Source organism: Haliotis cracherodii, unplaced genomic scaffold (genome assembly GCF_022045235.1).
Source record: "Haliotis cracherodii isolate W230 unplaced genomic scaffold, xgHalCrac1.p SCAF_2, whole genome shotgun sequence".
NCBI classification, from domain to species: domain Eukaryota; kingdom Metazoa; phylum Mollusca; class Gastropoda; order Lepetellida; family Haliotidae; genus Haliotis; species Haliotis cracherodii.
The window spans coordinates 27,322,304-27,444,199 of NW_027266275.1; the positions used below are offsets into that span (position 1 = coordinate 27,322,304).

Sequence of the window (121,896 nt, forward strand, 5' to 3'; positions counted from 1 at the left end):
GTGATTACAAAGAGCAGGAAGTCTAATTAAGAGTATCTACCTGCAAAGAAGTATATTTTTCCATATTTAAAGCAACATCTTTCGATTTGTTTTATCTTGATAGCTGTTCAGACACCTTTTCGAAAGCCGAAGGATAAGGTTACCTGTACCTGTAGGGATATTTCCGGCTTTTAATGGCCTGGCCGAAACATGGTAGACTGTCATCACCACGAACAAAACCATTTTCAATGACTTCCTCGTCGTCATCTTGGTGTTGTTTGAATGATTCACAATTTGATACTATAATGAATACAATACGCCGAGCACTGCCTACAGTTATGATGAATCGTCTGGAGTAAGTGATGAAACATGAAAGCTTTCTCGAAACGTCGAAAGGGATCTATTTTTGACATGACTCTACAATTATAAATAGAACATGGGAAATCCGGTCAGATGTGACAGTCACCCATTACATCATTGACTCTGCATTTCTAACCCCACCCCAGCCCCTAAATATGTTTGTCAACTCGTACAAAAGGGGAGATTGAGTGCGTGAAGATTGTGTTACGCCGCAGTCGGAGATGTTCCAGCTGTATCAGGGCGGCCCGTACCTGAACGGTTCTGGGCCCGTCAGTCGGGTTGTTGACAGCATGAGCTGACCCGTATATGAAGATCTGGCTTTTGGCTGGGATAGCACCTGCCAAATGTTTTCGCTCCAGTATCCGTTTATACGTTTACTTCGCTATTAAATACATGCTATGACGAAAGCTCGAGGTACAGGCGCCCCTCGAGTCAATCGTCGACGATGGCATGTATTCATATTATTAAAAAATGTGTTTCAAAATCAAAGAAGATCCACGGTTGGCACACGACCTTTGGATGAAAACGAGACCCAATGAATATGGACATAGTGTGTTTCTTGTCTACGGGAAGTAGTCATCGCGAGAGAAAGCTAAAAGACAGCTAGTGTCCATACACGATTAATCATCAGGAGTTCACACATTTATCATGTAAGGGTGTGTGTTCTCGATGCAATAAAACAATCCAATGAAGCACAACAGGAAATACTTTCAAGCTCCAAATGTCTTTTTTTTGCAATGCCTTCTTTCTCAATAAAAAATTGAATAACGTTCCCAGTATGTTTAGATGAGGGGATTCCAATGTGTCTCCGAAAAATAGAAAAGGCGTCACCTTAAAAAATTGTTGTGGTGACAGACATTAACAGTGAGTGAGTGAGTTGGGTTGAGCGCCACAGTGAACTTTATTTCGGTTTGTGGGCATTTGAATATCCCCTATTGGCACCAACGTTCTGTAAACCCAAATATTCCGATTACAAATTTATGAACCAGAAAAACTCGACAGATTCCAGTTTTTCCCTGCATCGTTCACGGGTTCTTAAAAGATAACATGTATGTACAATTTGGGGATAGGACATTTAATCAAGAAGGAGACATCCTCATTGACACCAATGTACTCCCCTCTTTGCGAATCTATTTCTTTATGCATATGAATCGGGATTTTTGCTCAGACTGGTAAAATCGAAACACGGGAATTTGGCAAAGAACTTCAGCTTCAGGTATGTCGATGATCCGATATTGTTTAATAATGGACATGTAGTCAATTCCATTTCACTGATTTACCCACCGGAACTAGAAAAAAAGAGACACGTGAACCCCCAAGTGAATTTAGGGTTTATCGTTCAGGACGCATGGTACACTCGGGTTATAATTCAGGACACGTGGTACAGGGTATAGGCCAAGGCACATGGTACAGGGGATAGTTCAGGACACGTGGTACAGTCAGGGTTTAGTCCAGGACACGTGGTCCAATCAGTGTATAGTCCAGGACAGGTGGTACAGTCAGGGTATAGTCCAGGACACGTGGTACTGTCGAGGTATAGTCCAGGACACGTTGTACAGTCAGGGCATAGTCCAGGACACATGGTCTAGTCAGGGTATAGTCCAGGACACACGGTACAGTCGGGTATAGTCCAGGACACATGGTACAGTCAGGGTATAGTCCAGGACACATGGTACAGTCAGGGTATGGTCCAGGACACATGGTCCAGTCAGGGTATAGTCCAGGACACATGGTTCAGTCAGGGTATAGTCCAGGACACATGGTACAGTCAGGGTATAGTCCAGGACACATGGTACAGTCAGGGTATAGTCCAGGACACATGGTACACTCGGGTATAGTCCAGGACACATGGTACAGTCAGGGTATAGTCCAGGAAACATGGTCCAGTCAGGGTATAGTCCAGGACACATGGTCCAGTCAGGGTATAGTCCAGGACACATGGTACAGTCAGGGTATAGTCCAGGACACACGGTACACTCGGGTATAGTCCAGGACACGTGGTACAGTCAGGGCATAGTCAAGGACACACGGTACACTCGGGTATAGTCCAGGACACATGGTACAGTCAGGGTATAGTCCAGGACACATGGTACACTCGGGTATAGTCCAGGACACATGGTACAGTCAGGGTATAGTCCAGGAAACATGGTCCAGTCAGGGTATGGTCCAGGACACACGGTACACTCGGGTATAGTCCAGGACACATGGTACAGTCAGGGCATAGTCCAGGACACACGGTACACTCGGGTATAGTCCAGGACACATGGTACAGTCAGGGTATAGTCAAGGACACATGGTCCAGTCAGGGTATAGTCCAGGACATATGGTCCAGTCAGGGTATAGTCCAGGACACGTGGTACAGTCAGGGTATAGTCCAGGACACATGGTACAGTCAGGGTATAGTCCAGGACACATGGTCCAGTCAGGGTATAGTCCAGGACACATGGTAGAGTCAGGGTATAGTCCAGGACGCTTGATACAGTCAGGGTATAGTCCAGGACACTTGATACAGTCAGGGTATAGTCTGGGACACATTGTACAGTCAGGGTATAGTCCAGGACACTTGATACAGTCAGGGTATAGTCCAGGACACTTGATACAGTCAGGGTATAGTCTGGGACACTTGATACAGTCAGGGTATAGTCCAGGACACACGGTACACTCGGGATATAGTTCAGGACAGGTGGTCCAGTCAGGGTATAGTCCAGGACACATGGTCCAGTCAGGGTATAGTCCAGGACACTTGGTACAGTCAGGGTATAGTCCAGGACACATGGTACAGTCAGGGTATAGTCCAGGACACATGGTACAGTCAGGGCATAGTCCAGTATTGTGACACTTTCCATTCGCCAGTAGATTTACACTTGTATGTAAAGTGCACACATGTTTATAGGTGTTAGCTGAATGTTTTTGTTCACATATGTTTACAATAGCAGGTATATATGTATCATTGCCCTCAGTGCTAATTTGCACGTAATGTGTAGTCAGACGATTCTGCGTAGTCGTGGTGACAGAAGCGGGCGTAAAATGTGGACTTTAGCACAAGCTGTGACAAATTATCTCGATATCAACTTACAATAGTATTAGATGTGATAATGAAACATTATTGCCTGTGCACTAACTTCACTATAGGTTATGTACGCACGACAATATAGGTTGTGCGCCTTGCGACAAACTAGAATGTTCACCTTCAGCAATAAAGGTTGTGTATCTGCAACAATATGTACTATGCAGTATATGCGCAGTACAATATAGGTTGTGTAGCTACGTCAGCATAGGCTTTGACTACGGCTACAGAGGGTATACAATATACGATGTGCGATATATCGAACGTTTCTTGGATGTGCATGTGAGCAAGCATGCGTCAAAAGTTTATTTGTTGTTTTTTTAATTATAATTGAACATGAACTGAATTCAGCAAATGAATTTCCCAATGCTTCACTTTCTGCTTTGAGCTGATAATAACTTGAATGCTCAAGATAAGAATTTGAATTTTCAAGATGAAAAATAATTATGTGGCCCATATGGGCTTCCGTACAAAATACGGAGATTAGCCTTTGTTTCAGTTGTCCCAGTAGTCGCCCGGATGTTGAATGCAAGACGATATAAACTGCAGATTTAAGCCCTCGGAGAGTCATTCGTTGCATCGCATTAACATTTAAATTAATACTTGAAACATCGAAGTACAATGTAGGTAGATTAACGGAATTCAAGCATTGCAGTTCATTTGGCGGTAACAACAACAGTCTGATAAGCGACGCCAAGGAAATAATACTATGCAGTCGTGATCCGAGCATCATGAAGTCAATATCCTAAGAAAGGTATATCCACCTCTTGCAGGTCACGTGGTATTCAACTCTCGCCAGAGACCGATAACACCATTTGCATGATATTGATTATAACATAAATGACCGTATAACCCGGGGAACAATAGTCGTCGCCATTTATGCAACAATAGCCCGTATATAATACCTATACGGCTGTAAGTAGCATATATGTACATTTATCTAAATCGATATGCGGCTTCGGGTTAGTGTTGTCACAGCGGAGGACGGACCGTAAGTCCTGTGGTTTTATCAGTGTAGCAGAAGAAGCGTCAAGATGCCGTTCAGTTTGTTGAAGTTTTTTAAACTCCGTCAGGAGAAAGAGGACACCATGGCTGATCTCGATGCGGTGACCTCCGACATTGGGGAGATTAAAACAACTTCTTACAAACAGTTGGAGACCTCGGATACACCGCCCCCAGCTGCGCGCGGTGTTACTGATGCAGGCTGCAACAAAACAAGCGCTGAGGATCAAACAAACAACTACGTTCCTATCAGAAGATCGAGTACAAAGAAACGGACAGTTCCGTCCATTTTGAAAGAAGATGTGTTCAAAACAGATGTTCCAGAAAAAAATGCAACGGCACCGGAAGCTGCTGGAATAGACAACAATTCAAAGAAAACACCGGACACAGACAAAACAGACGACAGTTCACTGAAAACTCCGGACACAAACAAAACAGACGACAGTTCACCGAAATCTCCCGACACAAACAAAACAGACGACAAATATCTTAAACCTCTGGACACGAACAAAACAGACAACTCACAGAAAACTCCAGAAACGGACAAAACAGAGGACAATTCACAGAAAACTTCGGACACGGACAAAAGTGAAAAACTAAAACATAAACAAAACGAAGCAAAGCTACAGAAGTGTAAGTCTAAAATACCCAAGTCGGTGTCATTTTCAAAGAATCTTATCCACGAGAACGGTGCAGAAGACAACAGGCGCAAGGTTATCAGAAGATCCAGCACACGGACGAGAGCCATCCCCACCATTTTAAAAGCTGATTTTCTTAAAGGTGAGCAACCTGGTCAGACGGAAGGACAAGAAAATGTTGGAAAGAGATTCTACTTCGGCTTCAAGGACAAAACAAAAGATCCTAACTGATCATCCGCTCTGTGTTGTATTATTTGTTTATTGTAGCCCCCGGCGGAGTAGATCAATGAGGTCACTTCAACTGCAACTAATCAATGACAATCGTGACTTCATACCAAGCGAGGCTGTTCAAACTAGCATTGTATGAGGTAGGAAGGTGATGACCTGTGACGTGTGCTGTTTGTGCACCGACATCGAGAGCTCAGTAACAGAGTAGGGAGTGAAGGTTATGCAGTGTGTAAGTATATACAGGGTGTTTTCGTTTCGGGAGTTTATGTGTCACACAGGACGTTACGTTGCCTTGTGATATGTCAACATCGTGGTCAAGACTTTCATGTGTACAAGGTATTGATAACCCACCGAAATAACCACCCCCGATAACTAAGAGGTTCTTCCAGATACATCAGGCACCATGCGGGGCTTCCCTTGTTGCCTAAGTGTTCCTCTTGTAGAAATACACGATTCGAGATCAAGGGACAAGACTCGTGCAGCTTGCTTTTCCTGCTTATTTAGATGTCATTGTGTTGATCCCTCTAGTGATTCAAATACCTTTATTACACAATGTCAAGCTTAGATCAAGGCTGGAAATCAAGGACCACAGTACCAAATGTAGCCCCAGACCGAATGTCTAGGACCATGGAGCCACGCCACACAGACCAAGACCGGAAATCTAGGACCACGGTGCCACATGTGAACGTAGTCCGGACGTCCAGGACCATGGTGCCAAACGTTGACCTAGACCGGAAGTCAAGTACGATAGCGCACACTCCCTGTAAGGATATGTCCCAGCGGGTGTGTACAAGAACTGGCACAACCAAATTGTTATTCTCAGGCGACAGACGTGGTGTTCGGCGGGAATGATACAGAGAGTGAGTTGTATTTTACGACGCTTTTTGCAGTATTCCAGCAATATCACGGCGGGGAACACCAGAATTGGGCTTCACACATTGTAACCATGAGGGGACCCAGGTTTTCGGTGTGACGAGCGAACCTTTTCAGCACTATGCTTCCCCACCACCGCAGGGACTGATACATTGTACAATCACTGTACATGGTGGATAAAGACTTATGCACACAACAGCTTAAAGTGACCAGATGTTGACGATGGTGTATGTGTGTTGCCGCATGTGGTCCCTATATGGTCATCACTGTCCTCTGTATAGATTTAAGTGACAGGATTACACAATGAAGAGTAAATAGAGAATCTCACCTGGGTGTCATTTGATGTTAAATATATACAACTCAAAAGAAGTTAAGGATCAGTAGATTCTTTCAAATTACTATTGTTAATCTGTTATGGCATGAAAGATTAACTATAGTAATTGAAAAGAATTGGGTGATCCTTAACTTCTTTTGAGTAGTATATCTATACGAGCCAATGAAGGTTTAAAATTCTGAGGCTTGCCGAGGAGCTTTAACCTTCAGTCGACTTGTGTGGATATATTTGATATCAAAAGACACAAGAATGAGATTCTATTCATCATCCAGGCACATTCTTACAACTGTTTCAGTTTGTGAACAATAATAACCAATCTCTTGGGTGTGAACAATATAGTGAACCAGCTTCGGTGGAAGAGAGATAAGTGGTGCCATTTGATTGTGACGTCATATAATCGATGTCACAATGACCTGCAAAGTATATCGTTGCGATGGCATAACATGCCTGATAGTCTACTGTGACGTCTCACTTGATCTAACCCAAGCGATATCTCCCGTGGAAATAATTTGGATAATAAATAGAGGTTATCACGCGAGTGAGTTTTGGGGTGGTAAATATATTGTATTGGGAACATACATTACATTTAGCGACCCTTGGTGAGGTAAATACAGAGTGTTTATTCCTAACACAGGATATTTACCATATTAAAACACACAAGCGTTGTAAATCCATTTTCATATATCATTTTTATTATTATGTCATCGGAAATAAAGTCTCTCACAAACGGTGCCTATACATTACAAATTGTACTAGAATGTGCACATTAATATATGACGTCAGAAGCTCAGTTATTAGTCAACAGGTAATATAGTTCCAACTGAAACCTGTTTTTAGACAGTGATTGTATCTACCATATTGGCAAAATTAATAAGTAATGTATGATACGCAAAAATGTTGTGACAATCTATAGGTCAGCCAGCAAGAGTAAATGCCCTTTATCAAAGGGGCTACTCTAGTCGATGAGACGTCACGTTTGTTCAGATTCTTCCGGGTCATATTATATTGTCATAACGATGCGAAATGCAGTCAAATGTTCCACACTGGCTACAACATGAAACAAAGTAAAATTCTGGACAGGTTCCGGCCAAATCCAGTTGTGGTTTTAATTCGGGGAAAAAACAAGCCGCAGAGATCTTCAAAGGCATGGAAATAGATAGGCCTGTCGCCCTCGCTCCGTTTATGCCTCCAATGTTGCCAACACTTGTTTTAATACAAGGCCTCAAATATTCCCTGATATACGCTGATACGCTGATTTTCGATTTCTTAGAATATTATTTTGATAATGATATCATTTATCTAGATTTGTCTAGATGACCTATGTTCACTATACCTGACCTTTCTTTTTTTGCACATTAATCTGTAAAGGGACCCAACGCATATCGTTCTTACCCGTTGGCTTTATCCTGCCGAGAAACCTACCCATTATATGATAAATAAACATTGATTGTGTATTGATGTCAGAATCTGCTCAATGAAACGGACATGCAATTGATCTCTGTTGTAAATATGTTTACTTAAATTTTGTATTAAAGTTACAATCCGTTCAATAAAATGGATATGCAATACGATCTCAAAGAAATATGTTTTAAATGGTTTCTTATTAAACTAGACCCTCGGGTCAGTTCGCAGTCGTGGCAAGTTTGATTCAATCCCACAAACACCACTCTATTTTTCTGTTACCTAACATGTTATGCTGAATATAATATCAGTCGAGCAGTTACTGATTAGCCTAATTTCAGGAAGTGAGAGTGAACTTCACGCAGTATTCCAGCAACATCACGGCGGGGGACACCAGAAATGGGCTTCACACATTGTACCTATTCATAATGGATCTGACCCCGGTCTTCGGCGTGATGAGCGAACGTTTTAAAGACTTGGCTATCTCATCGCCCCTAAGTTCATTAGGGAGTGAGTGAGTTGTATTTTACGCCGCTTTTAGTAATATTCCAGCAATATCACGGCGGGGGACACCACAAATGGGCTTCACACATTGTACCCATGTCGGGAATCGAACCCGGGTTTCGGCGTGATGAGCGAACGCTTTAAGGACTTGGCTATCTCATCGCCCCTAATTTCATTAGGCTGTCTCAGTTTCACACATTGCGCTATATACAACGTCACAGTCTTGACATGTCATGGACACCAGAGAGTGGAACAATTTCTCTTCAAATGAAATTGTATTTGTAAGCAGGTGCCGGATGGCTTGGGATATGTATGACAAGCATGTCGGCACAATCCATAGTAAGAGTCCGCAAATATTTCCTCCAGTCATCTTGTTCTTGACTGAAACACGAGTCTGTACTGTCTAAGTGTCTGTCTTTATGAACAGGTGAGTGTGTAATGCATTAAGCTGTGGACACAAACATTATACCACAGCCTAAACAAGCAAAATTGTGGCTGATACAACGTCCAAGCCGTCCGAGTACGACGACGGTCGACGGTACGGTAGCTTTGTTGTTATATAGCGTTGGCCAGGTTCCCCACATGGGTACATTGTGTGAAGCGCGTGGTGTACTATGAGCATGGTTAGAACAGTAAATGCAGGAGTAGTGGTGGTGGTAACTGACGTGCGCTACAGTGGCAAGTTCCACACAAGAGGTTCCAGTATTGGGTATCCACGGAATATAAATACTCAACTCTGGGTCAGGTTGTATAGATGATAGCGTGAACAACTGACGGGTCACATGCCTTGACCACCCGATCCTCACTGGCTGGAACAGACAAGCATTGGATAATGGGTACCGATTACATCCCCTACTTCCCACGGGCATGGTGAATTATAAGTGAAGGTACCTTTAACTTTCAATGCTACTCGAATGCTTCCATTAAACACTGAGGGTACGATCAGAAGCCAAACCAATATTTCTTGGGGAATCCACGCGAAAGAAGAGAGTGTCCTCCAACTGATGCACATGTATTAGCTGTGGCTGAAAATATAGGGAATAAAAATCCAGACTATTACCTACCAATGTTTAATTACTTGACTATATATTATAACCCCTAAGGGTGTAATACCTTAGGATTCTGGAAGATTCCAGCCAATGATTTACTGCTTGAGTACATCAGTACCCAGTTATACAATGCAGGTACCATGTGCAGTACCCTTATCTACAGATGTGTGAGTGAGTGAGTATGGTTTTTACACCACTTTTAGCAATAATCCAGCAACATTAGTAGGGGGACACCAGAAATGGACTTCACACATTGTACTCATGTGAGGAATCAAACCCAGCTTTTGGTGTAGGAGTAGCAACTGCATTAACCACTAGGCTACCCACTGTCTCCTATAGATGTGTAAGGTCCAAAGCATGTTTCTTGTCTCTCTAATGCACTGTTGCTTGTAATAGTTAAGAGCAACATATCTCGGGCCAGGCTTATTATCCTCAATACCAAACCTGAAGGAGTGGTTTAACCTGCTCAGAATAGTATTGATCCGGGGTAGAATAGGCCTTCAGCAACCCATGCTGCATTAACCACTAGGCTACCCACCGTCTCCTATAGATGTGTAATGTCCAAAACATGTTTCTTGTCTCTCTAATGCACTGTTGCTTGTAATTGTCATAGTTAAGAGCAACATATCTCGGGGCCAGGCTTATTATCCTCCATACCAAACCTGAAGGAGTGGTTTAACCTGCTCAGAAGAGTATTGATCCGGGGTAGAATAGGCCTTCAGCAAAACATGCTTGTCGTAAAAGGCCACTATGCTTATGGTAAGAGGCAACTAACGAGATCAGGTGGTCACGCTTGCTGACTTGTTTGTTGCATGTCCTTGTATCCCAATTGTGTGGATCGATGCTCATGATATCACTGGATTGTTTGGTCCAGAATCGATTATTTACAGACTGCCGTCATACAGCTGTAATATTGCTGAGTGTGGCGTTAAACAGCAAACAAAGAAAAACAAAACTGAATATTATTTCCATTATATTACCCTATGTTAGCTTAATGTAGGAGGAAAGCTGGTGTTGAAGCAGGTCTTAGACAATTACCACTTCAGTGAAACCCACAAATGGTTGTACTGCAAAACCAAGCTTTAAGTCAGTGTTGTGATCAATCTGGTCAGCAGAGTCAGATTTTTAATCAGCCAATGAAAACATCACAGCCAGCAACCTTGCCAACTCCTGCCATGTAATAGAGTGAGTGACAATATCATCCATATTTTGGTGGGGGACACCAGCAATAGGCATCACAAATTGTACCCATGTAGAGAACAAACCCAGGCCTTCTACTACATGATGAGCATACACTTTAACCACTAGGCTACCCCCCCAGCCTCTGTTATAGAATCCTAGTCCAAAGTAATGGCCTGTAGACCATTGACAACAAAACACTGTTTAGTCAGTTTCCTTTATTGATATGTTCAATCAGTCACTTAGTGAATAACTAGCTCTTGAAACAATGGACACGAGCAACAATTAATGTCCTTTAATCACAGCTAAATCAGTTGAATTAAAGCTTGTCTGACCAATATTTCAGTTACATCACAACATGTCAGCTTATTGGGTGGAGAAGTCAGAAGTGATGCAGGTTCTTGAGCTTTATCACTTTTTCTTTCATAAACATATTTATCCACAAGGTACGTTGAGTTTCTTGTTACATGGCCACTGTAAATATGTCATCTGTGATAAGTCGGACTGAGAAACACAATGCCCATGATATCAAACAAATGGGTTTTATTAAAACTCAATGTAATTTGTTTTTTTGTTTTTTAAATGAAATGGAAAAACTCTAATATAGATTGGCAACAAAAACAAGTTCTTAATCTGATCCCAAGAATTACCATTGTACCTAAGACAAAAAAACAGATTAGTCTTGGTTCTCAGGCAGCGCCCGCAATGTCATATCATAAAGTTTCATTTTTATTTCCATTTATTAAAAAAAAATATTTAAAAATCCTTAAATATTCCACATCCAACCGTAGTCAAATACTGTATTTCAGTATTTTACTCATCAAGGAGGCCCTTTCCCAGGTTGATTGTACACAACTGTTTATTTGGTTACACAACTGTTTATTTGGTGACAAAACTGTCTATTTGGTTACATACTAGTTTGAACAACAACAAAAAACACTACCCGCCCGCGATATATTTTCAAAAGCCATTGCCTGAGAACCAATTCATTCATTTTTTAAAGCCTAATAGCTCCTTTCTTTGAGAGACCTACATGTATCACCAGTACTCTTTTGTTTAAGTAAGCATGAGTATGGTGCTAACAGACCAGACAGACTTCATATAAACATTGTGGGTAAGGCAATATTAAATCAATAAATAAACAACCTATTATAAATTTTAGTCTAAAACATCCACAACCTTTCATCTGTCAACACATTATCTGACATAATATCACTACACATCTGTGACACCAACATGTAAAAATATTTAAAAAATTGAAAAATAAAATCTGACTAATACACAGATAAAATGTACTACACAAATAACATCAATATCCATACAGTGTGATAAGTATGTAAACCATCCTGTCAGTACATATTCCAGCCTCTTATTATATCACAGCACGTCACTTATTATACTTATGACATACACAAGGTATATCAATCGTTGGGGTTCCAAACTCTGTGTAGATTTAAACTTAACAATCCTCAGTAAGAACACTGATGTAGGACAAGACAGAAGTTTTGTGTAACTGAGCAGTGTGTGTGTGTGTGTGTGTGTGTGTGTGTGTGTGTGTGTGTGTGTGTGTGTGTGTGTGTGTGTGTGTGTGTGTGTGTGTGTGTGTGTGTGCCTGTGTGTGTGTGTCTGTCTGTCTGTCTGTGTCTGCCTGTGTGTGTGTGCTAGCCAACTACGATGCTATGCTGCAGTTTAACATGAACACCCCCTTGGACTCGGCATACTCACTCTGAGCCAACCAGTCCTTTAGCCCCTTAATGCCCAACACCAGGCAGGGTAACAACAAGTATGGCGTTGCTGGGGATCGAACCACGGAAGGATTGAATTTGTTTGAAGAGTATTTCAGTCATATCACAAGGTGTCCGCTAAGGGGAAAGAAAAGCCTCAAGTGATGCAGGTCTTAGCCAATAGACGTTTACCACTTGGGTGAAGCCCACAACTACAAACCTTCGAACATAATCAGCATTCAGACTCATTGAGGAAGCACCATTTAGGACAAGTTGGCATAATTTTGGCACTGGAATATATTTCCCAACTGAGAAGACTTCTAAAGAATGTTAGGCCTCGATATCTATCGCTGTACACCTATATGTCGTCTGCGACTTCAGCCACTTATCTGAAGCCTGAATCTAGTGTAAATGTTTGTTTGGTCTAGCTAGAACACCCAGCTAAAAATAAATCCATATCAGTCTGTGACTTGAGCCACTAATCCAAAGCCCGAGTCAAGGAAAAAGTCTGTTTGGTCTAGTAAGCTTAGCTAATAACAGTCTACAGTAAATAGTAACACTAAAATCTACTAAAAGGTGCTGAGAGCCAAGTTCAGGTTAGTGGACTCATACGTAACCATAGAGTTCTAGATATTTTTTGTCATTAAAAAATATACCTCGGGTCCGGGTAGTCCTACTCAGTACCCACCCGACCCGAGTACCTAAGGTACCCGAGTTACCCGTCCCTGCCCTGGTAGACTCAAATGTTTTTAGCACAGACTGCTATATATGAAACTAAAACCTGCTGAAAATGGTGGGAAGAGACATTTTGGGGTTAGCAAACTCCACTGTTTGGGCACAGACTGATATATATTTTTTACAAAAATGTGTGAAATCATCTCATATGTAAGAAATATCACAAATTGTACTTGTAAATACATCTAAATGTTTAGTTCTAATGTCTCAAAGCCAAGCAACTTCATCTTGAGTCTCATCATATTCTTTACTGATAATAAAGTATGTTTAAATGAAATGCCACGGACATTGCATAGAGAGCTTGATTTGCAACAAAGTATAACAAAAGACCTTGAAAAGAAACTGTTTGACAGCAGGTGTCACTTAAGGCTAAAAAAATAATAGTCTTGGTTCTCAGGCACCACCCGCATCATCACAAAGTCTGCCACACCTTTTGTTTTTATTTCCATTTTTTTTTAAATATAAAAATCCCATTACTTTAACACAATGCACACAAAAATTGAAAATTGAAACAAAAACGAAATGTGGGATGAACTTTATGATGATGTGGGCAGTGCCTGAGAATCAAGACCATTATTTGTTTTAGCCTCACCCAGGCATAAGCAAATGTTCAAATGACACACTGATACAGACTTGGGATGAAGTCTGTAGTTGCCATGGTGTATGTAACACGTACGTGCCATTCTCATCAGTTACTGTGCAACAACCTGTCATGTGAAAATCCTTTGTCCTCAGGAAGTCTATATATGTCTGGCTCACTTAGATGTTTTTGTGACCATTGACACTCTTTGGAAACATAGCAGCAGATTTCAGTAGTAACTTCACGTAAAGGGAGCATAGTAATATACCACTAGTATCTGAGGAATGAATTGCTATTATGTGTGTTTGGTCTAGCGAATTACAATGGTTTAATGTGAAGGCCAAGATAACCTTTGGAATGATGGCGTGTGTTGAAACCTGACATTATGTAAGTTGAATTACCTCCCCTTGTCAACAAAGTACAACAGGCTGAATACATTGCTTGACATCAATGAAAGGGAGTTTACACTTCCTGACAAATGGCATGGGTACCTTGTCATAACACTAATCTTAAAGCTCCTATATCTAGGGGTACCAGAGCTCCTATATCTAGGGGTACCAGAGCTCCTATATCTAGGGGTACCAGAGCTCCTCTATCTAGGGGTACCAGAGCTCCTATATCTAGGGGTCCCAGAGCTCCTATATCTAGGGGTACCAGAGCTCCTATATCTAGGGGTACCAGAGCTCCTATATCTAGGGGTCCCAGAGCTCCTATATCTAGGGGTACCAGAGCTCCTATATCTAGGGGTCCCAGAGCTCCTATATCTAGGGGTACCAGAGCTCCTATATCTAGGGGTACCAGAGCTCCTATATCTAGGGGTACCAGAGCTCCTCTATCTAGGGGTACCAGAGCTCCTATATCTAGGGGTACCAGAGCTCCTATATCTAGGGGTACCAGAGCTCCTATATCTAGGGGTACCAGAGCTCCTATATCTAGGGGTACCAGAGCTCCTATATCTAGGGGTACCAGAGCTCCTATATCTAGGGGTACCAGAGCTCCTATATCTAGGGGTACCAGAGCTCCTATATCTAGGGGTACCAGAGCTCCTATATCTAGGGGTACCAGAGCTCCTATATCTAGGGGTACCAGAGCTCCTATATCTAGGGGTACCAGAGCTCCTATATCTAGGGGTACCAGAGCTCCTATATCTAGGGGTACCAGAGCTCCTATATCTAGGGGTACCAGAGCTCCTATATCTAGGGGTACCAGAGCTCCTATATCTAGGGGTACCAGAGCTCCTATATCTAGGGGTACCAGAGCTCCTATATCTAGGGGTACCAGAGCTCCTATATCTAGGGGTACCAGAGCTCCTATATCAAGGGGTACCAGAGCTCCTATATCTAGGGGTACCAGAGCTCCTATATCTAGGAGTACCAGAGCTCCTATATCTAGGGGTACCAGAGCTCCTATATCTAGGGGTACCAGAGCTCCTATATCAAGGGGTACCAGAGCTCCTATATCTAGGGGTACCAGAGCTCCTATATCTAGGGGTACCAGAGCTCCTATATCTAGGGGTACCAGAGCTCCTATATCAAGGGGTACCAGAGCTCCTATATCTAGGGGTACCAGAGCTCCTATATCTAGGGGTACCAGAGCTCCTATATCTAGGGGTACCAGAGCTCCTATATCTAGGGGTACCAGAGCTCCTATATCAAGGGGTACCAGAGCTCCTATATCTAGGGGTACCAGAGCTCCTATATCTAGGGGTACCAGAGCTCCTATATCTAGGGGTACCAGAGCTCCTATATCTAGGGGTACCAGAGCTCCTATATCTAGGGGTACCAGAGCTCCTATATCTAGGGGTACCAGAGCTCCTATATCAAGGGGTACCAGAGCTCCTATATCTAGGGGTACCAGAGCTCCTATATCTAGGGGTACCAGAGCTCCTATATCTAGGGGTACCAGAGCTCCTATATCTAGGGGTACCAGAGCTCCTGTATCTAGGGGTACCAGAGCTCCTATATCTAGGGGTACCAGAGCTCCTATATCTAGGGGTACCAGAGCTCCTATATCTAGGGGTACCAGAGCTCCTATATCTAGGGGTCCCAGAGCTCCTCTATCTAGGGGTACCAGAGCTCCTATATCTAGGGGTACCAGAGCTCCTATATCTAGGGGTACCAGAGCTCCTATATCTAGGGGTACCAGAGCTCCTATATCTAGGGGTACCAGAGCTCCTATATCTAGGGGTACCAGAGCTCCTATATCTAGGGGTACCAGAGCTCCTATATCTAGGGGTACCAGAGCTCCTATATCTAGGGGTACCAGAGCTCCTATATCTAGGGGTACCAGAGCTCCTATATCTAGGGGTACCAGAGCTCCTATATCTAGGAGTACCAGAGCTCCTATATCTAGGGGTACCAGAGCTCCTATATCTAGGAGTACCAGAGCTCCTATATCTAGGAGTACCAGAGCTCCTATATCTAGGGGTACCAGAGCTCCTCTATCTAGGGGTACCAGAGCTCCTATATCTAGGGGTACCAGAGCTCCTATATCTAGGAGTACCAGAGCTCCTATATCTAGGGGTACCAGAGCTCCTATATCTAGGAGTACCAGAGCTCCTATATCTAGGGGTCCCAGATAAAAAAGTGCAGCAGCAAACCTCAAAGAACCCTGGACCCCAAAATTTCTAACACTGAGGAAATCAGACTGCAACTATTTCTTGAATTAGCCATTAATTGGCTGACATGGGAACAAAAAATAAATATATTCAAAGACACTCCATTATGACAATAGCTTAACAAAAATATAATTTTGTATATATTAAGTACATTCATAAAATCCTGTACACCCTGAGTGTAGCACATGTAAAAAAATTATCATTACAATTTCAAAAGCTACAAAGATATGATTTGGTGGCATATTTCAATTTAACAATTAGATCTATTTTGTGACTGCCACTGGACTTTAAGTATGGTAATTCAAAGAACTATCTGGATAACTTTTGACATGACAAGTAAGTGACGTCACAACACACATTATGATGTCATGATGTCTGTACAAGCCAGCCCCCTCGTATAGGTCTTTACGACATGAAGACTGGCCAATCAGATGGCTACATTTTTCAACAAGTAATGTGAGAAATGGGGTTTAACGTTGTGTCCAAGTTTATTGCACTTATATAGCGTGTGTGCATGCATCCCAACCCAAGATGTGACTGTCAGTGGATTGTGTTGAGTGAGCGATTGTTCTTTCACGCTGTCAGCAGAATTCCAGCTAAATCATGAATATTTATAGGTAATGATTCTGGTCCAGGAAAACCAATCATTAGTGGTAGTGGGAGACTAGCATACAGTCTAGGAAAACTTTCATTACACACTTCAATTCTCGCCTCTAATTATTAAAGACTTGCTTTTTTATATTCTAGATTGACTTGGTTTCATAAAATACAGATATTCCAGTCATGGTTCAGGACTACAGTAGTGGGGGAGCACGGACTGCTTGATGTTTCGGTGTGATGACACACAATCAGCCACGTCACGCCTTTTGATCACCCTATCCCCTCTTTAAGAGGCGTGGCCTAAATGTAAATGTCCGATTAGGATTTTAAATTTTCCGGACCCCTGCCCTCTTATCATGCGCCTCTTACAACAAGTAAGGGACGCTTGGGGCTCTCCCCATGGACTCCCAACAGGGTCAGGGCTGAGTTGAACACCACTGTCAGCAATGTTTAGCTATGAGCATAGTGGCTTGCACATTATCAACTGGGTTGGGATCTAACCAGTGATTGATGGTGTGAGCATGAAACCACATATTGGTGTGTATGCTACAGTCAGCCAGGCCACGGCCTCAGGATTGTCTCCCCTATTGACCTTTCATCCAATCACTGTCCCTTCTTAGAGGACATTGTCACCAACCAATTTTCATTTTAGTCGCCTCTTACAACAATCATGGGTTACTGGAACCTATTCTGCCCCAGAGGGCAAGCAGATTGCTGGTTTAATTCCCAGAATAGTCTTCGCCAGTCAAGAGATGATCACCAGCGCGACTTCCTGTAAAAGACAATTCCAAACATTAGTTTCAAAACATGAACATCATGATTATTTCTACAGCCAAACATTCTTAAACATCATGATTGTCAGCCATGTTTGTAGGTTCTCTATATTTTAGTTGTCATCATGGAAGAGTTCAACAAACATTTGGTGGGTGGAAACAAATCATTACGTGAGTTAAATACAAAGATGGTCATGAACAGGATCACAAAATTATTTGAGTACCATCTTGATGTGATGCAAACAAACCATTATGTTTGTCAATAAACAGTTGGGTCATGTTTGTTTGTTTGTTGTTTAACGACGCACTCAGCAATATTCCAGCTATATGATGGCGGTCTGTAAATAATCGAGTCTGGACCAGACAATCCAGTGACTGATATCTTGAGCATCGATCCACACAATTGGAATTCGATGACATGCAATCAACCAAGTCGGCCAGTCTGACCACCAGATCCTCTTAGACAAGCATAGTCGCCTTTTATGGCAAGAATTGGTTGCTGAGGACCTATTCTACCCCGGATCTTCACAGGTGAAGTTGGGCCATGAATAGGGTCACAAAGTTATTATACAGTAGTAGCAGTTCAGTGGGTTGCAAACAAACCAATTTGTCACATATTGCCCCTACCTATACACAGCTCAGCGAAGCCCATATCATCCTGCTGCACAGGTGTGTTGTCACTGGGCTGGGCAACAAGTGCAGTCGCCTGGGCAACAAGTGTAGTTGCTTGGACAGCATTGGTAGAAGTCTGATCTGGGCGTCGGAACCTCCTCCAGAGAAACACCAGTACTATGACCATGACCACCATCACACCACAGGAGATGGACACTAGCATGGAGACATTCACCGGGGTAGATGCTGGTCCGTCCTGCCCCGCATGTCCAGCTTGGAAGAACTCTAGACAAGACATAACAATAAATGTACACAGTATTTTTTATTTTTTTTGTTTAACGCCGCACTCAGCAATATTCCAGCTATATGAAGGCAGTCTGTATATAATCAAGTCTGGACCAGACAATCAAGTGATTGACATCATGAGCATCGATCCACGCAATTGGGATACGATGACATGCATCAACCAAGTCAGCGAGCCTGACCACCTGTTAGTCACCTCTTACGACAAGCATAGTCGCCTTTTACGGCAAGCATGGGTTGCTGAAGACTATTCAGGTATTGTACACAGTATAAACAGTGACTTAACATAAGTGAAACTGTAAATAAGGTAACCATACTCTGTTCATACTGCACTGCTAGGTTATTTTCAGATGGGATGATTCTAAATTCATATTAAATTGCCTGTGCTATTAAAGATACATGTATATGTGGACAATATTTCAAACTCTGGTGAGCTTAACAAATTTGAAATACTCTCTAAATATATTTCCAACACATTTTCTGATCAAAATATCTTGTCACATACATGAGAAACAGTATTTTCCAGCAAATGGGCATTTTATAACCTTGATTTGACATTATGTTTTAGATGGAATCACTACCGACCTGGACTGAGTAAGATCATCTTCCCGAGGCAAGGGAGATAACTGACTATAAAAAGTCCAGTTTCCACCCTTGCCCAAATAGGCTGGAATTATGGAGTTATATTTTGGCTGAACTAATGAGACTATGCATAGTCCAATCAAAATTTTTCAACGAAATTAACATCTGTTTCGTAAACTGCAGTGCAGTTTTTGGTCGATTGCAGGATTTGCAAAGCATGTGTACCAACAAACTTAGCATCAACAGATATTTTCCCAATCATTTCATGTTTTGAATCAAGGTGCTCGTGTGATTTGACGCACTTCGTGTAGTAAAAACCCATTTTATTACAATATAGATCTTGATTATCAACCAGACCATTTCACTGGGCGATGCCGTTTTAGTTGAAGCCAATGTAAGTGACATGAGAGGTGAAATCTGATTGGTCAATGGGAGGGACATAGAAGGGACATAACTCATAATTGCCACTGGTGGCGCTACAGTCAAGCCCAGAAATTCCAGCCTTGTTTGGCAAGGGTAGAAACTGGACTTTAACAGTCAGTTAACTCCCTTGCCTTGGGAAGATGGCAAAGATGTGTTCTCGTTGGAATATTAGTTTCCATATTGAGGCATGTTTAAATATTCTGATCTTAAATCTTTGCAGTGAACATGCTGCAGGTTCATTGGGAGGCATACAATTACCTCTACATACAACTCATTTTACAATGTAAACAGACACACATTTTATATCTTTGACAGGGCAAATGTGTTAACAGTTATGGCAACAGTGTTGGATGAAGTACCTGGACAAAACTTGTTGCAGTCAGAGTTAGGATCCTTCAAGTACTCCCAATAGCAGATCTCATTACACCCCTGGCATCTGCTAACAGCCTTGTCATAGTACTGGCCACTTTGACAGTGCTTCATGTCTGGAGAGGGATGTGGCTAGAAGAATCTGCTGTGAATGGAGACCATAATGCTGATATGTGATCAACCATGAGATAAGGGACTTTATGGGCGAAAAATCACATTTTGACTTTTCATTATCAGTTAAGACTACAGCATCTTCGGAACACAGAAGTACAATTCACAAGTTTAAAGTCATATTTATTGGAGAGATACATCCCATCACACACATCGATCTTCACTGAAGTAAGTTGATGTCAAACGTCTTTATGACATCATAGCACAATTGTATCCTAGCCCCCCTAAGGTCCCTTTTCTCCTGGTGGGTCACATATGTTGTTTGTTAGTTTGTTTGTTGTTTACATCCACATTTGGCAATTTTTAGCTATATGCGATGTTTGTCTGTAAATAAATTAATCTAGATCATAAAACCATTGATTGATGTTATAAGCAATCGTCTCTATCAACCAAGTCTGACCACCAGACCCGTAAAGTTGGCTGGTACGATCGACAAGCATGTTTCATTCATGAGACTGTTAACTATTTGTTCCTCCCACTTGTATGCACAGGAACTCGTTATTGGTCAGTAAATAAAAATATAGAGATCTACCCCTGTAAGTTCTCTACTTACATACAGGGGGTATATATTTTTATTTATCATCCAAAACTGGCTCACACAGGAGATATCGCTTGGATGAGATCAAGCGATATCTACACTGTAGATATCGCTGCAATGAAATTACATCACAATGCTTTGCAGACCATTGTGACATCACTGGTTACCATGACGTCACAATCAAATGACATCACTAATGGCTCTGCTACTGAAGCTGTTTGCAGTACTTTTTACACTGAAGACACTGCTAATTACTGTCTACAATTGAAAAAATTGAAAGAATGATGTTGGATGATAAATAAAATCTCACCCTCGTGTCTTTTGATATCAAATATATCAACACTCGTTGATAAAAGTGGCAAAAATCCTCGGCAAGCCTCGGATTTTTCCACTTTTATCAACTCGTGTTGATATATTTGATATCAAAAGACACTCGGGTGAGATTCTCTATTTACTGACCAATAACGAGTTACTGTGCTTGTATGTCATTTTATCAGATGATCACGCATTATCTACATTCTCACCCATTTTTCTACACTACGATTGCAAAGAATTTTGTTATCATGAACAAAATATAACGCATTGTGCACACAAACCTAAAAACATGAAGGCTAGATCGCTCCTGAACAGGTGTGGCTGTCTTCTTGGTGAAGGCCAACTAGTACCGAGTTGGGCTGATTTGTGCTTATAAAATATTCACCTTGCCAACATACACGCGCTAATGGGTAAATATACGTCTGTGTGATGAATGAATACCTCGAAATATATCAAATAAATCTGATAATTACCTTGCTTAATATACTGCGCCTCTTGCGCAAGCAATAATTTCCACCAGGGAATTCCCCAGTAAAATCCCCTCAGTCAGCTGACAACATATAGTTCTCGCTGCAGCTCTTTCTGTCGTACAAATATCTCCACATGCTTATATATGACAGTTATGGAAAATAGATTGTGTTCACATTGATCAGCTGTTGTCAGTATTTTGACGTTCTCTCAAACCAAAAGCAAAACTCGAGGCCTATCAGTCGACTATTTCGTGAGGGTTACGGAAAGGGACGAATAGTTTCTGAACAAGATCGTCTATTTCCGGTGAAAGTCATTCGGCACCACTCGCCCCTTTCCGTAACCTGCGACTGATGAATCCACCTGGCGAGTTCGAATCCCTCTGGCGTGGGTCTGCATGCATTTCCATGAACAGTTCAGACCTGACAACTTTCATGCATACAGTTTGATTCTCAAAATATTCAACCTAATATCAAGCTCTCAATTCAAGATTAAATAATCTCAAGCCAAATCCAAACTGTATGGTGAAAACAAATTTGTAGGAATATTATCTTTGCGTTATTACAAAAAGGAACATTAGTGACTTGTTGCGTAGCCATTGAGCTCTAGATCATTCGTGTCATTAAGCAATATATCACGTGACTAACCACAGGTCCGGATAGTACTGTGTGTGTGTACCCCGTCCCAGCCCTAGTAGTGATGCGTATGACACTGGAATACACAAATTACAGTTTAATGAGGTACATATCGTATTCGATGTAGTAAGCGCCTAGGACGCTCTCAAAATTAGGTCACTTAACTAAATGGGTTTGGAAACTCTGCATGTCTGCAACACTTGTATATCACTTGAGTGTCTAAATCCTAGACATCTACATAGTTTCTCATCGCAGGCATGCATCGAAAACCTGTGAAAACTATTTTGACTTTTGTTTTTAAACCATGTCATATATATGGGGTGGGGTGGGTTTGCTTGCATTTCATTGGATTTGTTAAAGTCATTGTCATGCATCAATTTATTTATTACAAGGGGACAGCCCCATGTCTATGTTGTGTTATTGTGTAAAACCTTCAGTGTGATTAGTATTTCCTTCAACAATAGTCAAACCAATCAATAGCAATATATATGAAATTGTGAGTTGGGTTTAATGTCGTTCTAAAATGTATTTCACTTATATCACAGTAAGTATGTGGGAGGAAAGCCTGAAGTGATGCAGGTCTTGGACGAAATATCAAATGGTATGTAAAAAAAGACCTCCTAATGACCTCCCCAAAATTTCTCTGTTGGTAGGAATATTTTTATTCCAAGGCATTGACAGACACAGACACAGACCAAACCACACCACACCACACCACACCACACCACACCACACACAGTGCCTTCGCCAGTAGCAAACATCTCAAGCTGAGTGGAAACCATGATGCAGGTTGTAGACATTTAGCAAAGATCAATATTGAAGGTACAATATGAGAGTATATCTGGGTTTCTAATCTATTACAAAACTGATGGTGTCATAGCAAAGGGAAGCAACTCTGCCCAACATGCACCCATGATCATTGGAATTAGGGTCTCCTGGTCTTAACTCTTGTACTGCAGTAGCGAGTTCAGCAATCTGCGTTCCTCCTCCATGTCTAAACTAGACAATGCATTGTGTGAGTGAGTGAGTTAAAATGTAACATTGCATCACCATTATTTCAACGATATACAAACTTGATAGCATGAACAATGATCCATAGAATACAACTACATGGACAGATCCCATTTCAAATATGCGCATCATGCACAAATACATGTCTTGTTAGGCTAAAAAAAAAAAATAGTCTTGGTTCTCAGACACTGCCCGCATCATCATAAAGTCTGCTGATTGTTTCGTTTTTATTTCCATTTTTAAAAAAATACAGAAATTTCCCTTTACATTCCCTGCTTCAATGCGTATCTTGTGTTATGGTAATGGAGGCAATAGGAGTTTGTATGCTTGTTCATGTAGGGGCGCCCTTTCCCAGGTTGATGGTAACTGTTTATTTGGTTACGAACTAGTTGAACAACCAAAAGCAAAAAGAAATCACCACCTGCCCGCACTATATTTTCAAAATTCATTGCCTGAGAACCAATTCTTTTATTTTTGTAAGCCAAACATATCTTTTGATTTTGCATGAATGTTGCAATGTCCTGGCTGAGAAATGAAGGAAAATAAATCTGAGGCTCTATTTACTAGTGTAACATATAGAGTATTCAGAGCGTTGAAGTGAAATGGGATTTATTGTTGCATTAAAGATTATTTCACTCATGTACTTGTCGGTATGGCTGTGTACTAGTCCAGTCTTCTATCAGTTTTATAGACCTCGCCCATTGAGAAACCATGCTGCAATTTAACATGAATACTCCAATCAGACACATTATACTGACTGGCCAGTCTTTCTTATCTCATAATGCCAAGCACCCAGGAAATAGTATTCAGACAAGATACAAGCTCCTTTCTATACAGTTTATTTACAAATGGTTACAGAGTATCATTTTCTACCTTTTCCCCTCTTCCCTCCTTTGCCTCCCTTGCCCATCTTTCCCCCCTTGCCCCCCTTCCCACCACCCTTCTGCTTCTTTGGGGTCTTCTTGGAGCCATTCTTCCTGGATCTGCAACACAATGAGGTCAGTCTCCAGGTAAGTGCAGCATGTTCATAGTAACATACAGTAAGTTCAACAACAGACAAATGGCACACAGACAATTTCATGATATTATCAAATTTTGAGACAACTATCTAAAACATTACCAAATCAGTCAATGTCCTGATGAACTGATCTGATTGAATGAATTTCTTTTTTGTCTAACGCCTCACAAACTGATCTGAAGCCTGTAATATGCAATAAAACTGACTTCATTCAGCCCTATTTATATTTGTCACAATATTTTCAATATAAAGTCAGCTGCTTCGTGGATAGGTGTCCACTACTGTTTAGTGGCATAAACTATCCCTAATTGCCCAAGTGAAGGTATGAAGAGATCACAAACAGCTGGAAGCTTAGAATTTGGGGTTGCAAGATAAATGAGGGAGTGAGTGAGTTGGATTTACCGCCGCTTTTAACAGTATTCCAGTTATATCACGGCTCGTCAGCTTAATGTGGGAGGATAGCCCGAAGTGATGCAGGTCTCAGACGTTTACCACTTTGGTGAAACCCATGAGCACGGGTATGGTGCTGACAAACCTAAAAACATAATCACGGCGAACCGAGATTCAAACCCACAATCATAGGTTTCTGGCATGCCCACGGGATGCAACTCTGCAAAGCGAATCACGGCGCCTTATACGACTGGGCTACCTGTGCCCCCTGGAAGATGGATGAGGAGATGTATATGTCTTCAACAGTATGATGTTGAGCTGCGACAGCTAATACTTAAACATAAGCATGTTCCTTTGCACAATTATACAACATATTGTGTACAGTAAGTGCAAGTGTTCCCCTACATGTTCCAGGCATTTCCCACTGATATAAGAATAACCTGGCTTGACTTACTGCTCCACTTGTTCATCTCGTATGTGTGAATTGACGGCCTGGGAGATGTTAAGTTTCGGTTGCTGATTACAGATGGAGTTGAGAATGTCCATCTGTCTGGAGGCCTCCATCTTCATATCACCATAGTTGGCTTCAAACTGTTCAAGAAGCAAATCACAGATGTACAGAGAACTCACAATTAAATAGTCAGCTTAATGTTATGTCGCAATGTCCATGTTCAGCCTAGCTTTGTTTGGTGGTTGTTTAATGCTGCAATCAGCAATATTGCAGCTATATGATGGCCGTCAGTTGATAATCGAGTCTTGCCCCAACAGTCCAGGGTGAGTGAATGAGTATGGTTTTACACCGCTTATTTTAGTTTAATTAGGCGGGTGACTTGTAATATGTCCCAAATCAATAAAGCTGGGATGACAGGAGGGCATGGCTTTAAAAAGAACAATATCATTCAACTGATCATTTCTTATGCCGACAACCCATTTTTTTTATGATATTATTTCTATAACTATGCTATGCCAAGGCTTGTGGAAAATCACAAGGACAAGTAAAAAGCCATTGGAGACTTAGTTTGATAAGGGCTGTGGTGTATCTGAAAACAACATTGCAGTCGCAAATTGCTATATTATTGATATGATAAAGGTCCTAGTTGTTGTGTGACAAGCTGACACCACATGGCCACACTACTACCGCTGTGCTATCAAAGAAAATATGTTTACATAAATGTCCTTATAAAAAACAAATAAACAGATTTTTAACATGCATTTGTTTTCAATGTACCAAAATGACAGCATAGAAGTAATTTCATCATTATTAAACAATTCAACAACCATATTAGCAAAAGAGTTATCTCCCCTAGACAGGTTTCCCACTGCGTATATACAGTCTTCTCACCTTCCTTTTCTTGCCAGTGTATTTTGACTTCTTTTCATTGGGCAGTTTATCCGTGAAGTGACCAATGGATGCTGTGGACTTTCTTGCTACTGCTAGAGCCTTAGATAGATGGTCTTTAGAGGGTTTTTCTGTTGGTGTCAGGCCAACCCCAGGAACTGCAAATAAACCAACCAGGTGTTAAGAAGTGTACAATGTCACATATGTACATGTCTAGGCCACTGTTACAAAGGGTCATTTATGATGTGCACATTTTGGTGTCAGTGAAATTAAACCAATATATGAAGGAGTGAAACGTCAGCTTTACTATAAACAAGATAAAAGTTTGGTTTTCTTCCAAAATCACATTTCCCAGAAATATGTTGCCAAACAGTAAATGTCATTCCTACAAATGTCTTTGGAATTTGTTTTAGAAGTTTTGATAATGTTAAATTTTTCTGACAGTATTTTTATACTAAAGGCCTGTAAAAAAGTGAGTACCCGGTAGACATTGTTTACGCCACAGTCAGCTGTCTTCAAGCTATATCAGTGACATGTAAATAATCCAGTCAAAATCAGATAATCCGGTGGTTGATATTATGAGTATCGACACCATTGTTGTACAGATGAGGTGAAATTGTGTTTAACCTTGCGTCCAAGATTATTGCACTTATATAGCGACGTGCATGCACGTCTGTGTTGGTGACTGCTTGTACTAGTCCGGACTGATGCCTATTTATAGTGCTAGCTCACTGAGATACCATGCTGCAGTTTAACATGAATACCTGACTCGGACACAGTATACTGACTCCGAGCTGACCAGTCCTTGTTTTAGCCCCTTAATGCCGAGCACCAGAGAGGGTCACAACAACTACCATCTTCTGACGTCTTTTGGTATGACGCGGCCATGGATCGAACCCCGGACCTTCCGCTCTAAGGGCGGATGCTCTACCACGGAGGCAGTCGGTCCAATGGGGTACAGCGATATGCAATTAAGCAAATCACTGTGCCTGGCTTCCCTATCCATTTAAGAGGCCTCTTCTGACAAGCATAGGTTACTTTAGACCAGAAACTTTACACAATGCATGTAAATAAGACAGTTCCTGAACAAATGAGCAAACTACAACTTCAATCTTACAGAAAAAAAACCCCTCGAATAACAAAGACTACGAAATGCAGAAAAATAGCAAAAGTAGATATTGTTGTTTGTTTGTTTGTTTGTTTACAATGCACAGCAGTATACTAGATATATGATGGCAGTCTGTAAATAATCCAGCCTGGACCAGACAATCCAGTGATTGACTTCATGAGCATCAATCAACACAATTGGGATACGATGACATGCATCAACAAAGCCTGACCACCCGATCATGGTAGGTGCCTCTCACAACAAGCATGGGTTGCTGAAGATCAATTCTTTCCCACGTCTTCATGGGTTGCCCAATTCGGTTGCCTCTTACAACCAGCTATGAGGTGCTGAGGGAACTTCCTACCACGGGGAGATATTGAGACTTTTCCTATTATGAAGTTGATAGATTTTCAGCTGATCATGGATTGTCCTATAAGTGCACAAATCTTTCATAACCAACCTTTTGACATCCTCGCTCGGCTGTAATTGCGGAGTCTCTGAAGCTCATTCTTGGCAGTTCTTTCAGACTTGGCTTTCTTTTTCTTTGCAAACTGGTCTTCGTTGGGATCTAGAAACATCAGTGAAAACATCAGTTTGACAAATGGAATGCCAGATTACTAGTAAACTAAACATGACAAACCCAGTGTGTTCATATACAGTCAAGTATACATAGACATCTTCAGTTAACAGGGATTTATCTAGACCTGCTCAGAGGCAGAAAATCGACCCCCAAGTCATCAACAAATGTCAGTAAATATTCCACTTGTCTCGCTTATCACTCATGTCTCACACATCTCATGTCTCACTCATCACTCATGTCAAGTTTTTCTCTCATGTCTCACTCATCACTCACTCATCACTCACTCATCACTCGCTCATCACTCACTCATCACTCGCTCATCACTCATGTCTTGCTCATCACTCATGTCTCACTCATCACTCATGTCTCACTCATCACTCATGTCTCGCTAGTCCCCTTGTCTCACTCATGTCTCACTCATCACTCATGTCTCACTCATCACTCATGTCTCGCTCATCAACCATGTCTCACTCATCACTCATGTCTCGCTCATCACTCATGTCTCCCTCATCACTCATCTCTCGCTCATCACTCATGTCTCGCTCATCACTCATGTCTCACTCATCACTCGCTCATCAATCATGTCTCACTCATCACTCATGTCTCCCTCATCAACCATGTCTCACTCATCACTCATTTCTCGTTCATCACTCATGTCTCACTCATCACACATGTCTCCCTCATCACTCATCTCTCGCTCATCACTCATGTCTCACTCATCACTCATGTCTCACTCATCTCTCATGTCTCGCTCATCACTCATGTCTCGCTCATCACTCATCTCTCGCTCATCACTCATGTCTCGCTCATCACTCATCTCTCGCTCATCACTCATGTCTCGCTCATCACTCATGTCTCACTCATCACTCATGTCTCGCTCATCACTCATGTCTCGCTCATCACTCATCTCTCGCTCATCACTCGTTCATCACTCATGTCTAGCTCATCACTCATGTCTCCCTCATCACTCATGTCTCGCTCATCACTCATGTCTCCCTCATCACTCATATCTTGCTCATCACTCATGTCTTGCTCATCACCCATGTCTCACTCATCACTCATGTCTCCCTCATCACTCATGTCTCCCTCATCACTTATGTCTCGCTCATCACTCATGTCTCCCTCATCACTCATGTCTCGCTCATCACTCATGTCTCCCTCATCACTCATGTCTCCCTCATCACTTATGTCTCCCTCATCACTCATGTCTCCCTCATCACTCATGTCTCCCTCATCACTCATGTCTCCCTCATCACTCATGTCCCCCTCATCACTTATGTCTCACTCATCACTCATGTCTCCCTCATCACTCATGTCTCCCTCATCACTCATGTCTCGCTCATCACTCATGTCTCACTCATCACTCATGTCTTGCTAGTGTAGAAATCAAAGATCCACAAACCTGCATTTTGGGGTACTTCAATAAGCCATGCTTTTGTGTCGTCATTTGCTCGTTTATAGCCCCAGCGAGGTCGATATTCCTGATAAAAGTGTTTTTACAGACATTATTAGATTATTGGTCAGGTACACATCATAAAGCGAAGTAATTATTAGATCTATTTCATCTGGGGTTATATACTGAAACACTTTGAAAACACATTGTGGATTTTCACTCTTGATAAGTAACATGTGACTCGAAGTTTACGTCCAGGTAGGACAACATGAATGAGGATTCAAACTCAGACAACATTATTACAATGTTGCTTGCCTTCCAGCCTCACTATCACATACAAATTTCTTTGTTTTCTGTCAGTTCACTGAGAATAATTTCCCAATTTCCACTATGAGTTTTCATAGTGTATCAGTATATATCACATCCATCAGAAATATTCCAGCTATATCACAGCAGCCTGAAAACAATCAATTTGGGACAGATAAACTTCTGGTTGAAACATGAGAACAAAATATGTCATACAGGTAGGAGGACCCATATCGACCAGGTCACATATTGTGACCATCCAATCCTCATTTTAGTCAGCTCTGACAAAAGCCCTAGCATCCTGAGGATCCAATCTGTCCTGGAATTCCCACAGGGCTGTATATCACAACTGCTGCAAACAATTTATTATCTTGTTTGTTTGTTGTTTAATGCTATATTCACAGAGTCTGACCACCCAATCAATTCAGTCACCTCTTACGACCAGCTCAGGTTTATGGGGACCAAGTCTGACCCAATGAGTGAGTGAGTTTGGTTAAGCAATATTCCAGCAATATCACGGCGGGGGACACCAGAAATGGGCTTCACACATTGTACCCATGTCGGGAATCAAACCTGGGTCTTCGGCATGACAAGCTAATGCTTTGACCACTAGGCTACCCGACCGCCCCAAGTCTGAACCAGAATCATTTCATCATTGAGGCACATCACACTGAGGAGCAGCTGTGTATAACAAACAAGTCACATCGATGCTGGTGCTCATACCGGCTGCCATAAACCACTGCCCTGTTCCAGGACACCAATACTCATTTAAAGGTGTCACAAAGTTACATCCTTACCTTGTGTACTTCATCCCAAACCATGCGACTCTTCTTCCTGTTCACGATGCCCTTCAGCTTGGCGTACTCCTGCCATCTGCCAGGTGCCCGTGGCTTCGGAGCCTACATACAAGACAGTAAGAGTGAAGTGGGGCATAGACACGGCCTGTGGATTGTGAGTTTTACTGTTGTGTGAGACTGCATTCAGCAATATTTCAGCTATAGGACAGCGGACAGTAAATAATCAAGACTGACCACCCGAACGATTTAGTTGCCTCTTAAAACAAGCATACGTTATTCCTACCCAGTATTCTCTTGTTTGTTTGTTTGTTTGTTGTTTAGTGCCGCACTCAGCAATATTCCAGCCATATGATGACGGTCCTTAAATAATCGAGTCTGGACCAGACAATCCAGTGACTGATATCATGAGCATTGATCCACGCAATTGGGATACGATGACATGCTTCAACCAAGTCAGCAAGTCTGACCACCTGATCCTGTTAGTCGCCTCTTTCAACAAGTGTAGTCACCTTTTACGGCAAAAATGGGTTGCTGAAGACCTATTCTACCCCAGATCTTCACGGATCCCATGTTCTCTTGGGTGGGGTTGGGAGTCTACATTCAGGACAGTTAAAGTGAAGTGGGCTATAGACTCAGCCCATGGCATGGGAGCCTACATACAAGATAGTGAAGTGGGGCATAAACAGATCAAACATACAGCGAAACCCTTCTAATCCTGACAACACTGTTTTGGTGAAATCGCCCAGATTAAGTTTTCCACTTACTAACCATGGGAGTGCATACTTTACATACACATACACTGATGTAGATGTTACAAACAGTAAACTTCCAGAAGGTAGGGTTCCCACACAAGCAGGGTCCAGAGTAACAAAGGTTCAAGGTATACATATGTACATCAATGGCAACTTTATAATAACTCATCAATCTGATTGGTTGGTGTGTTGTTTAACGCCGCAATCAGCAATATTCCAGCTATATGATGGCGGTCTGTAAATAATCAAGTCTGGACCAGACAATCCAGTGATTAATGTCATGAGCATCGATCCACTCAATTGGGATTGATGACATGCATCAACCAAGTCAGCGAGCCTGACCACCTGATCCCGTTAGTCGCCTTTTACGACAAGCATAGTCGCCTTTTACGGCAAGCATGGGTTGCTGAAGACCTATTCTACTCCGGAATCTTCACGGGTTCATCAATCTGAACAATCCATGGTTGTAAATGGTGTCGACACAATCGCCTGACCCCTCCCATTGAGAATACTGAGGTTAGCTTTCAGCCATGTTGTTCCATACAACTAGAACTAAAAGATGTGCAAATTTCTTCAAATGACACATGAGAGGCAAGCATTCGATTTTTAGTTGCGACTGAGGGGTTTGTTTATTTTTTAACACAGCAATCAGTAATATTCCAGACATATGATAGTGGTCTGTAAGTAGTCTGTAGTCTGGGTGAGACAATCCAGTCATTGACAATATGAGCAACGATCCATGCCATTGGGGTATGATGACACGCTATCAACCAAGTCACTGAGTCTGACCACCCGATCCATGGCATTGTCTGTAACGGCAAGCTTAGGTTGATCAGGGCCAATTGTTTTCACATGGGGTGATAAAGAGGTACAACAGGTATTAACACACTTACAGGTTTTTCTCGCGGAATTGGGGTTTGTGCCTCTGGAAGCTGGAAAAAACAAACAAAAGGTGATGTTGACGATGTGTTTTATTTGGGTCAACTTTTCTATCACTATGTGTGGATTATATAAACAAAAGTCATCAGTAGATATTATATCCCTGTGGTCCATTCATTTTGTTTCTGAGTGGAACATTATATTCAGTAAACAAATACTGAAAACTCTCAACATCGCTGGGTTTATTCATTGACACTGCGTGTAGACATGATAGATCACTGGGAGAAGCTCATGCACACTCACAACCTTGTTGCTATGCTGATGTCACACTATAATTTATATCTTGCATCAAAATTGCAAAAATAATGTCATAGAGTATTGCAACATGCTAGTATACTTTGTGGTGTTGAAATCTAAAGGTAGGTCACAAGATTATATTGATATAGACAAAGTCAGGCTTTGATATAGGCAAAGTCAGGCAAACATTCAACAAACTGTTTAAAATATACAGAGGGAAATTCTGCATTGAGGATTACTGATTGCCTTCCTATGTACTTCTTGTCCAGACAATAAAACATTATCATGCTAATAGGGATTGTTTTTTCTTAAAGTAATGTTGTGCTTGACCACCTGGAGTGATTGACTAATTGGTTCCGAACTAGCTTATTAATTCCTGTGTCGAGTTCTGGCATACAGCCAGTACAGCCTTGCTTCTGTAATCTGTCTGTACCCAAAACAACCCAATGCATCTGTGTTTGCCTCACCTGAGCTACTACAGCATCATCGATCTTCTCTGTTGGAAGCTGAAATTACAAGACAGTTAGGTCCCAAATCAACTGAATGTGTAAAATGTCAGGAGTATATTGACGGTGATTGAAACTTTCAAGTTTAGGGTTTATCAAAAGAAAGTGTGACAAACTATGTGATAACTGATGTTGGACGTTTCCGAAAATGTCTCATATCTTAACCAGAGCAACTTTGACCCAAGTGTATTAATATTTTCTTGTTTCATGTTGGTTACTTCAGGGAACATTTGTTCTCTTGGGGTAAAAATCTCATAGAAAATGGGCCACTCATTTTAGCAATATCCCGGCACTTAGTGGTGCTTTTGTCCAAAATAAATTTCATAAGTTTTTATTTGAACACTTCATTGTAATATTTGATAATGTTTTAAAGTTCACCTTTTTAAAACTGAGCATTAACAATTGGTATCAAAGGGGCATAATAATATTTTGTCCTTATATAGTATTCATGAAGTAGCACTTCTATGCTATACATATATTTATCATTCAGCTGAGTTCATTACATAAGCCTGCTTACTATTTCTAGGTCTTACAAAAAGTGTTCCTTCACTTACCTGCCACAGTCTGTTGAGAAGCAGCTGTGTGTTATCTCTACTTAAATTCTTCAAGTAATCTTCACGGTTTGCCCTGCAACATGAGAGATAGTTTGTTACTCGAAAGCCATACAGTTAATATTTACAGGGTTGGCACCATTGGTCACATCTCGTTCATTTGCAGCTCATTTCGGACAAATGATTTATGTCAAATAGAGAGATCTTCGGGAAAAACAACTAGTCCCTCTTGATTTTCACTAGTCTCAGACTAATGGACTAGGCCATTTCTATCACTGGTTATCTTTTTTTCATTACAGTCACCAACCTAACTGAAAATGATTTGGATTTGACTTGCTGAGCACTGGTTGTAAACTGAATGCATGTATCACCAAACAATTGTTCCTGGAACAGTCAATGTGAGTGAGATAGAGTGAGTATGATTTGATGCAGCTTGTAGCAATATTCCAGCATTATTACAGGGGACACCAGTAACACATTGTACCTATATGTGGGGAATCGAACCTGAGCCTTTTATGTATCTCAAGTCTTGTTTAATCTGTTAAGAACAATTTATGTGACCTCACTTTAAAGAAATATACCATATCCTTGCAGTAATCAATAAAGTTAATGAGAGACTATGCACCACAATTTTGTTCCCATTTCAACCATATAGCACTGCATAGAAACTGAAAAATTGTCTTTATCTGTCTATGTAATTAGGGCCTAGGGCAATCATTGACATGATTATCTGGTCAATTGACACACATCGTAAAAGTTGATTGCAGACAAACAACTCCACTTCCTGGTATATACTTCAAGGTGCCAAACAAACTATAGGCTATTTAGATTATATAGATAGAGTAAGGCAAATAAGCACTGAAATCTGCATACCAAACTCTGTGACCATTAATCAAAATAGTATACAATAACACCACCTTACAATTATTAGCAAGATTTCAGGTTACCCCAGGCACCATGGCCACCTGCTATTCAGGCTTAGACATTGTGGCCACCAATCTGTTCATATTGAGACAAGTGAAAATCTGGAAGGGCTGCTTTGTCTCCAATGAGATGTGTCACATAAACCAGTAGTTAGCCAAAACTGAGATGTAGATGAGCTCGAGTGGACTTGTGACGTTTAGCCCAACATACTGCTTATCAACTCATTTTCACCATCTTTACTGATCACAAGTCTTCATCATTTTACCTAATACTTAGGAACAGTATCCTCTTACTAGGTTGAAGATAAATGTACATTTCATCAATAAAAGTAGTTCATCTCTACAAAATATAATATGAAAACAATTTCAACACATGAGAAATCAATATTTATTCAAGGCTTCATTCACCTAGAGGTAATGAATAACCTATTTGACAGACTAACACTGACGTTTTAAACGTTAATCTGCAGTTATCCCTGTCCCGTTTGCAACCTTTCCACTCTAAGGGTTGGTTGTGTTTCAAAATTTTACATTCTTTGACTTGGCCCCAAGCCCACTTCAGGCATCACAGTCTGGGGCTCAGGGTGGACTGCAATGTTAATTGAAATACAAATGGTAGGTGCGCCTGGAGAGAGTACAAGTCATTACACTCATGAAGTACAATAGTGTGACTAAAAACACATGCTTGATCAGTGTGGATTTCATTTTCATATTTTCTACACCTGGTAAATCAAACCGACATTTGTACAGTAACAAGCCCCAAACCTGAAAACTTTTATGTCGATAGGATTTGGGTCAGACGCTAAAAGATTCCCTTCATCTATGTCAAGATCAATGTCCTTTTCAACTTCAATACTCTTGTATTTTGATTCTCTTTCAGCTGCTGCTCTGAGCACGTTTTCCACGATGTCCGCCATCTTTAGATACACGCCGTCGTGCTAGATGTTAACTAATCAATGGTTGGCCTACAGGGCGGCATCGGACCAATGACATGAATTTTAACAGGTGCCCGTCGGCATGCCACGTCTGTCTGTTAGTCACTTCCTGGTGGCTCGGATAGCGGATTTGTGAACTGGCCTGGAGAAGCTTTATTTCCTACTTGAAAACATGGAGTTTATTTGGAATTTGACATAGCCAGATCGGATGCTCTATGTATCTTTTAATTCGTTTGGATCATAATGTGGAAGAAGGAAAACCTGCGGAAGAATTTTCTGCGTGTAAAGCAGATAGCGGATCAGAATTTAGGAAGGTGGGTCTCGTCTGCTTGCATCTGAGTCTGACATTGATCAGTGAATTAGCATATTTCTCTTTCGTGTTATTTGCTACATTGTTTCCCCATTAAATATCCACATGGGTTATTTACATATATTAAAATCAATGCTGGAATGTGTATTTACAAATAACGTCAGTTACCACTTTCTAACCATGTGTCAGTGTCATGAGTCTTCGCTTCCTTCAGTCAGCCTTGAACATTCAGTGTGATTCATATGCTTTATGTCTATCAAATCTACAGAAATGTTAGTAAGTGTCATATTTGTATAATAATTCCATATTGTTATCTGCTGTAACTATCCACTGAAACAGATTTCATGATCAGCATCATGAGGAAAATGTCTGGTATTATTTCATATCATTGAATTGATAATTACATACTGCAACAGTGTCCAAATACTGCAATATGTTTACATTTAAAGTCACATGTTGCTGTAGTATTTTGGGCTGATATCATCATGGTTTGAAGTTATCATTTTCTGCATACATTATGACATATGATTTTGTTGCACATAGGCCTACATGACTGAAGGTTTGGTTATAATTACATTTGAACCTTTTCAAGATATTATTCACTACATCAAACACCATAGCTGTAATAACATTCCCTTCTCATGTTTACTGCTGAAAACCTATGTTAATGTTAGATGGTTTTAAACACTGTAACAACAAGAACAACACTGTTACTGTACTTCAGAAATGTGATACAGCATCAAACCCATGCTCTTGGTGTTGATTGCCACACAATGTATGTCCGTCCAGTCTATACTCGTTAGCTATAGTATTATTACAAGTTTTGCCCCATGTAACACCAGATGTTGATTTACATATTTTACAGGGTTTCTTTTCGAGGAGTCAGCCTTGGCAACAAGTATGTAATTTCTTCCAACACATGGGAGACAATTTTTCCTTTTGAATGCTTTCAGAAAACATTGTTTTGTGTAATACTGTCACTTGATTTATAATGAAGTATAATGGCATACAGTTTACAAGAACACAAACAGTACAGTTACTGAATGTTGCTGCTTCGTAATCAAGAAATTTGCTAAGCCATTTGCACAATAATACTTTGTTGTCTGTTTTGATATCAATTTAAAACAAAAGTCATATCAAATGACAGCAATGCTTATTAACTTAGCAATATTGTCTTTTTTTGTGGATAGAGCAAATAGTAATATACAAGATTAATTCATAGAAATGCCTAACAAAACAAAAAAGAAATGTGGTGTGGTCGCAAAGCATTTGTAGTATCCTTAGAACATGTAGAATAGAAGATCATATCGAGAGTTATTAATAATTTTGTAAATCACAATAAACAACATGCCACAAGTAGAAGTCATTCTCACCCAAACGCAGATAAGTAGGGGTGTCTCCAGGATGATGTCTATCTATGTCTGCTATTGGCAGTGGAAATTCCTTTTTTTTGTAATTTTGTTTGCCAATAAAAAACATCTTCTGTTAATTGAATCATTTCAATATTAAGCCAGGTGAATCACATCAGTATGCTCAGTGATATGTTAAGTTTCCACTGTATGGATAAAATATTTTAGAAATTTGTGTCACAGGATTCATAGCATCTGTTCAGTCAGTCAAGAAACCTGAAGAATTTGTCAATATTTGGGCTTACGTAATATCCACTCTTCAATCTGATCATGTTTTGGTGTTGTCTTGAAGTTGAACTAACACTTGAATTTGATATTACAAAGTGACTAGTTTTTCTTTGTTATGTCTAAAATAACGTATTTTTACAGTTTCTGTGTGAAATAGTATATTGTGTGACATATCATGAAAAAAGTATTGTGATTCATCTCATATCATGTCATAGGTGTAAAGGTTATCATATTCATAAACTAATCATGCTAATTATTCCGGTGTAAAACACATTTCCACATATTAAGATTAAAACACAGTTTAAGAGTTTGTCAATGCCTTATTAAACTCATGAATATGCCAGGTGTGTTGTAGTTAGAGCATAAAAGTAAGAAACATTTGAAATGATAGTTCTTGTTTAGTACTTTGGGAGAAAATACAACAGAGGAATTAAAATGGGGACCATATCACTTTCTGCTACTGTTATACTAAATGTTATGTAACAGACACTGACATGTGTCAGAGCATTTAGTTCTATTTCTTCTTCTTGCATGATCGTTATGATTACCCGATAGATCATCATGATCAAATGTATATTAGCTTAACCATGTTAACATATGTTCTATTTTGCTCCTTTTCAATAACTATAAACCTGATAGGTATTTGTTTATCAAATGCAAAGTATAGTGCTTTTAACATGTATATGATGACATTTGTTTTTTTATTTACTTGAATACTTTTAATCACTGGCAAAATAAAGTTTTTGACCACTTAGTTTCAGAGCATCTTTTTGTGTTTACATGACAACAGAAAAGCATAATTCATAGCTAGCTAAACTGACTCCTTGTAATATTTGGCACTACGATGCAGTCTTGTGTTCGACAATCTCATGTTTCAGCCATTTCCCATCATTGTATGAACTTCATAATCATTGAATGTCACATGTAGTCACAGCTTGATAAAGTATTACATGCATGATGGTATCAAGTTTTGTTCGAAATTCTTTCCTGTTTTTGCAAGTTTTGTATTTTGTTTGCACAATGTCACCATAGCATGTTTTTTGCTGTTATTCATCATGCTTGTCAGCTTTCATGATCATATTGTAATTTGTATGTTTATCATGTTGTTCGTCTGTTTAGAGTATATTTATGATTTCTTGATTGAGTTGATAAATTAATCATACCAGTATCTATATGTTATTCCACTATTGATTTATTGTGTTTCAAAGATTCCATCAGTAAATGGCACTAATAATTTAGTTTTTTTTGCAAAGTTTAGTAACACATCATCATCGTCATCATCATCATCATCATTAGTATTCAAAGTACAAATAATAGTACTTGTATGAGAATTTGAAGTCTAAATCATGGTTCAGAATACTTTGAATACTGTATCAATAGGTACAGGCTACAGGTATGTGTTTTTATGGGCTCGATTTATCTAATTGGCCACATTATCTGAAATATTTCTTTTGCAGTTTATAGAACTTGCCTTAGCAACGGTGCCTTTACACTTTGGGTACAAAGTACTAAGATTAGAATATCGCATTACTTATCCTATCAGTTGATTAGTCTGACACACAGGTTATTATGTGGGTATAGTGTTTACTACACAAAGTCACACTACCTGTCACATAGGCTGTGGTGTTATGGCAATAACTAATCTAAACAACACAGTAGCACTGTTCAACTTAAGTAGTGTACCGGAATGTTCTACAAGTGATGGTGTTGACTTTATCTACATTGTCTGATAGTGTGTTTTCGTACAGGTCAATTTTGATCTTCGCAAGAAGACTATTAGTGATTTGTTTGTTGCTCTTGAAACTTCAAAGCTACTTTCTCATTATCTTATTATGATTTTGCCAACATTTGTTAATTAAGCTAGTTTTCAGAAGCCCTGGCAGTGTTAGAAACTGGCACTAGTGCTATAGTTCTTGCCAAACTGCCCAATAGTTAAGGTATCATAAGGACTAGTAGTAATTTGCCATTTTTTTAGGGTTTTGCCTGCGTGCCATCATTTGGAAAAACAACATGCTCTTGTTTCACACAAAGATGTGACTAATTAATGCACACACATGATGTAATTTTCCAGCTGAACATTTGTTCCTCAGAAATGTTCTTTTATCTCTGTGAAGAGTATATCCATTGCCCTCTTTAACATATTCATTAGTGACGCTACAGGTCATTAACGGTGGTTTATTTCCCCATGTTCATCTGACACTATTTAGCGGGGTCGTGTGAGACACTACATCAAGCATGTGTCACTGGCGACCTACATCAAACACCAGTGTATACACACATGTACTGTGTACATCTGTATACCAGGGACCACTGGCTCACAAGCTTGGGAGGGGGTAGCTTAGATATCTCCTGGAAGGCAATGGTATTTTACTTTAAAATATCTAACAAATACACTTATTGACTTTTACGAAGAAAACACACCCTCATGTTGACATGTTCGAAATTTGTCCTTGTTTGTAAGTGTATGAAAATGTTTGGTCATGTGTAAGGAGTATGAGTTCAGAATGATACTTGCCTTTTATCATTTCTAAGTTGATTTGGAAGGGGTTTGAGTTTTATTTGTGAATTATTGCAAAATGAAATAGTGTTTTATTGTATGATAAACAACGACCACGAGTCATTTATTTCTTATATGAGATATGAAAATTATGTGCAGACGCTTTATATAGCCGTGTTTAAAAATGATGACTCTCTCAATAGAATCCGACCTCGGCAATGTCGGACATGTCCATTTTGTGGCCAGGTGAGTATTTCCCTCAGATTCTCACAATCCTCAGGTCGATTGCCTGTACCTTTTTCTCCAAATACCAGTTGTCATATCTCTTCCACTTTTGGATGCGACTGTTCGGCCATCATGTTTATCTGCATTGCCCAGCTACATCTATAGGGAACAACACACTAGACACTCCCCTCACAAAAATAAAGTTATCCAATATATGTCAACAAGTTGTGAATGCATGTTCGAATCTCCAGAAATGACATCATGATAGAACAATGTTTTATTGTGAAATAAACCACACTTAATTCTTCATTGTTCTCTGCGGTTTATCCTGTAGCTATCTTATATGTGTCCTTTGACAACAGGAAAGTGTTTAAAAGATGAGCTGTATTAAGTGTTGCCAGCACACTTGATGCTGAGGCACATGTTGGTGGAGCATGGTCATCAGTGTAAGTGCCTGACAGGTTGCAGCACAGATTACTGGCGACAGTCATGTGTCCGACTGAGAGACTGGGTGTTAAAAACACACACTGCTCACACAGCACAGGGACATTACACTATGTTGTCACATGACGTTGCCATGGATGACGCTCACTAGTCAGACTTAGGGAACTTCTTTAAAGGTTACACTGTGCAATATGCAGTAACCATTTTGTTTAAGATTGTATCCAGTCCAGAACTTTGTGCTTATGATTGTTATATTCATAATTTCCTCATTGTTTGTACTTATATACAGGGATAGACACAGTCACTAGTCCGAGACTAGTAACAATCTAGGTGGTAATGCTGGGAAGATACACCAACTGTGAGACCCAATACGTATCACAGTACTTTGCTCATGATCAGATACGTATCACGATACTTGTATTGCTAATAACTGTGGTGCATAAACATTCTTTTTCATAGACAAGATGGCCAAATACCTGGCACACTGATAATTTACAGTTGGCAGTGTCAAGTATTGCGTAATTGATGAAAATACTTACATTTTCACCACTATTTTTCACTCCTTGTTTGTGTTTGGTGTAACAGTTATTAAAGCAAGCATTTAAGGTAAGAATCAATATTTTTACTTATTGCGCGACTGTGATCAATCCATGTATCGAGAAGTAAACAATCGATGTATCATCCCACTACTACTAGGTGGACTAGTTTTATCCCCAAATCTAGTTTGTCCAAAATGAGCTTTGGACTAGTTGGATATGACCAAAGGTCTCCACCCCTGATATGCAGGATTCGTAGCTTCAGATTTCGAAAGCACCCTTTGGTCATGGAACATTAAATTGGTGTCAGTGTCAACAGCTACTCTTCAAGATATTGCAAGACAGTATAATAGTAGTTGTATGTTATGCAGACTGTGCCCAAATCTTTTCAGTCTACAAGCCCAATGTATTTTGTTTAGATTTTGTTTTATGGCATGGATTATTATTAATTCGGTTACTGGACAGTAAGAAGTTTTATGACACTAAGGTTGCAGGTTTCTTATACATTTGTTGAAAGTTGTGGTTAAAACTTCAAGGAATTATCTTTACCAGGAAACAGCTGAAGTCCACAAGTTGATTGTGGCTTATCTAAAATCAACAAAACTTTCATATTTGAGTGCTCCATGCATTGTGTACATATGTTATTGTTAGTGTTGTTGACCTCACTCTAGGATTGTGTTACTCTTGATAGGGTTATTAGTAACCAGGATGTAATAGAGATACTGTAATCTTAATTGAAGTGTTGATGTGTGTACAGGGGTGGGTGGGTGGGGGATGGGTGTTCTGCTTTCATTATGTCTTTATTTGTATGTTGTTTAACTGCACATTTAGCTATACGACGGTGGTCTGTAATTAATAGAGTCTGTAGCAGACAATCCAGTGATTGACATTATGGTCATCGATCTACGCGATTGGTATCTGATGACTTACTATCATTCCAGTCACAGAGTCTTACCACCCAATCCATATTCAGTTGCCTCTTCCGTCAAGCACTGGTTGTTGGGGACCTATATTCTTACCTGGAATGGTCTCTTGATGTATAGATACATATTAATGTATGCACAACCTACATTGGTGAAGTAATACTTCCAAGACAATAGTTAACATGGTTTGATTTAGTGTATCATATTCAGTGTCCCTAAGTTCAAAAACCTCAAGGACCCAAGGAACCCCCTTAATTTAGAACCCTGATATTTGTGATGATGATTAAGACAGTATGTATTACAGGCAGACAGGATGGACGAAACCTCTCTGACAGTGTAACAATCGTCTGTCGCCAATGCTTAGTTTGAGATGGACTTTGAGTTTAGTGGTTATTTCCTGGTCATGAGGAGTTACTGTTCCAGGTTGTTATATATTGTTGTATGTTATATAAATTATATCCTCAAGCTGAGTGTCCTAGTAGGACCCCATGGTTATTATATGGTGGAATTGGTCCTCAGCCTCCTTTGTCACTGTACCCCAACAAAGTGTAAGAAATTATGTGTAGGGGGGACTGGAGTCATTCAGGTTTGCTGCTATAATCGTATTTGAATCAATGACACCCCCAAATCTTTTGATTTTAATATGAAGGCCTTGAAAAGGACCCTTTTCATAGTTTTCAAACACTGCTGATGGCTTCAGATGTGGCTAATGATTCTAACACTGGTCCAGACTTGATTATCTTCAGGCCGCCTATGATATGGTTGGAATATTGCTGAATGTTAACATCTGCTCACTTGCTTTTTCTATAATACTTAGTAGTCTTTTCACGGATAAACATGGCCACTAGTCTGACACAAGTAACAATCAGGACGGGATAGTTGTTTTATTCCAGTATCTAGTTATTTCACATTACCACTTATCCAAAATGAGGTGCAAGTAGTGGAATATGACCATTAGTGTCTATCCTGAATACTGTAAACTGAACCAGTTGATTGGGACATTTTCAGGAACCAAAAATATGTTATGTGCTCTGTCATAAAATGCAAGTAAACAACAGCAACTGTCGGTCAACAAAAATAACTATCTGTAAGACTCCAATCTTGTGGCAATGTTTGGTTGGCCTGTTTAAGTGTAGAAGCTAATTCCATACGTTTATTTCAACAAATGTCACTTGTCTATAAATGACACGGCTAACTGTCGCATGAGGACACCATGAACAAGTTTGAGCATACCATAGTATATTTAGAAGTGCCACAATCACTACAATCAACAAGCATGGTGGAAAACATCTTGAGAAAAATTTATTAATGCAATTGGGGTGTTGTTTCAATTTTGACATCTTGAATAGGAAAGTTTTCAACATCAAACTTGGAATTATTGGTTAAAAAAGGTCTTCATAGGCAATTTATCGGGGATGGAAATGTATTTTATTCTTACAAGTCTTCAAAAACAATCGGCAGCAGAGTTGCTGTCAATGTATTGGTAAAAGTGGTATTCGACAAGGAAAGGTCACCAGTCCTTGAATATTACTGATCTCAGACCAGCGGACTAATGTCAATCCAAGCCCTGTGTATATGGGTTTTCGGTAACCGTTGATAAAAACCAGTAAATACTCATGCCACATCCAAGTACACTGTTACATATCATAGAATACCAGAGTTTTGTGTTATATTGAACCCACTCATACCTACCTCTGTTGGTAGGCTAGTGACCATGGGTTGAGCTGAGTTGATGACTAACCGGTTCAGATTGACTGTGCTGTCACACCCACTGTTACTCAGTGGACATGTCTGATTAATTGACCCTTCAAGCTGTGGAGGACCACATTATAGTTTATGGGTTTGAAAACTTGTCTAGTGGCCATTAACACTTTGTTACTCAATGAGAAGTTGAGGAATTAACAATGTGCAATGAAAATGAATTGCCACACCTTTACTTGCACAGCTATGAACCCAACCCATTTAAATTTAATCCTTGTTAACATATTGAATAATTGAGGAAGCAGTATAGTGCAGATAAAGTGAATGTTTGGTTTTCTTGCTACTTGACAACTTCTTATCTTTGTCCAGGGTTGTAGCAAATATTCAGAATGGACACAGAAAAAAACAAGATTGCATCGAGAGGGACAAACAGTAATATTCATTGTACCCAATTCTTGACATGAAATAGATATGTCCTGTAATTAATGTAATTATCACATCTAACAGTACAGTACACTACTCAAATTCATTACTTTATAGGACTCGCATATTTCCTGTAGGGACCTTGATTTTTATTATTTCCACTGGACCCCTAGTTTTGTAGGTCAAGGTAAAACCCTGCTTAGTCTCTGGATCCTTTTCTTTAATGATAACATTTCATAGGTTTTTTTAATTAATTTTGATAAAGTACATTATCCTTGACATCGGAGTGAGCATGTTAGGAAATAATTACATTTGACTTGGCAGACACTGATGGTCAGTGTAGTAAATGTACAGTATGTGTCACAAAGAGGCGGTCAGGTAGCCTAGTGGTTAAAGCGTTCGCTCGTCACGCCGAAGACCAGGGTTCGATTCCTGACATGGGTACATTGTGTGAAGATCATTTCTGGTGTCCCCCGCCGTGATATTGCTGGAATATTTCTAAAAGCGGTGTAAACCCAACTCACTCACTCACTCAAAGACACCTCACAGAGTAGTGAAACAAAGTCATGTCACACAGACAGTTTCCCCTCAAACAAAACCTCCTGGCCTGGGGCTTGAACAACAAGGAACAACTACATGATTTAATAAACTTCCTGTCCAAATATAAAGTGCAATGTACATGATGTAACCACTGAACTGTCAACACACACCTACAGATATAACCAGGTCTTATGTCTTATTTTCATGATCAGTGCCACTGTTCATCTGAATACTGTTTGGTTGTTTGTTGATTAATGCCACATCCAGTAATATGCTAGCTATATGATGGCAACCTGTAAAGAATTAAGTCAGACCAGACATTGAATGACATCATGAGCATCGATCCACATGCATCAACCAAGTCATCAAGCCAGACCTCCTGATCTGGTTTGTCGCCTCTCATGACAAGCATGGGTTACTGAAGACCAGTTCTAACCCAGATTTTCACCGGGGTATTTGAATATTGAAATTTGGGTTTTGTAACTGATTTTCTGGGAACACAGATTTTTAACTGAATGAAGTGTGGTTGGATGAATAAAGAATGATGATAATGTCACTTAACATAACATGTACAGATATAAATCTTGTAAAATGCTGCAGATAACTTGCCTAAGTATATTCAAGTGATATTCTTTTATTATTCCATATATTGACATAAATCCTCACAATACACATAATATAGTAACACAGCATTAATCTCAATATTTAAACAGGGTAAAATATGAAGCAATTTGCCCAAGCAATCTCCTGCATGTTACACATGTTAAAGAAATAATGTAGGTGAGTGCTGAAAAGTTGCAGGTGTCAACACGACCTTGTTCCACAGGATTGGGATAATTAAGGTAGTAGTGTTCTATTTATGCTGGTGTACAAGTCATGTATTGCCACTCCTCAGTGCGTCTGGAATATGTTTGATTTCTCCATTTTGTGGAATTCATTCTGCATCTCCTTCTAGGTAATGAAGTACATTCCTGTTCCAGTCAAGTGTTGTCAAGTTGCCTGCATACTCCCAACTTTAAGGCACACTGCCAGTAATGATAACACAAGTTGCTTCTCTCAGCGAGGAGATAAATGTACAGCCATCATGACTGACAGCTCCAGCAGGTACCATCAAATACCTGTGTGGAACTAGAATGTGCCACCAGAAGGTGCTAGGAATGTCCCACCACAGATGTTGTCATGGAAGCATAGTCAGCATATACTTGTTTGTGTTGGTATCAGTTGATTTGCAAGGCGGAAACAGATGTTTGGAGACCATGATGGATAATCAATATAAATTATAATTCTCTATGTAACAATCATGGCATGAATTGTTGTCTAACAGGAACATAAGGAAGTAACTTGCTTTTTCTTTTAATAATATGTACAGGAAGCTAACATTTGCCTGAATAGTGATAGCATGTAGCAATACCCTACAAAGGTGTTTGAAATTCCACTAGCCCTTAGGATACCCTTAACATTAACAAAGCTTGTCCTGGCAAGTGGGATAGTGCTAATTTCCACCCTGTGTCACATACAGATGTTGGCACACTAAAACATATGATCCCCTGCCTGACATCATACCAAAAGATGGTTCTTGTTGTAACCCTGCCTGGCGCTCGGCGTTAAGGGGATAAAACAAGGACTGGTCGGTTTGTAGTCAGTATTATGTTTCTGAGTAGGGTATCCACGTTGAACTGTGGCATGATATCTCAGTGGAGATAGCACTTTAAAACTGACATAAGTCCGGACTGGTACAAGCAACCCCACACAAACAAACGTGCAAGCACATCACAATATAAGTGCAATAATTTTTATCACATTCTTAAAACCTGTTTGTACCTGAGCTAACCACCTAAAACAGGAGATTTCTGATAATGTTAACATTAGGCTAATTGTCTGATGAATTTGTAATATTTTCCCTGGCATCATGTAAATATACATTATCTGTGACATCACTTCCCACCTTACCACACCCCTTACCTCACCACTTAACACTCAACCCTATCACTGTCAACTCCCTCTTAAACTGTCCCCTTTACCCATTTGCTATCAGTGTAACTGGGAAACACATAACTTTAAAACTCCAACTGTTTCTGCGAAACCTCCCCATCACACCCCACTTCAATTTACCCCTTTACCCTTATCCCAACCTCTACCCTCATCCCAACCCTCTACCCTCATCCCAACCCTCAACCCTCATCCCAACCCTCTACCTTCATCCACAACTCTCTACCCTCATTCCTAACCTCTACCCTCACCCCAATCCTCTACCCTCACCCCAACCCTCTACCCTCTACCTTCATCCCCAACCCTCTACCTTCATCCCCAACCCTCTACCTTCATCCCCAACCCTCTACACTCACCCCAACCCTCATCCCTCTACCCTCATCCCCAATCCTTTGCCCTCATTTCCAACCCATCTCTTCTCCCTCCCCCCCCCCCCCCCCCCCCCCCCAATCAAACATCAAACAGGCTTCTATACACATCTCCATGATGTTATTTTCATAGATATCTCTTCTGCGCTCTAGACTACTTGTGGCAAACTGATGAAACTCTTTGTGGTTATTCATATTGACAGACGTCTCTATGAAGAATTTTGTTATAGAATGTCATAACTGCGTTGCCTAACATCCTTATGTTGAATTTGATTGTAGAATGTAATAGATGGTTGAAGTTTAAAACTTTCCTTCAAATCACCACTGGAGTGTTTTTGGCATCTGAGATTAGGATGAAACAAATATATGATCCTATCTTTAAAATGTTTGGTGTTATTGTTGATGTTTTGAGGATTTCTTATTTCATTGAATGCAGGATAGTTTTTTGGTACTGTTTCACTGCATTGCAAAACAAACACTGGCTAATGCTTATTTGTCTAGGAATGATCGTGAATTTGATTAATTCCTCTCCCCCTACTTTGTAGACAGGCTAAACAAGTGTTTTTAGACGTCTCTATTTAAATATCTGACCTCATACATGTCATTTGTCTATAAGTAAACATGATCCAAGTACTGAACATTTGTTGGCCTAACAGTGCTCCAGGTCATAGTCCTGGACACAATTAATATCGTTTACCTGCCCTATATATTTTTTCGACCTGGACCGTCATTTTACAGGTAATGGGCCACAAGTGACCCACAAGTGACCCACAAGTAACTTCATCAATCTGAAGCCCACTGTTGTGTGATGTATGACGGTAACTGACTGACACACTCTACACTGTCAGGTGGGATACACTGCTCTGTAACCACTTCATGCTGCAGATGTATCTTCTTGTCTCTTGCTGTCAAGGGGTGGCCGGGTAGCCTAGTGGTTAAAGCGTTAGCTCGTCACGCCGAAGACCCGGGTTCGATTCCCGACATGGGTACAATGTTTAAAGCCCATTTCTGGTGTTCCCCGCCGTGATATTGCTGGAATATTGCTTAAAGCCGCGTAATACCATACTTACTCACTCACTCACTCACTCACTCACTCACTCTTGCTGTCAATCCCTGCCTCTTGCTGTCTCTTACCTTCAGCTTACAAGGATATTACATAACACTATGCATCACTTGAAGCAAGAACACACTCACCCATAAGTACATTGTAAACAAAGATATTGTGCCTGGTAGTGACATTATTCCAGAACTTCATATCTTCACGTTTAACATGGAATTCCAGGAGTCTTCTTAGTAGCTTCAAACTGTGTCACAGTCAGTAAACTTGATCATTGATTCAAAGCTTGTTGACAGTATCTCTACTTTGTGTCACCTGGATAACATAAGGAATGTTTACCAAAGGTCTTACTATGTTTATGTATGTCTTCATAGCTCATGCTTTGTGTTGATATAGAATAACAAGAGCTACTCATAATCTAGGGTATGGGCAGGCCCAGCCTGTTTATGGTGCTGCCATTTTCTGCACAAAATTACAATGCTTCGGTGTGGCAGAATCCTATGATTGTTGATTTGAATGATTCTTGGTCTGTCCTCACTATGATACCTGTGCTCATGGGTTTCACCCAAGTGGTGAACATCGAAGACATGGGTCTATACTTCCACATTTAGCTGATATGCCGTGTTATGACTGAAGTAGTGTTCAAAGTGGCGTGAATCAACTCACTCACGACATGTGATTGCCAATGTCTATAGCATTGCTAGGTTTCATTATTACAGTAGAGTAAGTGAGTGAGTGGTTTAACGCCACTTTTAACAGTATTCTAGTCATATCACGGCGTGTCAGCTTAATGTGGGAGGAAAGGCCGAAGTGATGCAGGTTTCAGACGGTTACCACTTCAGTGAAACCCACGAGCACGGGTATGGTGCTGACAAACTTAGAAACATAATCGGGGCGAACAGGGATTCGAACCCACAATCATAGGTTTCAGGCGTGCCTAAGGGACGCGACTCTGCACAGCGAATCGCGGCGCCTTAGACGACTTGGCCACCCGTGCCCCCTTATTACAGTAGAACAAGTCTTATCAAGCAATATGCTCCCATTCAACTCTCACTACATTTTAGATTTGCTTTTTGTTTGTTTGTTGTTGAATGCCACACTCAGTAATATTCCAGCTAGATAACAGTGGTTGATTTGCTTTATGAGTTTAACAAGGATTGACATGATTAGATGCAGGATGGAATTCATAGCAGTTGGATCATGTGGATAGGGTTGGAACTGGCATGTTATGTTGTGGACAGCAGTAAATCAAAAAGATAGAATATTAACCATTGAATATCTTCACCTACTTATAATTGCTAAAGATTTGTTTGTACTGGTAAATATTTATGTGTATGGTGTGCTTTTGCACTTGAAATGGTTGTGTAATTGATTATGCATCATTGCGGTTAAACTTGTCAGATGTTGTGATAAAACATGCAGGCAATAAATCTGACACGGTAAAAAACCCTGAGGGTTTCTTTTTAAGGTCATTGCAAGCTTCACTGGACACAAACCAACCTATTTAGTCATGTTAATTTTCAGTTATCTTTCATTCCACCAGGAAGTTTGTGATGCTATCACTGTTAACACCCAAATACATTCTGAAAGGTTTTACAAAGGGTTTTCACAAATCTCAATAGCTCAAATCTCATGAACATCCATGTGTTGTGTTGCGGAATGTGTGGAAAGGCTGTACCTCTGATAGAGAGATGGAATGTGAAATATGAATAGAATCTTTTCTTCCTCAGTGTAGTGCACTGTGGGTTGTGGAGATCATAAAGTTGAATAAGAAGCATGTGCAAATACCTGGAGCATGTAGTGTGGAAACAACTGTTCTTGAGTTTAAAAATTCAGATTATTTTTCTGCCCCATAAGCATTAAACCCTATCAACGATTTGAGTTTTCTTCATCACGTCAAGAATGAATGATGCCCAAGATCAAGACTGTTTGCACTGATACATTCCAGCAGGTGTTATGTTTATTGTTGAAAATATGTCCCACATCAATTATATAAAATTGACTTCCTGTATCGCCATGTATATCAGTTAGGGCATACAGAACGACATGACAATGTTTCTTTTTGCCAATGGATTTAATATATATACTAGTACATCACCATTCCTAACTAATGATAAAACATTTGATAGACTTTCATAACTGCAACGGTACTCAGGTAGTCTGTGAGTGATGGGTTGACAAACAAGCAGTTTACATAATGCTTACAAAGCATGGTGACAATTGACTGGGTCAGATCCATCGTTATGCTGTCAGTCAAGCGAGTTGTGATGTGTTAGGGCAATTTGTGTTGGCATACATGAAGAACAATTTCAGTTATACATAGAAACAGTGTTTATTCTACATATGTAGGAAATCAATGTGTCACCATGGTACTGTCATCTACTAATGACAAAGAATAAATTATGGTTGCCTTTAATTTTGTTATCCTTTTGGACTTCCTGCTTATTGCTTCCTAAAAATCCTTGAAACATTATGTTATTAAAGATAATAAACTCAAGGTATGCCAGATAGGTAAGGATATTTTCGGGATGTCATGTTGAATGGCAACATTTGTCCGTAGGATAGTTACACAATATTTATAATAAGGAAATTTCAAATTTCATACATTTCTTTAGAGGGGCATTGGGGTAGCCAAGTGGTTAAAGCGTTTCGCTCATAAGAAAATAACACCGAAGGCCCAGATTCAATTCCCAACATGGGTACAATTTGCGAAGCCAATTTCTGGAGTCCCCTGCCATGATATTGCTGGAACATTCCTAAAAGTGATGTAAAACCAAACCCACTGAGTCATACATTTCTTCTCATGTGGAGACTCCAGAGTCTGCTGTGTCAGGACAGATCAATAAGGTAATATACCCTACAACATGTGCAACAACGTCCCCAGTGTGACCAGTGGTCGATGGCATTCCTTGCTATTGATGTTGTTTGTGCAGCCATATGTGACAGAGGCTCAGGTTCTATCAGTTACTAAGCGTGTGGATTAATTTGTACACTTGAAATTGTACATCAGCTGCAAATACAGCAGAACTTTATGAGATCCTGATGATTAAATTATTGCAGTGTACATAAATCTACTAACTTGAACCTAACTGATCAAATATCCATTTGTATATGTCATATACCATGTGGACAGATGGTTGTACTGTTTACAAACAGTGTGTATTCTAGGGCTGTTGACATTGCCCTTCTCTGAACCTTGAGGTGTTGAGCCAAGTCCCCCATACCGCCCACAATAGGCTATGATTACACCTAGTAATGTAGTGCTAACTGATAGCAAGACACTTTATTTGTACCAGGAGGTCATCCTGTGTAAGTGAGCTGACATTCCTATGTGTTGGTGAACAATGCTACATCCTCCCTATACTCCGGAGCTGATAGGAGGTAGAGTATTATCTACAAAGCCTGGCTAGGTCAGGGAGATACAACCAATGTTGAGTGTTTCATGCTCCAGGCTCTGTGATCTGTAGCCCACTTATGGAGATCATTGTTTAGTGCTTGCTTCTCAAAGTCTCCAGTAAGGGATTAATGATGTCACTTGTGGGTGTTAAGGAATTAGGAGTTTGTACCCTGTGATAAGAGTTCAGCAGTTGCGGTGATAGTGTGGCCCTCTGAGACAAGTTTTACTAGCTGTTGTTGGTCCATGTCATGAATAGAATGTTAAAATATTCAAGGGATCCCTTGATTCAGATGCTATAGTAAAACTCTCATTAGTTTATTTTGATCCATTTTTATTTCCATTGGTCTTGTTTTGTTTGTTTGTTTTTTAACAATGCAATTGGCAATATTACACCTGTTTGATGGCAGTCTGTAAATAATCGAGTCTTGACCAGACAGTCAGGTGATTGACATCATGATCGAGCATCCATCATGCAATTGGTATAAGATGACATGCCTTAACCAAGTCAGTGATACTGACTACCTGATCCCCGCTTTTATGACAAGATTGAGTTGCTGAAGACCATTTCTAATCCATTGGTCTTGCTAGAGCAACTGTCCTTGTATGCCTGTGCTCACTACATTAGTATGACATCATTTGCCCTTTGTAATCTTGGGGACACACCCACACACATACCTGTCTCATTAGCTGGAGCCTTGTGCTTACCAGCTGATTGATTAATTGTCACGTTCTTCAAAACCTAACGATGTAATCAATGGCAACACACTCTTCAAACATGAAATGTTGAATGATAAGACTTGAACTTGATGTTAAGTAAAGTGACCAAATGTGACTACCGCAGTGTTTTAAATAGACGTAGGCCCGAGGCCGACAGATCTGTCCTGGGGCTGACAGTTTTATATGTCAGCACGGCCTGCAGTTTATTTCAGTAATTTTCTATTAAGCATTATTTAAGTAATGTGATAAACAACTTTCATATTTATAAACAGTAAGATTAGATCTTTCAAATGACATGTAGTCACAAAGATGTTTTACAAGCTCATAATTTCCTGATAAATGAAGGCTTCCTCTATCACCACAGAGTCTCTGGGAACTCCTTGTGATTTGATAGCAGTAAAAACTTCTGGTTGATTGGTTGTGTTTTTTAATTTATATTGCAAGAGTTTGGATCCCTTCTCCAGCTAAAATGTTTGGGTCTACAGTTTTTCCACTAGGCTGACAGTTTTTTAAATGTGCTGGGCCTTGAGGCTCTCAGTTTACTCTGCTGACTTTCAGACACTGGTCCACCGTATAAAACATGTTGAGTCACTGACATTTGCTCTTCATGCTATAGACCTCAGGTAGGTGTTGTAAACATTAAACTACCACAAACAAATTACAGAAATTGACTTGTTCAGGATGCCCTTCATGTTAACACTGAAGTCTTTATAACTCTCAAAGATCCCCATCCAGTGAACTTACATAGCATTATGGCTCACTGGAAAGTGGTCACAATATGACATCTGTTACAAGTGAAGTATGTTAGTGATTACTTTGGGGAACTGGCCTGGATGACTGGAAACAAATGTGGAGAAAATAAGCATGTGGAGGAAGGGGTCATAATTAGGAGTAATGAAAGTGTGAGCTGTGACATTTGAACTAAAGTAGGTTCGTGAGAAAGTTACAATTATGACATCTCGCATGACGTTACGAGCTACATACCACACCCCAGACTCAATAACAAGATTCTTAATTTAGTAAAGTTTAACTTTAAGTTTAAGGACCTTAATTAAATACTAAACAGATGAAGATAATAGACTAATTCTTTTCGAGATTTGTAGTCAGTTATACAAAATATGTATATTTCAGAAGTTTAGATTATGTAATGTTTGTAGTCAACTGGTGTCGGCAGGTTATAAGAGACTAGTGTTGGCTGTCAATAGGCATAGTGATGAGGTCACTCCTTCTAATTCAAGTACCTTCACCAAAATCAGCCAAACTAAGACAAGGTGTCCAGCCCTATGACTCCCATGTACCATATGTACACCCTTCACAAAGTGAGCTATGGGCATGGCGTGTGAGCATCTGTAGTCTTGATTAAGTGAGATCTGTGCACTCCAGATCCAAGGAGAGTTTAGAGTAGCTAGCCCAACCTGTCCGGACATGACCTCAGTGAGGTCAGCAACATTCCAGTGAGACTGACACCACCATGTAGAGCTGTGGGAGATGAAGCTGGACAACCTACCATGTGACAGGCTAGCCATATTCATGGTGGTTTTACGGTGCAATAACACTAAGGGATGATAGTTGCTAGGAAACTTATCCATGGGATAAATATTGTATACACCCATGTGCAGTTTTAACTTTTAGTAGATTTATAACAAACAAGATAAATGTTCTATGTAGGAAGTATTTATGAGGAAATGGATTGTGTTGTTGAACTTTGTACACAAGGAAAGTTATATTTTGTTGATAGTTGATTTGTTATACATGGTAATGCTGATGTCAGCAGGGTGATGTATCATGTATGATATGCTGTGTTGCCGTAAGGGCGACGATGCTTATAAGAGGCGGCTAACGGGATTGGGTGGTTAGGCTCGCTGACTTTGTTTATGCATGTCACTGTATAGAAGTTGTGTATATCAATGCTCATGCTGTCAATCACTGGATTGTCTGGTCCAGATGGGATTATTTACACTGCCGTCATATAACTGGAATATTACTGAGTGCAGCGTAAAACAACAAACAAACAAACAAACAACATGCTGTGTGAATACTGTTTCCTCATTTACACTCAGCTGTCTGGCTCGTTGACTGCGGTGCAAAAAGGTCTGAACAGATGATAAAGAAACCGGATGTTGTCATGATGCCATTGTTTTATATCCTCAACCATCTCCACTGACTGGTCAAAGTGGAACCAACAACAAGGACAACTTCCTGATTTATATTCTGTTCACGAGATACACTTTCTATCTTACTAGCATCTGAAAAATGCCAACATGGAACTTGTCCTCAAAAAATAATTATTTCCCTTTTGGTATCTGTTCATAAGTCCAAACATTACTGTACAAAAGTCACATGGAAATGTCATGGGATGTTTGTTTCATAGCAGATGGGGAAAATGGTCCTATTTTTAATGTATGGGTACTTGTAGCTTGTATAGTGTGCGTTCCATGAAGACAATTGGAGGGAAGGGGAGATGACAACACCAAGGATGGTACTGTCACTCTGCAGCAATAGTAGTTCGAGAACAGTTGCATAAATGAACGAAATCAATAAACATGATAAATGTGACAGGAAATAGTCATGAGGAAAATACCTGTGAATTGCCGCTCCGTCCTGGTTACTAAGGTAAAATGGAACTTATCAGTCAGGAAAAAGCAGTGGAAGTAGGAAATATTACTCCTGGCCATAATCTGCATGTCAGGGCACCCTTTCATGTGAGGACATTTCCCATTTGTTAAACATGATTAGGCAAGAAATGGACAGATTAACACTGTTTATTGCTTTCCTGGTAGAAAAATATTATGTTAACTGAGGATCACTTTGATACTGTCCTACGTTCTTTCTAAGTGGTTGCCAGAAATAGGATCCTGTCAATTATTCTAGTCTGAGGCTTTTCTCCTCACCACTTTCACATATATCAGCTTATTGTATTCTAGTTTGAAGGTGGATATTTTTTACAAGTATTTTGAGTCCATTTATCATCTTCAGGCCTTATATTTGTCTCAGATAAATTTGTGCGTATCGATGATGATTTGCCTAGTGGTCAAGTTATGTAACACAATAATGATCTCTTTGTTTCATAAACTACTGAAACAAAGTTAAAAACCACCCATTTTTTTCACATATCATGACATGGCAGATTAACTATAGTAATATGAAAAAATTGGGAGGTCCTAAGCTTTTTCTTTGCAGTATGTATACATAAAAGATGTTGAGTGACCGTGCAGTTACATGTCTCTTATGTAGGCAACACTCCTGTGTTTAGAAAGTAAATAGAATATGAGTTTGGCCTCACAAGGTGACAATGAGTCATCCCACCGCCGTCAGAAATAAACAGACAGGTCACACCAGCTGCACACTTATATGTAGGGTGAAGTCTAGATGGTCTACCAATCCTAACACTATCATGGCTTTAAATTAACTGGAACATGTGAAATCTGCTCGGCAGAGATTACTAAAATTCAAGGACTGGTGATACATGTATATCCTTTTGGATTACCCCTTTTAGCATTAGGTAATAAGTAGATGGCAACTCTGTGGCATATCATATTTGTGGATTAGTGAATACATAAATAATTCTAAACCAGCCTAATACAGTGTAATAATAATGATCAAACAGGAAAACAGCCCTAAAACTTTACATGTAACATCCAACATGCTCTGAGACCTTCCAGTGAAGTTTACGACAAATTGGCTTTGGCTAGTGCTTACACTGAGCCCTGATGTGCAATGTGTGTACATGATGTAGGTTTCGTGTTAAAGGTTGTTATTTTAAATGTCTGTGATGTTGAGGTGGGCGTTGCCCTTTCTCATTGTCACATGGGTTATTATGATAACAACCTGCTCACTTTTCCTGGACCATTTTAATTAGTTGTCAATCAGCAGATGATCCCTGTCATCATAATCACCGGGTATGTTTAGTTTAAGGCTGAAAAATAAATAAAGCATAATACTTCAATATGCATTCCTATCAAACTGTCCTACATTTGTAAACACTTACAATGTCAAGCATTTCTGAACAAAATACTGTAACAAAAGAGAATGTTGTCCATGTAGTGAAGTACCCTACAAGATTTAGCAGTGATAGACAGTCATGTTGACTGTCCTGGATCGTTGTAATTGTTGATGACCTGCAACACCTGTGTTGATACTAATTACTTCTACCTGTGTGGATCCATAATGCATCATGGGAACAGTGTGAGATCATAGTGCTTGCTGCTGTATAAAATCAATTTCCAACAGCTGATAAGAAACAGGCAATGTATTACAGGGTTTGATACGGGGAGCTTGGACATGATAAAAATTGTAATGAAATAGTCCAAAAGAATTAAAGACTAGAAGTGTCATTACACAGGAACTCCTGAAAGTTTAGTACTTGTAATTTCTTCCTGAATCTAGTTATGGTACATGAACAACAGCTCCAAAAATAGCAATGTAATCCATGGTGTCTAGGTATCTTGGATCACCCCTAGGATTATTGGGGCTATTTTCACCACTGCGATTGTATTGCAATAGTATTGTGGTTGTTGTCAACTATGGCAATAGTATTGCAATACTAGTAAACCCACTGTAAGGCTTGATAATTTTATTAATCATTGTAATAGAAATGAATAAAGTATTGCTGACAATTTCAAACACATTTCCACTCAAACCAAAGGAAAAATAACTCTAATCTGCCGTTGTTGTAATCCTTGCTAACCAACCACACAGGTAGGTTGAAATTCACAAAAAATATGTATTATTTATAACTAACTGCAACTATTAACTGCAACTATTAACAATACTGTTTGTATTTTTAAATCCCTGTTGATATTGTACTATTGTAGGGCAAACAATTGCAAAAGTTTGATATACCATTACACTCTTACTAGTTACCATGGTAACCTCAGTGTTGATCCCCCATATTATATGGTCTAAAGGACAAATGTTATATTTCATGTAACCTACTAATAACTTATGTATTGTCAGTACTGTAAAAGTTGATTTTTGTTTTTCCCATTAAATAATGCAGTCCAAGTAGCCAAGTAGCCATGCATGTTGAAAGAACACACTATGGGGAAACAGTTGTACATTGTTAAAAGGGCCTTCAACATACCACTCAGCTGTGGGGTATAGTTTAAATTGCTATACAGCCCTGTCAGCTTATATCAAAACCTTTTATCCTTTCCCAGTGATGCATGCTCAAACAGATGGTCTTCCCTGTGATACAATCTTGAGTCCAGTCCAAGACCTTCAGTAGCAGTACAAACACCCCCAGATCCTGATAGGTTAGGGTTGGCAAACAGTGACTTTAACACCGACATGAACACCAGGCTCAAAGGTCATGGTTCGTACATATTACGGTTCTCTAAACAAGGTCAATTACCTTACATCTGTTACAGAACAGCCCCAAACGTTAACCCATGATTTGATTCGTCATATAACAGCCGCAACAATGATGACTTTTAATGATCTCTTACTTCATTCAGACCCAGACATTTGAGGTTAGCATTAATATTACATGTGGTTGCCACAGCTTAGGCTTTCAGTGGTTACCACCAAACATGGCCAGCAGATATAATCTCCTTGGTGATGGGATGGGGTAGCTCAGGCATGTGCGTTTTTCATGTATCAGTACAGAGTTAAGTGGTGTTTTACCAGTCAAGAAATAGATGTAAATGTGACAAATATAGTGACATAAGCATCGTAAGAAGTGATTAAATTTCTTTTTTTGATTTTTCGATTACATTACAGCACTTTGCTTGTTATACACAAGAATCCCATTATCCACATGCAGCTGTTGTCTCATGCTATGATTTGCCTGCATTCGCTAAACTTCAGCTTTTTAGAGGATTATGTATGAGTTCAGTGCATCACTCAGACCTGGACAATAGCCTTGATGCAATTGTGATGGCGGTCACACTCTACTGGTTCTAGCCTGTTGCAACAGGGGAGCAGGTGCCTTGCCAGGATGTCCTTTCACTGAATCCTCTTCTTCTCCTACTCATTCTGAGGCAGAAGAAATAAGCAGCGTCATGGGCAGATTGTAAGGGAAAAGAAAAATAGGCCCAGGATGCCCCTTGCTTCAGTATCTGCGGTTGCTAAATGCGAATGATCTATCAGCATCTATATTCTGCCTGGAATTCAAAGTTGTATGCAAGGCTTAATTTGTTGAAATACATGTCTTGGATTCTCACCACTCACCACCCCTAATAGCCTTGTTATACTTAATCTCTAACTTTTTCAACTTAAATTATGTTTTTCACCAGATTTTAACTTTTTGCTCACTCCATGCCATTCACATTGCATCATTGGCAGTGGACTCACCATGATGTCATGTCTGTCTCATCATGCTTCAAGTTGCAGGGGAGAGTAACAAGACATAATTCAAATCCCCTAATCATCAATATATTAACATATAAAAACAAACGTTTCTGAAACCATCGTACTGTCATGACATGTTTGCCTCTTCTGGGCTGTAATCTACCATGATCTGCACATCCCATCTACATCATCATCACCCCAGTTATGTTTCTAGATTTGTCAGCACCATACTCGTGCTGGTGTGTTTCCCCAAAGTGGTAAATGTGTAAGACCTGCATCACTTCAGGCTTCCTCTCACATTAGGCTGACACGCCGCGATATAATTGGAATACTGTTGAAAGCAGCATAAAACCCAACTCACTCACTCACCACTCATCATCATTTGCTAAAGATGGAGCACCTGTCCTGTGGCCACCTTGATGCATGTGTAACCAGATCTGCACAACATTGTCTACTGTCCTACCTACTCTGACACACTGTTTAGTTGTTCTAGCTGGATGTGAGTCACACTGTTAAGCAGTTATTTATGTACATAGTGAACAAAGTTTATTGTGAAGAGTAACTACCAAACAACCTTGAGTCTTCATTGTTATGAATAGAGGGAGAGGGAATGATCCGTTTGCATTGTGAATGCTTTATGGTCATTAGCTTGTTATATGCTTTACAAGTGATATTCTTGCTCATTAAAAACACTATGTACCATGATGTACAAAGTCAAGGTGTAATTAGGGTAATCCAATGTTCTGGTTCTCTATTCTTAAGCTTTTGAGTATCAAATAGAGCACTACAAAGTGTTGCAAAGATGTTTAGATAATGATGCTTAGTGTCAGGGGTCAGGTGTGGAAATCTGAAGAATGTATTTTTACCCTGAGCAAATCTCCTTATTCAAGGGCACTTTTCCTTAAGATTTGGCAAAATGTTCATGGTCATGATTTTGTCTTCTGCAGACCAAATAAACTATATATGAAACCAAACTTATCAATGAACAAGATATTTCTGCCCACTATTGTAAAGCCTCTGCTTCAGCAAATGGATATTCATGTTATGAAACACAAACAAAACACAGCCAGTGAGGCAAACAGGAAGCAAATGATACAGACATTTCCAATGTTTCGAATTTGTGTTTCAGTTTTTCTTGTAGATGTTTGTACTTTCATGACTACAACCTGTACATGCAACTTTACTTTCCCAGTATGAGTCTGTTTCCGTACCACAGAGAAAAAACCTTACACATGTTATTAGTGGTGCTATTTATATCAACACTTGAAAAAATCATAACTTATGCATGTACTTAATATGAAAACTATAAACAAGATCTTGCCATTTTCAAAGGACCTTGAAACTAACAAAAAGACAACACTTTCATCTGCTTGAAAATATTCTTATGTAGTTATGAAACCACAGCCTTGTTATAGAAATGTACCTCTCGTTGAAAGTTATGATCACTGAGAGTTATGATCACCAATAGCAGCAGGAGTGGCTCCTAATAGCAACTCCACTGCCATCTTGTAGATGAGATGGGAGAAGATAAAATTGGAGCTGTGGCTATAAATGTTAGATACTAGAGCAATGGGATGGGGAGATCCTGGCAGTTGTGGTGGTTATGTAGCACAGGTAGATGTTGTGCCTGACAGGAGAGAGCACCTGCTGCTATAAACACACCTGATAGGGTAGTGGGTATTCTCTGTGAGTTGTGGTGGTTGTGTAGATGCAGATGGAAATACCTGATGTAGGGGAGCACCTGCTGGCAATTGTCAGAGCATTGAACTGTGTGTGGGGGGAGAGGGTTGTGCTCTAAGTGTGTGGCTACTTATGCTGGAGAGTCTTGAGATACCACTTGACATTTGAGAGCGTAACTCCCTTCAGGGGTAGAGGGCTGTACATGTGTTATTATGGACACAATCATGGCTGCTTGTCACTTCCTGAAGGCAAACCCCAATGCATTAAACATGCATGTACTTTTTGCATATGTGAAGTTTAATGTAATGTGCAAGCATATTTAAGCTACCTATTGGAAAGGTTAACATGTACTCATTTTTCAAATGTAGACATATCTTTGAATGAATTTGCTTGATAAATTTACACATTTTAAATTGCTTACCAGAATGTAAACCAAAGGGCCTAGTGGTTAAAACATTCACTCGTCACACCTAAGACCAGGGTTCGATTCCCGACATGGGTACAATGTGTGAAGCCCATTTCTGGTGTCCCCTGCCGTTGATGCATGTCTTCGTATACCAATTGTGTAGATCGATGCTCATGATGTCATTCACTGGCTTGTCTGGTCCTGACTCGTTTATCTAGACCATGTCATATAGCTGTTTATTGCTGATTGCTGTGTTAAACAACAAACAAACAAACAGAGCATGCGCATTGGGCGTTGTTATACTTTGCATGGAGGTAGTTGCCTATGCAGCTGATCATATCATTCAGGACATTGCTGATGTCATATGCACACCTGTCACCTCAGTGTTCTGACTGTGACTGTTTACAAAATATAATTTTATTGATCACTGTAGAAATACAGCTTCATCTGTCAGTTGATAGAAGCTTCTGTACAGAGTTTCTCACTCTGTTGCAGGAAAGTCTGCTGAAAAGGTAGAGAAAACAGTACAGAGTAAAGAGTGGTTTTAAGTATTGATGCAAGACAAACTGCCTTGCCTGAAGCTGATGGAGTGATTGCTGAATTTATTCCCTTTTACAAATATTTCACATTGCAGAGTTTCTTGTGTTTCTGTGTATTGTTCCAGGATGGGTTTGGTGTAGCTCATATTTCTAGGGTAAGGAAAATGTTGATGTTGCATAAGTTGTCCCTGCTTCTAGAGAGTGTTTGTGCTTGTAAGGGTTTTCTTTTTGGTGATAAGTGTTGTGTTTATTTGTGAAACTCGCCTACTGTTGAGATATTTGGACATGGGCCAATGGAACTATGGTGCTTGGCGTCATTTCAGGAATTTTTTACACCAGTGTAAATTTAGCTTCACCTGGATTCTGTGTTACGCTTGTTTGTGTACATTTCTGGCCCAATTTATTCATTGATGGTGATGTGTAGGAATCGGTCTGACTTAAAGAAGCAGGTAGAAGGTGTAGTGAGTTATCTAATATGTCTGTCTTATTCAGGTCAATAGCGACAGTATGTAGGTATACACATTACATATACAGTAAACTACAATTATAATGAACTCAAAGGAATGAACAAATTTTAGTTCATTATAACTGAAGTTCGTTATAAGCATATATATACAGCATATATATGTCAAATGTCCGGGACAAAAAAAAACAACACCTTGTTATGTCTGTCAGTTTGTTACAAGCGTGTTCGTTATGAATTTACCTAGTTTACTGTATAACAAGAATGATGAAGACGATGCAGTGTATTGTCTAATTTGCCTTGGTTATCGTGTATGTCTAGAAGAACAATATGTAGGTGAATGTGTTACATGTCTTCAGCTTGTACAGGAACAAGCCATAATATCAAGCGAACAAAACGGCTGCCAACTGTTACATGTGGCATCTTTCAAGAGTATATTGGCTTCAACTGTTATGGGATGCCTGTTTGCCAGAAAGGAACTTGTAGATTCTGATGACTCAAACAACTGTCCACTAAGTTTGCTTTCCACAAAAACTGTTTAACTGTAGTCACTTGTTCATTTGTTCCTTCGTTTCTGTGTGACTGTGAGTATCAATGAGATCAGCTAACAGTCAACTGTAAGCATGGTAAATGCCCAGTGGTTGTTACCAGTATTGCAGGCAGTTGTTTGGCTGAGAAGTCAGCAGTTGATTCAGCTTCATCAAAGCTGTTGTCACGTCACGACATTGTTGTTGTGCTCCTCAACATTTATGTCAAAGTCCAAACATCAGCAACAAAGATTCGGTGAAGTAGCTGTTGTGTTGACAAACTATATTATACGTCATCTAGGGAACTGAAGTAAACTACTCACTCAGAAATAGACTATGGCACTCTCATGAATATATGTGATGAATGAAAGGTTCAAGACTGTCAACATTAATTTAGGAGAGAAAATCTGTAATTCCTCATATCTTGTAGCTCCAGTGGGTATTTTGGGTGAAAATAGGTCCCTAGAACTGCTGCTTGTAAGAGGCGATTAAATCGACCAAGTGTTCAGAGTTGCTTGATTGCCACCTGAAAGTGTGGGATGTTGATCATATTATCAATCATAGGTTTTTTATGGTCCAGATTCAAATGCTTGCACACACACCTTTCTTTTTCAAACATCATAGCCTTTGTGTTTTGTCACTTTGTAAATTGACCCGCGAAGATCCTGGTAATATAGTTCTTCAGGAACCCATGCTTGCCGTAAGGTGATTGTGCTTGTCAGAAGAGGCAACTAACGTGATCGGGTGGTCAGACTCGTTGACTTTGTTGATGCATGTCATCGTATGCCAATTGCGTGGATCGATGCTCATGATGTCAATCACAGATTGTCTGGTCCAGATTTGATTATATACAGACTACCGCTTGAATATTGCTGAGTGCGGCGTTAAACAACAAACATACAAACAAACGGAACTCACTAACTATTTTTTATACATTTCACAGTATATTTAGATTTTAACATGCTTTCTGTGCTAAGGTAATAAAATGTCATGTCACATGAACAATCGTTAAATACACATGGAATTTTCATGCAGCTATAAGCATAGAGATTAGATGCATCCTAACATAGTTTTCTGTAGATGTAGTCAAACAATCTGTGCTAACATGCTACTGGCTTGTTGTGTAGCCATGAATGTTCAACATGAGACAGTGAGAGTGTCCAGCTCCTCGTGGGCAGGACAGATGCCTCAAGGGCCAGGTTTGGGGGATCAGTCCCCCTGATTCCCCAGCTTGTACTGTGTACTCATGTACACAGCAGTGGCCTCCAACGACCCTCCCCATATTGTCAGGGCAAACTGGTAGTCCCCCTGCTATTTGAGGAGAGTTTTGTCCAAGCAAGGGCTATGTAGTGATGACAAGCAGGGACAAGAATAGATTGGTTATGTGCTAAATACAACCACCACAGCTGTCTATATACAGATAGGGAAGGAAGGGAGTTTGTCAGCCTTCATGTTGGTCTGTTAATTGATTAATTACATGATTAAATAAAGGAATTGAGAAGTATGATGCAGGTGGTGTGTATTTTCTTGCTTCCTGAATGTGTCACTGTGGTTAGGGGAAACAGGATACCGGTCATATCACTGCACAATGCTGCAGTACGCCGTCGATGTTTGGACACATGAAAACTTGCTATTATAATATATACTGGTGACTGTTCCAGGATAAGGGCGGTCGGGTAGCCTAGTGGTTAAAACGTTCGCTCATCACGCCAAAGACTCAGGTTCTATTCCCGACATGGGTACAATGTATGAAGCCCATTTCTGGTGTCCTTTACCGTGATATTGCTGGAATATTGCTAAAAGCGGTGTAAAACCATACTCACTCACTCACTGTTCCTGGATATGGAAATTTGCATTTGCTTCAATCAGGACAGAATTGTACCACAGTAAAAGACTAAACATGCAAAATGTCCTGGATGTCTGTAGTCCAGAACAATGTTTTGTGTATAACTGTCTACGACTTTTGCCACTACTCCGAATCACAAGTCCAGTGAAATTCTGTTCTGTCTTATACACTTAGCTAATAATAGACCATATTATAAAACTAAAATATGTTGAGAATAGTGCTAAGAGCTAAGTTTGGGCTAGTAGATTCAAAGTATTTGGCACCGATACATTTACATGTGTGATATTATAGATAGCTGTTTGTAGTTTTGCCATTACCTTGCAACCAAGCACATTGATAGTAAATGTATCTTCTATAACGAGGGGTGGTTGGATAGCCTAGTGATTAAAGCATTGGCCCATGACACCAAAGACTTTGTCATGATAGTCTCTTTACACAAGTTATACTTTAACATGTTAAAGAGATCTTAATTTCAAAGTACTTGTATGTTTTAGTTTAGTTGGGTTTGCCACATTGGGACCAAAATTTACTGTTCCCCTCTGGTAGGGCTATGTAAAACCAAAGTACGTACTTGTATGCCATATAATATAAAACATTGTCCTCTTCAATGGCTGTCAATATATACACTTGAATATTGTCTCACTACTTGTGTTATCCTGGTCTTGGAGCATGTAGTTATGCTTGAGAATTATGGATAAACACTTGTGAGACAGGTTCTTGTTGAGAAATGTTTGTTTGGAATCGATTCTGCAAACACTTTGCTTGTGATGACACAATTAAGTCTTTGCTCAGTGTCTGATAGTCTCTCCGAGAGCCGATGGTGCATCATGGACTGATTCGCTCGCTGTGCATCTTCTCGTTGCTGAAACATACATGTATTGATCCAAGGTGTCCCCAGAGAGGCATACAGAATTGTTCATTCCAATCATTGCAATAGCGGATAGGCCCTCTTGCACATTTGTCAATGCATTGGCAAATCTATGGCTGGAATACAAGAAGAAATGCAGACAGATACTGCATGATGTCAGACTCAGATGGCATGTTATTTTCATAGTATCATTTCAAATATTCAACACTAGAAAGTGAATCTCTATGGCCACAAGTATTCCGGTGTTCACTCTTCTTATTGAGTGAGGGGCGGTCGGGTAGCCTAGTGGTTAAAGCGTTTGCTCGTCACGCCGAAGACCCGGGTTCGATTCCCGACATAGGTACAATGCGGAAGCCCATTTCTGGTGTCCCCTACCATGATATTGCTGGAATATTGCTAAAAGCGGCATAAAACCATACTCACTCACTCACTCACTCTTATTGAGTGAGTTAGTGAGAATGTTCTTACACTGCTTTTCAAACAATGTGTGCTATAATGCTGCTGGCTTGTTGTGTACCCATGAGTGTTCAACATAAGACAATGAGAGTGTCCAGCCTCAGTATTCCTGCAATATCAAGGGTTGGAAAATGGTCTTCACACCATGTACCCATGAGAGGAATCAAACCTGTGTTTTCAGTGTGAACTACTAGACTACCCTACTGCCCCTCTTCATGTTGAAGATAGACATGTTGTGCAAATAGACTGTTATGCAAGTGCTATTGATGTATTCTGGTGGCCGTGCTATTGATGTATTCTGGTGGCCATGGCTGTATCTCAACATATGAGTCAGACTGACACACTTTCCCAATCCAACATTCAATGTAAGCCAAGTCTGCCATGTGTAGACAACCTGATCACATTCTCTCGGAGATCGGGATGGATTTCAGGGGAAGCATGTGCAATGCTATGCCTGCACTACATACAACAAATATTGTGTCATAATGGAGTACATAGATCATATGGCTTAAATGCATAGTGTAAAGGGCCTCTTTCTGCAGGGGGCCAAACATCGTACTCTAGCTGCCATTCAGAGGCTGTGCATGAATTAATAGTCTGGAGGGCATATTGTATGTATATTGCCTGGCTTGGCTGTGTATATTTACTGTATATCCTGCCTGTGATACAAGGTTATATCGCCTCTGTGGAGAGGTCAACAGTGGTTATATGGCATAAGGAACACTGAGGGGAAAACACAAGGGCATTAAACATTTTTGTTGTTGGGTTACTGAGTCTTGATTCAGCATATTTACACACTGAATTATTATGTTTGCACAATGATAAGATTCATAGAGTAGCACAAGTGTATTTTCCAGTACACATCATTCAGGAGTGTCTTTATGCCGTCAGGTGGAGCAGCTAAGTTGTTCAATCATTGGCTTTGATTACCCACATTGGTTCAATGTGTGGAGTTCCAACTCAGGTGTTCCTGAGGTGATATTGTTGACTACTGCTAAAGTGTCAAGCCCTGCTCACTCACTGACTGGGGCGGTCGGGTAGCCTAGTGGTTAAAGCGTTCGCTCATCACGCCAAACACCCGGGTTCGATTCCCGACATGGGTACAATGTGTGAAGCCCATTTCTGGTGTCCCCTGCTGTGATATTGCTGGAATATTGCTATAAGCGGCGTAAAACCATACCCACTCACTCACTTACTGACTCCAAGCTGTAAACTACTGGCACATTGCACTAGAGAGGATAGCATTCATGGAAATCATGTTTGGCTGTGTATGCCTTCACCACAATCATGATAATGATGCCCCAATGAAAGTGAAAATACAGTTGAACCCTGTGGTTTCGAACTCTAAAGAGATTGATTTATCAGGGGTTTATATTTTTAAAGTTTGCCTGGACCAGACTGTGACTACAAAGCAATCAAAGATTTGACACATCCAAGTTCCAGATAATGGGGTGTCCCCCTCTGTGATATTGCTGGAATATTGCTAAAAGCTGCGTAAAACAATACTCACTCACTCAAGACAACGGGGATTGACTGTACTAAAATATAGATTAAAACAAAGGTAGAGGAATAAAACTGTTCAAATTGTGCATACAATGACGATGTTTATTCCAAACTAAGGCTTTTTAAGGGAACCATGCAACAAAGTGCCTTAGGCTATCAAAATATTGTAATGGAAATATGTTTGATGGGATCGAGTCACACTGTTTTGTCTATCAAACCTACATTGGAAGTAGGTTTTGTTGAAGCAGATGTTTCCTGGTGGGATTATTACATCAAAGAAGTGATGGCATGAGTCATCTGAGGAGTGACCACAGTCTGTCTAGTCACGGAAGTGTTTCATGTGGCCATCATTTATACTGGAGACCACAGACATTTCCTTGTTTGTAAATACATGTGTACTTGAACTCTTATAAACATTGTGTTCTGGTCAGCGTGATAAGGAAAGCTGAGTCACCTACAACACAGCTGTAGTAAGCTTTGGTCATGGTACTTTGTCAGTACCTAGTCTGTTTGTTGTACTTTTACATTTTCAAAATCTCTTCAGAAACGAGGGGTCATCCCAGAAATGTACTGTAAAAAGCTGTCACAGAATTCTGCTACATGTATCTTAGCCATCAAGCATACTGTCGCCATATGGGAAATGTGATTTTTGCTTATGCAGCATGAAGCAATAATCTCTCACTCACTCACTCACTCTTGTTTATATTTCTATATTACTAGTGCAAAGTATTTCAATGCCACATTTAGCTAGGTTATGCAAGAGGAAATGTTGGCTATTGTGGCAGTGTTGTGGCTGTTTGTATTGTGATGCAGGAAGTCATTGTAATACACAATGCTGCCAAGATGTTGTGGCAGGAAGTTGTTGTAGTGTTAACTCGTGCTATCCTATACGCACAGTGCCATCACATGGTTTTCTATAACCATGACAACTACAACTAGGAGCATGTTAGACATCATCAGCATCATTATCAGAATTAGGATATTGTACATTGTGGGAAGTGATGGTGGAGTCCTGGAGTTTTGCTTTAATATTGGAATTTAGGGACTCCTGAAACTTTGATTTGTTTTTGACTTTCATTGTTAATAAGGAGTTTTTTATGTTTTCTTGTATAAAAAGAAGAAAACTATTCTCTGTAAATAAGTGATCCTGAAAATCAATCAGTAGAAGTTCCCTGAGAATGTGTACTTATTCTTGGGCATAATTACTTTCACCAATGAGAATCAGGCATGTTGGAATGGCTAAGAGACTGGTTTTATCGCTGTAGATGCTAGCTTAAGGAAAGTAATGCTATTGGCATTAATTAAACATTTACCTGTCTGCTGGTCACCCTTGTATCACAGGTCATGTATCGATGAAGAGGCTTGGCAATGGAATGGTTTACTGTTATTTGTGTTTGCAGGAACAGTTATGTCAGCATACCATGTACATATCAGTCATGGTGGGTCACAGTGACCCAGTAAATGTATGAGTTTTATGCATGTCACAGACACATAGGGCTGGCTGTGGAAACTCTATTTTGTCTGTGTTAATGTAACCTGTTCCATGATAAAACAGAACAAAACAGCCCTGGTATATCCATTTACTGGTGTCATGGTTATAAAAGGAAATTAGCATTTCACTTTGATGCTTATCTTGTAACTGAAACTGCCATGATGAAGCCAGTTGTGCCAGCATGTAATGTCAGTGATTGAATGTACAATTTGGTAGATGCGTGACTCAATCAGGTTGCAGGATTCCGTTCCATGTAATCCTCTCTATTATCATGTTCTTGGTCGTGTATTAGGCAGGCATGTAACAATGTTACAGACTGTGGTGGAAATTAACTGTCACTTCTCGATCATTTCATTTATTGAAATATTGCAGTTTCAGTGCAGTGAAGTGATCAGAATTTATTACATAGGGGATAAAAAAATTTATAAACACATGCAATTTTACCAGAGAACATTGTTGCTGAACAATGTTGCAACTCATTGTTGACATGCTGTACCCATGATGTACCCATGATGTTATTGGGTCAGTGATGTCATAGGCTTCATTGACTTCACAAGGCTTTGTTCCCTTTTTCCGTTCTACACACACATTCTTGATGTAGCATTTTTGCTATATTTAAATGTTAACATGGAATATTTCAATTCAGCAATAAAATCCTTAATTGATATTTCACATGTTATTGTGAACAATGTAATTTGTAAATAAAATGTTTCAAATTTAGGTTAAAAAAGTCATCCATGTTATGGTCCATACATATGAGTTTCTAAAGACCATTGTTTTGAAGTATTATCACTTAAAAAGTTTTTGTATTTCTTAAACAAAGTAGAAACATTCTAACATTGACAGAAATAATGAGTGACATCTTCCACATCATCACAGACTTCACAGATGGGGGTATCTACACAATTACTTTTGAATAACCATTTTTTGTAAGGAACAATGATGAATCATGTTGGTGCCCTATCATGATCATATAGCTTTTTCATCATGATTTGTACTTAGTGAACCTTTATCATGATTATCAGTGTTTATGGAACTGGTTCCAGGTGTCAAGCTAATATTCTTGTTGGTGTACAGGTGGTCCAGTTATATAAGGTGTCTAAAGTGGTGCAGAGTTACATCAGTTAGTTCCACTATGTACATGGATTTTACCAAAGTAGTAATAGTCTATCATCTGCATCAGTTCACACCTGTCGTGATCTGATTGAAATATTGTCTTGACTTAACTCACTGAATCACTACTTGTCTTGTGTTCCCTACTGATATGGTGTTGAAGACACACTGTCATGGCCCCTAGTGGGAACACGAAAATAGATGTTAGTGTTTTAACTAGCCCCAGTAGATGAAGGTGTGGTGTCTCTAGTCTACAGTTGTGTTTGTTATTTTCAGAGTTGAGAAGTCAGAGGTTTTATCCGAGGAATTCCAGAGTGTTGAGAAGAGAGTTGAAAATGTCAAGACTGTCTCCTCCACCATTGGCAAGAAGCTGTCTTCCACCCTCAAGGCTCAACAAGGAGATGTGGAGAAGAGACTGGTAGGACCAACAGCTGTACTCTATATTCAGATTATCCCAACTTAGCTATGTTAACAGTGAAGCAGCTCAGTTTCCAGAGGACTTGTCTGAATAATGATAACTTATGGCAACCAGTTTTAGTTACATAGGGGACATTGCTTCAGGCAAGTGGATGACTGCCTTGTATTTTCCCTGTATGTACCTATCATATGTCAGTGTTGGAATGTCAAGGGTTTTTGTTTGGTCAAAATGGGGTACCTATAACTCCCTTTATTTCTGACATATGTACACACAAACATACTCCATTGTTTCAGATTGTTTTCAGACTGATTGTTACCCATAATGTCCTGAGGATATTTTTCAAATTTGGTAATGATATAGGAGAATGTCCTATCAAAAGTTTATGAAGCTTGGAAATGTCCTGGTACCATTTGTCTACATAATGCAGCTTCAAGAATGCAACTCAATAAGGATTTGTTGGTCACAATGGCTCTAGTAAGCTGTGCCCTGGTTGATCCTGATGACATACTACTGACTGGGGATGGGTTAGGAGGTTTATAGTGTATTTTGTGATGCACAAGGCCGTATTATGGTATATGTCACAATATATTGTATAACTCTAATTTTTGAATTCATCACCAATCTGATACAATAAGGTATGAATTGACGTTCATAACTGGAACAAAACAAGATGCTGGTACAACATAATGTTTACTCAATAAATACACAGCCATCTTGGGGCCCCGGATGCATGCTGCGGGGCAACGAAGGCATTTGGCAAGAAAATAACATTAAACACATGATAAAAAGCACTATTTGAAATCACCCGATATATTGAGCATGATAAAATGATATTGTGATACGTATCGTGGAAAGAATGAACGTCAATTTACTGATATACCGATGATACCACACACCCTCGCTACTGACCATAGATGTGCCTGCTTGCACACCTTGCAGGCTGTGATGTAGCTGTAGTGTGTTTACTGAAGATTTGAGCATCGTTACTCTCTATTATCAAATGCTTTAGCAATGCTAAGTGTGACAGTTAAGTAAAGGTAAAGCTTGAGCCATATATGTGCATTTCCTGACACATATAACAAATATTATTATATCTTCATATTTTCAGAAAAAGTTGCCCGAAACATCCCTGGGGTACAGTTTGATAGAGGCAGCTGGTATTCTGGGTACAGAGACTCTTCTGGGGTGAGTTGTCCCCCTTGGTGAAGACCATAATGTCTGTAGATACTGACAGTGATCTCTCATATGCTTTTGTTGGATTATCAACAGTAGAAACTAACTCATGTAGAGGTCCTTCAAACATTCATTGCTTTTGATTGATATCTTAGCAACTGTGCTCTTTGTTAAGTTTCAAAAAAGTCACAGTTTTCAGAGGCTGGCATACTTAGAATAGACTATTCCTTGCAGGTCAGTTGAGAATTTCCTTCAGTTTGTCGAAATAAGGTAGCTGTGCTATATTTTCGGAAAATGTCACACCCATCAATGTACATGTAATGCATACCTAAAAATATATTTAACACAGTAGGTCTTCTCCTTATTGATATATAGAGGAAGCATATCAGATACTATTACTGTTGTGTGAAGGAAGTCATTATGTACACAGAGTATAAAAAGCTTGTGTGTTCCATGCTGAGTTTCCTAGAGACTCCTACAGATCATCATCAGGGCAGATTGAAATAAGGATGATCAAACTAGACTTGGGAGACACACAGTAAGACAAGCTTGTTGAGGCCACATTGAATATGGAATAACTCGGTCAACATTCCAGACTGAAATAGCACCATTGGGGTTATATATGGATGCAAATATGAACATAAATGTTTTCAAATAAAGGGGTTTTGTCACGACAGGATTTTGTTCGATGACAGGATTTTGTTGGAAAGGATTAAAATTTTATATTTTTTGTAATGTGAAAAGTTAATAATAGATAAGTGTATTTGTTCTGTCTGTTACCTGAGCCACTATGATGGTCCATGTTGGGATGCTGGCTTAGAATGCTCCCAAGAGTCCTGTGCTGGTTGTAAGAGGTGACTTAATGGATTGGGTGGTTACTGGACTCGGTGACTTGGTTGATTGCCTGTCATCGTACACCGACAACGTGGCTCATTGATTACAATATCATTCACTAGATTGTCTGGTCCAGACTCGATTATTTAGTCCACCATCTTATAGTTGGAATATTGCCAAGTGTGGCATTAAACAACAAACAAACAAACGATCTTAACAATCATCAAACAATGATCTTGTAACACTGTAAAAACACTGTAAAAATGCCCATCACTGAATGCAGTTACATTTGCTAGTCATACTAGTTAACTTGAACATTCAATAACATAATCATTTCAAAAGCGTATTGCAGTATACAGGATACCGGTCATACGGTGCAATCCTAGTCAATCATATGCAAACTGTTGTTAAAAGAGGTATTGTTGTTTCAGCTTGGTCTGTCAAATCTGCGGTGAGTGCCAGAGCAAGTTAGCACGGGAACAACTGCAGTATGAGATCAACGTGGAGAGGGAGGTGCTCACACCCCTACTGGGTGTACAGGAGGTCAGTTTCCTTTTTCTGCTACATCTCTGAAACAGGTGTTTGTACTGTCATGTAGTGCTGTAACAATTCACACAGTATCCCTGTATCATGATACTGTATGCCACAGTATTTCATGCATCGGTACGAAACAAATGTAGCTTTTTAAGTGGAAATGAACTCATACATATCAACAGGGATAGAAATGATCACTTTTAACACAGAGGGTGTGTATGTTTGTTATTTAAGCCATGCTCAGCAATACTCTAGCGGCAGCCTGTAAATAATCATGTCTCCAGTGATTGATGTTATTATGTCCATGTTATTATGTCATGATGAGACAGTGTTAACCACATCACCGAACCTGACTGTATCTGTAAAGCAATTAAATTACTTGTAAATCTTTTCTTCTGTAGGTATGTAAAAATGTCTCCAAGTGTTGACAGTTTGATAGAATCAAGGTTTCTACGCTTGTTTTGGTTTAGTCTCTAAACCATGCAAGGGTTGGTAATAGGGGTGAAACGATACATCAGTGCACCGGTGCATCATACATTTTCATACGGCAATACAATACAAAATACATTTTCTTTTGTATTGATACAAGACGATAGACTTGCAAAATTTATTAAATACTACTCATTTAATTACCCCCTCAATTTTGTTAGTAGAATTTCACAAAATGTGTTTGTACTCCAAGCATTCCAAATTCACTACTTAAAATAGCAGCTAGTTTTTTCTTTAGAACATGCTCCGAAATATTCATAGTTAGGAAGTTTCCACCCAATGTGATGTAAATATGGGTATCGTGATATGTATCGTACCATTACCTGTGTATCGAGATACGTATCGTATCGTAACCTTGCTGTATCCTTTCACCCCCTAGTTGGTAGCTCTGTTTTTCAGCAGTGTTGATGGTGTGGGAAGGATATTATGGTAGTGTAAGATAAGTTTCAACCTATCATGATTACCCTGAAGGACGTTTAGGCTACATAGATCTGAACATAGGAAGTCAGTGATAACATTTATACAACACTGCACACTCACATAAACACCAGCAACACACGGAACATAGAAAAAGTGTTAGGGTGGGTTTGAATGTGTGTTTTACCTTACAAGATGTTTGAGAATATTTTTTTGCAGGATTGTCACAATAGAATATATGGAATTTTCTAGACTATAGAATAGCAAGAAGATTTAAAAACTGACACATCATTAGACTATTATTGTCCTAATAATAATGATCAATAGTCATTTAGTAGGTGATGGCTAATATGTAGTGAATATATTCCATAGAGTATGGACAGAGATAGTTAGCTATTATATTGTTTGTAAGAGAGATTAGTAGGCTTTTTCCAATCTGTTCATGCAGTACCTGAAAGTATGTTCCGGTATTATATTGTAAGCTGTACATGTTTGCATACATGTCATTAACAATTCAACTTGAATAAGGATCCCTGTCAACACCCATGTGGCAATTTTTGTCACAACTTTAAATGTGATATGAATCCATTGTTATTGTTGTTGTTTACATGTTGTCGTCAAACTCTGACAACATAGTATGTTTGTGTAAGGATTGAGTGCACGCCAAGGGCTTTTTGTCCTTCAGCTTTGAGCTTGCATAAGACATGAGCATATAGAAGTTGTAACACCCAACAAGTGCCTTTGTTTGGCCATCTTTGCATCAATCATCGGACATCCACACACGCACACAAACAAACTGGTAACCCAATTCAGTCCTTGTCAAGACTTGGTTGTTCATATAATACATGTATGTACCCTCATACAGACTCAGTGGTGATTTTCACTAATATTCAAAATACAATGTACAGTGATAGAGGGAAAGTTTGGGATATGTGTTTGAGATGTGACTGTTTAGTAATCACAGTTAACATTGATTGTCAGGCAAATAGGATCCGTTTACCCAGGTCCCAGGTCCATTGACAGTAGGAACACAGGAGAGGTTTATCACAAGACATGTTCAATGATTCAGATACTTTACAGGATATGTATTATTATTTTGGACTCAACATTGTTGCATTGAAGAATTCATTTGTATGACGTTATTACAATAATTTCAATTAAGGTTCGATTTCCTACATGGGTGCATAGTGAGAAGCCCATTTGTGGTGTCCCCCGCCATGATACCTGTACAGTATACATAGCACAAGTTTGCCACAGTTATGTACAGTCCTCCATGGTTATAATGCCACCCTGGTTATAATGCCTTATTTCCTGCTGATTTGAAGGTGGCATTATAAACAGGGAGGACTGTATTGTGTTTGTGTACCTGTACAGTATACATAGCACAAGTTTGCCACAGTTATGAAAAGTCCTCCATGGTTATAATGCCACCCTGGTTATAATGCCTTATTTCCTGCTGATTTGAAGGTGGCATTATAAACAGGGAGGACTGTATTGTGTTTGTGTACCTGTACAGTATACATAGCACGAGTATGCCACAGTTATGTACAGTCCTCCATGGTTATAATGCCACCCTGGTTATAATGCCTTATTATCTGCTCCTTGGAAGGTGGCATTATAAACAGGGAGGACTGTATGGTGTATGTGTACCACAATACAGTTGTGTATCCACATCCTTTGATTCTGTTACAGGCGGATATCCCTGCCATTAACAAGGTGCGAAAACAGCTGACCAAGTCCACGCTGGATATGGACTCAGCCAAAAACAGGTACCGGTACTTGACCTTTAACAATCAGCACATCTACAGTCAGGAAATATGGTAGATGGTGTTGACTGATTGAGTAGAGACATTGTGCAAACCATGGTCTTGGTGATATTTTAGATCCTTTTATTATTGCAGTAAATATACTACAATCTTTAAAATGGTAGGCATGGTGAGATAAGTGTATCAGATGAAAATACAACAATAGCATGTCCATGATGACAGGTAAGTATTTCCAGATCATAACTTCTGCATAGGGAGATTATGTAAGCATGGTAACCATCATGGAATGGCATCAACAATTTGACTGACATAACTACAATATGTGAATGATTGATTTTCACAAGGCTTTAATAACCTTAAATTTTAGGAGTTTGAAAACATGTTGCCTATGCAAGCTATATGACGCAGTCTGTATGTAGTCAAGCCCATAAGTATACCAGGAATTGATATGATGAGCAACATTTCACTCCATCGGGGTATGTTGACACACTATCAATCATGTCACCAGGCATAACCACCCAATCCATTGAAGTTACCTATGTTTAGCATAGCTTTACAACATGGTACATAGATGTTGTAGTACATGAATCTAATGGATGTTTTGCCCCTACCTAGGCTGAACGCCGCTGTGCGGCAGTCTCACGTCCCAGGGACAAACATCTCGTCAGCAGCAGCAAAGGCAGACACGATAAAGGATGAGTACGAAGATGCCATGAACAAAGTGGAGCAGGTTAAGGTGAGAGTGAGGAAACAGTTGTGTCCTGTATACGGTTTGCTGTACGATATCAATGGAAACAACCTCATAAACTCTATCATATGCTGATGGTGAAGAAAGAGAGCAGCTGTTGTCATGGTTAAGTTTTGCATTTGAGTTTTATGTATGTACTTTCCCAGGATACAGTTTTGTGCCACCTCGCTTGTAAGATCAATTCCAAAAGAAACTGAAAGTGTGGAACTGGTATATGACAACATTTGAAGAGTTACCTCCCTTATAATAATCAGCTGAGTTAAAGAACTGTACATCCCTTTCAAGAGATACCAGGATGTGAACCCAAAATAAATGCAATTAGGAGTTAAAAACAACTTGTTTCTTCAAAAATATTTAGCTCTCAAAGCAAAAATAGAAATATGTAAATTTATTTTTTATCTCTAAATAATTATCGACTATGGTGGGCATTTAGGTTCTGCCTTTCAGAGATTTGGGATGTAAGTCAAGTCCAGATCATCTCTAATGGAATGTGCATGTTACATGGGATTTGGAAAGAGCCAAGTAGAACTTATTACGATATCATTTTACTGTGAAGAGAGTGTGAAGTTGTTTTGTCATCTTAGGTGTTTTCCACTTAATAAAAGATGAGATTGCAAATGTTCTCAAATAAAAACTGGATGAAGACACAAAATCACCTGATTGGATTTCATTTCATGTCTGAATAGCTTCTGATTAGATTACACAATTCATATTTAAAGGTGATGAAATGATTTGATTTGCCTCCAGAAATTAGTGTAAGAGAACTGTGATAACTTTGGCTGACATTATTTGTCCTTGAAATTTCACCATCCAATTTTCCATGTAACTTGGCCCAAATTGAAGACTCCTGGAGATATGAACTCTTCAGGGACTAAATCTTTAAAGGTCAAAATAACTGTCTATTTGTGATGTTCCTTGAAGTTGAAATGAATATTTACACTATTCTTCTCTGTTACTTCCAGGATTGTCTTGCTATTGAGTTGTCCAACTTTGTTGCCAAGGAAACTGACCACAGTACAAGGCTGCTAGAAGTAAGTCTCAGTGGGAAGTTATGATGCATAATAAACCAAAGTAACTTCACAAATTAATGGGTTTAGTCAAACATATCTGTTTCACATGTTTATTAGTATAGCAACATCAGTTATTACTCTTAACAGACTGTTTGTTTGGGTGTTATTATACATTTTTGACAAGGGTTTCCTTATCTTTTTAGCTTTTACAATCACAAGCAGAGTATCATAAAAAGGCCCTGGAATACATTGAAGAAGTCATACCCAGAATGAAAACATCAATAGGTGAGTAACTTATACTATCTTTCAATGTAATCCTTGCTCAAATCCTTTAATCAGCAGCGACTGAAGGTGAATACCATTAGCTCTAGAAGAACATGTTATGTGCCTACATGTATCTGAGGGTGGACCGGAGGTGACATAAACAGTACCAGAAGTGACATCATTTATATGGATCGGAAGTACTGTCATAATGACGTAATAGAGACAGGAAATGACATCATTTAGACTGGAAGTGACATCACACCCGGTAAATAATGGACCAGAATGACGTCAGAACCTAAATAATGATATCTTAGAAGTTTCTAAAGACTATCATTAAGAATATCAGCAATATAACGATAGTTCAAGAGAAGATGTCACGTATTGTTTGATTGTTATACTGCAAGTCCTTTGAGGTGAAGAGTAGGATAACTCCTCGTAAGGACCTGAAGCCTATACAACTATACAACAGAGTGTTCTAGAGGCAGAAGCCGCTGTTCCCTCTGGTATATTCTGGCAATGATGTTATAGAGGTAGAGGATTATAAGAATTATCAGAACAATACTATTTCTGAGAGTACTACCTTTATTACATCAGATATACACCCTCCCACATCCCCAATCTTCTGTCTCTAGTGATTTATGTTTGAAAAGAACTGAGGATTTCCCCGCCTTTGTACATGGAAGGAGTAGTCCAAAGTGCTATTAAGGTCACAACTAATATGTATAGTTGATAGTGAAGAGGACTTCAGTTGAAAATCTGAAAATTTAGTTTTAGTGTGATTGCAGCTAAAATGCAGGATTAATAGAGGTAGTATTCTTAGAATTACTAAGAATGATAACTATTGTTTGATTTTTCCGATCTGGCTGTTTTCAGATAACTACCCCAACAAGCCAGTGTATGGAACGTCTCTGGTGGAGCACCTGCGTGTGACAGGGAGAGACATTGCTCTTGTGTTCGAGGCCTGCATTGTCACGCTTCTGGAGACAGGCATGGAGGAGGAGGTGAGGCTGATATTACTTTAGAAACTGTAACAGTGATGCAGTTAGGTTGGCTTGAACCACATTTGATTATTTACAGGGCCTGTGATATAGCTGGAATATAGCTGACTGCAGCTTTTTAAAAAATAATAGCATCCATAACTGTTAACTTTTGGGACTACTCTATCTCTGATGAAACAGAGACGAGCACAATGACTTGTTGGCACTCTGTAAGAAACTTCCTCCTCATTTTTAACAGCAGGCATTCCCCTCATTATATGTATGAGATTATGAGATGTCCTAGAGACTGAAGGATGAGCATCTGGGGTAGTGGCTTATATTGAAGACTGTGTTACAGTTAACCTTGGCGACGACCTGTGAAAATCACGGGTAGAATAGGTCTTCAGCAAACCATGCTTGCCGTAAAAAGCGACTATGCTTGTCGTTAGAGGCTACTAATGGGATTGGGTGGTAGGCTTGCTCACTAGGTTGATGCATGTTATCGTATCCCAATTGAGTGGATCGATGCTCATGATATCAATCACTGGATTGTCTGGCCCAGACTTCATTATTTACAGACTGCCGTCATATAGCTGGGATATTGCTGAGTGTGGCGTTAAACAAGAACAAAACAAAAGTTAACCTTGGAGACCACTAGTTTTCATGTTACAGTATCATAAAAAGTTAACTTAATTTGTGGCATTTATTGGTCAGGATTTTTTATTGTGTTAAATGGGGGGGAAATCCTTTGCTTTTAGGTGGATTCATGAAGTTTTGAACCCTCTTTTTGAAACATTGACCTGATTTGTACTTTCTATTTCATTACAGGGCTTATTTAGAATAGCAGGTGCTGCAATTAAGCTTAAAAAATTAAAGGTGAGTTCAACAATCTGCTGTTTGTGGGTTCGAATTCTATATCTGCTCAAATATGATCCTTGGCCTGTCAGCACTGTTATCATTCAATGTAAAGCTAATGGAACTGTGCTGTGTCAATATAGTTCATGCCTTCAGCTTGCAAGACATACCAGTAGAGTTAGACGCTGTTGTCACAAACTCAGATGTGTCCCGACAAACTTTTACCATATTTACCACTATTTTAGCCCATATGTGTCGAAAATTAAAGCACAATTTGAATAAAATTCATATAGATGTGTAAATGTTGATGTAACAAATGCTTCTGTTGAAACACAGCCTAATGTATGCCATAGGAAGCACTCCCCTGTGTCATGTATGCAAGAGGAAGCACTCCCCTGTGTCATGTATGCAAGAGTAAGCACTCCCCTTTGTCATGTAAGCAAGAGTAAGCACTCACCTGTGTCATGTATGCAAGAGGAAGCACTCACCCGTGTCATGTATGCAAGTGGAAGCACTCACCTGTGTCATGTATGCAAGAGGAAGCACTCACCTGTCATGTAAGCAAGAGTAAGCACTCACCTGGGTCATGTAAGCAAGAGTAAGCACTCACCTGTGTTATGTATGCAAGAGTAAGCACTCCCCTGTGTCATGTAAGCAAGAGTAAGCACTCACCTGTGTCATGTAAGCAAGAGTAAGCACTCACCTGTGTTATGTATGCAAGAGTAAGCACTCCCCTGTGTCATGTAAGCAAGAGTAAGCACTCCCCTGTGTCATGTAAGCAAGAGTAAGCACTCCCCTGTTTCATGTAAGCAAGAGGAAGCACTCCCCTGTGTCATGTATGCAAGAGGAAGCACTCACCTGTGTCATGTATGCAAGAGTAAGCACTCCCCTGTGTCATGTAAGCAAGAGTAAGCACTCCCCTGTTTCATGTAAGCAAGAGGAAGCACTCCCCTGTGTCATGTATGCAAGAGGAAGCACTCACCTGTGTCATGTATGCAAGTGGAAGCACTCACCTGTGTCATGTATGCAAGAGGAAGCACTCACCTGTCATGTAAGCAAGAGTAAGCACTCACCTGGGTCATGTAAGCAAGAGTAAGCACTCACCTGTGTTATGTATGCAAGAGTAAGCACTCCCCTGTGTCATGTAAGCAAGAGTAAGCACTCCCCTGTGTCATGTAAGCAAGAGTAAGCACTCCCCTGTTTCATGTAAGCAAGAGTAAGCACTCACCTGTGTTATGTATGCAAGAGTAAGCACTCCCCTGTGTCATGTAAGCAAGAGTAAGCACTCCCCTGTGTCATGTAAGCAAGAGTAAGCACTCACCTGTTTCATGTAAGCAAGAGGAAGCACTCTCCCTTGTCATGTATGCAAGAGGAAGCACTCTCCCTTGTCATGTATGCAAGAGGAAGCACTCACCTGTGTCATGTATGCAAGAAGAAGCACTCACCTGTGTCATGTATGCAAGAGGAAGCACTCACCTGTGTCATGTATGCAACAGGAAGCACTCACCTGTGTCATGTATGCAAGAGGAAGCATTCACCTGTGTCATGTATGCAACAGGAAGCACTCACCTGTGTCATGGATGCAAGAGGAAGCACTGACATCTCTAATGTATGCATGCAACAGGAAGCACTCACATCTCTAATGTATGCACTGACTGTACTTGTTGTTGTTACAGGCTGTGTTTGATGCACATCTCATTGACATGGAGGAGTTTGTTACAGAACCACACGTCATAGCAGGTAAATACATTTGCCTGCCTTTATTTACTGATTACTTTATTTTGTGACTATAACGTCATTCTTGTTTTCAAATTTAGCATGCAGGTGCTAAGAAACATGTTAAGGTTATTTCAAGGTTGTGTTTATGAATCTGAACCCTGAGTTAGAAATAGGCTTAATATATGAATAACTGTTAGGGAGAACAAACTCAGCAATGAACTTGATTAACCCCTGTAGTTCGAATTCAAGGGCAGAATATGTCCCCAGTGTCAGAAGAGAATACTGGTAATGAGGGTCAGATCTACACAATGTGTGGTAGATTGGGTATCATTGCAGGTCAATGGCATGGGTCATTGCTTAGGTTATCAACCACTGGTCTTCCTGGCTTGATTGTTTCCGAGCAGCCTTGATAAAGCTGGAATATAGCTGACAGCAGAGCAAAAGTACATCCACTCACTCACTGTAGGACTTAGATATTTGTTATGTGGCAGACTTTGATGTATTGGTATTCTTCCATGTGTTACACAGGAGCGTTGAAGCAGTACATGCGTGAACTTCCAGAACCACTTCTCACCTACTCTCTGTACACAGACTTCATGCAGGCAGCAACATTGTGAGTTATCTCCCTTCCATTGTATGGATGAAGTGCATCATTTTATTGTTTCTTGTTCATTAGTCAGTGCATGTTATCATCTCTTGTCTGTGTCTATGTGCTCTCCAATGGTAACAAGATGAGTAAGCAATATCTATGTTCCCAGGCCACATGACCAAAGATTACAAGCTCTCTGGACTGTGGTGTCGAAAATGCCAAAGCCGAATTATGACAACTTTAGGTAAGTAGTATAATATATGATTCATTTGTTTGTTGCATAACCTTGAACTCAGATATATTCTAGCTATGTGACAATGGTCTATAAATAATTGAATCTGGACCAGATGTGATTAGTAGGAGCATCATTCCACGTAATTGGGATACAATGACAAGCATCAACCAAGATGGCAAGTCTGACGACCCTATCTGTTAGTTGCCTCTTGTGACAAGCATGAGTGGATGAAGATCAATTCTAAACCCTTCTCTAGGGTATGATGTCTGATTAAGCAGTGTGACATATACAGGGATGTGGACAATCTTTGTTTCCATGATTCAATACTCATTTCCTTGTAAACAAGAGCTAAGATACAAAGTACACAGGAACATTGTGGACACCGAGTGAACCATGGATTTGAATAAGTAGTAAGTGTCATCATGCGTTCACAGACCTGTATCAATGTATTTCACATGCATCACACACATGCCAAGTTTTGAAGACCTGTAAAGATTTTATGATTGATGTCCCAATGTTATTGTCTTGCAGATATTTGGTGAAGTTTCTGGCCAAGTTGGCAGAGAAGAGTGATGTAAACAAGATGACCCCTAGCAACATTGCAATTGTGATAGGCCCCAACCTCTTGTGGTCAGAAGGGGAGAGTGCGTAAGTACCTGCTGCATGCTGCTCATGTGTATCCTATCTGATGAATATAGGGCTGACAGACACATGTATCCTATCTGGTGAATAAAGGGCTGACAGACATGTGTATCCTATCTGATGAATATAGGGCTGGCAGACACGTATATCCTATCTGGTGAATATAGGGCTGACAGACACGTGTATCCTATCTGGTGAATATAGGGCTGACAGACATGTGTATCCTATCTGATGAATATAGGGCTGGCAGACACCTGTATCCTATCTGGTGAATATAGGGCTGACAGACACGTGTATCCTATCTGGTGAATATAGGATTGACAGACACGTATATCCTATCTGGTGAATATAGGGCTGACAGACACGTGTATCCTATCTGGTGAATATAGGATTGACAGACACGTATATCCTATCTGGTGAATATAGGATTGACAGACACGTGTATCCTATCTGGTGAATATAGGGCTGGCAGACACGTATATCCTATCTGGTGAATATAGGGCTGACAGACACGTATATCCTATCTGGTGAATATAGGGCTGACAGACACGTATATCCTAACTGGTGAATATGGGGTTGAGAGATTGCCTTATCCCTGTTCAGACATGCAATACTTTTCTTCTCATGATCTAGTTCAGTCTCCCATTAGGGGCACGGGTGGCACAGTTGTCTTTGTTACTGCAGTACACATAGCAGAACTGTGCCCCAACAGGCAAAAAACCAACAACACCGCCCTCACTATATTTTCAAAAGTCATTGCCTGAGGACCAATTCTTTTATTTTTTTAAGCCTATTAGTTGCCATTTGGTAGTAATTAACAAGACAGACAAATGAAATAGAAACAAACAAATATTATGTGAATTAGATTTTTTAAGATGTTTTTGTATGTGACTTTCAGCCCCAACATGCTGACAACCGGGACGCTGAGTTCTATAATAGAGGCATTTGTGATGCATGCCGACTACTTCTTCCCTGGAGGTATGAGACAGGCTTAACTTATCCGTGTTATATAGTATGTACATTATGAGTCGTATGTCCCGACTTTGTTTGACCTGCCATCATTATAGCTGATAGTAGATGTATAGAGAGGTGCGTATTGTCTGTTTATAATCTTCTCTCTGTTTCTCCAGTCTGCGCAGATTTCTTCAGCACTATATTGTCAGTGGTGTTGTCTTTGGTGGAAATGTTAGTAAACTAGCAATTGAAAATGCAAGTCTTTCTTAATCCCTTATATATATTTAGGTCACAGCTGGATACCTTACATCTGAAATGGAAACAAGTAGATTAATGATTCTATAAATATTTGCCTTTTACCCTTTCTAATATACAGCCAGATTTCTGATTGGTGTATAAACTTTTTAAATGCACATTTATTTTCCTTTGAAAAAGCAGTAAACATGAGCTGAGAAAAAGTCTTTAATTTCCTTCTTGCTATGGCACAGATCTTGACTTTCATTTGACCAGTCGCGGGAGCCAGCCATCGCATTTGAAACTGCAAAGTGGAATTGATGTAGGTGCTTTCCCTAAACTGAACGTTGTAGCACCAGCGTGTGTTTCTCAGAGTGAGGCTGTGACCTCTACCGCTGTGGCCAACCATTCGGAATGCAAGACACTTCTCCAGCTGACTGAAACATGTGGCCAAATGGCACAGGACAAGTCAGAGAGTGCTCGGCCTAGTGTGGAGGGTGATGGCGCCAACGTGGCTGCCAGGCTTAGCCAAGGTGACAGGACTCTTGCATCTAAAGGTCGCATTAACAGCTCGTCTACACTCACCACTACTAACCCCCTTCTAGGCTCTAACCAGTCTGATGTACTGTACAACGCACGTTCGAGCTCTGTTCCACCTACGCCTGTGACTAAGAGCTTTCATTCAGACGTATACAGCACCGTGTTTGCACTCCAGTCTCTTGGCGACGGAGCATGGAATGATTATCTTACTAAAGTGCGTGCAATGTGGGATGGGCAGTATACACAGCATCCAGCATCCCCTCGACCGACTGACCTTGCAGGAGCCAGCAGTGGGGTCGCAGGAGGTCAACCAAGCCACAGAGGTCAAGGTCAGAACATATTAGACATAAGTATGTCTTTAGGACACCTTTCAGAACCAGAGCGCAGTTAGCAGTTGCACTAACTCAGCCTACTGGTCTTCCACCACCATGATGACACTCCAACTAACCAATGAGATTTCTCGTAGGAAGTCACATGTACCCTCTGATCACTGTCGTAGCTTCTGATTGGTGTAAGACTCTGCCTGCTTCCCCTCTGTTTGCTTCACACATGGTCGCTCGGCTCTCTCTGCTTTGGGGCAACGTTTCCAGCTTTCCATCTCTCCATAACTGGCAACTGCATGTGCCAACTGCTGTGACTGCCCACCTGCCCTCACAAGTCTGGACCAATCAAATCGCATGTCAGCTTCCCTGGTTGAGGGCACCACTTTGACTCTAGAAGCATGGGAGTTGGGACTTCATGCATGGAGAGATCGTCTCTGTACTTGCAGAAATAAAGTCTTCAGTTTCTTTGGTTATGTTCTTTATTACATAATGGACGTTTTTCTTTTTTTTCTTACTCATATTGGACATTCATAAGGTAGAGATGATTGATGTGATTTTGAAGCCTCTTGGGAATGGATAAATCAGAATTTATAAAAGAAGGAATATATATTTACATAGATTAAGAAATGTTACATTTTTAATGGGTTTATGTTTTATTAGGCATTTCTAATTGATGGTTGGAAGCAAAAACATGCATTGTTTATAGTGTCATTGATAAAGCAGAAAATTAGAACATGACAAATGTTTGAATCGAGGATCTAGGTTTGAACTATTCATCAACATTGGCTGAGAGAAGTCTTTGTAGTTTGTGAACTGCAAATTAAGTATAGACACTCTCAGGCTGAGTTGCAGTTAAGGCATGTGTTTATTTCACCTCTGTTTCTTTGATGTGGAATATTCCCCTTGTAGGTTTGAATGACAGGACACCTCCAGAACAAAGTCCAATACAAGGTTACAAAATTCCATTTTGTTTTATTTCAATTTAGATCATTTTATAGATTTCTTTTCTTTTATATTTTGTTTTATTTCGTAGAAATTTTCGGAATTGCTTTTTTTACATCTTAGATGCTGTTGCCAATACTTTACTAATTCCTTTTTCACTAATCCAGACTTACATAGTGGATGGGCAGAACACAGATCTATTTATGGTGATGGATGTGTTGAGTCATGAGTTATCTCCCCTGAATTAGCCCAGGAACTATTTGCTTCTGTTACTGTCAATACTACAGTTAATGGAAGACGGTCCACGATTGGCTGAACCAAGTTAAGAGAACCATTGAACTTGACCATCCAGGATAGGCCTCCATCTTCATCATGTGGGAATAGGTTTATCCTATGATATGGAGTAACATGTCGATAGTCCATTGAGAATATAGGCTGTCTACGAAGTTGGTGAAAATATAATTGTTTCTCATACCAAAATATTGGTTTTGACATGTCATGAGAAATAGCCATGTTTGATCCTGGCTCTCCTTTATGCAAGACTGACTTCCTCAGTCATTTATCTTCACTGCACATCTCCTATAACTATCACACTGTCTATACACAGACACACTTAATGCTGCTTTTCTTATGCTGTTAATTGATAGATGTCTGAGTTCTTAACTTAGTTGCCTCAGAGAGCTATTGACCTAAACATGTTAATGTGATTTTCACAAAAATGATGTTTATACGCACTTGGTATCAGTGACTTAGTGAGCTTCCACAAAAGCCAGTTTTAACATTGTTACCAACCTGCTTTTTCTCAATTCCAGCTTTTATGAATCATACAAACTCAGCTGCTTGCAAATCTTTCTAGATTTGTTTCTCACAAGTAGTTTAGTCATGTACATGTCACTGACCCATAGACAAACACTGGTTCTACATATATGCATAACACTTGCCTGATTTAGGTCATGTTTTACTCTTCATTTCCATTTTCAGTTTGGTGGATTGTTTCCGATTTCAGTTGCTTCTGCTTGTTGTCCTTCATTTCTAATCCACAAGAAGACAGGGGTTCACTCAATGCCTATGGAGAGTCTAATAGTTGTAGCTGATAGTATTCCATCACAAGTCTGTGTTCACATATTGCCAGGGTTGATCTTGTAATATATATGCCTTCACTGACAGCTGTCTTTCATTTCAACTGCTTGTGCAGTGATATTTATATTGGAATATATTTAACTTTATTAGATTCAGATCTTTAACTCAGAATAATGATACCCCTAGAAGACCATAGGGTGGTGGGGTAACCTAGTGGTTAAAGCATTCACTCATAGTGCCAAATGGACGGGTTCAATTTTCCATTTGTGTACAATGTGTGAAGCTCATTTCTGGTTTCCCCCGCCATGATATTCTGCAATATTGCTAAAGCTGTATAAAATTATACTCGCTCACTCTAGAAGACCATAGAAAGTCACAAACTATCTAGTCAGCCTGTCAGTGTGGAGGCTTCTAAATTCTCAATAGTGTATAAAGATTCGGGGCAGTAAATCAAACATTTCAGATGTGATTTCGTTGCTTCTACACTGAACATTAGTTAAACTGTCTATAGAACGCTGAGAGAGTGCAGTATCCATTGTCGGAGTCCTCAAATACCTAGCACATGGTGATAAAACAATTAGAAGCATAAATACTTCTGATGTCACTAGGTCTTAAATTTCTGTTGACTTCTAAACTCAGAGTTCTATACACTGCATTACGGCTTGTTATATACAACCTAATAATAGTTTATGCAACCAATCTGTCTGTTCAAGACATGTATCTAAAAAACTTAAATCTCAGATGCTCTTGCAAGCCCTAACGTTGTTAAGATACACTTTACTTGTGTATTTGAAATGATCTAATTATGCAGGTTAAAGAATATATGTTGAATATATTTGAAGAGAAGGGCACCAAAATTGAAACTAACACCTCTCCACTGGCATTGTGGTTCACCTGGTTTCAGTGTTGCTGTTGGAACTACAGACAGTGTCTCAGGCAATCAGTTTCCATGACAACAGTATTCATCACCATGTTATGGTATCTGTGTCATCATATGTATTCAGTGCTTGATCAGATGCAAAGTAATTTTCTGTTATCAAAATTTAAACACTGAGTTTGGTCCAACGCCCTGATCCACAAACGTTCCTACACTTAGGATTATCGTAACTCTATAGTTTAATGTGATATAAAATGCTTTGTGGATAGAGTCCTGCAGCTAGTGTTCCTGAGTGTGTTCATCAACTGTATTTCATCATGTTTTGCATTATGCTTTCACAATAGTGTTTTGAATATGTTGAGAATTAAGGCTTTTTTTTCAGATGTTGTGATCTTGATATGTGTTTGCTTGACATATTTATCCTAGTCTGTAATACACATAATGCTATTACAATACATTATTACTATTCATTAGAAAATTATAATTGATTTAAGAAAGATCCTAGTTCAAAGAGCCATCTTAAGTGATTCTGTTGACTTTAATGTGAAAGACCAACATTTAAGTCGCAGGTGCTGACATAACACAATGCATGATGATGTCATGTCACAGACGAGCATCAAACATTGACACCAGCACTGTTGTGTGATAAAGTGTGACAGACACCCTCATCACATGTTGATATCGGCATAGTTTGGTGATATAGACCTGTATCACAAATGTTGATATTTCAATGTGACACGAATGTGAATCAATCTTATCAACATTGTTATATGATAATTAGCTGACGTTGGCACTGCATCACACCAGTTCAAGTATTAGATGTCTATACATGACCTACCTCTCTCGTAGTCTGTAGTGGAATAATGGCGGTATCAACATAGCCATGTGATAGTGTGTTGACGGAGATAAAAATCAGACGCTTAAGGCCTGTTTGTTTTTTTATATCATGGTATTCAGATTTTGGTTAAAAATCTTGGTTTGTAGTGGTGTGGGGGGAAGAATAAAATAATGACATTTCAGGATTGTGTTATTGTTCTTCAAAATGTTGTCTGAATATGGAGCCATGTGAGTAGTGTTAGTTACGCTTGTCTCATTAGGTTTGCCTTTTAACTGTTTGTAGGTAAATTGTTTCTGTGCTGTACACACCATCTACATATGGCAGAGCATAAAAATACTGCTTTTCAGATTTCATTTTTGGCCCACTTTTTCACTATTTAAGGCTGACGGAATATGTAAACCAAGTCTCATCTAACGTGTAGTTTCACTGGCGTAATGTTGATATCGGCATTGCTGTGTAGGATTGTGTTGACTCTAGCCTGCAGCACAGTAGTACCGGTTGTCTGTAGTGTGATCAGTGTCAATGTGGACGTGAATCTTTATTTCACTTGTAGTTAGCAGTGTATGCCTACTCATTCAACAGCCCTGAGTGTGTATGTGTTGTACTGTCAGCCTATGTTTTGGTTTGTTTCGTATACACTTTTGCATCTTGACAGTTGGACCCTTTTTCATTTCTGATTTTCTTTTTATCCTGATCCATGCCTTGATCCCCTTCACCATTTTCTAGATCCGTATATCAGTTCTAGTTCATTATAGTCAGATCTTTCCTTTATATTAGATACCTACATTCCTCCACTAATTGTCTTCAATTCGATTTATTTTCTGACAAAAACATTAATGACTATTTCCTAATATGCTAAATATTGATCTCTAATTTTCCGGTGTAGATTTCTAACAAGGCATTGTCTTCCATGATTAGTATTAATTATCACTGAAGTAAGACACCTATGATGTGCCCCATGTTCCCAACACATGTGGGAGGAGTAATTGTCCCAAGTCCTGTTGACTGTTCAAGATGCACGGGTGGTGAGTGTGAGAACCTGCCTCAGCCTCCCACCACTCTTAACCTCCAATGCTTGTGTGTTGCTTTTCCAGAACTAGACTTTACCAATACGGGAGGTCTTCCTCTACAAGCGACCAGTCCCCAGCAACGATTTGGCAATGCAGTAGCTCCCTCTGCTGGTCCTCCCTCCCCAGGTGGTCAAGGGGAGACAATCCAGCTACTCCCATCACCTACTACAGCTCCTCAGGGGTCATCTCTATTAGGGGGATCGTCCCCCCAGGGCGGGGGTAATGGAAGCAACGCGAGCTCTACCAGTAGTCTGACGGCCACCTCTGCCGAGAGGTACTACAACATGTAGAGTTAGATACATAGTGTCAACTCAAAGATGTCCCCTAAATTTAGATTTCATGGAGATTTGAAAGCAAAAGGAGCAAATTTTCTGTATTTCAGCAGACAGTTTTATGGATTACTAATTGGTGTGAATTCTCTTTGGCGTAATAATGAATTTAACAATCCTACGTCTCAGATGAGTTGTATAAGCATGTGGAACTTGTGTTTGTTCTGCCACCAAGGTGGCTATTGCCTGTTGTCTGCTCTACTTGTTTGACTTGAACCATGTTTGATCCCACCCTCCAAACACATGCTTGCTAGCTTTGCTGTATTTCTCTTACTTTCACAAGGCTTGAGACACCAGTACACTGCTACTCAAGTTAGGAATGGATTCCCTGTACAGATCATTAGTGTCAACCTAGGGGTCACTACAGTATTGTCCAAGGGTGTACAGAGCAGTGTATCACTGATAGAACACCCACACACTACACCAGGGGTAGCACACACACTACACCTGGGGTAACCCGCACACTTCACAAGTGGTAACACACACACTACCTGGGGGAACACACACACTACACCTGGGGTATCCCACACACTACAACAGGGGTAACCCACACACTACACCTGGGGTAGCACACACACTACACCTGGGGTAACCCGCACACTACACAAATGGTAACACACACACTACACCTGGGGTAGCACACACACTACACCTGGGGTAACCCACACACTACACCTGGGGTAACCCACACACTACACCTGGGGTAGCACACACACTAAACCAGGGGTAACCCGCACACTACACCTGGGGTAACCCACACACTACACCTGGGGTAACCCACACACTACACCTGGGGTATCCCACACACTACACCTGGGGTAACCCACACACTACACAAGTGGTAACACACACTACACCTGGGGTAACCCACACACTACACAAGTGGTAACACACACACTACACCTGGGGTATCCCACACATTGCACCTCGGGTAAACACACATTACACCTGGGGTAACCCACACACTACACAAGTGGTAACACACACTACACCTGGGGTAACCCACACACTACACAAGTGGTAACACACACACTACACCTGGGGTATCCCACACATTGCACCTCGGGTAAACACACATTACACCTGGGGTAACCCACACACTACACAAGTGGTAACCCACACACTACACCTGGGGTAACCCACACACTACACCTGGGGTAACCCGCACACTACACCTGGGGTAACCCACACACTACACCTGGGGTATCCCACACACTACACCTGGGGTAACCCGCACACTACACCTGGGGTAACCCACACACTACACCTGGGGTATCCCACACACTACACCTGGGGTAACCCGCACACTACACCTGGGGTAACCCACACACTACACCTGGGGTATCCCACACACTACACCTGGGGTAACCCACACACTACACCTGGGGTAACCCGCACACTACACCTGGGGTAACCCACACACTACACCACTACACCTGGGGTAACCCACACACTACACCTGGGGTAACCCACACACTACACCTGGGGTAACCCACACACTACACAAGTGGTAACACACACACTACACCTGGGGTAACCCACACACTACACCTGGGGTAACCCGCACACTACACCGGGGGTAACCCACACACTACACAAGTGGTAACACACACACTACACCTGGGGTAACCCACACACTACACCTGGGGTAACCCGCACACTACACCTGGGGTAACCCACACACTACACCTGGGGTAACCCACACACTACACCTGGGGTAACCCACACACTACACAAGTGGTAACCCACACACTACACCTGGGGTAACCCACACACTACACCTGGGGTAACCCACACACTACACCTGGGTATCCCACACACTACACCTGGGGTAACACACACACTACACCTGGGGTAACACACACTACACCTTTGGTAACACACACTACACCTTTGGTAACACACACACTACACCTGGGGTAACACACACACTACACCAGAGGTAACACACACACTACCTCTGGGGTAACACACACACTACACCTTGGGTAACACACTCACTACACCAGGGGTAACACACAGACTACACCTTGGGTAACACACACACTACACCAGGGGTAACACACAGACTACACCTTGGGTAACCCACACACTACACCAGAGGTAACACACACACTACACAAGGGGTACCTCGTCTTGGATAATTTATATTTAAGGGATGCAGATACTTGTCAGAATCTTTTAGAAAAGGATAAATGGTTGATGTAATGATTAGTATTTTGATTACTCTTTCACAGAATGTGAATGAACACTCAACAACTAGTATGTATAATGAAATAGTTATGAAAATAGTAACCCACTGTTATGATGATGAATCTAGGCACCTTTTCTGATTGAATGTTGCTAATTGCCTTCACAATTCACCATGCATGTGTATCACCCGGTTTAATTTGCAGCCCGGAACTCGGATCCAGCCCCAAGGTTCAACGTCGAGTCAGCCGGAAGCCAGCCCCGCCCCCTCCATACGCCGTGGCAGTGACGGCCACATACAACAATCGCAACAGTCAGTCACAGACACAGTCACAAACATGGCCTAGAAATGCCCCCTTGGCCTCACCCGAATCACCTTCAGAGTCAGACAAAGAAGACAATGAAAGAGTCAGACCCTGTCCCCCAGAGAAACCCCCACCCCCTCATCAGCTCCACCCCCACCCTGAACGTCCCACAGGACCACCCCCAGACCGGCCAGCAGGACCCCCTCCAGAGAGACCCAAAGCTCCACCTCCAGTTGTCCCCCCTGGCCACCAGAGGTCAGCATCAACTGGCGCCATGTTTACAGTAGTTGGTATGCCAGGAGCAGCCAATGGACAAGGGACAGGTACATTGTTTTCATCTCAGGAAAGCCTAGAGAAGGATTCAGGGTCGACACTAACTGAGCAGGGCACCACCCCGCTTCTTTCACCTTCGTCTGATAAGCATGCTACTTCCAACAGCCATATCAAGTCGGGCTCCTCGCAAAATATGAGAGTTACACGCCCCACTCCTCCTCCTCCTCCCCCGCCAATCAACAAGGCTACTGAGGAAACACATCTGTGATTGGCCAGTGACTAACTATTTGCTATTTTACCTCTGTTATTTGCATGCTGATTGGGTAAATGTCTATCTGCTACGGCGGGCTATTTGTGATCAGAACAACTTACACGTCCCTCATCTCTCTCACTCTATCTCTCTATCTCTCTTGAGTTCTACTTAACATTTCAGTGTATGTGTGAACGATGTCACAATGATCACAATCACTAGTGCTAGCTAAAACTACACAATTTCTTAGTTTCTTGATGCCCCAATCCTTTTATCTCCATAATGCAGCTTGGCATAAAATCCATGTCTGAAATATTTAATGTGACATCTCTTACACAAACTACTGAAAGGTTTCTAGCGTTGCTTAAGCCGCTTTCCAAAACCAGCATTTACAGGTATCAAATTGTAGTTAACATACCTCATGCGGTACAACAGCCAAACATCACTGTTCCAACTAATATATTATCAACATCAGTAGAGACCAAGGTATAAGCTGTGGATATGTTCATTAGTCTTTCTCGTTGCTCATGACTATGATACTTGATGTTATAATTGTTATCTCTGTGTTGTAAGTGTAGTTCATTACTGTACAATATGCCTGGGACTTTGCTGTTTATGGTGTGCAATTTTAAAATGAACAATCTTTTCGTGATATTTTTATATATGATTTGTATATTTTTGCGTAAGATTCGTGTAGTTTGTCAGTATTACATTGTGAGAAGTTTCTGTTATCAAGACACCTTGCTGAGTTGGCATTGCCACAGAACCTAAACAAGGTTGAATCCTGAGTTTGGGTTCAGACTTATTATTAAGATCTATTATAAGGATATCGGTGCTTTATTAAAGGCTTGGACAGTTCTTGCCTGGTAATGGGATGGAATAACAAACACCTGTATACAATGCATTTCATGGTGCTATCATGCAAGCAATGGGTATTCATAACATCAACACAAGTTCAGTCTGCACATAAATGGTACATGCGTGTGATACATGGATTTTATCGAAAGTTTTGTTTTCTTTTGTCCAGAAGAAACTCCCCAGGACTAGTGTTGACTGGTAGGCATGCAAGGTTGTGTCAGTATACAGATTATATAATCACATCTATGTATTCATATGTATCATACACTAGCATTGTAAATAGCTTGTGTATACTGCTCCAGCAGAGCTTACTGTAGACTTTATAGAACTCATATTGTAAATATTTCCGCACAAACGATGTACAAACAGCTTTTACCTCGTAGCTTTATGTTCAACAGCACAACTACAGCTAACTTCACAGTGTAGTGTAATATGGACTATCACCCTGACACTCTGTGTCAGTACCATAATCTGTAATCTGACAGTGTGTTGGACATTATGTGCACATGCAAAAATCACTATGGTGATCAGGGCCTTGTTTCACAAACGATCTTAGCCCTATGACTCTGAACTCCTATACTTTAACATAGACTTTACAATTTATAGAGCTGAGATTGTTACATGAAACGGCCTAGGTACGTTTCCCAGATGGCAGGTGCCATGTTTAGGTTGAGAGATGGTAAAAAGCTTATGCACATCAGTGTTGTCAGTACACTCTGCTGTTAGCCTTGTGATGATGATGATCAGTAGGATGATAGCCATGAACTAGTACTGATGTTTTCAGGTTCTGTCAGTGTGAGCTGTGGAACTTAATATTGAACATGGTTCAGTCAGACACTGATACCCCATCATCTTAGGTCTCACCATCCTAAATATGATCAGAAGTAAAGATGCAATTTAAGACAGATTCTAGTATATGTCAAACAATAAAATTTAGTGCAATATTGTGAAGAATTCATGCGATGGAACCCCAATTGTTCTGGTGGTCTTCGGACCAGTGAAATAGGGGAGTTTGCATCAGTGTCACTTTATTAACAATCTATTATTATTTATAACACATGATTTGTGCAGCCGTCCTTCCAGTGATGCTTCACTTTTTATATAGATGCAATATCTAGTCTACGCATCCTAGCAGCAATTCACAAGCTCACATGTTGGCTGGGGTAACAAACACCTTGGAGACAGCAAAATATACTTGCAGCTTATTCATGGTTGCTGATCCAACCATTACACTCTTTGCTTTCATGGATGACTTGAAAACCGAATGAAACCTGTGGATAACCTGTTACATATTGTGTGCTGTGTGGGTCATGAGTGGAATTAAATATTAGAGTTAGCTTGTGTGGTGAAACTGCAGCCATGCCACATCAGTTTGAACATCTAGATGTTGAGATACATATTGTATGGTATAGCAACATGGTGGGGTTTGTTTTACCTCAAACAAGTACGTTAAGGAAACAAACAATAAACATGAGCATTGGTTGTACATATGTTCAGTCTATGACTGCCAAACTCTTATTTCTTGTTGTTTTCATCATTTTGATGATAATATAGTTTGGTATTTTATAATGAACATTGTCAGAACAAGTTCCAGTTTCAGTGGAAAGAAAAGGATAATTATTTAATGGTTACTCTTTCCTAAAATGACAAATAATTGTGTACATGTATCTATTTAATATAATTACTAAAATGGTTAAGGTACTTGAGTAACAATTTAATTGCTTTCACTAACTCAAAGTGAGGTTGTCTCTCCCTTGAAATTACTTGTGCAGTTACTGACAAAGTTTGATAAAAAGGGGTACAAATCCCTGTTGCTAGCTTTCTTCAGCAAAGTATCCCCAAACAGTTAGATACCCATTCTGCAATGTAGCTGAAAATTAAGAATATGGAACTGTTAGAGTAGTTTGGAAAAGTGTCTTTCGATTATGCTGTTGGGCAAGCGCTATAGGAGATTTGCATAATTTTATGAACAGATTCTGTTCCGGACAAGTGTATGATTTCTCTTGACATGGGGAAGAATCCATGACAAGAAAAAGTAAGTTCAGGGGAGACAATCTTGTATCTTACTGCCTCAAAGTTACATTTGTACGAGAACATTTTGTGACTGAGAAAATTCTGTTTTAGATTTGCATTGACAAACTCTTTCCACAAAATGTGAAAGCCTTGATTCCAAATACAGAGCACATTGACTTGTTATTATCAGTTGTTTACTAAATCTTCTTGAGCTGTTTGATGAGACAGCTCCTCCTTGTTTTAGTTGCTAATCTTTTCGTGTTTATTCAGGGGTAGATGAGTGAGTGAGTTACTGTCACACAATGTTCTCATAAAGTTAATACATGTATATGCATGGCAGCATGAGACTTTGTCAGATATCTATTTCATAATTTAATTTATCTCACTAAACTTGGACTCGCTTGTCCTATTCTGTGTTACTTGTGTTTCTGAGAGCGATGTTGTGTGAGGCCTTTGTGTTAATTATGCTTCTGTCACTGTGTGATACGTACCATGTGATAATGTGTTTTATATCTGCTTGTACATTTTGTCTGTTGTGGTCTGTGTGGTTGTGACTTGCCTACTGAATCTATTTTGGTACTAACGAAAAAGATTGTTCATTGATATTGACATGGAAGAACATTGCAATGTCATATATTCGGATCCAAGAGTCTGTTCATGTATTTTCAAAACTTGAAGTATTTTCTAAGGAAATAATCGTATATTTATTCAAAATAGCAACTACATATCAATAATAAAATTTTACACCACTTATTTATTTTGCATCTGTAGGATCCGTTGCATGTGTACTTGTTGTAGTAGACTTGTGCATGCCAACAGCTAGTGCAAGGTATAGACTGCTTTAGGCAGCCCATCAAGGTATACAACAGGGCTATGTCATGTCAATGCATGTCATCTCATGCCATCTAGTCATGACAATAGACAGAGCAAACATGCTGCACAATGATCAACAGGCTTTTTGAGATAACGTGGTACACAAAATAAATGGAAATTTAAAGTTTCGACTTTTGAAAATGTTTGCTCTTCTGTTAATTAGTTCATCACAGACATTAGATTTTGCCTGATGTGAATTAATTTTTAGAAAGTGAGATTTTATTTCATTTCTCAAAAAAAATACTGCAAAGACTTATTACAAAAGAAGAAAATGCTTAATTTTGGTGACTGGGTGTTTTTAATGCAAATTCTTCATGAAATCGCTGCAATTTTGCCTTTTTTACTTTTATCCCTGGGTTAGGCTTACAATGCAATACCTTGATAAAGCACTTTGTATCAAAGGGGTGGAGGGGTAGCCTAGTGGTTTAAGCATTCGCTCACCACACTGTAGGCCCAAGTTCGATTCCAATTTCTGGTGTCCCCCGTCATGATATTGCTGGAATATTGCTAAAAGCGGCGTAAAACCATACTCAATCAATCCCTTGGGGTCAATCAATCACTTGGGCTTTCTCACTTTTTATAACCTTGGTTGTGAGCCTTTTTGCCCAGGAGATTTGAAGCCAAATATGCTCATTTTGACTAAGAAAATAAAAAGAAAAAAAGGAAGCTGTTTTAATTAACAGATAATCAATTTATTGGTTGTTTATTGATGTTCCCTAGCATTGCATAAAGTAGCTACTTTGGACTGTATATATTAAAGAAATTAATATTTGTACAAAGCTAGTGTCTGTGATGATATAATCACTCACATACTCATGTTCTTATCATTCCATCAAGAGCATCTCAAGTCAGCATGTTGACCAGTGCATATTTTATCATTATTTTTAAACATATTCAAATCATTTAGATGGATGGGGGTTCTCCGTATAGTACTTCTGTCATTTTATTACACAAGGATTTGGTTTTATGATAATAAGTCGGCACTCATCAGTATGACTTGAGAGACTCCAGTGGTTTAGTACTGTCCCCCATAACCGATGGTAATCCTGCTCGTTGTATTGTCATTTCAGGCAAGAGAAATCATGACCGCGGCACTTTAGTCTAACAGTCCCTAGGGTTTGTATCTCACCACCTGGGGGAAACAAGGGGCACGGGACATTGTGCTCTTTGTTAACCTCTTGAAACAGAAAGAATTAAATCTTACGTCTTTTCTTAACACTATGCCATGTTTTAACTATGTCTGTGACTGTAGTTTGTGAATTTTGAAAGAAGTGATGAACCACCTGTTTGGAGGACATCCAATGAAAGATTGTTCTCAGTGCTACGTAACATATTTGATGAGGATGTGTGCCAAAATATCTCTTCATATACACTTTTTGCTGAATTTTGTCATCACACAATTGATTTTAACTATAAAAAGTTTACATGCCAGTAGATTCATAACATTTTTTATGTTCTATTTTCCTGTGTTTTTATTACATGAGCATTCATCACATCACTCTCTTGTTTTACCACCATTCATCACCATTTCTGTCATAATGTTAGTCCAAAGAAAACTAAGCGAAATACAAGGTGTGATAACAGCTCTTTTTAGGCCACAAGAATGGCTAAACAATTTGTTAGAAAAGAAATTGTAAGTGTTCCGAAAATGTCAGATGAGTTACATATTTCATGCTGAACTTTATAATTTAAGACAAAGTGTCATTTCTGTTGCAAGCTTTATCAAAGAACAAACTATGAAGTCAACTAAGTCTTGTTCTTTGTTTAGAATACTTCATCTTCGTTGCGTCAATGGTGAGGTTAACGTTAACATCATTATCATCTTTATTAGAAGTTCATGGACTTCCTTGTAATCATTTGTTCAGAATAAAAGATTCAAGATACATGAGGTCCACAGACTAACCATGTTACACTTGCTAAGATTCTCCCAACCTTGTACAAACTAGTCAATCTGCCACATATGAATAGCCATGTATATTTCCCATACCACCATGTTACAGAAGTACATTGTGTAATTGTATTATTAGTTATTGGCTCAACTTGTTGACGACAGCTGGGTTATTGTTAGTGGCCTGGCGTCAGTCCTTCCCTCCATCAACAGTTCTGTACTTCACATCTCCCAACTAAAACCACTGAACCAATGAAACTGAACTTTGCATGGACGTTCTTACTAATTGTGTCAAAGGATTGCTCAATTATTCTGTATTTCGTTATTGGTTTACACTAGGCATATTAAAGCTGCATTTTGGACCATTACTTTGCAATCATTGCATGGATTATCCTGCCAATAATCTCACTAAGAATTTTTTAGCTATCTTTGTAAAATATGTAATCTGTGGAATATTATGCTTTAATTCTTATTCAACATTTGCACAATGATATTTCATAGGTGATTATTTTATTTAAACTTTGACATGCATCATTTTTCTCAGATCTTGTAACCCAATTTGGCTTCTGTGAAAGGCCATGCAACTCTGTTTAGCTTTGACTACCATTTCCATGTGCAGTGTAGTAAACCTCATTATGGATTCAGTAACTTGGGTTACTATAAGTTTGTAAGTTATGTGGAGGGCAGCTTCTGAAAACTTAATAGCCGAATTATTGTTGATGAGTTTAAAAAATGTTAAACAAAAACCTTAAAAAACATTTGGGAAGAAATATATGTTTGAATGTGAGAACAGTCTTTAACTTAGCGAGTGGTCAAGAACCCCAGTTGAGTACATTACCAACAGAAGTCTGCCACACAGCCATCATGTTGTACACTTTGATAGCTTTTGAAGATTTTCCAGATGTAAATGATTCGTGACTAAACAATAGTTCTCAGTGTGTGTGAAGATATATTTGACAGAAGATGGAGGGGGTGTGAAACATATCACCTTGTCTCAGTCCAGTCCTTATGATCCTGTCGTTGCAAATTTATGTGATCCATGAAACTGTGTATAAAATCATAACCAATTTTCGCTAATTTTATTCAACACAAACTTCACCTTTTTGTCACATGAGGTTGTCCATTTTGATAGATGTGTTGAGGTGTTGCTGTAGAGATCTCAGAGCACTGCAAGCGGGTGTTGTCGATGTCCTTGCTGCGAGACTGAGAGCTGTTGCTGTTGCTTGTACACGTTTTGTTTGTATATATGACTGTATGTGATGAGTCTGGTCACTTTCATCTGGACCTTTAGATTACACCCAGGTTCATGCTGGACAAGGGAATTCCAGCTGTACAGGTTACTCCACATTAGCCATGCTGTCTTGACGATGCATTCAGAGGATCATAATGAGGCATCTCCATTGTGTGTGCAGTGTCACTGATTGCATAACAACTCTTACATTTGTGAGGTGGTCACCCAAGGTCCAGATGAAATGTCCACTGTTTGTCCATGACGGACCTGTTACCTAGCCTAAGCTGGCATCTCAACACTGAACCGATTGGACAAAAATCTTCACAATATCTGTAATAGATGCAATGAACAAATGACCTCTACTAGGGCTGGGACGGGTAACTCAGGTACCCACAGGACTACCCGGACCTGTGGTTAGTCATGTGATATATTGTTTAATGACAAAACTTATGCACCCATTCCTTCTGACTTTTCATATGGTTGAATAAAGATATAATTCAAGTCAACTTCAGTGTTTGCATGACCAGATTGTTTAATACATGTGTCTAAATACGTTTTGCCAGGGGTATGATTAAAAAATTCCCAATCGGACATTTTGTACCTATCTCTTGAGGCTGACAGTGGGTACCCGGGTAGGGTCGGGTAATGGGGGGGGGGTGGTTTCCCGTGTAGTATATTTGGACTCGTCCCAGCCCTACTCTCTACAATAATGTCTTGTCAGAAATGTATCCCAACTGAATGACATTGTGGCCATGTGGAGTGATTCAGATCAGGATATGGACCAGTTATTGAAGCTGTAGGAATGCTGCCTGTAGACAGTGTTGAGATGCCAGAAACGCTCTCCTGTGTAATAGCCCCTGCATATTATCAGTGATCATAATGTGTGATGTGTACGGATGTACCGTGTAGTACCTCCCCTCCAGCTGAGACCAGCTTGTGTACTTATTATATGTGACACAGTGTCTGATGTATAATTCATTCATCATAGGACAGCTTGTACAGATCTTTGCTTAATATAAAAAATACATTTATTAAAATCATCATGCTCTCGTAAAAGTGTTACTTTGTTCTTCATCCATGAGATCATCTTGAAGTTTGTTAAAAGAATGTTTGTCTACAGTCTTCTGAGCTGCTGCAATTTGCTGTGCCCCTTTAGGGCACATGGGAAACCTCATGATTGTTTGTTTGAATCTTGGTTGGTCCTTATTATGTTTCTGTGTGTCAGGTCCCTAAAACGATTTCACCTATATAGTAAACGTCTGAGAACTGCATCACTTTGGTTTCAGCAACCCATGCTTGCCGTACAAGGCGACTGAGCTTGTCGCTGACTTGGTTGATGCACGTCACCGTATCTCAATTGCGTGGATCGATGATCATGTCAATCACTGGATTGTCTGGTGCAGACTTGATTATTTACAGACCACCATCATATGGCTGGCATATTGCTGAGTGCGGCATTAAACAACAAACAAACAAAGCATCACTTTTGGGTTTGCCCACCACACTAAGCTCACACAACCTGATATAACTGGAAAGCTATTCAAAGTGGGGTTAACCCAACTCATCTGTGACTCCATACAACTGGAAAGGGACTTTTGTCATTGGGACCACCACATTTTGTTTTTGAACATGCAAACATTGAGAAATCTCAAGGATATTATATATCATATCTTGATTATAGGAGGGATGGTAAAATTGTCTGACTACTTTCAACTCTCGGCCATAAAGTGTACTAGTCAATGTAGTACATTGTTCGAGAAGTTCATTGCAAGTGTATTTGGTCTGTTGAGGATGTTTGTATATTAGTGGGGGGCACGGGTGGCCGAGTCGTCTAAGGCGCCGCGATTCGCTGTGCAGAGTTGCAACCCTTGGGCACGCCAGAAACCTATGATTGTGGGTTCAAATCCCGGTTCGCCCAAACTGTTTCTAGGTTTGTCAGCACCATACTTGTGCTCGTGGGTTTCACCATAGTGGTTAACGTCTGAGACCTGCATCACTTCGGGCTTTCCACCCACATTAAGCTGGCGAGTCGTGATATAACTGGAATATTGTTAAAAGCGGCGTTAAACCCAACTCACTCACTCACTATATTAGTGACGGTCAGTTGAAAGTGCTAGGGGTCCAAGTGTACACAGAAAATGAAAAGAACGATTACTGAGCAGTCATCAATTATTTTTTTACTTCAGAGACAATACTTCCCAAGAAATTCATGCCCGCATGTCCCATGTCACAAGTTAATGGGGATAAGTGCCCTAGCTATTCCACTGTTAAGTGCTGGACAGCCATGTTTAAGGTTTGAAGAACAAGCCTTGATGATGACCCTAGGTCTGGATGTCCCTCAACTGCCATCAGTGAAGATTCAATCAAGGAGATAGCAAAACTTATACTGTCAGATAGACGTATTACCATCGCTGGACTTGAGGAAGACACAGGTATAAACCATGGATCCAATGACGCTATTATTCATGAACATTTACAGATGAATAAGGTATCTGCTCATTGGGTGCAAAAAATTCCAAAATTCTGATCTTATGGAAAACATAGGTCTTCAGCAACTTGTGCTTGCCGTAAAAGGCGACTTTGTCGTATGAGGCAACTAACGGGATAGGGTGGTCAGGCTTGCTGACTTGGTTGGTGCATGTCATCATATCCCAATTGCGTTGATCGATGCTGATGATGTGAATCACTTGATTGACAAGACGCAACTCAATTCCTACTATTCAAAACATTATTTACAGACCGCCATCATACAGCTGGAATATTGCTGAGTGCGCCATTAAACAACAAACAGACACTCAGTGACAGGTCTGGCGACTGTGTAGGAGGAAGCTATTCGAACCCACATTGTCGCACAGCAGCCTATGCAAGTCCAGAGATGTGAGAAGAGGCATTGTCATGAAGTACTAGAACTCCAGCAGTCAGCATTCCTCGCAGCTTTTCTTGATAGAATCTCTCAGGCTATGTAGCACATCAGCATAGTAGCCTCAGTTAATCGTCTTTTGACTTTCTAAGTAATCAATAAGGATCACACCCTTTGCATTCCAGAATACAGTGGCCATAACTTTCTGCACTGATCTTGAAGGCTTGAATTTCTCTGGTGCAGGAGGAGTGGAATGGTGCCATTTCATTGATTGACGTTTTGACTCGGGATCATAGTGGTAGACCCATGTTTCATCACCTGTTACTATAATTTCTTTTTTAATTTGACGAAATCCTCCTCAGTTCATTTTCTTTGGCAGTGTCAGTTTTTCTTCCTTAAGATCTGGAATATTGCTGAGTGCACATAAACATGACATTACATATACTGCAACCAGGCAAGTCATAGTTCAGCTTGTCGACTGTCGCTTTTGGTTTTTGTGGGTTGAAGATCCGGCTCAACCCGCAGAAGAACTTCCTGATTTTTGTGAGCCCGGGTGCCTGTGACGTGGGGCGTGTCACAAACTGATTAAGGACATCAATCTCCACAAGGGTCCTGGGAATGTTTTCCTCGGAAGAGGTGGTGAATATCGGGGTTGCCGCCCACTCCCGACAAGCTGAAACAGACATTAACCGGTACATGGTTAATTATTCAGCGAAAATAGTCCATGTATATTCGTTTGTTTGCTTGTTTACGCCATAGTCAGCACTATTCGCCGGTGTGACTGTCAACAAATTACGTCGTAGGGTATTGTGACGTGTTTGAAAAGTTTGTGGTACTGTATTCTAAAGGTAGGCCCAATATTCCAGCTATACGACGGCGGTCTGTAAATAATCGATTCTGGATCAATACATGTAACTACATGCACTTACCATCTCGAGACAGGTGCTGAGACATGGGACTCATTGCAGGCTGGCGAAGATTTTCTCCGACGTACTTATGTGTGATTCTATAATGATAGCTGGCAAGATCCAATGCTCCAACAGTACATTATTTCAGAAAGAGAGTTTGCTGATCTATTGTCATAGTAACGCTTATTCCTTTTTGCCAGTTGCACGTAGTATGCTTGTGCTGAGACTGCATGTTTATTGACAAAAAGATGACGTCATTGACGTCCAACGGAATGAATAATGACGTCACACTTTGACTGAGAAGTTACCCGAGTACCAATCTCCTAAAATCCGATTTTAGTTCTCGTTACCGCAAAACAAGTAGCCAGAATTAAGATCTGATTTTAATGAGATTGGTACTCGGGTAACTTCACGGTCAAAGTGTGCACAGGAGTACGCCCTCGTACATATTGTTTTGCATAATCATTGTTCACCACTCGCCCATGTCCAGTATTTCTGCTTTTCCTGGAATGATACAAGTTGTCACGCATGTAGCATAATTTGTACCGAATAAAAGCGACAATACCATTTCCATAATCACAGGCAATCCGCTGTACTCAATTAGTGATGATGCGAGCTTTTCACGAAAAGATGAGCGTATCCTGACCCAGCAATGGCACCCGTCAGACTCATAAACAAACACGGGAAAATATGGTGCAAGTCAAAAATAGGGAATTGCATCGGACATAATTTCAAATCGTCACTGATGGGTCAAACTTGGAAATGGGGCACAGGTATGGGGCTGACAAACCTGGAAATATAATCGGGGCGAACCGGGATTCGACCCAATATCCTTGGTTTCTGGTGTGCCCAAGGGATGCAACTCTGAACAGCCAATTGCGGCGCCTTAGACGACTGGGCACCATACCCATGCTCGTGGGTTTCATCGAAGTGGTAAACGTCTGAAACCTGCATCACATCGGGCTTTCCTCCCACATTAAGCTGACGTAAACACAACTCACTCACTCGTCATCTTTTAGGATGTTACTTGTGCACACACAAATATAAATTCCTGGCAGGTGGAGATTGGTGCAATTAATCTCATTACAATCAGATCTGCTCCTGCCAAACAAAGATCTGAGGACATCTCATAACGGATCACATTAGAACGACCTTTCATCCGACCAATCAGAGCCTCGCTTGCCAGATCATGAAGGTGACAGTCGGAATGTGTTTTCTAAACATGCAACCTCCAAAACGTTAACAAGGGGTAATCATCGCCTATCTCTCACTTCAATTGGATAAACATCTAAACCGAAGAGATGTTGCATAGACCTGGGAAATACTGCCAATCTCGGCCTCTTGACATGCCACAATGCTCTTTTGTTCAGTTTTCAAATTTTGAAGCGAGAGCTTTGTCAAAAAAATTCAAAACGTGAAAACAGGGAATGGAAGTCGGCAGTTTGAAACTAGTGATTGGCTAATTTCGACTTCTTTGTTCGTGATTTCATTGGTCGCTCAAAGTTTGCGTAAGGTCATTAAGATGTGACTAGTAATGAGATCTCTTATCAGAAGCGAGAACTATTATAGTCTGATTTTAATGACATTGAGATTGGTGCGACAACTCTTCGTAGATATTTCTGGAGACGACACTTTAAACATTTTGATTTGTAGAGACATACATAGTGATTGGTGGAGGCGAGATTGCAAACCTAGAGATTGGATTGGTAGAGACTACCAGTCCTTGTTTTAGCCCCTTCGTGCCGGGCACCAGGCAGGGTAACAACAAGTACCACATTTAACGCCGTTTTGTATGACACAGACGGGCATCAAACCCCTGATCTTCCGCTCCCCAGGCGGACGCTCTACCACTAGACCACGGAGGCGGTCTTGAGATTGGTAGAGATGACATTGAAAACAGAGATTGGTAGAGGTCACATTGCAAACAGATTGGTAGAGGCCACATTACAGAGATTAGTAAAGGCCACATTACAGAGATTGGTAGAGGCCACATTCCAAACAGATTGGTAGAGGCCACATTGAAAACAGTGATTGGTAGAGAACACATTGCAAACAGAGAAAGGTAGAGGCCACATTGCAACATCGAGATTGTTAGGGGCCACACTGCAAACAGATATTGGTAGAGGTCACACTGCAAACAGATTAGTAGAGGCCATATTGCAACATAGAGATTGGTAGAGGTCACATTGCAAACAGGGATTGGTAGAGGCCACATTGCAAACAGATTGGTAGAGGCCACATTGCAAACATAGATTGGTAGAGGCCACATTGCAAACAGGGATTGGTAGAGGCCACATTGCAAACATAGATTGGTAGAGGCCACATTGCAAACAGATTGGTAGAGGCCACATTGCAAACATAGATTGGTAGAGGCCACATTGCAAACAGGGATTGGTAGAGGCCACATTGCAAACAGGGATTGGTAGAGGCCACATTGCAAACAGATTGGTAGAGGCCACATTGCAAACAGATTGGAAGAGACCACATTGCAAACAAATGTCTCTGCATCATTTGCAGCAAAGATGAACAACTTTCTCCCCTCTTCAGCAATTCTAGGATTCCAAAGGACATCAGACCAGACAGTGCCAATTTGCACATCCACTACTGAACTAACATTTCCCAACATTGCTTAAGGCCGCACTCAGCAATATCCTGAAGACCTATTCTGACCCAGATCTTCACGGGTGGATTTGCTGAAAGAATATGATGTGAAGTACATGCTGTGTTGTTGCTGCAGAAGCCGTTCCAGCTGCAGCTGATGGTGTTCCAGGAGGAGGTCCCGTAGCAGATCCTTGTGCCCACCATCATGAGGTAAGTTTTTTTTGTTGTTTAGCACCGCACTCAGCAGTATTCCAGCTATATGACAGCGGTCTGTTAATAATCAAGTCTGGACCAGACAGTCCAGTGATTGATATCATGAACATCGATCCATGGAATTGGGATGATGGATCCATGACATGCATCAACCAAGTCAGCGAGTCTGACCACCCGATCCCGTTAGTCGGTTTTTATGACAAGCATAGTCGCCTTTCATCAGGAGGTAAGAGCCTTCCTAAACATTGAGGGGGCGATATGCCGTCACAACACCACAAAAAGAAAGTATGAAATAATTAAAAATAACTTTTACAAAAATCATTTTATTAAAAGCAATCATGGTTTTGACATTTTCTTTTCAACTGCAATCCTGTAGAAGGAGAAAATCTGTTTGGCAGCCGCTTGGGCATGTAGAAGACACCTATGGAACTGTTCCGTGGTGAGACTTCCGCGACTGGACATGGTGACAACACTGTAGGTCTGGTTCTCCAACACAAACGTCACACCAGCCACCTTCTCCCCCTCCTGTTTGAGGTCCGGGTCAAGTACTGTGTTGCCCTCTCTGTCTATAATCACATACACTCCCGCTATCAGGTACTTCATGTTCACACAGGCATCTAGTAACGCCAAACAAGCTGCATTCACGGAGCATGCGAGCAGGGAGCCTGAGTCCTGCAGCTCTTGTACAGTCACTGATATGCAGGACCTGGGGTGAAGGGAAGCCAATATGGCCGTCTCTACTGTATTGCGAATGTATCGTTCATGCAACCTCTCAGAACATCCGGGCAGCCCTGATTTGGGTTTGTAGATGACTTCCACTGTGGCTCGGTCCAGTATTTCACGAGCAATTTTCACTTCTCCTGGTCCATATACTGCTGCCAGGATTCCTGTGTCACCTTGGGTGAAGGTCACTGTTCCATCAGGTCGAGTCAGTACTCCAAGGTCACTGGTCATTGGCCGGAGGTCAGTCATGATTGTACCTGCAAACAAACAGTTTTCGTTCACAATATTCTCTCAAACACACAAATCATGGTATATGTGGCATCTAATCAAAATTAAACAAGAGTCATCAGAAAGATGACATATCCCCCCGGCAGCTGTCTGTAAAGTAACCACTAGTAAATGTGCAATTCTGGATGTAATGAGTCAACAGTTGAATGTTCTTTAAGAAGCATACATTGTTTACTAACTAAAAGGTTTTCAAATTCTGCCCCGGAAACGAACCCGTTCCCCAATGGAGTCTAGGTCCAACTTATTTCCATAAAAATTGTAAAAAATAAAAATTCGTAAAAAAAATAATATCAAAAGGCACCTCTTCAGTATGTGCTGGATAGCTTTGCCAAGTTTCGATCAAATACACTGAATGGTTTTCGAATTCTGCCCCAGAAACGAACCCCATCCCAATTGTGTCTATGTCCAACTTCATTCCATAACAAAAATTTAAAAATAAAAATTAGAAAAATCCCAAAATATCAAAAGGCACCACTTCAGTATGTGCCTGATAGCTTTGCCATGTTTCGATCAAATACACTGTATGGTTTTCCAATTCTGCACCGGAAAAGGAAATGAATACGGACGGACGGATGTTTGTTTTTCCGCATACCAGATACCAGATCAAGCCCTGCATGAATTATGCTAATGTAGTACGGTATCAGGCTTATTATTAAAGGAAGGTCAGTTGTCTTGATACCAGGAAATATCCCAGAGATCTGAGACTGACAAATTAAACTGTATTATCTATTTTCTCTTTGATTGTTTAATTATAGAGTGTGAGTTTGGTTCAACACTGCTTTGAACAGTATTTAGAAATATCAATGTGTGTCAGTTTGAAGTGGGAAAAGTGCAAGTCTTAAACATTTACCCTTTGGTGAAACACACAAGCATGCGAATGAGTGAGTTGGGAATAACGCTGCTTTTAACACTATTCCAGTTATATCGCGGCATGTCAGCTTAAAGAGGGAAGAAAGCCCGAAGTAATGCAGGTCTGAGACTTTTACCACTTCGGCGAAACCCCCAAGCACGGGTATGGTGCTGGCAAACCTAGAAACATAATCGGGGCGAACCGGGATTCAAACCCACAATCATAGGTTTCTGGCGTGCCAAAGGGACGAAACTCTGCACAGCAAGTTTGCGGCGCCTAAAATGACTGGGCCACCTGTGTCCCCCATGCGAATGAAGCAGACCAACCTATAAACACAATCAGGGTGAACCAGGATTCAAACTTGTTTCATTCTACTTATCACTATTTCTAATAATGATTTAGTTGGACTGATCTGTTAAGGTCGACCTTTCGTGTGAACGTGTTTACACATATAAAACCATACCAGTCACATATCTCACCTTTCATTATGAGATGGGCTACAAATGAGAGGCAACAACTACTAACTTGTTGTTTGTTAGCAAAAGGAAGTGATAAATACCACTCAATTTTTAATAGGGATAATGAAATTTGTCATTCTCATTTAAAGAGCTCCAGATAAGCTGCGTATCTGCGTAAAATACGCATCATAATGCAGAAATACGCAGAAAAATAAAATCCAAGCGTATCAAATACGCAACGAACATTACAGATACGCTACAAAAATAAAACTTGTGCGTATAATCAAAATATTGTGAAGTAACCCTGCGTATTCGATTAGCAAATGAGCAACTTATTTTGAAATTATAAACGGGCATTCCATCAACCTTGCCAAACTCCACGATGACAGTTACATCATGATCATTTGCCATTACACTTTCTTGTGGAAGTATCGTGGTATTTTTTAATCCTATAAAGCTCTCGAACCCACACGAAACCAGTTTGCAGGGCCTAGATGAATAGTGTTTTTAAATATTTAACTTAAATACCCACATGTGTAAAAACTAGTGGGTAACAGCAATTAGAATACCCAGATAGAATTACTGATACCCAATGATTTTTAAATGCATGGGTAAAATACCCACAACACCAAAAGCTTATCTGGAGCTCTGCATTTAATATACACACACTTGCCATATGAGAATCAGTCTTGTGTATCATGGAACGATATAAATGTCCCCATCCAAAATGAAATAGAATATGCAGTAATGACAGGTTTATGGGTGGAAGTTTGTTGTAAATGGGTGCATTTGGGGTAGATTCTTACTCCTTGTTACTCAAACGCATTGTGTTCATTCATTTTACAATGAAGGGGTGCATGTCCATAAACCTCTAATTCACATTATTAGTTTGTAAGTGGTGATTAATGTATTCATTTAAGTTAAGTTTGGAGATTAAATAAGCTATTTTAAGCTGAATATTACTATCTATCCATATGTTTGAAGCAACCAGGAAAAGAAAGTTCATTATAGGAGGGCCTTTGGACTAATTACAAAACATTACATATCCATGTAAAACAATCTATATTTAACATACTTAAATTACATTCAAGTTCATATTTAGAGGGGATTTTGAATCTAAGGTCCCCTATTCTTTCCAGTTTTAACAGTAAGGTTATGACAAGGACCTCTTGACTTTCATGCTTCTTTTCAAATACTGACTAATTATCTCTCGGAAGATGCCAGAAAGGCTATACAACATTGAGAGGATTAGGATCACCCATCAAGACATTATAACTAGACATCAAGACTGTCCTTGAAACAACACAGCACCTACCACTGCCTTTGCTGTACCTTGTACTTAGGGCTATGCAATTAAATTCCTCATGCAACTAGGCCTAATTACAGAAACGTACAATGGAAGGAGTGAGTGACAACATATAGCTATTAAAAGAGATTATGCATTTGCCCTTGGGATTATTCTATGCCACCAACTTCGTTTTTTACACACAAAGAGGTCTCTTTTCTTTCGATTGATCTCTTATTAATGAATGTAAATAACTGGCAATAAAGGTGTAGCCGACTGTTGTGACTCTGTCATTGTTCCACTTTCAACAAAGTGAAGGAAGGTGAATGTTTGTCATCCTGATAAACATCACGTCAAAATCTTTTATTCACATTTAACCTAACATACCACAACAGCAGAACACACATTACATAGTATATTTTGGAATCCCTTCAACTCTTCCATCCACTATTTTATACGGTAAATTCGAAGAGAATGAAAACTAAATGGTTTTCCCTGTCGAGCAAATGGGCGTTGTGCGATTAATTGATATCCTGAAATTCCCTAATTTAGCTCATTTTATCTGGGGAACTTTCGTTTACATTAATCTGTATAAAGTTTCCAGCATACTTTCTCGTAATGACTTCCACCAAATGACGAGTGTTGATTCAAACCATGCTTCTCTGTTGTAAACTTAGAGCAGTGCTTCTTCACTACCGAGTCCTTTTACAATTCCTTCTATACACACAGGAAATACTGTGTAGGGAGTTCGTAGACATTCCTCGGCCACGTGATTGATCATTGCGTAAATATCACATTTCATCTATTCCTGTGTATATTATAGTGTAAAAAATGTTTTTAAATCCGTAATTGCATAACTTTTTCATAGAGTCGGTCTACTTTTCATGTGACATAGAACATTTTACCATTTATGTGGTGTTATTTTCTTTCCCTGCGGACGCACATGTTCACTCAGTCGTATCAAACACGTGACAGGAGGCCTAAGGGAAGGACGAAAAGTGGTATCTAGATTAAAACGAAATATATATATCTAATTGCGTTCTATTTAGTTAAAACTATTACACTTAACTTTCTCGTATTATGTATTATTTTGGCGTGATATCAGTTCGAAAAATTCGTATGTGTACATATTAGTAATTTTATAATTAAAAAACTCTGAGAATTAAAATAATGCTGATGCTTGATACGTCCAAAAGAAATTCAATAACTTGAAGGGAGTGGTCGAGTTACCGTAAATAGCAGTGTGTATTAGTATCGAAACTAGTGGTGACACATAACTGTAACTCAGCAGTGTTATCAAACAGGGATCAAACGTCTTTCAAGACTGGTATTGGTGTTTACAACAAGTTCAAAATGGATTGCATACAGAGTATATGTAAAATAATTAACCTCAAATCTATTATTTGAATGTTAACCTACAATCGATTAAGTGATGAAATCTAAATACTGGCTAAGAACTTGATATTCGAACGCAAAATAACAGTTTTGGGAAATGTAGTAGGGATAGTTTTATATAAAATATATCATGTTTGAAACCTCCTATTTTCCTATCGACTTTAATAACCTAATTATGTATCTATTCACAGTGTAGAAAGTACGTGAAATTTATTTAACCATATTCACGATTCCGATATATGGTTAATTAACACTGATCCCTCATTTTAAGATGTTGTTGCATTGCCAATTAAATGTATTAGGCAGCAGTGAAACCTTCTCCTATACTGTGACATTTTATTATATTATGTTGTATATTTATGACATAATGATTGTGCTGCTTATATAAGTGTATATCATGCATACAAATACCCTGAAATGCACTCTCAAAGCGCACATTGTGTCTTTTTGGGACTATGGCTTCTGACGATACTCAGTGTCTCTCTCATTTCAGTTATATTTAAGTGAGAAGAGAACGACATGATTTAGACATTAGATAGAAACTTCATTTATTTTTATTTTTATTTTTTCAAAACATGATCCTTTCACATGTCACAACATTTCATCGGGGAACGCAAGCTATTTTTCCTTGCCTTACCGAGTTTGCTTTTGTGATAAACTGTTGTCATTGAGACTGGTGAGCACGTGTGGATAGATCTAGAGATGCATGTCTGATATTTTGTGTGTCATTGCGTGTCACAGAATCAAGGTACACTTCGGAATTAATTAGTAATGTCGTGTACTAATTGCCCATTGTTTTCATCTTGCTGATTATGTTCTGTTTATCCACCCATTGCAATTAACGTTTCATTGTTAGCAGACGAGCGCGCAAGAATACCTTAATGACGTCAGTGTTGACCGGCTCACTACTTCGCCATCTTGTCAGAGCGCAATCATTAAGAAAAGCAGCCCCACCACTAGTAGGTCGCAGTGTTTCAACGGGCATGTCATACAGAGATAGAATGTTCGACTCATCGGGTAGATCAGACAGAAAAGGGTGAGTTTCATTTGTATTTTACATAGATCATAAATTTGTACCTTAAATGAACAGCAATAAGAATAGGTCTAAATCTAACTGGGATGGGTCCTTGAAAATTTGCTTTGTCAGCTACGCTGTGATAGATTAAGGCCTGGTTCTCATGGAATTGATAAATTCAAGAATCACGTGTTTTTTAAACGTCTCCCTCGTAATTCTATTTTTTATTTCTTTACAATGGACATTCTTAGTTACAATTTCAATTTGCGTGAAGGCACAGATTCGAGAAATATCGATCCAATATGGCGTTGTTTCGAAATGGCTTCCCTGTCCACCTCGAAGGAGTATCAAAAGTGTAAACTGTTTCGTTTTCTGTTCGCACAATTTGTCGATTACAAAAATATGACGCGCACTTATAAACGACATGACTAATTACGAACGATAATATACATGCGAATTCTTATCAGGTTATGTTCTGATAACTTATCAGGACATGGACCGAAATGGTCCAGTGCCCTTCAGCATGTTCAGAAATCTAAGGCTAAAATGTACAACCTTTTAGTGTGGAGGCATTTCATTATCCTTTATTTCTCTTTAGCAGAAGCCAAGGATCGGGTGAAATGCAAATCCTCAAGGAAACAAATTTGATCAAATAAACCTGTCCGGTTTCAGATCATCTATGAAGTAACAAAGGATTAACATGCTATGTCAAACATCTTTGGAAAATTGTCTTAACTGATAGAACTTAGACTCAGTTTTGGAAATAGTTGATCACAAGTTTGTTGGGACACTTTATAACCTCAGTAAAGTCTGAGAAGATGCCAAATGTAGATAATTATCAGTGAATATGTTCCAGGTCTAGATGCTCAGGAAAAAGTACCAACTTTCATTTGCAAACATATTTTAAGTTTTTATGAATTGTTCTCCCTAGAAAAGTCAAAACAATTATTTAACTTGTCTTAGGTTCGGTGGGAGAGATGGTGGTCGAGGTGGAGGATCTCGTTTTGGAGGGAGAGATGGTGGTCGAGGTGGAGGAGGATTTGACAGATATGGATCTGGTGGGGGTATGGGTCGAGGTGGTGGCAGGCCATCTCTCAAGGGCATACAACCTGGAGAAAGACTGAGGAAACCCAGATGGGATATGGAGAGGCTTCCCAAGATTGAAAAGAATTTCTACAGGGAACATCCAAATGTAGTGAATCGATCACCCGTGAGTATTTAGTTATATATTAGTTTTTATAACAAATCAAAATAATTTGCATGTGAAGGTTTGGGACTTAACTAAAAAGATTTACTTGCCCAGGTAAAGATAAATTGACCTTGTAATGTCAAACAGCAGGGAAATTAGTGCTAGCCCTGGGCTAATGGGCTAGTGTTAATTTCTAACCATGATGTGATATAAATGATTTCAGTGTTTGCTCTTTTCTATTTCTAGGAAGAAATTCAGGCATTCTACAATGAGAACCAGATTACTATTAGGGGACGAGATGTACCAAAGGCAATCCTTGCCTTTGATGAGGCAAACATTCCAGGTTGGTTTTAGCGAGATATTGATTTTAAATCCATCTTTTGCTATCATGGGATCTTAATTGTTTTGGGAAAAGATGAAATTGTTTTAATTGACATGAAGTAAAAAGAACACCATTTAGATATTTCTTGTTGGAAGTACCTATTTAGATAGGTTGAGGAAGCTGGTTGCTTTTTGATGATTTGGAATTTTTGTTTTTGTGATCAATACAATATTTTGTATGATTTTGATGATACTTGTTCTAATTTTCATGAAGATAGTAAATGCCTTATTGTGGTGCTGTACATGAAATCTTATTGGTATTTTTTTTACAGACTATGTTATGCATCAAATCAGAAGAAACAACTGGCAAAAACCAACACCAATTCAGAGTATGGGTTGGCCTGTTGCACTTTCAGGCAGAGACTGTGTTGGAATTGCACAGACAGGATCAGGCAAGACTCTTGGGGTATGCTCACACATAACATATATTTCTTTAGTTGAACACTTAAGGGAAAGGCTATGAAAACTCAAGGATAATTAAGATGCTGAACATGGGAGATAGTTTTATGGATATACTTCTTTGTTACAAAGAATGAGTATTTGGCGCAGATACTAAAACCACTATCAAGCAAGTTCATCATACAATTTCTAAATACCACTTATAAATAAATAAATTAAAATACTACGCAGCATAACAAAATATTGGCAGGGTTAGGACAACCATTTGATCACATGAAACTATGTACTTGAAGCTAAGCAATTTATCAGTACAGGGTTAATGCCTTTGTGAATCATTTTCACTATTCAGTGTTCCTGCTGACTTTTGAAACTTGAGTTTCTCTAAGTTTGGTTCAATCAATTGATTTGCAGTTTATCCTGCCAGCTATCATCCACATAACAAATCAACCCTACCTCGAACCTGGAGATGGACCAATTGTAAGTATTATTTTGTTATGCATCAAACACTTTGGACAAAAGCAGCAGGTGTAGGCACCATGGGCTGAATTTCAGTTCAGACTACTTTTATTTATTGCAACAGTTGACCTTAAGTCATATCGCTATTGACTGTATTGAAACCTGAGCTTGATGTTTCTAGTTAGAACATGTTAAAGTTACTTAAGTCATTGTATTTTATTATAGTGTTTGGTGCTGGTTCCAACAAGAGAGTTAGCCCAGCAGGTTCAAGAAGTAGCCATTGAATTTGGCCATGCATCCAAGGTTCGCAACTGCTGTGTGTATGGCGGTGCTCCAAAGGGACCACAGATCAGAGATCTAGAAAGAGGTAATTAAACTATACATGGGCAAGCTTGTATTTAAGAGTTAAGCAAATTTAGCAAAACTCCTTTCACATTCATTAGGATACAATAACATAAAATTAAGGTTTCCTTATATTATTTCAGGAGCTGAAATCTGCATTGCAACACCTGGAAGATTGATTGACTTCCTTGAAGCTGGAAAGACTAACCTCAGACGAACAACATACATGGTTCTTGATGAAGCAGACAGAATGTTGGACATGGGTTTTGAGCCCCAGATCAGAAAAATCATTGAACAAGTTCGAGTAAGTAATCACATCTTACTTTATGCAGATTCATGACAACTGTGTATGTATATCATGCCGGTTTTATTAATTAAGGCTTGTAAAAAGATCTATTTTCTCACTTAATAAGTTTTGTATAACAATCTGAAAACTGATAGTAAACATCCAAAAAGCAAATGCTCTCTGGACATGTCTGTGATGCTGATGAAATGGATTTGTTTTTGTAGCCAGACAGACAAACACTCATGTGGAGTGCCACATGGCCCAAAGAAGTGCGAAAACTAGCAGAGGACTTCCTCAAGGACTACTGTCAAGTTAATATAGGAGCTTTGCAGCTTAGTGCTAATCACAACATCCTTCAGATAATTGATGTGTGCCAAGAGTATGAGAAGGAGAATAAGTAAGTTTAAGACTTAAGTGCTACAACGCTATCTCCAGGGTCCAAATAATTGATAAGTGTTATATATCATCAGCGCTTTAACGAAGGTCATTTTCAAATTATTGAATGAAATTTTGAATATTATTAATAAAATATATTGCAAACACCCAGTCCAGATAAACGATGAACAATTTTTTTATTACCAGATATTATAATAGGATTAAATTGCGTACTTGCGTACTAAGATATAATAGATTCTAAACAGTTGGTAAGAAGAGACTGAACTTGTCTGCATACCTGTAGAATATTGACAACTTTCACTTCAGACTTGTGAAACTCCTTGAAGGCATCATGCAGGAGCGAGACAACAAGACACTGATATTCATGGAGACTAAGAGGAAATGTGATGACTTGTCTCGACGGATGAAGAGGGATGGGTAAGCATGATACTTGCTTTGAAACAATGCAAACCTAATATCAGAATGTCTAAAAACATTCACCTCACATGGTTCAAAATGTAGCTGTATTTTCACAAGTTGTCAAATCGATCTGGTAAGAGTCTATCAACCTTTCAAGTGTTGGTCCACAAGGAAATGTCACTAGTTTACCTAGTCTCAGACTCGCAGATTCCTACTAATTTCTAACCCTGCCCCAGTATTTTTGTAGCTGAAAACATTGCTTGTATGGTAGTATGTGATTGTACTGTTATGTTTGAAACAATATGAAAAATGTGTTGAACATCAATCCTTTGTCAAGAATACAAATTAATTAACAAAAATTGTTTTCAGTTGGCCTGTCATGGCAATCCATGGAGATAAATCTCAACAAGAGAGAGACTGGGTTCTGAACGGTAAGTTCAATTAACCATTTCAATGTCTATGCAGAGAAATACATTTATCATTGTTTTTATTGAGGTTGAAGTTTTGTGCATGCTCATTAGTCTGTTATTAATTCATATCTTTTGAATATTGCAGAATTCAGAACTGGAAAGACACCACTTCTCATTGCCACAGATGTTGCCTCCCGTGGCTTAGGTATGTTAATGTTGCATAAAGAAATGGTTACTAAATCAGATCATCCTTCTACTTTAGAAATTAAATCTGCTTTCTTCCATCATATAGAAAAATCTGCAATTCTTTTGGCATCTTCTTCTGCTTTAAATAGAATTCCATTGATACAGTATGTGCTTCTTTCACATATGCCCATTTTCAATAATTGTATAGTTTGTGTTGACAGAGCAGGTATTGGCCACTACCGGCATGACTAACACTGAGGAGCAGAGAGGGAGAGGAGGAAGGATACATGAACTAGTAGTTGTAGTAGCTAGCAGCTACTTTTGAACAAATGGTAGCAGTGCACAATCTGTATGGCTTGGAAGTGGTGTTGTGGAGCTCAACTGGTTACACTTGCTGTATTTAGTTAATTTGTTTTCATTCCAAATTTTGAGAAAACAAACTAGTTTCTGGCCTTTACAAATGTCTGTCAGCAAGAAGCAGTCAGTTGTTGTAGCCACACCACATGTCTGCATTGTGCAACCTGGAAATATGCCGACTCTGCGAGCTGTCTCTCCTCCCTCACTGATTGCAATCATGGAGTCATGTCGGGACCTGCTCTGTGGTACTCGTCAAATCACATCACAATGGGAACTTTGCTATGGAACCACGGCACAGACTGACTGCTCATACACATGAACAACTGGCTCCAATCCTCAAAACATTTGTAAAACTTCAACAAACTTATGGGAATATTGCACTTGTATCAGCTATGGCCTGGAAAATGTATAAGCCTTTGACTGGATATGTTTTATCTGAGAAGGTAGAATTTGTTTGGAGAGGTGTAATAGCTGCTGAAACTCGTGGATGGATTGTTAGTATCTGTTCAGAGGTGACACTTAAGTCGGTGTCTGTGCTTGGTGCAGGCACAGTGGATAGATTGAGGTTGGAGGAGCCGACGTTGTGTGGAGTCATGGCGTGCGTTATCTGTGGTACAGCAAAGTACCGAATCTAGAAGATGCATGCTCCCTGGACAATGAATGAATGAATCACTAGAGCAGTCATGTTATAGAATGGTGTTGGGGCACCCTAGGGTTGCAGTGTTTATCTACTCTGCAGCAGAGGAGAAGGTAGGTAATACTGAAAAGGTAAGTGCGTCACTTTGACTTAGGGTAATATCTATAGCCCCAATTGCCACCAGCTGCAAACAGTAGTGAATTGGAAAGGGGAGTGTGCATTGAGTATAGAAGGTGTGATGTTGAGGTGTTGTTGAGTTGACAGGATCCTGAACCTGGGGAATAGGGAATATGCTTCACCCAAGCATCATTTATACATGACAGCTTATAAAGGGATAATCTTGCGCCCCTTGGCCTGGTTCTAGCATGTAGCTTCACTTATTCTAGAAATCACATACACTGAATCTTTCAAAAATTGCTGTTTTGACTTTCTTACCTAATAATCATGGAATGACTGTAATAGATGAAACTTAATGATAAATTATCATTTGTAAGAATGATCTGAACAAGTATAAATGTTAAGTGCATGTTTAATATAAGTTCAAGCCCAGATCTTAAAACCATTAACCTTCCTGCCATTGGAATACAAGGGCTTCATTGCTTCAGAAGTAGGAATGGTGTGATAAGATAATGTGCCTAGTACACAATTTACTTTTCAATGGTGCTTGGGAGTTTGTGCACATTTTCTGCCCCAGTGAACTAACACAGACTTGCCTTCCAGATAAAGCAGACTGTCCCCAGAAATCCCTGAACCCTCTCTAACCTTGTGTTAACTTTCTCTCTCCCTGTTGTGGCTGTGTTAACAAACACGCTGTGACAAAAACAGATGTGGAAGACATTAAATTTGTGATAAACTTTGACTACCCTGCCTGCTCTGAGGACTATGTGCATCGCATTGGCCGGACAGGCCGCAGCAACAACACTGGCACTGCCTACACATTCTTCACACCTAGCAATAGCAAGCAGGTGAACGACCTGGTCTCCGTGCTCCGGGAAGCCAACCAGAACATCAACCCTAAACTACTTCAGTTGGCCGAGTCAAACCGAGGGAGCATGGGCAAAGGTCAGTACAGAAACAGATTTAGTAGACAACGGCGGGACTACTATTATTAGAGGTATGAGGAACATTTTGTTTTCATTTGAATCAGTGTTGCGCCCTCAACAAAGCCCTGAAAAGAGCCTACATTATCTACATAGTAATTTAGTTTTGATCTTGAAATTTAAATGACCACTCGTAAAATGTTGCTATTGCAACCCCCAGACTTCAGTTTTATTGTGGGACGGCACTGTTTGGTGGAGGGACTTGTGTTCGACCCAAATGAATCCCTGATCAGAGTGGTCATGCTCTTATCCTGGATAAATTTGTTCGCATGCAGTTACCTTTGTTGTCTTGTCTTGTTTGGTTCTTAATGTAGATATTGTATCTTTTAAATTTAGCTCTTGTATTTTCTATTCTATTTTTTCATTTGTGAACTAAGTTTCTCTCAATATAATTTTATTGACCATATTAAAACTGTTCATATCTGATAAAATTATTTATGGTAAAGAATTTAACTGTAATTTGTCATTCATATGCATTGAAGCTTATCTTCTTAACTTCTTAAATTCTGGACTATCTTATTACAGGTCGAAGCAGGTGGAAGGGTAGAGATGACAGGAGTGGTCGTGACAGCCGTGGAAGCTACAGAGATCATGATAGCTATGGTAGTCGTGATGGTAACAGAGGACGTGGGGGTTCAAGTTATGGCGGTTCAAGTTATGGGGGATCAAGTTACGGGGGTGGCAGTATGGGGAGTGGTAGCAGTTCAAGTGGGTTTGGTCAGGCATCGCGCGATAGTTCAAGTGGGTCCAGGGGAGGAGGATATTCAAGTGGTTCAAGTAGGGGTGGGTTCAGTCAAAGAACTGACAGCAGGTTTTCAGGTCAAAGCCAAACTGGACAGGCACCAAAGAACAATTTCAACCAAGGGGCTTCAAGGGGGGGAATGGCGCCCAAACCACAGTCTGTAGTGCAGCAGCCTCAATATGGACAACCGAGGCAGCCACAAATGAATGGTTATGGTGGAGCTGGTGCTGCAGCAGCTGCAACACCAGCAGTACCACCTAAACCTCCACAGTCACAGCAACAGCCACAACAGGGAGGACCAGGGAAGATGCAGGATTTGCAGAACATGGCCTTTATGTATAGCCAGTGGATGCAGCATTCCACTGGTGCACCACCACCTCCCCCATCTGGCCCTGTGGCACCCCCTCCCCCTCCCCCACCTGGCTACTAGTTGATGTACAAAGAGGTTTTCTCGGTCCACTGTTGTACTCTTTAATTTATAGTAATTGAAGATAATCAATGCTCTGGTGGCAATGAATCATATGTAAAGTATACATTGTTTTAGTTCATTCATTTTACTCATTTTATTTCATTGTCTTTTGTGTTCTCTATTGTACTTCAACATTGTTAAGATGTGCTTTGAAACCAATATGAATAAAAACATGTACATTCATATGTTTATATTTTACTTTGTATTGACTATACCTGGTGCAGCATTCAGGTACACTAAATAGAAATCACATTGCATGTAGGACTCGATCCCCTACAGCTTCATTCCGAAAGATATTAAAAGATGGAACTTAGCTAAAACAATGTTTGGGCCGAGTATACTTTGGGTGGGTTAGCATTATAAAATAGACATTAGTCCAGACTAGAAAAAGTAATCACGCGCATGCACATTATTATACAAGTACAATTATCTCAACACGATGTTAAAATTCCAATTTTGTCTCACTTCAACCTCCATCTTTCTCAGTGCGTATACATTCATTACCATGCTAATGTGTCCTTTGCCTGGAACAAAACCCACATTTTGAGAAACTTTACCAGAACAATCCATCCAAGATTAAACAATGAAATATTGGCTTGAAAACGGGACACATTCCTCCTTGGGTCAGGGACAGTTGCGAACATGTTCATGGATCAATATCTACGAAACTTTCATGTGAAAAAGGATATGTTAGACCAATGAAAACCATGATTTTGCTGTACAGTTTTCCATTTTTGGTCGAAAAGTACGATGCTTAATGTCTTATGTGGCATGATAGCAAATCGATTGAGCATGTTAGGAAATTACATTTGACTTGGCAGGCACTGATGGTCAGTATAGTAAACGTACAGTACTATACTGTACGGTCGGGTAGCCTGGTGATTAAAGCGTTGGCTCGTCACACTGAAGACCCAGGTTCGATTCCGGACTTGGGTACGATGTGAAGCCCATTTCTGATGTCACCTGCCGTGATATTGTTAAAAATGGCGTTAAACCATACTCACTCACACAGGGAAGTCACAAGCACTCTCATACACATATACATTATATTCTCAAAGATCTCAAATCGGTGGTTTCAGTGGAATGATATGGAAATGAAGACTGTGACACATGGGCATACCATGATATACACATGTACACAAGCATATATATTAATATATAATACATATCCTAAAACTCAAAAAGGTTGTGGTACATCATCCAGTCTTTGTTAAATTTCAAACTTCTGTTTATGGACAAAGAACAATTTTTTCTCTATCTTGTATAGAAGTTTGATTTCATTCTTTAAAAACTGTATATTCAGTGGTATATTTTGATCTCTACATCTGTAGATAAAATATTCTGTGAACAGGATGATAAAATCAAACACTTTATCAGTAAGATTTTCTTTAAAGCCAAAATAATAAATTCTGCTGAGAGATTTAGATTATGAATTTGTCCACATTTGTCATTTATCCAGCTCATAAATTGTTTCCAGAAATTCTGTACAATATCCCACTCCGACAAGAGATGGACAATCGTTTCTCTATCATCACTGCCAAAAGTACATTGATCACTGTCCACATTCTTGATATAAAATAGAAAAGAGTTGGTTGTAAGTATCCTATGAATTATCCTGAACTGAAACCACGGAAGCTTTGTATCTTTAGTTAATTTGAAAGGTTTTATAAAAATGGATTTCCAAGAGTTTAATTCTTCAAAAATAAGTTCCCATATCTGTCTGGCTTTCCAACTAACCAAAGGTGCCAAAAGTGTATAATAGGCATTTTTGGAAAGTTTCTTTAATGAGGAAAGTTTAGTCAATAATAAGCCGTTCTCTAAAGATGCTTTATAGATTTAAACTATAAAACTGTCAAACTAGGATCATTTTGTCAAGGCCACAGCTTTGGAAAAAGATTTGACTGCTTAACACTTGGGAAGCATTTACTGGTTGTTTAATGAAACTTAACACGTCTTTGGAAATTTGTAAAATAATTGTGTACACCCAATTTGTAACCTTGTCTCCACATCTGTATTGTATGCAGCACATCTCTACAGCTGTGCTGTATTCATGGATATCATCTCTTTATACTCGTTTTGTATATGGGCCCAAGGCCTTAAGTACAATAGATCCTCTTGATCCTTGGGATTGGGCGTAGATCGGTAAAAGTTGTGATTTATGTATGCGGTCAAGGTCACAGTAAAGATAATTTATGTATGTTTTGCAGTTTTCACTGAAATGCTGATTTCTGTATATGTTTGAAGGTCATGATGCATGATATTCCACCAAGACTTGGTTTTTATGGTGGAAAGTTCTTTGGAAATCTTAAGTAGTTTAGTACACATTAAATTTGGTACATATCCTCAAGCTGAACCATTGAATTGTTATGATTATTGAAGGTCAAGGTCACTGAAATTGTCTCCCCTTTGTGTACTGAACCAACCTGTGATTGTATGACATGTTTAGGTGAAGATCCGAGGTAGAATAGGTCTTCAGCAACCCATGCTTCCCGTAAAAGGCGACTACCTGTATGCTTGTTGTACAAGGCGACAAACGGGATCAGGTGCTCAGGCTCACTGACTTGGTTGATACATGTAATCGATCCCAAATGCGTGGATTGACGCTCATGTGAAACCACTGGACTGGATTGTCTGGTACAGATTTTGATTATTTACAGACCACCATTGTATAGCTGGAATATTGCTGAGTGAGGCATTAACCAAAACAAAACAAGAGCTCCGGGAGCACAACATCCCCCACATGAATTTTTTTAACGAGTTTATATTTTCTTTGTATTTTATGAAATAACAACAGTGATCTACACTGCAATTGAAACAAATTGTGCAGAACATTTTGTTGGGATTAATCCAGTCTGAATGCTAATGCCATAAGGATGTAGCTCACCCAGAAAAGCCTTATACAAGGAAACTAGTTAAAGTTAGATATTGTGATATTCTCTGGAAACTGGAGGAGTAGATTTCATGAAGCTCCGTTAAACAGGGGCAGTAACTCAAAATTAGTCGAAATGAAACAGGACTGCA

At 39.9% G+C, this 121,896-nt stretch overlaps 9 protein-coding genes across 24 annotated transcripts in view; 3 read left to right on the plus strand and 6 right to left on the minus strand.

Moving 5' to 3' along the window:
• Nucleotides 1-352, minus strand: part of LOC139468905 (uncharacterized) — a 2,634-nt gene extending 2,282 nt beyond the window's left edge. The window contains exon 1 of one of the 2 annotated variants that reach the window (XM_071251038.1): nucleotides 150-352. In XM_071251038.1, the coding sequence (XP_071107139.1) occupies nucleotides 150-246 (97 nt within the window). In that variant the 5' untranslated portion in view covers nucleotides 247-352. Of the gene's footprint in view, nucleotides 1-143 lie in introns of both variants that reach the window. The other variant, XM_071251037.1, reaches the window with a different exon arrangement.
• A 2,200-nt stretch (nucleotides 353-2,552) lies between these two features.
• LOC139467541 (hepatitis A virus cellular receptor 1-like) lies at nucleotides 2,553-3,185 on the minus strand. Its single transcript, XM_071249074.1, has one exon. It carries the CDS (start codon nucleotides 3,183-3,185, stop codon nucleotides 2,553-2,555), a length of 633 nt encoding a protein of 210 aa, XP_071105175.1.
• A 1,255-nt stretch (nucleotides 3,186-4,440) lies between these two features.
• LOC139467542 (putative surface protein SACOL0050) lies at nucleotides 4,441-5,277 on the plus strand. Its single transcript, XM_071249075.1, has one exon. It carries the CDS (start codon nucleotides 4,441-4,443, stop codon nucleotides 5,275-5,277), a length of 837 nt encoding a protein of 278 aa, XP_071105176.1.
• Nucleotides 5,278-14,148: 8,871 nt separating this feature from the next.
• LOC139467543 (uncharacterized) lies at nucleotides 14,149-17,055 on the minus strand. The gene is made up of 2 exons (XM_071249076.1): nucleotides 17,041-17,055; nucleotides 14,149-16,263 (listed from the first exon to the last, which is right to left on the minus strand). Exons 1-2 carry the CDS (start codon nucleotides 17,053-17,055, stop codon nucleotides 14,149-14,151), a joined length of 2,130 nt encoding a protein of 709 aa, XP_071105177.1.
• On the minus strand, nucleotides 16,735-21,677 carry LOC139468906 (uncharacterized). Of its 3 annotated transcripts, none has more exons than XM_071251042.1 (4): nucleotides 21,430-21,677; nucleotides 19,923-20,074; nucleotides 18,271-18,540; nucleotides 16,735-17,642 (listed from the first exon to the last, which is right to left on the minus strand). In XM_071251042.1, the coding sequence occupies exons 2-4, from the start codon at nucleotides 20,044-20,046 to the stop codon at nucleotides 17,590-17,592; spliced, it is 447 nt and encodes a 148-aa protein (XP_071107143.1). In that variant the 5' UTR covers nucleotides 20,047-20,074; nucleotides 21,430-21,677; the 3' UTR covers nucleotides 16,735-17,589. The 3 variants fall into 3 exon arrangements, with proteins under 3 accessions (XP_071107143.1, XP_071107140.1, XP_071107142.1); XM_071251039.1 differs by having other exon boundaries at nucleotides 19,923-20,077; XM_071251041.1 differs by lacking the exon at nucleotides 21,430-21,677 and adding an exon at nucleotides 21,238-21,408 and having other exon boundaries at nucleotides 19,923-20,077.
• A 2,255-nt stretch (nucleotides 21,678-23,932) lies between these two features.
• LOC139467544 (ribosome biogenesis regulatory protein homolog) lies at nucleotides 23,933-34,827 on the minus strand. The gene is made up of 10 exons (XM_071249077.1): nucleotides 34,675-34,827; nucleotides 32,990-33,062; nucleotides 32,397-32,435; nucleotides 31,647-31,685; nucleotides 30,002-30,103; nucleotides 28,908-28,986; nucleotides 27,386-27,493; nucleotides 25,821-25,975; nucleotides 24,933-25,069; nucleotides 23,933-24,053 (listed from the first exon to the last, which is right to left on the minus strand). Exons 1-10 carry the CDS (start codon nucleotides 34,824-34,826, stop codon nucleotides 23,933-23,935), a joined length of 1,005 nt encoding a protein of 334 aa, XP_071105178.1. The 5' UTR covers nucleotide 34,827.
• A 124-nt stretch (nucleotides 34,828-34,951) lies between these two features.
• On the plus strand, nucleotides 34,952-99,576 carry LOC139467911 (rho GTPase-activating protein 44-like). 10 transcript variants are annotated; one of them, XM_071249493.1, is made up of 22 exons: nucleotides 34,952-35,158; nucleotides 36,020-36,052; nucleotides 69,069-69,210; nucleotides 70,319-70,395; nucleotides 71,649-71,760; nucleotides 74,350-74,426; nucleotides 75,039-75,159; nucleotides 76,134-76,202; nucleotides 76,385-76,466; nucleotides 77,319-77,446; nucleotides 78,251-78,298; nucleotides 79,954-80,017; nucleotides 80,525-80,609; nucleotides 80,755-80,829; nucleotides 81,352-81,468; nucleotides 82,361-82,440; nucleotides 82,905-83,183; nucleotides 84,423-84,464; nucleotides 88,345-88,594; nucleotides 91,046-91,467; nucleotides 92,695-92,723; nucleotides 96,482-99,576. In XM_071249493.1, the coding sequence occupies exons 1-21, from the start codon at nucleotides 35,088-35,090 to the stop codon at nucleotides 92,712-92,714; spliced, it is 2,394 nt and encodes a 797-aa protein (XP_071105594.1). In that variant the 5' UTR covers nucleotides 34,952-35,087; the 3' UTR covers nucleotides 92,715-92,723; nucleotides 96,482-99,576. The 10 variants fall into 10 exon arrangements, with proteins under 10 accessions (XP_071105594.1, XP_071105593.1, XP_071105592.1 ...); XM_071249492.1 differs by having other exon boundaries at nucleotides 92,695-99,576; XM_071249491.1 differs by lacking the exon at nucleotides 92,695-92,723.
• Nucleotides 99,577-105,439: 5,863 nt separating this feature from the next.
• On the minus strand, nucleotides 105,440-109,696 carry LOC139468909 (exosome complex component RRP46-like). Of its 2 annotated transcripts, none has more exons than XM_071251044.1 (2): nucleotides 109,622-109,696; nucleotides 105,440-106,092 (listed from the first exon to the last, which is right to left on the minus strand). In XM_071251044.1, the coding sequence occupies exon 2, from the start codon at nucleotides 106,082-106,084 to the stop codon at nucleotides 105,449-105,451; it is 636 nt and encodes a 211-aa protein (XP_071107145.1). In that variant the 5' UTR covers nucleotides 106,085-106,092; nucleotides 109,622-109,696; the 3' UTR covers nucleotides 105,440-105,448. The 2 variants fall into 2 exon arrangements, with proteins under 2 accessions (XP_071107145.1, XP_071107144.1); XM_071251043.1 differs by lacking the exon at nucleotides 109,622-109,696 and adding an exon at nucleotides 109,326-109,464.
• A 1,073-nt stretch (nucleotides 109,697-110,769) lies between these two features.
• LOC139467913 (probable ATP-dependent RNA helicase DDX17) lies at nucleotides 110,770-119,060 on the plus strand. Of its 3 annotated transcripts, none has more exons than XM_071249498.1 (14): nucleotides 110,770-110,859; nucleotides 110,971-111,147; nucleotides 112,090-112,336; nucleotides 112,562-112,658; nucleotides 112,969-113,102; nucleotides 113,507-113,572; nucleotides 113,777-113,918; nucleotides 114,037-114,197; nucleotides 114,404-114,576; nucleotides 114,882-114,992; nucleotides 115,344-115,405; nucleotides 115,530-115,589; nucleotides 117,390-117,626; nucleotides 118,190-119,060. In XM_071249498.1, the coding sequence occupies exons 2-14, from the start codon at nucleotides 110,993-110,995 to the stop codon at nucleotides 118,834-118,836; spliced, it is 2,292 nt and encodes a 763-aa protein (XP_071105599.1). In that variant the 5' UTR covers nucleotides 110,770-110,859; nucleotides 110,971-110,992; the 3' UTR covers nucleotides 118,837-119,060. The 3 variants fall into 3 exon arrangements, with proteins under 3 accessions (XP_071105599.1, XP_071105601.1, XP_071105600.1); XM_071249500.1 differs by having other exon boundaries at nucleotides 117,390-117,678; nucleotides 118,190-118,276; XM_071249499.1 differs by having other exon boundaries at nucleotides 110,788-110,859; nucleotides 110,968-111,147.
• The last annotated feature ends 2,836 nt before the right edge of the window (nucleotides 119,061-121,896 follow it).

Coding starts and splice junctions, on each gene's coding strand:
- LOC139467541 (XM_071249074.1), bottom strand. CDS start 3,185: ATGGAAAGTGTCACAATACTGGACTATGCCCTGACTGTACCATGTGTC.
- LOC139467542 (XM_071249075.1), top strand. CDS start 4,441: ATGCCGTTCAGTTTGTTGAAGTTTTTTAAACTCCGTCAGGAGAAAGAG.
- LOC139468906 (XM_071251042.1), bottom strand. CDS start 20,046: ATGAAGCACTGTCAAAGTGGCCAGTACTATGACAAGGCTGTTAGCAGA. Junction 18,541..19,922: donor CTGCAACAAGTTTTGTCCAG/GTACTTCATCCA, acceptor TGTCTTGTCTAG/AGTTCTTCCAAGCTGGACAT. Junction 17,643..18,270: donor CTTCGCTGAGCTGTGTATAG/GTAGGGGCAATA, acceptor TGTCTTTTACAG/GAAGTCGCGCTGGTGATCAT.
- LOC139467544 (XM_071249077.1), bottom strand. CDS start 34,826: ATGGCGGACATCGTGGAAAACGTGCTCAGAGCAGCAGCTGAAAGAGAA. Junction 31,686..32,396: donor ATGATGCTGTAGTAGCTCAG/GTGAGGCAAACA, acceptor TGTTTTTTCCAG/CTTCCAGAGGCACAAACCCC. Junction 25,070..25,820: donor ACACTGGCAAGAAAAGGAAG/GTGAGAAGACTG, acceptor CTTCTTGAACAG/TTTGAAGCCAACTATGGTGA.
- LOC139467911 (XM_071249487.1), top strand. CDS start 35,088: ATGTGGAAGAAGGAAAACCTGCGGAAGAATTTTCTGCGTGTAAAGCAG. Junction 74,427..75,038: donor ATGGACTCAGCCAAAAACAG/GTACCGGTACTT, acceptor GCCCCTACCTAG/GCTGAACGCCGCTGTGCGGC. Junction 77,447..78,250: donor AGACAGGCATGGAGGAGGAG/GTGAGGCTGATA, acceptor ATTTCATTACAG/GGCTTATTTAGAATAGCAGG.
- LOC139468909 (XM_071251044.1), bottom strand. CDS start 106,084: ATGACTGACCTCCGGCCAATGACCAGTGACCTTGGAGTACTGACTCGA.
- LOC139467913 (XM_071249498.1), top strand. CDS start 110,993: ATGACGTCAGTGTTGACCGGCTCACTACTTCGCCATCTTGTCAGAGCG. Junction 113,573..113,776: donor AACCTGGAGATGGACCAATT/GTAAGTATTATT, acceptor ATTTTATTATAG/TGTTTGGTGCTGGTTCCAAC. Junction 114,993..115,343: donor CGACGGATGAAGAGGGATGG/GTAAGCATGATA, acceptor AATTGTTTTCAG/TTGGCCTGTCATGGCAATCC.